Below are 144,179 nucleotides of genomic sequence, written 5' to 3'. Positions count from 1 at the left end.
GCTTAAGGAAATAAAAGAGGACACAAACAAATGGAAGAACATTCCATGCTCATGGATAGGAAAGAATAAATATTGTGAAAATGGCCATACTGCCCAAAGTAATTTATAGATTCAATACTATCCCCATCAAGCTACCATTGACATTCAGAATTAAAAAAAAACTATGTTAAATTCTTAGAAAAGAAAGCTCAGAAATTGTAGTCATGAATATTTTGAATAAAAACTACAGAAAATTATTTTAACCAACATGCTCTAGAATCAATTAGAATTATGTATCTGATTAATTGTTCGGTAAAATAAATAGAGCCTAACAGTCACAAAGGAGATAATACTTTAGATTTTCACATTGACATATAATATATTTATTGATTGATGCAATAAACCTGATATGAAGCAAATTAGAAAATATAAATGATGCTGAACTGAAGATAAAATCCCAAGTCTTCAGGATTGAGCCCTTTTGAGTTTTGTGATACTGTGAGATATATATTTGGTCTTCATGCTGTTTTCTGACATTCAGCTCCTAAAACCTTGGACAATCGGAATAATGAATGTCTTTTGTATGATAATGAGAAGTCTGGTGGCTGGGGACTCCTAGATAGCTTCAGGATGGGGATTGGTCACCAGAAGGACCAAGGTATGACTAGAGGGTTGAGACTTTCAGCCTTATCTCCCAATCTCTGGGGAGGAGAGATGGATTGAAGATTAAGTTGATCATCAACGGCCAATGATTTGATTAATCCTGCCTATGTAACGAAGCTTCCATAAAAACTCAAAAAAAAAGTGGGTTTCAGGAGCTTCTAGATAGAGTCCTGGAGGGTAGTGTTCCTGGATGGGGCATGGAAGCTCTGTGCCCTTTCCCCGATGCCCAATGCATCTCCCCCTTCGGGCTGTCCATCTATATCTTTGTACTATCCTTTATAACAAACTGGTAAACATAAGTAAAGTGTTTCCCTGAGTTCTATACTGCTCTAGTAAATTACTCTAACTCAAGGAGGAGAGTGTGGGAGCTCGAATTTATAGCTGGTTGGTCACGACCAGCTATAAGCCAACACCTGGGGCTTGTGATTGGCATCTGAGGTGGGGGATGGTCTTGTGGGACTGAACCTTGGATCTGATGCTATTTCCAAGTAGGTGGTGTTAGAATTAAATTGAATTTGAGGACCCCCAGTTTGTGTCTGCCAGGGAAGTGGATGATGTGTGGGAATCCCTCTGCCCCACATCTAGTCACACAGTATTGTGTTGAGTGACTGGGTGAGAGTGGGAACACATTTTGGTTGTTTTTTCCTATATCTCAGAACAACCAACACTATATTTTATTTTCAATACACTTAGTGGATAGACCAGGCGTGGTCCAACTATGTATTTATAAATAAATTTCTATTGGAACACAGCAGAGGCCATTAATTTATGTATTATAGTTTTTGAACTAAAATAGTAGATTTTAAATAGTTGTAGCAGAGACCATATGTCTGGCAAACCTTTAAATATTTACTATTTGATCTTTTTCAGAAAAAGTTTATAGTCTATTTTTATTTTAAAAACTAGTCTTCATCACAAAAAAAGTGAGCAAGTCATGAATGGCTCAAGAACTGTAATATTTTTTCTCTTCTTAATTTTTTGGATAGTTTATGAAATTGGAAAAGATGCCATTTATTTTGGAAACATTCGTGATACATTTGAAGAGTAATCTCAATAGGCAAAATATGAACTAGATTTCACAACCTTAGTAACCCAGACTGAGAGTGAGGAAGAGAAAGCATCTTAGTCCATACATGCTGCCGTAATTAAACACCATAAACTGGATGGCTTATAAACAATAAACATTTATTTCTTACAGTTCTAGAGGCTGGGAGGTCTATGATCCCAGTGCCAGCAGATTTGGCATCTGGTGAGGGTCCATTCCTCATAGATGGCTCCTTCTAGCTGTGACCTCATAGGGTGGAGAGGTAAGGCAGCTCTCTGGGGCCTCTGTATAAGGACACTAATCCAATTCAGGAGGGCTCTGCCCTCATGACCTAATCACTTCCCAAAGGCCTCAACTCTTAATATTATCACATTGGGTATTAGTTTTTGGCAAGTGAATTTTGAGGAGATACAAACATTCAAACTATAGTAGGGAGGTTACTGAAAATTTATCCTTGTTACAATTAATCCACACAACTAAATTGTATTCTATTGCTAAAGATAAAGACATAGAGTCCTAGCGAGGATATGTAACATAAAATGCTAAATACCACACAACTGATCAATGGCAGAGCCAGGTTTCAGACCCAGGTTTGTTTAATTCCAAAACTTGGACCCTCACGCCTGTGTCATGCAACCTCTCACATCTAACATATGTATCCAGGGCAGCACAGTGCTTTCTGCTGGTGCCAAGTAGTTTATGGGTTTAGGTCCACGAAGCCAATTTATTATTCAAACCTTAGAATAGTAGAGGGTAGAAGACCAAGGATTCTTCTTGTGGGTTTTTCCAGCATTTCTGTGAACTACCAAGGTAGGGACTTTACCCTTTTGGAATAATTACACTGTAATTTCTACCCTTCCCAACCCTTCTTCCTTACTTCTCTAGAGACAAGGAGGGCCTGCTCCACTCTTTCTAATTTTTCTTTTCAGTGTCAGCTCATCTGCAGGAAACTCGGGATCTTTTCCTGCTTCTTTCCTCAAGGGTGCCCTCTTGAGGGAAGCAGCATTTGTTCAACTGCTCTGCGTGTGACTGGAGGTATCAGTTTAACCGAGAAAAGGGAGTCCGAATAGCCATCCAAGGCTCTGTCAGCAATACATGTGATATTTTTATCTCCATCTACACTTCCTAATTTGGAAGAAATTGGAATATAGTCTATCCACCCACTCAGACTCTAGAATCAAAGACATTACCAGATGATCAACATCTTTTTGTCACAGGCATGCTATTCTGAGTTCTCATCTAACATTCTACTCTTTTAGAGGCACAGAATCTTATGACTGCAATGGGGATCTTAGCAGTCCTCTAATTCAGGCTTTCCTGCAATGCATAATTCCATAAATACTGTCTTCTTGGTTTTGATTAGGGGATTTGTGCACGTTACCCATGAAACTGCCACATAATTGAAAAGTGGGCACACATTTGCTCTGCTTATAAGGTCACAGTCCTTGAAGCTATGCAAAAGTCTCACCATCCTAAGTGTGCAGCCTTCCAGCTCTAGTATTAGAAATCAGCTATTAATCCCACTGGGGCAGTGAGAGCACCAGAGACAAGATTTCTTGTCTATAGTAGTCGTGCTGTCTTTTGAAATCCCTATGTTTTTCAAGGGATTTTTAAATTTCTGAAGCAAAAAACTGAAAACAAAAACAGAAAGGAAATGAAGGAGTGGTAAAACCTTAAAAGTCTATCCCTAGAGCCTCTAGTGTCCCCTGGGAGTCTTTTTTGGCTCACATGTCGCTCTGCTATTGGAAAGAGATGGGTAGATAAAGCAAAAGGTCTTCAGTGACCAGTATTGGTTTCTTGCCAGGGCCAGCTTCATTCATGGGACTGTAACCTGTGCAGTGCCATTTGATTTAATACTCAGCTGTCTCCATCTCAGAATTATTAATCGTTTTTAAACAGGAGACTTCATGTATTCATTTTGTACTAGGCTCACAAATTCGTGAAGCTGGTCCAGGTTCTCGTTAATGTCAACTTTTGTTCCATATTACATTTCCCAAATAGCATGGAATATGTATTTTTTGTTTGCTTCACTTGTTTTTAGAACAAGCAAATGACTTTTTAAATCACTTACCAAAGGAAGTAGAGCAAACAATTAAATTACGCCAGCACCGAATATGTTTCAGGCTTTGTGTTTTATTTGCTTCTGGTTTATTAAAATTTTAAATCTTTTAAAAAATAAAGCGGTAATAGAAAAAATAACTTTTCCACTGAATCTGGAGAAATATATCAGTAAGCAGAGAATATTTATTTTCAAACTAAAAAGAGTAAAACTTCTGGAGTTAATGCTACATTTGTCCAAAAGTTGTCCTTAAAGTTAGGTTTCAGGTGGAGGCTGGGAAATTGAGGAGAGATAAGTAAGTGCTTTCTGAGGTTTAAGCACTTACCACATGCAGAGGTGGAGTAAATCATTTATAAGCTTTGTGACTTTGGGTAAACTAGTTACCCTCTCTGTCTCTCAATTTCCCTCAGTACAATAGAGATAGCAGCAAAATTTTCTTGTGAGATTATTTAATAAATAATGAGCTATTATATGTAAAACACTTAACATAACACTTGGCAAAAAGGAAGCACTTGATACTTTGAAATATAATTATTCCCAAATGCATCTAGTACATTCTCTTGTATATGTTAGGAGATAAAAGAAATATTAATTGAATTGTTAAATTTTTAAAAAACTAAGAATATATCAAGGTGTATCCAAGGAAAACTTTGTACTGACAAACTGTATAGAACATTTTCTTCTCTACTTTATTTGTTGTATTAGTCTTTCAATAGTGACTCAGTAAACTGGGACCTTAGATGATTAACATTTTTTCCTTGCCTATAATGCCCTTAGGTTTTCTTAAAAGAGACTATACATAAATTCCTAGGTATCGGCCAATAATATTCTTCCTCTTTTAATAATTTGTATTAATTTTTAAAATTTAAAAAAATTAGGCACCACTCTTCGACCAAAGTATTGTTTTTAGATCTCAAATTTATAAAGTTGACTCGTATATACAATTACTAATTGAAATACGTTTGTGTGTGGCCTTCATTACTCTGTGTAGAATAAGAACAACTGAAGACCATACACTGATAAGAAATATCAAATATCAAGACCCAGTTAATAAAGGGTGCTAGATAACTGGTTATCAGTTGGCCTTTGTATGTGGGTATGGGATTTGTTGTAAAGGCTTTGAAAGCACAAAGCCTCCAAGGCAAATTAGAATAATAATCATAATCCCAATCATAAGCCTGATAACACAAGAGTGATTAAATATTACTTTCTGGGGAAGAAATAGATTGATTCTTTCTCATAAAGGGGGTAAGACACATTTCCCACAAATATGGCATAAAATATGTGGCTAAAGTTGGGTTTCAAGTGGAGGCTGGTAAATTGAGGAGAGATAATTAACTGCTTCTCTGCGGTTTGAGCACTTACCACATGCAGAGGTGGTTATATTGACTAGGCATCTAATTTGGTATTAGCACATTTTAGCTGCTGAATAGATGTGACCTCCCTTTTCTTTCCAATCTGTTAGCAACCACCTAGTTAGATTCTATTATCACACCTCCTGTCACCACTACCAACAATCCCCTTCCATCGACCTTAAGGTACACTCTCATATTTAAATAGCAGACATCCATGAACCTGGAGCTTTCTGAATGATGGCTGTGGAAGAGGTCACCTGTACCTGCAGGCCTCCACTCTGCCTTTCTCTGCCCTCAGCCAGCTCCATTTCTTTAATTATAAGCTATTTTAGTTCTTTTGGTTTCTTTTGTAAATTATTGCCTATGAATGCTGCATTCTTCTTCTGCATGTGTGCAATGAACTCAGAAAGTCACTAAAGGCTGAAAATCAGTATTTATTCACACATTTATTGCAAAACCCATTTTTACCCACATTTTTCTCATTTGACCATTGTTTAGGAAGAAACAATGTCGTGTCATCTCTTGTAAAAAAAAAATTATCACATTGTAATTGTACTGTTGAATCATTAACACAAAATCGTTCACATAGAAGCTAACAAATAATTACTTCAGTATAACAGGTTTAGTTTGCACCAAGGCAGATTAGGACAGAAATAATATGTCTGTATTATCCACTATCTTCAAAGATCAAGAAACTGGATAAACATGAATACCTCAAAATAATAAAAATAATATAAAAGCTACCCAGGTAAATAAAGTATTATTTTTTTCAGCTCTTTCAGGTGACTGTGTTAATTGACTTGGTTTATCCACTTGGTCCACACATCCTGAGTGATCACAAAGGAAACAGGTATAATAATAATTTTTTAAAATGTAATGATTAAAATGGTAAATGCATTTAGTTAATTGGTGCAGTCTTCAATGTTTATGTTCTAGTTCTGCTTTATTTCAAGATGAATCATTTAGTGGAAACCCCCCGTAAATTCATACCTTAAGAACCACAAGTTTATCTTCACTTCCTTATTACTAAAGGAGAAGTCAATTGTTGCACATTTGAAAATGTCTCTATAAGTCAGACTAGCATAAATTAAAATATATGTATCAAATTAGATAACCAATTTAAAGTAGGGCATAGAAATATAAGCCAGGCTTTATTGTTATTGTTTTCTTTTGTTTTTTGTTTGTTTGGGGAAAGGAAGTAAACTAAGACCTAAACATGAGTGATTGGTTAGGATAGGTCCAACATATATATTTTTTAAAATTAGAAGCACTGAGTCCTTATCTTGTATCTCCTCCTTTAGGCCTTGTTGCTCAATGTATGTCCTATAATTTTATATTGATTTTCAGTGATACCGATGAGGTTTTCAAGTAAAATGAAATATACCTAAGATTTTTAAATATGCATTCAGTAAACTATGATACTATAACCCAGTTGAGTAAATGAAGAAAGAAGAAAGAAAAAGGAAGAAAAGGAGAGGACAAGCAGAAGGAAAACAAGTCATGGCTCCAGAGAAGCATTGTTCTGACACTGATGTGTGTCAGCTAAGTAGGAAACAATGCAAGACAGATGTACTCAAGTGTGCACAATCTGTTTCTTTGTAAGGTACTCAACTTTCCTGATGATTCCATGTGAGCATAATCTCCCACTCTCTGTTTCCTTTTTCTATGTAACATTCTAGCTCCTCGGTGTTAAACATGGTCAATGTTTTAAGACTGTGTGTAGTTTCCATTTATTTGAAAAAGAAAGAGACACAAAAGCTTTAAAATACTATGGGCTGCAGGGCACTAGTTCTTTTTAAAAATTAATACTTACTAGTTATACTTAGAGGTTAACTAAAGCTATATATAAACATGTAAGTTTCAAGACTGTCAACAATTTTAATTCCTTAAGATGTTTAGAGTTGACAAAATGTTTGGTGTCAATAATAGTAACCCCAGTGGTCTTGCATTCACTGACATTGGAGGGAATCAAATTGGGGTTACCCTAGGAAAAGAATTTTCTTGGGGAAAAAATAACTCCTTATGAACAGAAATAGTCTTATATTCTCAGAGTGCTTTTGCTTCTTTTGTCTAGAGCCTTGTGTCTCCTGATACTGTAATCACATTTAATTATCTTTGCTTGAGTATTTAAAAAATAGCAGAACCTAAGCCTTGAATGAACTCATTACTTACATTCTTATTACTATTTTTCTGTATTTGAAGTTAAAATAACTTATTTTTTAAAAGTAAGTCCAAAGTGTCCTGATTTAAACAATTCAGTAATAAAATATTACTTGTGTCTCTTATTCCATATACACCCAAATTTGGAATAACCAGTATAAATTATCAATTATCTTTAGCTACTCCATTATAATTTTTTAAAAGCTGATATAGCATGTAGACTTACATTTCTGAGTTTTTGTTTGGTTTTGGTGCATATCAGGTGTACAATGGCTTGCACAAAATTTTTTAAATTTATGCTGCTGGAGATGGATATTAGCATATGAGCCTGTGACTTCTCCTTTTTAACAGTACTTTTCCATTTTGAAAGCATAACCTTTAGATGTGTGCAGACACCACATATCTGCAATTATATAATTAATTGATGCATATGCATAATGTTGAAATTACAGATGCTCCTCTATGCTCATTTAGCTGAGAGTGTGAAAAACACCATGGTTCCATCAGTTCATTGAAAGTAGCCAGAAGATTAAAATGTTCACAAGTGTTCTTAAGCCACTAACCAAAATGGTCAATAGACTAATTTTTATTGCTTCAGTCCAATTTACTTTATTTAAAAATGTTCTCTCAGAAACATTTTAATTTCTGCCCAAATTAGATATTCAGCATATGTATTCATATTAACTTTAGACTAAAGCATAGTAATAGTTTGAATTTTTGTTAAATAAATAAATGTTAGGTGACCACTTTTTTTTTTTTTTTTTGCTAACTCTAGGTCCAGAATTGAATATCAAAAGCAGAAATACCAGACCAAAATATAATCAGAACAAAACAAGGGGTAAAATTTTCAGCCAAATTTTGCAGAGCAAAATAGATATATTAAATTGATGTTGTGGTTCAGTGACAGTAGTATTTGAGTGTATTTTTATTTTCATTTAGACATGAGACATTTAAGAGAAAATGTTAATATGGGATGTGGTGTTGGTGGTTTTTTTATTTTTTCAGTTAGACTCAGTTCAAATAAGGTAAGATCTTACAGAACCAAATATGGCTTTTTTTTTCTTTTCCTTTTTCTTTTTAAATTTCCTTTTGGTAGATTAGAAGAAACAAAGGATATGCATATGTGCCCTCTGCTGGCAAAGTAAAAATCATGACCATTTTCTAGAGACAATAGAAACCATCCTGGAAGCAGAACAGCGCATTGTATTCAAAGATGTTTTACAGAAGGAGCAAAACAGATTTGAATTAATTAAGTAAATATCTTAAAAGGACTGAAGACAAGTTTGGTATTGTGGTTTATAGCAAGGCTAAATGAAGTTATTGAAAAATTAGAATGTTGTTTTTTAGTCTTAAAATTGTTATATTAATTTGTTGAAAATAATGAAGCTGTAACATCTAGTTTGGTTAATTCCATTAAGGTTCTCAGAGACAAAATAAAACTAGATTACTTTGTGAGAGTAATTCAAGCTTTCTACGCCTCTAAAAATAATTATAGTGCATTTGCCTCTCAATCTTAAATACTGGATAAATTTTCTATTCCTAGAATTAATAGAATATTGGTATTTTGAACTAAACTGCACTGCTTTAACATTTCCATCCTTTTAAAATCTTGAAAAATGATACTTGAAATGAATTCATATAAACTTATCAAATTGAAGAAGCACAAAGATTTTTATAAACAAGTTTCATAAAATTAATCTACCCTGGAAATTTTGTAAAAAATCAACAAATGTTTTCCCAACTGAAAACATTTGCAGACAATAAATAAGAAATAAGGATATAATCAATGCATTAGTGTCAACTCAGGAGAATGTGACAAATGATGCCCTGAAGAGTTAATTTGGGGCCTGGTGTTTGTCTATCTTCTTATCAAGTGTCAGGATAATAAAACATAGAACATACTCTTTAAATCTGAAACTGGCTTTAAGGAGCCAAAGATTGATTCAGTCCCAATATGGAGAATGATGTTTTGGAGGTAAAAAGTACCTCAGGAGTTAATCTACCCAAACGCTTTCTTATTGTATAAATGGGGAAACTGAGGCCCAAAAAGATTAAACAAGGTCAAAAAGATTAGAGGAAACTACAGTGAAGTAAAAAAAATAAACAGAGACAGAATAAAGTTCAATTAAGACAAGTATGGTGCTGTATATTAGAGAAGAAAAACACAAATATCCCATAAGTCCAGCAGAAAAATGGCTTAGGAGCATAGCTCATAACAAGTTGACCGTGAATCACTAATATGAGGGGAAAGTATAAAATTTTTATTAAAAAATACATTAAAATACTCAAGAGAATTCAGAAAAGGCAGTAAAATGTATAGCACAAATATAATAGGTGTAAATAAGGGTCAGATAATTTATTCCTTATGCTACTACCAATTAGTTATAACTCAATCAGTTACTTAATCAATCTGTCACTTTCTAAATATGTAAAGTAAATTGGTCATTCACATGACTGTCTCCTATTCAGTTTTAGTGAACTGCACGGTGTTGGCTGGCACACTTACTGAGAGTGGGCTTCTATATATGAGGGGCACACACAATGATATGCAGATGATTCTTAAAACTATACACTATAACTGTAGTTATAACTATATAACTTTATAAATTTGACAAATATTCACAAAACTAATTATTGGGCTAGAAAGAAAGGATGTTGTGATGGTTAAGATTGAATGTCAACTCAATTGGATTGACGGATGCAAAGTATTGTTCCTGGGTGTGTCTGTGAGGGTGTTGCTAAAGGAGATTCACATTTGAGTCAGTGGGCTGGGAGAAACAGACCCACACTCAATCTGGGTGAGCACCATCTAATCAGCTGCTAGCGTCGCTAGAATAAAAGGAAGCAGAAGACTTTGGAAGGACTAGACTGGCTGAGTCTTCCGGCCTTTATCTTTCTCCCATGCTGGATGCTTCCTGCCCTAGAACAGTGGACTCCAAGTTCTTCAGCTTTTGGAATCTTGGACTTAACATCAGTGGTTTGCCAGGGGCTCTGAGGCCTTCAGCCATAGACTGAAGACTGCACAATCAGTTTCCCTACTTTTGAGGTTTTGGGACTTGGACTGGCTTCCTTGCTCCTCAGCTTGCAGACAGCCTGTTGTGGGACTTCACTTTATGAACGTTTGAGTCAATTATCTTTAAACTCCCTTTCATAAATACATCTGTCCCAATAGTCCTGTCCCTCTAGAGAACCCTGACTAATACAGATATCTTTAGAGAATGTGGGGTAAGGGAGAGAAAATAGAAAAGAAGAAATATGTAAAGTTATGACATCATAGTTTAGTCACTAGAATATAAAATACGCCCAGTCTCTCATTTTAAATAGGAATAATTAGAAATAGGAAGAGTTAAGCGATCTGGTTAAAGTTAAAAGTTAGCAAATATCAAAGCTGTAGAACCCATGTGTGAGTTATTTATATTATCCTTAATAAAGTAACAAGCTCTTCTCCATTACTGTGGCTAGAATAATAGGATTGAAGACCAGGGAACTTAATTCCAGTTCTGTCTACCCTCTTATAAATAAAAGAAAACCCACAACGACTTAGCATTTATTTGAAAATCAGTTTCTTATATTTTAATTTTAAAGTTATTTTTTCACTTTCACTTCACTTGCATATTTTCTTAATGGCATTGGACATTTGTTTTTGTTAGTTATAGCTATAGCTAATTTTCGAATGTCAGAGGAAGTCTTCTAAGAGAGAATAGTGGAGTGTATTTTACAGGGATATATTGAATTTCCTACATGGCCACATTAAAAGTCACGCAGAGCAAAGAAGACAGTAACACTGATGTTCATTAGTAGATTTATTTATTAGTAGCCTAGCACTTTTAACAGACATCCAATCCATTCAGATATTACGTTTATATTTTCTTAGAAAAAAATTGAAACACTAGTCTGCCAAAAAGTGATGTTGAAGAGATACACAATGATTTTTTTAATTTTTTATTTTTTTCCCAATGATTTTAATACATGTAGGAAGTATACCTATAATAAAGAAAATATTCAGAACACAGGAGCTTGCCAATTTTGATAAGTAAAAAGTCATAAAAGGCCATTTGCCAGACGGAAGGGTAGTGCGGCAAGATGTAAATGTGTCTGAGGTGAGGAAATACAGCAAGAGATATGGCACAGTTGATCAGAACAAGGACCATAAAGATGAAGTTTAAGCTCCTATGAATATAACAAAAATAAAGTCAACTTGTACACCAAATTAAGGACATAGAAATTCAAGGGGTGACAGTTTAGTATTAGGTGGCAAATGCATAAAAAAGAAAATTACAGGCCGGGCATGGTGGCTCACGCTTGTAATCCCAGCACTTTGGGAGGCCGAGGTGAGCAGATCACAAGGTCAGGAGATCGAGACCACGGTGAAACCCCGTCTCTACTAAAATACAAAAAATTAGCCAGGTGTGGTGGCGGGCACCTGTAGTCCCAGCTACTCGGAGAAGCTGAGGCAGGAGAATGGCGTGAACCCAGGAGGCGGAGCTTGCAGTGAGCCGAGATTGCACCACTGCACTCCAGCCTGGGCGACAGAGCGAGACTCCGTCTCAAAAAAAAAAAAAGAAAAAAAAAAAGAAAAAGAAAATTACAGCTATAACTATTGGTATACATGTTCTTTGAGAATATGTTAGAAAGGGGGGAAGCCAAATTTGAAATAATGTGAAAAACCTGTTAATAGGCGGAGTACCTAACCAAGGCACCATCAGATCATCAAAATTGCAGGCCATCCATGTCATTTGCAGTGAGCCTTAAATTGTTGTAAACTTTAAGTAACATTGATGTAAAGGGAAGTAATGACTACTATGAGGGACCAAAAGCCAAAAACTCAGTTGTAATTCTTCCACTTAATAATATATATATAGGGCTGAAGTTTCTAGAATATAGTTAGACTTCCTCTGAAGGATAAGGAGAGTTTTGGATGGAGTGAGATGTCCTCGTGGTACTATGCTTTATTTTCAGAAAGAGAAAACAGACAAGTCTTACTGCCACTGGAAATTTTGCTAGTGGCCTCCCTTATAGGGCTATTTCCAGTTTGCCGTGTGAAGGCAATGTGACTCTGCTCTTTAACCTCACTTTAAATATCTAGGAAGTGCTCTGAGGTGAGTGGCCATCCCATGCCATTATTAAGATAAAGAATTCTGGGTTTTTGTTTTTTTTTTTTTCACTTTTTTCCATTTTCTAGGTTATTTTGTTTTCCTATGAAATTCAGTGGTGCAGAGTAGTTAGTTATAATACTCATTGATGCTTTTCATATTCAAGCGAGGTAAGATTCTATAGTCAGAGGTGATTTTCGTTTTTTAAAATTAAATAAGTTTTGTTTATTTTTTGAGACAGAGGCTGGCTCTGTTGCCCAGGCTGGAGTGCAGTGAGTGGCTAACTGCAACCTCTGCCTCCCTGGTTCAAGCAGTTCTCCTGCCTCAGCCTCCCCAGTAGCTGAGACTACAGGCACCTGCCACCATGGCTGGCTAATTTTTTGTATTTTAGCAGAGATGGGGTTTCACCATGTTGCCCAGGCTGGTCTCAAACTCCTGAGCTCAGGCAATCCGCCTGCCTAGGGCCTCCCAAAGTGCTAGGATTACAGGCATGTGCCACTGCACCTGGCCTAATTTTTTTTTTTTTTGGTAAAATTAAGTTAATTTTATCAAGTAGCCATATGTAAAGAAAAATTTGGCCATTTGTGTTCAGACAGATCTATGGTTATAATATACATCTTCTTAGTGGATAAATGTCCAAGGTATTGGAAAACTTTAGGACCGAAGTCCTGTAGATTTTGATCGACAGCATCAATTGTTTCTAAAACATCTTATACATTCCTGCATTGTTCCACCATATTCCATGGATGGTTTTTCAAACAGACACTTGATCACACTTTCCACCTAGTCTAGCTCTATCTTGGTCCACACATCCACCCTGTGCCCCCCAGTAGCTGAACATTTCTCTAATCCACACATTTAGCATTGTAGGTGAGAGGACAAGCTCAGGATGACGTAACTGATTAACCCTGGTGGCACAGTGCCCATGATGCTCCTAAGCTTTCAAACTGTAATTTGAGGGTCTATTTCATGGCAATTCAATAAAATGTTCCCTCCCTTGAGAGGAAACAAAATGGAGTTCATATTATAGTACACTTTCTTCCATAATACTTCAACCAAGTACGTACTAAATTATAAAATTATAATTAACCAATCCTACAATGTACTTCTGCCACAGCATCTAGATTACCAATGACTTTTTCCCGTACATTCTTGAGGCTTTCCTATCAATATTTAAGGGCCGAAGATAGGTGTGAAATGGAGAGAAAGTCTCACTCACCTATTTAGGTTAAGCGCCGTGCCTTGGCTTGATTTACAGTCTTATCAAGACCACACAACATAGGGTCGTGCCAATTTCCTAAAATGAATTTTGGCTGCTCTTGCCAGAAGAAGAAGGAAAAAAATATTAGGAAGGTCTACAAAAACCTAAATGTCTGCACCTTCAGCTTCTGGCCACTGAAACTGAATAAATTCATTTTTTTCCCCTTTGTCTCTTAGATGGTTTAAAACACCCACCTTCACAGTACACACACATCATTCTTTTCTAGAATTTTATCATATCCTCTTTGTACCAAAGGGACTCAGCTACAAAGATTTCTCCAAATAGCAAAAAATAGATTTATTTCAAGGATAAACCAGATAAAGTATTCTTCTCTCAAAATCAACATGCAACCAAGGATCTCTTCATATTTTTGAGTTAAGTGAATATAAACTGTTGCTCCTCAAGAGACATTAGTGTGTAACAAGAATAGCTGTAGTGAATTTCTATTGGCTAATTAAATTAATCTTTCATATAAGTGTGCATTTTTAATAACATCACCATTAAACATAAAAATGAGACAGCATAGAAATCCTTTGATTGTGATTGTTACTCTTAGAAAAAAAGACAACGAGAATAAAATATATTTTAAGTTTATTTTAAATAACGGGACCTTCATCTTCAGGAAAAGCTGAGTGATAAAAATTAATATTCATTATAAGTAACTCTGAAGAGTGATCTGGACATCCGTTTACACACATCTGGAAGGAACTAAAGTCTAGTAATGAGAAATAATGCATTTGTGAAGCATACAATCAGATATAGGTTAATGCTACTTTACTGCATTTGTCAGATCAGTGCAAAGAAATTATGAATCCTCTTGGGGGCTGAGAAAAAGGGATTTCCTTTAAAATAGAAACTATTATTAATATGCTAATAATGTGTGACTGATGAAATCTATAATTCTAATCATATATGGAACAGAATAGGCTATATTTAGATGCTTACTTAGTAGTTATATATTAAAATAGAAGGAGTGATTTTTAAACGTTTCTTTCCAAAACAAATGATGATTTCCACTCACATTTAATGTCAATGAAATCTTGAGTTTATTCATAATAATCTGTGTATGAAGTATACATTAAAAAAATTCATTTTTGTGGTTAAAATAATGTATATAATCTATTACTTTTAGATCAAAATACACAACAATAAGAAAAATAATTTTTAGAATAATCTGGAATTTATTTTGAACAAATTTGAATACTGATTATAAAATATTTCAAACTTTATTAGAAGTTTAAAATATCAGATTTAAATTATTTCAAACAAAAGATACTGCTACAAAACTCAGTGTGAAAGACTATTGCTGGATTCATAAATGTAATGGAATTGCACTATTGAGTTACCTCATATTGAGAGTATTAAGAATATAAAATTATTACTAGTGTATTTATTTATTTTATTTTATTTCTTTATTTTTTAAATACACCATTACTGGTGTATTTAAACTCATTTTCACTTCTCATAAATTACTTCTAAAGAATGTATTTACAAAGCATTAAGGACCTGTGGACCTGCTTATCCAAAAAATGTCCACTGGGTTTATGAGACCGGAGAGTTCACCAGGCCAATGGTAATGCATACAGAAATCTGGCTGGCTGAAAAATCTTAGGAAAATCATTCAACTTCTCTGGTCTCATATTTCTGATTGGCAGAGCACTAGGATTTCTAAAAGTTCTATTTTAGCTGATATCTATAAAAGGAAGATGATGGGAGCATTGGTATGGCAAATGAAGATCAGAGATCTCTATAAATCATAAAGTGGAGGATAAATAAACTTTGTAATGCTCTTCTTTATCCAGATAACTCCTCTTGCTTTGAATTCTGCCAAGTTTAATATGGCTACTGCTGCTTTCTTTTAGTTAGTGTTAACATAGTAAATTTTTCTCTGTCCAAAGTGAGTTTCTTGTAGACAACATATAGTTGAGTTTAATTTTTGGATACACCCTGACAATCTCTGTATTTTAATTGGTATATTTAGGCCATTTATATTTAAAATAAATATCTACCATATTTGTTATTATTTTTAATTTGTTGCCCTTGTTCTTTGTTCCTGTTTTTGTCTTCTGCTCCTTCCTGCCTTTTGTGATTTGGGGTATTTTATATGATTTTATTTTCTTTCTGTTCTTAGCATATCAGTTATACTTCTTTTTTCCCCCATTTCTTCCCTAGAACTTGCAACATACATTTACAACTAATTTAAGCCCACTTTCAAATAACATTTTACCACTTAATCAGTAACGTGAGAACAATATAATAACAAGACAATCCTAATTCTCTCTCTTGTCCCTTGTATCATTACTGGTGTTCATTTCACTTACATATAAGCACACATACGCAGATGTACTAAAATACATTGCTACCATTATTATTTTGAACACACTGTCGTCTGTTAGATCAATTAAGAATAAGAAAAATAAGTTTTTATTTTACCTTCACTTATTCTATCTTTGGTGTTATTCCTTTCTTTATATAGATCTGAGTTTTTATCTATATTATTTTTTTCTCTCTAAGAGACATTTCTTTTAACATATCTTGTAAAGCAGATCTGCTAGAAAGACATTCCCTCAATTTTTATTTGTCTGAGAAACTATTTCTCCTTCACTTCCAAAGGATAATTTTGCAGAGTATGGAATTCTAGGTTGGCTTCTTTCATCAGCACTTTAAATATTTTATTCCTCCTGTTATTGCTTGCATGGTTTCTGAAGAGAAGTTGGACTAATTCTTATCTTTGTTCATCTATAGATGAGTCTATAGGTAAGATGTTTTTTCCCTCTGATACTTTCAAGACTTTTTCTTTATTTTTTGATTTTATGTAATTTGCAAATGATATGCCTGGGTTTTTGCAAATGTTATGCCTAGATTTTTTGTTTTGTTTTTCTTTTTTCTTCTTCTTCATTATCCCACTTGGTGTTCTTTGAGCTTTCTAGATCTGTGGGTTGGTGTCTGACATTAATTTGAAGGAAATTCTTGGTCATTACTGTTACAAATATTTCTTCTGTTCCTTTTTATTTCTCTTCTACTTTTTCATCTTTGTTACCTTTGTTGCCTTTCAGCTTTGCAAATTTCTATTGAGTTATACTTAAGGTCAGAGGTTCTTTTCTGGACTATGTTCATTCTACTGATAAGCTCACCAAAAGCATTTCTGTTACAGCACTTTGAATCTCCAGCATTTCTTTTTTTGGTTCTTTCTCAGGATTTATTTATTTTTGCTTGCACTTCTTATCTGTTCTTGAATGCTATCCACTTTATTCATTAGACCTCTTAGCATATTAATCACCATTATTTTTAATTCCTGGTCTAATCATTTCAACATCCCTGACCTGTCTGGTTCTGATTCTTGCTCTGTCACTTAAACCTGTATCTGTTGTCTTTGGTATGCCTTGTAATTTCCAGACATGATGTACTAGGTAAAAAGAACTGCCGTAAATAGCCTTTAATAATGTAGTAGTGAGGTTTAGGGGGAGGGGAAGCTTTTTATCTGTTGTTAGGATGGAGTGGTAACTTCTAAGCCCCTTACATGCAGAACCAGAAACCAGATGTCTGAAGAATTTTTTTGAGAGCCTGTTAGTTTGCCAGAGCTGCCATAACATGATACCACAGACTGGGTAGCTTTAACAACAGACATTTATTTTCTCACAGTTCTGGAGGCTATAAGGCCAAGATGAAAGTGTCAGTAGGTTTGTTTTCTTTCTGAAGCCTCTTGTTGACTTGCAGATGATGTCTTCTTCTTATGTCTTCACATGGTTGTCCTCATTCTGTATGATCTGTGTCCAAATCTTCTCTTCTTATAAGGACATCATTCATATTGGAAAATGGCCCACCTATAAAACCTCATTTTACCTTAATTAGCTCTCTAAGGTCCTATCCCCAAATACAGTTACATTCTGAAGTACTAGACTTTAGGACTTCAGTATATCACTTTTTGCGGGAGGAAGGGACAAAACTCAGCCCATAACAGTGTATTTATAAGTAACGTCTCTTTGTAAATGAACTAGGGCAACAAACAATTAGAAGGCAATATGTTGAATCTTTTTCACTAAATCATATGTCCTTAATTGATCTTGGAGACAGCTCAGTCCATCTGTCCATTGAAAATGGAAGAAATACAGTCTTGGCACATGGAAGTGATTTGTTCGTATTCACTCTGCTGTGTCACTTCACGTAAGTGCTTAATATGTGTTCCATTTACTGATTGGTTCAACATAATTTATTACACATCTACTAGGTTTTCAACACTGTGAAATGTGCTGTGAAGTCTGTGGCAAGTATAACAGAAATGGTCCCAATCTTCATGGAGCTTACAGCCTAACAGGGAGTCAAATTAGTACAAAATAATCATGCCAAAAATGTAAAACATAACTGTGATAAAGAATACAAGAGAGTCCGGGCGCGGCAGCTCATGCCTGTAATCCCAGCACTTTGGGAGGCCGAGGCAGGTGGATCACCTGAGGTCAGGAGTTCGAGACTAGCCTGGCCAATATAGTGAAACCCCGTCTCTACTAAAAATACAAAAAATTAACCAAGTGTGGTGGCAGTTGCCTGTAATCCCAGCTACTCGGGAGGCTGAGGCAGGAGAACCACTTGAACCCTGGAGGCAGAGGTTGCAGTGAGCTATGATTGCACCACTGCACTTCAGCCTGGCCAACAGAAAGATACCTACCCTGTCTCAAAAAAAAAAAAAAAAAAGAGAAAAAGAAATTCATAGTTCTGTGAGAACCTGCAATAAGATGACTTAGTTGACTTCATCAGAAAGATTTTCCAACAAAAGTAAACTTGAACTGAGACGGGAATGATGAGCAGGAATTTACCAAATGAGGAAGGGTGAGAATGTAAGTACGAAGGCTCCATGGTGGGAGGTGTATGAGGAGCTACCTGATCTGTAGCCCTGGTTCCTTGTGTGACCTCTCTCTGCTCTCCCCTTCACCCTCTCAGCTGTGCCCTCCCTGACATTCTCAGAGCACGCCAGCTTTGCTCCCATCTTAATGCTTTAGTCCCCTCCACCAGATATCTCCTGAGCCAGCTGCTTCACAAGCATCACGTCCACATTCGCGATGGAGTCTATCCTGACTGTCCCATTTTCCATAATGCTCCAACCTACCCCACTCCATGCTTATCCTGCTCTATTTTTCTATTTGTTTTTCCATGGGACTTAACTACCTTTTCACATAGTTTAGAGTTTATATAGTGTTTATTGTGTATTCATTAACTGCTTAGCTAGAATGTAAGCTCGGTTGATAGCAGTGATCTTTGTTTTGTTTACTTACATATATCCAGTACCACAGAAAGGTACATAATAGTCACTCAAAAATATTTATTGATTAAATTGACTGATTTATTAACTGCTGAAAAAAAGTTTGTGTCTGCAGCACAAAGTTGGAAGAAGTAGTTAGGGGCCAGATCTTGCAGAGTCTTGTGAGTTTTGTGACAGAGAGAGACAGAGAGAAAGAGAGTCTGTGCAGCAAATCCATTAAAGAATTGTAAGAAGGGGAAATAACATGAGCAAATTTAAATTTTGAAAAAGTACTTCTTGTATTAGTCGCTGTAATATTCCAGCAAAAGATACAAGTTGGGTTAGGATACTATTGGGCAAGATGGAAAGTCAAGGAGTCCAGAGAAATTTCTGAGTTAAAATGTTGATTACATGAAGAAAGTATGTTATAGCCAGAAATGTATCCTATTTCTTTTTCTTTTTTTTCTAGATACTCTTTTATTTATTATTTTTAGTTGAATTTTTAATCATTAGGACTCTTTTTTTAAAACAATCAAGATAGCCAATTTTATAAAAATGTACAGCCTATACAAAAATAATTATAACCATTTTCTGTAACTATCATTTCAGAAGAATTACGAATAGTGAGAACAAAGAGAAGTTACACTGAAAAGCAATCTGATCAATCTGATGACCAAAGCTGAGGTCAGAGTGAGGTGGGGACAAGAGCCAAGAAACATGAGCAGCCTCCAGAAGTGGGAAAAGGTAAAGAAATGAAATCTCCTCTAAGACCTCCAGAAGGAACACATCCCTGCTGACCTATTTTGGACTTCTGGCCTCCAGAACTGCACCATAGTAAACCTGTATTGTTTTTAGTGCCCTCCACTGCAAAAAGGTGATCTATTATACTTCAAATTTAACTTGGAAAACAAATATTACAATAGAAGGTGATATATCTGCCCTCCCCACCAAACTCACATATCTAAATCCTTTAAGGATAGTATACACACGGCAAGCTTTTTAGATACAATAGGATACTGAACACCTTCAAAATACATGAAGTATGATAAATATACAATACTTTGAGTATCATTTTAGAATTAAATATTTATCGTATTACATTCTGATCCTGTAAAAACTGATGGTACTATATGATACATCGATCTCTATTACCTAAAATGTAAAATTAACAAGGAACTTGATTTTTTTCACTTGTTATTATTATTATTGTTATTTAAATTTTTTAAAAAAATTTTTAAATCTTTAGTGGTGATTTCTCAGATTTTGGTGCACCAATCACCTGAGCAGTGTACACTGTACCCAGTGTGTAGTCTTTTATCCCTTACCCTCCCGACCCTTTTCCCCAAGTCTCCAAAGTCCATTGTATCATTCTTATGCCTTTACATCTTCTTAGCTTAGCTCCCACTTATGAGTGAGAACATACGATGTTTGGTTTTTCATTCCTGAGTTAATTCACTTAGAATAATGGCCTCTGATTCCACCCAGGTTGCTGCAAATGCCATTATTTTGTTCCTTTTTACGGCTGAACAGTATTCTATGATATATATACACCACATTTTCTTTATTCACTCATTGATTGATGGGCATTTGGGCTGGTTCCACAATTTTGCAATTGCAAATTGTGCTGCTATAAACATGCATGTGCAAGTATCTTTTTCATATAATAATTTATTTTCCTCTGGGTGGATACTCAGTAGTGGGATTGCTGGATCAAATGGTAGATCTACTTTTAGCTCTTTTTTTGTGTGTGTGTGTGTAATGGATTCTTGCGCTGTTGCCCAAGCTGGAGTGCAGTGGCTTGACCTCAGCCCACTGCAACCTCCGCCTCCCGGGTTCAAGCAATTCTCCTGCCTCAGCCTCCCTAGTAGCTGGGACTACAGGCGCACGCCACCATACCCGGCCAATTTTTGTATTTTTAGTGGAGACAAGGTTTCGCCATGTTGGCCAGGATGGTCTTGAACCCTGACCTCAGGTAATCTGCCTGCCTCAGCCTCCCAAGGTGCTGGGATTACAGGCGTGAGTCACTGCACCCGGCCCTTTCAGTTTTTTAAAAAACCTCCACACTGCTTTCCATAGTGGTTGTACTAGTTTACATTCCCACAAACAGTGTAAAAATGTTCCCTTTTTACCACATCCATGCCAACATCTACTATTTTTTGATTTTCTGATTACAGCCATTCTTTCAAGAGTAAAGTGGTATCACATTGTGGTTTTGATTTGCATTTCCCTGATAATTACTGATGTTGAGTATTTTTCCATATGTTTGTTGGCCATTTGCATATCTTCTTTTGAGAATTGTCTATTCATGTCCTTTGCCCACTTTTTCATGGGATTGTTCATTTTTTTCTTGCTGATTTGTTTGAGTTCATTATAGATTCTTGATATTACTCCTTTGCTGGATGTATCAATTGTGAAGATTTTCTCCCACTCTGTGAGATGTCTGTTTACTCTTCTGATTATTTATTTTGCTGTGCAGAAGTCTTTTAGTTTAATTGTAAGTCTCATCTATTTATCTTTGTTTTTGTTGCATTTGCTTTTGGGTTCTTGGTCATGAAGTCTTTGACTAAGCCGATGTCTAGAAGTGATTTTCCAATGTTATCTTCTAGAATTTTTATGGTTTCAGGTCTTAGATTTAAGTCTTTGATCCACCTTGAGTTGATTTTTGTATAAGGTGAGAGATGAAGATCCAGTTTTATTCTTCTATGTGTGGCTTGCCAATTATCCCAGCACCATTTGTTGAATAGGGTGTCCTTTCCCCACTTTATGTTTTTGTTTGTGTTCCATTGGTCTATATACCTGTTTTTATACCAGTACCATGCTGATTTGGTGACTATGGCCTTATAATATAGTTTGAAGTTGGGTAATGAAATGCCTATAGATTTGTTCTTTTTACTTAGTCTTGCTTTGACTATGTGGGCTTTTTTTATGGTTCCATATGAATTTTAGGATTTTTTTTAGTTCTATGAAGAATTATGGAGGTATTTTGATGGGAATTGCATCGAATATATAGATTGTTTTTGGCATTATGGTCATTTTCACAATAATGATTCCACCCATTCGTGAATATGACATGTGTTTCCATTTGTTTGTGTCTTTGATGATTTCTTTCAGCAGTGTTTTGTAAGCTTTCTGGTTGAGGTCCTTCACCACCTTTGTTAAGTATATTCTTAAGTTTTTTTTTTTTTTTGCAGTTATTGTAAAGGGGATTGAGTTCTTGATTTGATTCTCAGCTTGGTCATTGTTGGTGCATAGCAGGGCTACTGATTTGTGTACATTAATTTTATATCTTGAAACTTTGCTGAATTCATTTACTAGTTCTAGGAGCTTTTCGGATGAGTCTTTAAGGTTTTCTAAGTATACAATCATGACATCAGCAAACAATGACAATTTGACTTCCTCTTTACCGATTTGGATGCCCTTTATTCCTTTTTCTTGTCTGAGTGCTCTGGCTAGGATTTCCAGTACTATGTTGAATAGAAAAGATGAAAGTGGGCATCCTTGTCTTGTTGCAGTTCCCAGTGGGAATGCTTTCAATTTATCCCTGTTCAGTACAATGTTGGCTGTGGGTTTGTCATAGGTGGCTTTTATTACCTTGAAGTATGTCACTTCTCTGCTGATATTGCTGAGATTTTGTTGTTGTTTTTGTTATTGTTGTTGTTGTTGTTTTTGAGCTGGAGTCTCACTCTGTCACCCAGGCTGGAGTGCAGTGGTGTGATTTTGGCTCACTACAACTTTCGCCACCCAGGTTCAAGAAATTCTCCTGCCTCAGCCTCCCAAGTAACTGGCATTACAGGCACAGGCCACCATGTCTGGCTAATTTTTGTATTTTTAGTAAAGATGGAGATTTGCTGTGTTGGCCAGGCTAGTCTCAAACTCTTTACCTCAAGTGATCTACCTGCCTCAGCCTCTCAAAGTGCTGGGATTACAGGTGTGAGCCATCACGCTCGGCCTTGCTGAGGATTTTAATCATAAAGGGATGCTGGATTTTGTCGAACGATTTTTCTGTGTCTATTGAAATAACCATGTGATTTTTGTTTTTAATTTTGTGTATGTGATGTATCACATTTATAGATGTGTTAAACCATCCCTGCATCCCTGGCATGAAACCCACTTGATCATTGTGGATTATCTTTTTCATATGCTATTGGATTCAGTTAGCTAGTATTTTGTTGAGGATTTTTGCATCTACGCTAATCAGGAATGTTTGTAGTTTACTTTTTTTATTAGATCCTTTTTGGGTTTTGTATTAGGGTGATACTGGCTTCATAGAATGATTTAGGGAGAATTCCCTCTTTATCTTTTGGAATAGTGTCAATAGGATTGGTACCAATTCTTCTTTTAATGTCGGATAGAATTCAGCTGTGAATCCATCTGGTCCTAGACTTTTTTTCGTTGGTAACTTTTTAATTACCATTTCAATCTCACTGCTTGTAATTGGTCTGTTCAGAGTTACTATTTCTTTCTGGTTTAATCTAGGAGGGTTATCTAGTTCCAGGAATTTATCCATCTTCTCTTGGTATTTTAGTTTATGTGCATAAAGGTGTGCATAACAGCCTTGAATGATCTTTTGTATTTGTGTGTTATCAGTTGTAATAGCTCCCATTTCATTTGTAATTGAGCTTATTTGGATCTTTTCTCCTGTTTTCTTGGTTAATCTCGCTAACGGCCTTTCAATTTTATTTATCTTTTTAAAGAACCAGCTTTTTTGTTTTAATTATCTTTTATTTTTTTTGTTTCAATTTCACTTAGTTCTGCTCTGATCTTTGTTATTTCTTTTCTTCTGCTGGTTTTGGATTTGGTTTGTTCTTGTTTCTCTAGTTCCTTGAGGTGTGACCTTAGATTGTCTATATATATTCTTTCAGACTTTTTGATTTAGGCATTTAAGGCTATGAACTTTCCTCTTAGCACTGTCTTTGCTGTATCCCAGAAGTTTTGATAGGTTGTATCATTATTATCATTCAGTTCAAAGCATTTTTAATTTTCCATCTTGATTCCATTGTTGACCCAACCATCATTCAGAAGCAGGTTATTTAATTTCCATATATTTGCATTGTTTTGAAAGCTCATTTTGGAGTTGATTTCCAATTTTATTCCATTATGGTCTGAGAAAGTACTTGCTATAATTTTGATTTCTTAAATTTGTTGAGACTTGTTTTGTGGCCTATCATATGGTCTACCTTGGAGACTGTTTCATGTGCTGATGAATAGAATATGTATTCTGCAGTTGTTGGGTAGAATGTTCTGTAAATATCTTTTTATAATACCCATCTGTTCTAGGGTATACTTTATGTCCATTGTTTCTCTGTTGAATTTCTGTCTTGATGACTTGCTAGTGCTGTCAGTGGAGTATTGAAGTCCCCCACTATTACTGTGTTGCAGTCTATCTTATTTCTTAGGCCTAGTAGTAATTGTTTTACAAATTTGGGACCTCCAGTGTTAGGTGCATATATATTTAGGATTATATTTTCCTATTGGACTAGTCCTTTTATAATTATAGAATGTCCCTCTTTGTCTTTTTTAACTGCCGTTGCTTCAAAGTTTGTTTTCTCTGATATAAGAATAGCTATGCCTGCTTGCTTTTGGTGTCCATTTGCATGCAATATCTTTGTCCACCCCTTTACCTTAAGTTTATGTGGGTCCTTATGTGTCAGGTGAGTCTCTTGAAGACAGAAGATACTTGGTTGGTGAATTCTTATCCACTCTGCAATTCTGTATCTTTTAAGAGGGCATTTAGGCCATTGGCATTCAACGTTAGTATTGAGATGTGAGGTACTATTCTATTCGTTGTGCTATTGTTGCCTGAATACCTTGGGGATTTTTTTCATTGTGTTATTGTTTTATAGGTCCTGTGAGATTTATGCTTTAAGGAGATTCTATCTGGTGTATTTTAAGGATTTGTTTCAAGATTTAGAGATCCTTTTAGCAGTTCTTATAGCGCTGGCTTGGTAGTAGCAAATTCTCTCAGCATTTGTCTGGAAAAGACTATACCTTTCCTTCATTTATGATGCTTAGTTTCACTTGATACAAAGTTTTGGGCTGATAATTGTTTTGTCTAAGGAGGCTAAAGAGAGGTCATAATCCCTTCTAGCTTGTAGGGTTTCTGCTGAGAAATCTACTGTTAACCTGATAGGTTTTCCTTTATGGGATACCTGATGCTTTTGCCTCACAGTTCTTAAGATTCTTTCCTTGACTTGATAACATGATGACTATGTGCCTTTGACTATGTGCCTAGGCGATGATCTTTTTGCAATGAATTTTCCAGATGTTCTTTGAGCTTCTTGCATTTGGATGTCTAGATCTCTAGCGAGGCTGAGGAAATTTTCTTTGATTATTTCCTCAAATATGTTTTCCAAACTTTTAGATTTCTCTTTTTCCTTGGAAACACCAATTATCCTTAGGTTTGGTTGTTTAACATAATCCCAAACTTATTGAAGTCATTGTTCATCTTTTTAAAATTCTTTTTTCTTTGTCTTTGTCAGATTGGGTTAATTTGAAAGCCTTGTCTTCAAGCTCTGAAGTTCTTTCTTCCACTTGTTTATTCTATTGCTGAGACTTTCCAGTGATTTTTCCATTCTGTAAGTATGTCTTTGATTTCCAGAAGTTCTGATTGTTTATTCTTTATGCTATCTATTTCACTGTGGTTTTTCCATTCACACCCTGTGTCCTTTTTTTTTTCTTTCTTTAAGTTGGACTTCACCTCTATCTGGTGCCTCCTTGATTGGCTTAATAATCGACCTTCTGAATTATTTTTCTGGCAATTCAGAGATTTCGTCTTGGTTTGGACCCATTGCTGGGGAACTAGTGTGACCTTTTGGGGGTGTTAAAGAACCTTGTTTTTCTGGTTCCTTCTCATTGGATAAACTATGTCAGAAGGAAAATCTGGGACTCAAGGGGCTGCTGTTCAGATTCTTTTGACCCATGGGGTGGGACCCACCCTTGGTGTGGTACTCTACTCTTTCTCCTAGGGATGGAGCTTCCTGATAGTTGAACTGCAGTGATTGTTATTTCTCTTCTGGATCTAGCCACCCAGCAGAACTACTGGGCTCTGGACTGGTACTGGGGAATGTCTGCAAAGAGTCCTGTGATGCAATCCATTTTCAGGTCTCTCAGCTGTAGATACCAGCACCTGCTCTGGAAGAGGTAGCAGGGAGGTGAAGTGGACTCTGTGAGGGTCCTTGGTTGTATTTTTGTTATGTGCGCTGGTTTTGTGTTGGTTGGCCTCCAGCCAGGAGATGGCACTTTCAAGAATGCAGCAGCTGCTATAGTATAGGGAGGATCAGGTGATGGGCAGGGCCATAGAGCTCCCAAGAGATTATGTCCTTTGTCTTTGGCTACCAGGGTGAGTAGAGAAAGACCATTAGGTGGGGGCAAGGTTAGGGATTTCTGAGCTCAGACTCTCTGTGGGTAGGGCTTGCTGTGTCTGCTGTGGGGGATGGGGGTGTGGTTCCCAGGCCAATGGAGTTACCTTCCCAGAGGGATTATGCCTGCCTCTGCTGTGTCACACAGGTTGCGAAGGAAGTGGACTCCCACCGTGCACCCCCAATAGCACTTAGTTTATTTCCAGGCAGCCAGTAAGCAGGGCTGAGAACTTGCCCCAGGCTACAAGCCTCCCAGCTGAGAAAGCAAGCAAGAAAGCAAGACTCACAATTCCTAGCTGTCTCATGGAGCCTGCAGCAACAATTCACCTCCTTCAAAGGGGCTGTGGATTCTCTCCACTTCCCTGGTATATTCCTGCCATAGTTCTTGGAGCCAAAGTTCCTGATATGGGTCTCCACATGCTTCTTTGTTGGTCCAAGTGGGAGCTGCAAGTTAGTCCTGCCTCCTATCTGCCATTTTCCCCCTATATCCTATTTCTTGATGTCTAGTCTATTCTCTTTCTATTGCAGAGTGACAGGTAGGGAAAAGACCATAGACTTTATATTCATTTGGTCCTGACTTTGGACAAGAGACTTAACCCCTGTGACCCTCAGATTGTTTTCTATACAAAGGGAGTAATAATTGCTGCCTGGCAGATTTTCTGTAAATATTAAATTTAAAAATGTATGCCAAGCACCCAATAGTCAACACATAATGGTTATTCTTAGTAGCATGTGTCTCTGAAGAATAACTTCTTTTAAAAAAAAAAAGCTGTTTTATAGGGTTTGATTTACACTTTGGCTTTTCTTTTAAAACGCCACTTCTTTATGTTTTGATATTCAATTTCTTGCTACTACTGTAAGCAAGAGAGTCTGTTAAAATTGTCAGCTTTAACAATTTACATAATTTATGTTAGACTTTTAGAGTACTGGCTCTCAGTTTGTCCATGCCTTTCTATGCTCACACCCTATGAAGTCTCCTCCTATACTGACTCTAGTCTTGGCCACTTGACTTATTTTGGCCAATGATAACAGTAAGTATGACTAAGTAGAAGGTTGAAAAACACTTGTACTGTGTCATTTTCCCTACTTGCTGCTACTGGGATGTCTGGGACTACCCTTATAAGGAAGTCCAGGCTAGCCTCCTGGAGGATGAGTGACATGAGTTGGGGTATCTTAGATGCAGTTCCCAAATGTCTCATGCTCAAATACCATCACACTGGAGATTAGGTTTTCACCATATGAATGGGGGGGATGGGACACACATACATTCAGTCGATAGTCTCAGAAAAAAAAGATATTTTTAAATTACACATCTAAATGCCTACTTTAACAAATATATGTGTGTATTTTATTTTATATATCTTTTTAAAATACATATCAGACACTTCTTGATGCCTAGGATAGAGTAGTAAATTAAACACATAAAAATTCCTACCCTCATTTGACTTATATTCTAATATAAGGAAGTAAACAATAGAGATACATAAGTGAAATACATAGTATGGGAGACAGTGATGGGTGCTAAGGAGGAAACAGAAATCAGAGAAGTAGGATATAAAATGTTGAAGGGCAGTTGAGAAATTAAATATGTCCACCAGGAAAACTCTCATTGAGAAAGTAGTTTTTGAGTAAAAAACCTGAAGGAAGTGAGCTAGCCATATGAACATAAAAGATTCAGGTATACTAGTAGTTACATTTTATATTGCTTTGAGGATCAACTAAAATCATGTTATATGGTTTGGAGAGTGGTCATAGTTAAAATGAAAGTTGGTTAAAACCAGACTGGGAAGAAATTTGAGTATGCCTTAATGGCTGACATTTCACTCATAATAAAAAGCAAGGTATTTACTATTACTTATAAGCTATGCTTTATCTGGTTACGTGTGACTCTCTGACTTCATTTCTTTTCTGTTCACTACAGCTCTAATGGTCTTTTTGTTTTTCAAACTTGCCAAGTATGTTCATCTCAGGGCCTTTGTACTTGCTAGTTCTGATACCTGGATACTATTCCCAAATATTCACATGGCTAGCTGACTTCCTTCAGGTTTTTTCTCAAAAACTACTTTCTCAATGAAAGGTTTCCTGATTGACATATTTAATTTTTCAACTGCCCTTCAACATTTTATATCCTACTTCTTTGATTTCTGTTTCCTCCTTAGCACCCATCACTGTCTCACATACTGTGTATTTTACTTATTTATCTTTATTGTTTACCTGATCACTTTAGAATATAAGTCAAATGAGGTAGGAATTTTTACGTTTTATTTACTACTTTAACCTAGGCATCAAGAACACTTATTAATATATAATAAAAGACTGCTGATATGTGTCGGATTGCTGAATGAAAGGAAGAAATATGGAGGTGTTTTTTCTTATGTGTTTCAGAGTGTCTGTGAATTAGCTGGACATTTTATGAAACTTTGATGTAAGTTTTAACATAATTGCAATTTACTGGGAGAGAGTCCATAACTGTCATCAGGTTCAATAAGATTTTTTGGTACAGGAATCAAAAATACTACAATAATTGATCTAAAGAATTTAAAATACGTTTTGAAGTGGAGAATCGAGAGTCATTAAAGTTTTTTGAGAAGGACAGTGGTCAGAGTAGAATGGTACAAAAAGAAAATTAATCAGGAAGAACGATGAATTCAAGTCAGGGAGATTAAAGGCAAAGAGACCAGTCAGAAGGTTATTGTAGTAAGTAAGACAAGCATTAATGAGGTCCCTGAACTGCAAGCATAGTTTTGGAAGTGAAAAGAAGCTTTCTTGCTCATTATGTGCAAATATTGTCAGTTCTGCCACTAGGTTACAATGTGATAGCATTGTTGAAATGGAAATCAAGTATCAAATTAAGAAAGCTATCTTCTTATTTTAAACCAAACAAAACCTCAAATGATGGGAGTTTGTGGGCAGAGATAAATTCACTGGATAAAGAGAGAAAGCTGTCATCACAATGTCCAACCCACTTTAACCTTAATCCAAAAGCCATCTTTTCTTCTTGCCTACCAATGCCACCAAGAATACATTTGGTTATGAGAAAGATGATGGGGAATTATTGGCTGAGTTCCATTAGGGATACTGAAATAAGACAAAAAATAGCACATTATTTACTCCTTTCACTCTTTTGATCAGCCATGCATACATCCAAATACTTTCATTTTCAGTTATAAACTAAAGACAATTTATTGTTTTAAAAATGTCTTAATGCAGTATATTCAAAATACTTCACTGACGTGTCTCACATAGAGAAGGATAAACATATGAGAACTGACCTCTCACGTTAGATTAATTCCAAGTCCTATGTTTTATGTGCATTTTGCATTCTCATCAATAATTTATCTGTGTATTTTTTATGAAAATTATAATTAAAATTATTCATTGGCTAAATACTCAAGAAAAACAAAATTAAGACTATTGATGCTGTCTTTATAAACCCCCAGAATAATGCTAGTCACTCAATTTTAGTGGACAAAAAAAGGCCTTAATAAGAACTATTTTCATTTTCTCAATTGTCATAAAAGAGCCACAACAAAGTGAATCAAGGACTACTACAGTTAATATTTAAAACTTAAATAATGGAAACGTAGCTGCTATTATCTGAGAAATTGTTAGTACCACAATGCAACCAAGCAATTGGGAAGTAAATACCCTTCATACTTGAGTTTCTCTGCACACTGCAGTATATTTGATGCCCTCTTACTGCTCTGTTTCCACAGGCTTACCTCAAATATCCCTTCTCTTCCTTGAGCAAGTCCTGCATTCCTATTCTGATGCTTGAACTTACTTGTCTGGTGCAATATTTCTTCAATTTCTACAATTTGATATGTAACAGATACAATACATACATCTGATACTACGTTCATGGATGTTCTTCAAAAGAAAATCTCACCCCTAAACACGTGTATATTCATCCCTAGATCCTTCTCATCTGTGGCCTTTCTATTCCACTCTTACCAGCCTTTCTCCATCTCAGCCAGCTCTTTGCATCAATCCTGTTTCTCAGCCCTCAGCATTTAAACTCATCTTCCGAGTTACTGAAAATCTGATCATACTATTTGCTTGCTTACAATCTATTAGCAGTTTCTCAAAGCTCTAGAATATAGCTTCAATTATATATGCAATCATACCCAGACCCCAGGTTCTGTCTTTGCCTGCCACTCTGGATTCTTTTCCCACTACTTCCTCAGGTTGTGCTGTTTCACTCATTCTTCTGAAACATAGTGCTGCTTTCTCCACCTGCTACAGACACTCATTCATCAAATCTCACGTCCATTGGTTCCCTTCTCTTGCCTAGGCAGGTACATCCTTTTCCATTTTTAGTACTTTGTGTACTTCTATTGAAGCATTGTCTCATCAGATAGTATTGGTGGGATAATTTCTTAGTCATCTTTTTATCAGTACCTGGAGATGATAAGTTCTAGAGATATGAAAATTCCAGGTCACATACATGAGAAAGGAAAGAAAGTAAATCACTTATGTTTTTCAAACTGTGCCACTTACATTTAAGGCAAGCTTAATTGTTGCTGTTCAGCTGCTACATTTGGGAAACCTCAATCTGCCTTTGTCTGACTCACTTTCTGAGTTCTCGCTCCCGTAATGAGGCCATGTGGACATGCAGGAATGAGAAAGAATAGAAGGACAAGTTATTGAGGAATGAATTGAGGAAACTGCAACTTGGCTTTTGTCACTTCCTGCATAATGGCTTCTGGAACTACAGACAGCTGGGCAGAAAAAAGCACTGGCTCTCAAAGGAGATAAACAAATGCAAACCATTTTGATCTTGGCTGTGACTCTGCAGGTAAAAAAATAAAGCAACAATAACAAAAAAACCCAGCCTCTCTCAACAAAGGAGAGCAATTGCTCCCTTTGTACGAAGGAAATTTCAGCAGCTATGAGAGCCGCCTTCATCCAGCTATTGCTTTTTTGGAATGCAAATATTGGACCATCCCAGGAATTCTTGGCTGTCTGACAACAGAGGCATCTAATCTCCTCGTCTACTCAAGCTAACCATCTGGAAATGGAACCTGCTTGCTATGATGAACCACCGTGGGTGCATGACATCCAGACATAGACTGGCACAGTAGCCCTGGCCCCAAATCAGGATCCCCTTACGATATTTTAAAATTGAAAACATATAGTAGGTCCAATTGCTAGAGCTAGAGAAAGTCCCCTAAGATTGCTGAAATGGATCCCTAATACCTATGCATTAATATCAGGCTGAATTTTGTTTGTTAAAGAGCCCTGTTGCATAAAAAAGATAGTTATTTTAAAATAACAGCATTCAATACAGTAATAAATGTATGAATTGTAGATGCTTCTTAATGTTTAAACACATTCCCTGTGTTTTCACATAAAACCTAACTTAAAATGTATTATCCACAATAAATCTCCTACTTTGCATTAACATATTTCATATTACTAGTTATATTTTTATTACTCTTTTTATCTACAGCAAAGTGGTATACATGTAGTATGAACAAGACTTCTGTATCTTATTGTAGAAAGTAATGAAGCTATTTCAACAATAGTTCTATTGAATAAAACTGGTTATATTGTCTTCTCCTTCCCATAATCTCAAGAGGATTTGGGGGAACAATGTGAAAAAATAAAGCATATACTAGATTCAGTGATTCCCTCTCTTCCTTTCCTTTCCCAGTATTCTACTACTGGTACCATCTGTAAACCATGATTCATATAAGACTTGAGAAAAATAAGAAGGGCACTAATATAATTCATATATGTAAATATAACTGTATATTTTTATATTTTATTTCTACATTTTGCCTACTGTGTATTTTATTATGCTATTGTCTGTTTATAAGCTTCAAAAATGGGTCTGTATAGTTCTAGATTCCAGAATAGGATTAGCAGGGTATCACCCAACAAAAACTTGCACCAATTAAGAAATCCAAGTATTTAAAAATAATCTAGCTCCACTCTCCTAGAAAGGAAAAGATTCATTCTTGGCTCGGTGTTCAATCTTTTATAGAACTCTGCTTCCTTCTGAGTGTGTTCTATATTTTTTAAAAGCTTGGTACCATATCACAAAATTCCGTGGTAACTGTATTTTCAGCCTATGTCAGTAGCTTACTGTCTACACATGTTATCTGAGCTACACTTTTCTTGATAAAGAAGAAAGAAAGGAAAAGAAAGGATGAGGAAAAGAAAGAAGAAAGGAAGGAACACGGAGAGGAAGGAAGGAAATTTAAGTCTGAATCTGAAAAAGGCATTTTGCCTTTGTGCTTCAATGCCAAAACCAAACCATCAAGTGTTCTTGACAGGAGGTCTAGGGCTGTAATTTGTGGTTTTGTTGGCACTAGCCGCATCAGCAGCAGCAGCCAAGGAGCAATGGGGATAGTGGTGGTAGTAGAGGTGGCAGTGGGAAGTGGTACTGGTAGAACTGATAGTGAAGTTTTATGTGAGTTACTCAGAAATGGAGATCTCAGAATAGAGGACTTACACAACTACATACAACATGCTTTTCTTTTAGGACTCTGTCTAATATGTGGCAAAATCTTTAAAGAAGATAAAAATACTATATTAATAGTTTGCAAAGAAATAGTTTTAATTATTCTTAACATGCCACCATTTTATACCAAGACCAGGATAGCTAGAAGAAATAGAAGTTACATATATGAAATAAAATTCCTAAAAAAATTGACTCATGAAGCTGGGCGCAGCAGCTCACACCTGTAATCCCAACACTTTGGGAGGCCGAGGCGGGTGGATCATGAGGTCAGGAGATCCAGACCATCCTGGCTAACACAGTGAAAACCCATCTCTACTAAAAATACAAAAAATTAGCCAGGCATGGTGGCGCGCCAGCTACTCAGGAGGCTGAGGTAGGAGAATCGCTTGGACCCAGGAGGCAGAGGTTGCAGTGAGCCAAGATCACACCATTGCACTCCAGCCCGGGCAAGAGTGCAAGACTCCATCTCAAAAATAAAGATTAACTCGTGGCCGGGCGTGGTGGCTCACGCCTGTAATCCCAGCACTTTGGGAGGACAAGGCGGGTGGATCACGAGGTCAGGAGTTCAAGACCAGCCTGGCCAACATAGTGAAACCCTGTCTCTACTAAAAATACAAAAATTAGGCTGGCATGGTGGTGCATGCCTGTAGTCCCAGCTACTCTGGAGGCTGAGGCAGGAGAAATCACTTGAACTTGGGAGTGGAGGTTGCAGTGAGCCAAGATCACGCCACTGCACTCCAGCCTGGGTGACAGAGCGGAACTCTGTCTCGGAAAAAAAAAAAGACCCATAAAAATGAAACTCATAATTCTAAAAGTTATTGCTTGGAAAAATATTTATACGCTGGGAGGCCACAAAGCCCAAAGCCGAGAGAACTAATGTATAATTTTGAGAGCTATTCATTAACAATCAATGTAAGATGTTTGTGAGAGAAAGACTTTTTGAATATTTCTAAAGTCACAGGACAATTTTTCCTCTGCCTTGTTCCTTAATAAATATAATAGTCACATCAAGTCTAGCAGAATGCTACTACCTTTCTTGTGGATGGTTTTTTGTACACATTCTGGGCATGTAATTTTCTTACAGAACGTATATTCATTCTTCTCCTTCTTTAAAAGTTTATATGATAGTTGTTAAGTTTATTTAAAATAATTCCTCTTTCTTGAGAAATCTTATGGCTACTGATTAAACTTTACTCTTGAAACAGAAGCAAGGACTGGTAAGAGCAGATGGAAATATTTTTCCTTTAGCACAATCATTTCAACTCAGGTAAGTTTTATAGCAACTAAAAGCAATTTCATTTGAACTTTTGAGTGACCTTTATGAGATTAGGTATTGGCAGCTTGAGTCTACCTCCTAGAGGATTTGGCCATATTTCAAAAGCACCAACATAATTGGCACTCCTTCCAATAACCTTTTCAGAGTCACAAGGTGAAGTGGAAACAGAGACCAGCCCAAACATTCAGAACGGTCTTTGCTGGACAAGGTTAAAGCCTTTGTTTGCCTGTTTGTTTGTTTGTTTTGTTTTGTCTTTATGTGTGTGTGTGTGTGTGTCTGTGTGTATGTGTGTTTTTCCCACAACAGGGAACTCTACCCATAATTCTGTCAGTCCAGAACCTTTCATAAATATAGATCAAAGTCAATCTAAGCATTACATTTATTTCTTATGCTATTTACAATCATTGCAAAATATATGAAAAAATAAAACAAAAAATGAACACAAAATGCCCATTTATTAAGACTCTTCATTGGTCAAAATATTACAGAATGGTGTAGCTAAGTGATGAATGTGAGAAAAATCAGAGGTGCTTTTTCCTTTTTCTGTACGGATTAATTGTACAAATAACATGAACGTCATAAGGCTGACAGTGTATCACTCTGTTCCGCTGTGATTTGGTAATTAGTGGCATATACCATAGTAAATTAATTGGAGGTATTTGAGAGGTTTTATGGTTGTTGTTTTTTTTAAATCCCAAGCATGGGGAAGGTTGAATTGTTCCTGCTTCTGCCCACTGTGTTTGCCATCTGGACTGCTGCTAACTGCTGGAAGTGTCTGCTTCTTCCCAAAGAAAAATAAAAGATAAATGCTTTTGAATACTACCTCATGCCTGTTTAAACGTCAATTTCTCACTATACACAGTAGCTGCTTCTACCCCTCCCCCTCATTCCCTTCATTTCCCTCCCTCCAACTATCTTGACAGGGAGAAAGAAAGAAGGAAATCTCACATGTACCACATTCCCATTATGATCCCCAGTGTGGTGCCATTAAACAGTACCCTTTCTGAGTGAGTCTAATTGGCCAATATATGGTGCTTTCTATTGATGCTTTGTAGTCACCGCAGAGTTCGATATACTTACATGTATATAATTCATCACGTGAAGGTCACTTTCTTCACCCTTATTGTTCTGCTGTTTAAATTGTTATTCTATGTGAATTTCCATGTAATTAACTGGTTTGGTGGCAATTTCAAGCACTTCAGAAAGACAAAGGGAAAACTGGAAAAAAAAAGCCGCGTTTGTAAATCGGTTTACATTCGGAGGCATTGCTTGTCGTTCCCCTGGACCACCAGATGTCAGCCTAAATTGAAGAATAGAAAAGAAACCATGTATCATAATGTTAGTGTCTAGTGTGCCAGATGGAGTTTTACACAACCCTGCAGGAAGAGGTAGCCAGCAGTAGTTAAAATTCAGTGTTAGGAATAGCGCAAGTGACACTGCATGCACTGTAGCATTTTTTGATTATGGAACTTAATTGTATCATAGATCACTGATAGCTTAATTTATGAGGATTGATTTTGTTAAATCAAGCAGTTCAAAAGTCACTGTTAAAGCTTCAGTCCATTTAATTGTATCTGACTTAAGCTTTACTCATGCTATCAGAAGACAAATGGCTGTATAAAGGTAATACATTTTTATTTTTTCTGCTGTTTGTCCATTTATTCCTATATGTGTCATTTACTGTGATTTACATTTCAATGAGCAGTATTAGATATATGAAGCAGTTGGTTTTTTTTTTTTTTGGCTCTCAGCTGAGCTAAAAAAATGCAAATGTTAAATTATGTTAAAATGTCACTTTTGATTTCGCAATAGGATTACAACCACCATAAAATGTTAAGATTTTTCATCTCAATATTACCATCCTTTTCAAATTGGGAAATTACTTACATTACTTCTTAGGACTAAATAGCTGTTTTGGTCTAATCTAACAGAAGTGGTCTGCTATATTTTTCATTAATATATGCAACATTAAACATGTAAGGAAATTCCATTAACACATCCATTAAGAGAAGCAGTCAGAAATACAATTAGAGTAATTTTGCTTATCCCTATCTTTTGAATTTAACATTGAAGAATGAGTAATATATTAGATCGAATAACAGAGAAATGAATTTAAAAGATTGTGTGTGTGCATGCATATGTGTGGGTGGGAGAGAGAGAGAGACAGAGAGTATGATTGTGTAGTATGTATGTTTTGTCCTGATAGTTTGTTTAAGATTCAATCTTGCTCCAGCTGGCTCTCAACTAATGTACCAATGAAACAAGGTTTTTCTCCCTCTGTCTCTTCTCAGCTTCTCCTTGAGTTCTTAACCCTGACATTTATTTGAACACCACCAGCCACGTTCTTATCTCTCTTTTCACCCCACTGAGCTATGAAAGCCAAATTCCCTTTGAAGCCAATGATAATGATAATGATAATAAAACCTCACATTTGCTTATCGTTCTCAGAATAAAAGAGCTTAAAATACTCTACAGACATGATCTTATTAACCTGGTAATAAAGTCCTTTTTGACATAGTGCATGCGAATTTCAAAAAGGTTAAAAGGCTACTCCGTGGTTGCAGAGTCTATCGATGCACAGAATCAAATCGCACTCCTCATGCTATTTCAACAGTGGCTTTGACATCTTAACTTCATTTTTAAATCAGATAAGCCGGAAAGAGGAATAAAAAAGAAAGCCAACCCTTTATTCAATTTTACTTAATCCTTAATAATATTGTGACTTTATAGAAAATGAAATCTGAAGACTTAGGTTTGATAATATCCTACATCTTAGGTTGTGTATTTTGAATTGCAAACATCTGATTTGTATGTCTTCCATTTTAAGCAAATATTTTATAACCCAGAGGCTTGCTCATCTCTAGCACATTATAAACAGCATATCATGCAGATTTTGTATCATTTCAAAAATCATCTTCAAATGATAGAGATGCTGATATCCTAAAGAAGATAGACTAGTCTTACTTCTTGCCTAACATAATCAGAACATATATTAGGGAAAAAGAAAGAATAGATTTGATTTGATATTTGTAGTTCCAGTAATAAGTTATATTTTAAAAATCAATGACAATGCTGAAAACAAGCTTACCCAAATTATCCACATCAATAGGTGTGGATGTGACATGATGGGCCCTACTTCCATGGATGTGATTAGAAACTAAGTCTGAACATATATTTTCAGGCATATAAATGGAACAATATACCAAATATAGTGGTATTGTTTTGTTTTTGTCTTTTGTTATTCATATCCAAAGCGGTACAAGACGTATTTGAGTTTTCCCTTTCTTGCTTGTCTGTGATTCCCAATGTCTGATGTCAAAAAGGAAAAAGAAAAAATTATGAGAAGAAAAAAAACTTCTGACTCAGTAGAAGCCATAAAATATTAGTACTGTATGTGAATCATTCTGAGTTCCACCAAGTAATTATCTAGATCACAAATAGCTTTGAGAATTTCCATGAGGACCTGTTTACCCAGGTACTCCACACAACTTTTTTTCAAATGAAAAGCAGGATTATGGGGCCGCTATACTTTCTCACTCCATCCAGGACCAGTCTAAATCAATATCACAGATAGAAAAGTGTGATGAGCTTCTTCCATATCAATATTGTATAAAAATCAATGCTTCTTTTGTTTCAACCCTCTGTTTATTCTTTTAGTCAAGCAAAACATTTCTTAAATAGCCTTCATCCTCTTTAATCTCTGCTCACTCACCTTCCCATTATGCATCCTTGCGTGCATAACCTGCAACTTTCAAACATTTGCTGTTAGACACTACAAGGGGAATCTAGGTGAGTTACTCTGTATGGAGTCCACAGTCCAGCAAAAAAAGCCGACCCAATGTGGTTAATGCTTTATCAGAGTAATAAAAACGTGCTAGAAAGGCCAGACAAAGAGAACAATCTATTCTTTCCTGGAAATGAAGTTGGTGCTGAGAAAGACCCAGCAATACAACTTCAAGACACAGTTAAGATGTTTCCATATGAATAGTCTAAAAAACATTATTCTAGAGAACAAAGGCACATATATGTAAAAATAGAACGTTTGAAGAATCTTGTGCTTAGAGTGTCTTGGGAGACTGATAGACTACAGCTCCAACTTTAATTGTTGTACTTTAGCTCATAAACCTTCTTTGAAAATGCATTCATTTTCTCTAAACCCCTTTAACACTTAGCAAGCATTAGACTCTGAGGGGATACAAACATCTTAAATACTTGAACACTGCAATTTGATGTTTTTTCCATTCTTTATGAACCTCCCAATATTTTATTTTTCCTTCTATGACCAAAAGCAAGTTAGAAGCTTTCATTTTTACTGCCCACTAACATCACCTAGAGTTTTTTTAAAAATGCCCATATTCAAAGACTTTTGTGTGTGTGTTTGTGTGAGACAGGGTCTCACTCTGTCACCCAGGCTGGAGTGCTGTGGCACAGTCATGGCAGCCTCAACCTCCTGGGCTCAAGTGATCCGCCCACCTCAGCCTCCCAAGTAGCTGGGACTCAGAGACAGAGACCTTTTTGGATTCATTAAAGCAGATATTCAGGCAATTCTCACATGAGAATCTCTGGCGTAGGCTAAGGAGATCTGGTCTTCTGTGTTGTGTGTAACCATGGCCACCAGAATAATTAGTAGGACACACACCTATACTAACTCATGTTCATTAGCCTGGAAAAGATTAACCTCAAACAGTCTCTTAAAGTTCAAACTACTTCTTTTCCTGAGTAACTGATTCTTGAAATACCTTTCATTGAATCCCCATGGAATTCAAGATAAAGTTAAAACTCTTAACAGAGCATATAAGGCCCTTCATTAGTGTCATACTATTGCATATTCAAATTCATCAGCTGCTGTGGGATAACAGACTATGCCACACCAAAAAATGAAAGACTATTGAACTGAAGGCAATTAAAAGTAGATGCAAGAATGCTCTCTGCCCTCCCTCTATTTACCTAAAAGCAGGATACAGATTTACAAAGACAAAAGGTATCCCTATCAGGAAAAAAAAAGGTTAATAACTACAGACAACTTTAGACCACTATGGACCTGGCAATGGCACCAGAGGAATCTATATTAACAAGCTTTACTAATAGCCTTTATCTGCCATTTATTTGTCTTTCCCCACAAGTTGCAATCCCTGGAGACTCAAAGTCCTTTTGCTTTGTCTTTAACTTCTCTAAAAATCCACTGTTCTTTGTTGACAATGCTATATAAGCTGGAATTCAAAACCACTTCTTGGAAAATTACTCATTCTCTCATTATCTCCCATGTATATATGAAATATACTTGTAAATAAACTGCTTGCTTTTCTCTTGTTTATCTGTCTTTCATTACAGAGATTCCTTCCAACTAAGAATTTATGAGTTAAAGAAAAAATTGTTTTCCTTCCCCTGTAGTTGCCCTGTATACACACACACACACACACACACACACACACACACTTACTTATACACACACAGCTTTTTGTCCAATGACATAGATACATTTGCCATTTTCATGTGCCAGGATCCCTCAAAGCTTCCAGTTTTGTATATCTCCCTCCTTTTCCCTATCCAGGTCTTATTCATTCATTTCACCACCCACCTTGAGGTGTATGGCTGACTCATCCTTCTGGACTCCATAAAAAAGTGTTCTTTGATTGTGCCCCATTCCTCAGGATGAATTAGGTCCTTCCTACTCTCCTTATGATGGTACTTGTATCACTGTATTATATAGCTAACTTGTCATTAGTTACCTCACTAGAAGGTGAGTTCTTGTTGGTTAGGTAGGGAGTCACATTTACCTCTGAAACCCTTTGGACAAATGCTTAGCATGCAACAGAGGCTCAGATGTGTATTGAAAAAAAAAGAATTATATTACTTCATTGAGGCATGTTATTATTCTCAAAGTGAATAATATTTCTAATTTTTGCATTGTCATTGAATATTTTCAAACCTTTGGCACATTTAGGTGCCAAATCTGTGCAGCATGTTTTAGCTATAACTAGACATATGCATAGCTTTCTGTATATAAAAGCTTTCAGTTTTAGAGTTAAGCTTTTTGAAAATTATTTTATATATTTTAAATAACTGAAGTTACAGACTCAGGAAATGTTAAATGTTGTACGGATTTCTTGTTTATATTAATATAAATTAACTGGATAATTCTATTTGGAAGGAAATTTCATGCTGAGAACAAAAAAGCTTTTCTTTGTAATAATAGTTACTAAGAAATAGTTAGTTCACTGTTTCTATTATATTTCATGCTTAAAGTGAAGAGAAATGAAAAGAGAAGAAATCTGGGTAAATTGGATAAGCAATCTCCAGATCGGTGAGAAAGCACCTAATTATCCTTTGAAGATTCCCTTTCCTTCCATTTTTTCCATTAAAAGATGTAGGGGTTAAAAACTCTACCTCCATCCTCTTAGAGTTCTGACTAAGTCTGAGAATTGAATTGACATAACATAAAATTAAGAAGAGAAAAGCATAATACAAGTTTTTTGTGGCATGAAAGCCCTCATAAAAAAATGAAGACCTGAAGAAGCAGTTTGAGTCAGTTACTTACATATTGGATTGGACAGAGAGTAGTAAGTTATGAAGAAACAGCTAAGTTATGTGGGATGCTTAAAAGATAAGAGATATTTCAACAAAGTCTGTACAAAATTCTCTTGCTTTTGACTTCTCTTCCTGAAAAATAAAGATGTTGCTTCTTTCTTATATCAAGAGGGTCTTTCACATGGGAATCTCATCCTTTGTGTTTAAAAAACAACATGAAGGTCAAAGTGATCTTTTTGTACTCTCTGTTTTCAAGTGTCTTTTACTTAAATAGTTCATATGCCAACAACTGTTACATGCACATTTGAAACCCTTCAAAGGGTAAAAGGAGCCTTGAAATTGCATAAATAAAGCTAGTTAATATTTAATGAGTGATTGACCAAATGCCAGATGTGAATCTACCGTGACCAAAGCCAAGGAAATATCTTTCAATGGTTTTCATAGCCTATGTCACTTGGGAATTGTTTTTCAAATAGGTTGCTATAATAATCCTGATTTTTATAATCAGGCATTTATCCTCTGCTTCTATAGTTAGATAAGATGTAAAAATCTTTGGATTTCTAATCAATGAACCAAAAATCACGTCTCAAGGAAGTATACATTATATACCTCAAAACTGCTGGAAACACAAAGATAAATCTACTATGCTATTTTGACTACAATAGAGATATTTCTATAGTGTAAGAAAACTTTCCTATTTGAATCATTTTCTTTCTTACTCTTTTATCTCCATCAGTTGCTACTCACTCTCCTATAATATTTTCAGACTGATTCTACCAAGATGCCACGACTGAAATTTTCACTCTTAAGTGTTGAAACTCCTGGTTACTTCCATCTGCACTTCTTTTCTTAGCCTCTTATTGTCTTTTATGTCTCTCCACACTTTTTATTTCCTCCTTCCCTCTCAAACATCTTTATCTTACTTATTGCATATTCCTAACCACCAAAGCACTGTTGCAGCTGGGAAGCAGATTCTGAGATAAGATCTCTTTTATTTGTTAGAAAGTAGGGTCTGGATTAACGACTATGGAAGGAAAAGGAAATGTCTAGGTCCATTCAGGCTTCTGTAACAGAATACCTTAGAGTTGTTGGCTTCTAAACAAAGAAATTTATTTCTCATAGCCCTGGAGGCTGGAAGTCTGAGATCAGAGTGTTGGCATGATCAAGTTCTGGTGAAGGTCTGCCTCCTCATTCATAGCAGCTGTCTTCTCACTGTGTCTTCACTTGGTGGAAAAGGGGAAGGAGCTCTCCAGAATTTCTTTTATAAGGATGGCAGAGCCCTCATGATCTAATCACCTATCAAAGACCCCCATCTCCTAATCCCTTTGCATTGAAGGTTAGGATTTCAATGTATGAATTTTGGGGGGATACAAATATTTAGATTATAGAAGGAAGAAAGCAGGATGGAGGAGAGGGAAAGGTTAAGCCACAACATAGTTACAACAAGGACCTCAGCTCAGTCAGCTGATCCCACAGGGAGCTCTGAGGCTGATATGGCTGTCAAAGTTTCTGAGTTTAAGCAAGGAACCAAGGCCTTTATATCTCCACATCGATCAGTCATTAGTTGTGTACTGCTCCTAGAATGGGAGCATGACCTTGGGCAACGGGACTATCTCCACCTGAGACAATTTCTGAAGAAGGATGGTAGCTGAGGGCTCACAGCAACAATATTGTAACTACCCAGGGAAGAGGTTGATCAGCCCTGAAAGGGGATCTCAGTGACACATCATAATGCCTGCTGCAAAGACCAAACTTGTTCAAATGTGCCTTTTAACACAGAAAGCAAGACTAACACTTTCTTTTTTTTTTTTTTTTTTTTTTTTTGAGACGGAGTCTCGCTCTGTCACCCAGCCTGGAGTGCAGTGGCGCGATCTCTGCTACTGCAAGCTCCACCTCCCAGGTTGATGCCATTCTCCTGCCTCAGCCTCCCGAGTAGCTGGGACTACACGTGTCCGCCACCACGCCAGGCTAATTTTTTTGTATTTTCAGTAGAGACGGGGTTTCCCCGTGTTAGCCAGGATGGTCTCGATCTCCTGACCTCGTGATCTGCCCGCCTCGGCCTAAGACTAACACTTTCTAGGGAATTTAATGATATTTGCTGACTAAGAACTTTAGATCACACTGTGATGCAAGACATGAAAATATTATGACATAAGATATGAAAAGTCTTCTTTCGTAAACTAACGCAATTCAAGGGATTGAATCAGAGGGAAAAAAAAGATTCGAGAAAATGAGGTGGGGATGGGAAGTACCGAGTATGATGGTTGAAGGATGGACACTCTATGGAACTAAGTGCAAAAGAAAAGCCCCAAATAGCATGGAAGCCAAAAGGATTTTAAAGAACATGGTTGTCAATGTCTGAGTGGAAGTTGTTGGTGTTGCATCAATGTAAATCTTTCTCAACTCATCCACCCCCACTAAAGTCTTTATAGATCTTCTTCATCCAGCATCTTACATGAATGATGTAATTTTAGCAGAAACTAAGTATAAGCTTCAGATTCATGAATGGGTTGTGTAGCATGTTTACATGGAATCTGGAACCAGAATTTGGCCATTTGAACATAAAACTTTGACAATTTTCATAAACCTTAGCAAATGTTCTTATTTATACATGGGCACAGAATGGGGTTTACATTTATCTTAATAGATTTCAAGGGGTGAGGAAACTCCAGGTTACGCTTGTGAACTGAAGTAGTTAAGCAATGAAATACTATTAATATAGAATTTTAAAAAGGAACAGCTTTGGAGCTCATCTGCAGTTGAGATAGCAAAGATGCACTAAATATGATAGAAGAAAGGACATTTTTCTTATTAGTTGTGTTCAAGGCCACATTCAGTCTAGATTTTCTTTTCCCATGAAAGTTATGGGTGCTGATGCAAACCCTGCTTCAGCTGTGGTAGAAGGCATTTTGTGGCAAACATATTCGCAGAATTTGTCAATTGTGTGTACATACCTGACAGGCCCTTAGTTTACAATTTCTTTTCTGGCATGGATGTTTGTGTCAACAACTTATTAAAGAACTAGAGCAATGAAAATGAGATTAATAAAATCTGTTTGATAAAGAAAATCATTGTAGTTTTATGATTAAACCTAGAATAATTAAAGGGAAAAATGAAAAAATAATCCGTCATTTATGAGGTACCAACTCTGCACCCAGCCCTATGCAAGGTGTCTCAAATCCTTACACAGCTCTGAAAGATAGTCCCATTTTGCATTGCAGAGCCCTAGGACGACAACGGTTACATCATTCAAAAGGACACAGAACTAGGATTCAAACTCAAATTTTCTGGTTAAAGATTCATAGTTTCCAAATTGCTGAGAAATTTTGAAATTTTCTCATCAATTCTGATAAAAGGAAATTTTGCTTTAGCAAACTCCTATGTAGAATACAATGATCATGAAATGGAAAAACAGAAGACGAAAGAACAAAAAGATCTTTATAGAACTGTTGGTCAGGCCGGGCTCGGTGGCTCACGCCTGTAATCCCAGCACTTTGGGAGGCTGAGGCAGGTGGATCACAAGGTCAGAAGATCGAGACCATCCTGGCTAACACGGTGAAACCCCATCTCCACTAAAAATACAAAAAATTCTCCAGGCGTGGTGGCAGGCGCCTGTAGTCCCAGCTACTGGGGAGGCTGAGACAGGAGAATGGCATGAGCCTGGAAGGCGGAGCTTGCAGTGAGTGGAGATTGCACCACTGCACTCCAGCCTGGGTGACAGAGAGAGATTCCACCTCAAAAAAAAAAAAAAAGAACTGTTGGCCAGTTGGATTGAGGTATCTTCAATGGCTAATTAAGAAAGTATTGGTAATTAACAAGAACTTCATCATAACCATACCTGCATATTATTTGAATTTGTTACAAAACACTCACTCTATTTAGTAAATTATAATATCTTAATTATTTTATGTTTTATCAGTGGTTACCAACATTCTTCTGTTGACTTTAGGAAATGTAGCTGAACTTGTGGGCTTAAATTATATTTGTAATCTGTAAAAAAAAAAAAATCTATAAAATCTGTAACTTATAAAATCATATACATGTGGGAAGAACAGGCAAGGATTATCCATTACTGAATGATGCCTAAATCAGATCTGTCCATGTTTAATTTCACTATATCTTAAATTTATAGATGTCAGGCCACAGGAGTACTTGCATCACCACACCCCAGTTTCATTGGCTAAGCATGGAGAGAGACTCCGTTTGGGAAAATGTAAGGGAAAAGAACAAAAGTCTCTGCCTGGTAATCCAGAAAATTCTTCTGGATCTTATCCAAGGCCACCAAGGCTGTACCTCTATGAGTCTGCAAAAAACACAGCGATATTATGCTTGGGTCCCAAGTCCCTTCAAATACCTGGAAAGCCTTCTCAACTACGATGGCACAAATAAGCCCAGACTGCAAATACTACAATAAATACCTAACTCTTCAATCCCCAGACACCAATGAACATCCACAAGCATTAAGACCACTGAGGAAAACATGACCTGACCAAATGAACTAAGTAAGTCACCAGGGACCAATCCTGGAGAAACAGAGCTGTGTGACCTTTCAGATAGAGAATTCAAAATAGCTGTTTTGAGGAAACTCAAAGAAATTCAAGCTAAAACAGAGAAGGAATTCAAAATTAGATCAACTTAACACAGAAATTGAAATAATTAAAAAGAATCAAACAGAAATTCTAGAGTTGAGAAATGCAATTGACATAATGAAGAGTGCATCAGAATCACTTAATAACAGAACTGATCAAGTGGAAGAAAGAATTAGTATGTTTGAAGACAGACTGTATGAAAAGACACAGTCAAAGGATACAAAAGTAAAAAGAAAAAGAAATAATGAAGCACACCTGAAAGATCTAGAAAATAGCCACACAGCGGCAAATCTGAGCTGTTTGCCTTAAAGAGAAGGTAGACAACGAGATCAGGGTAGAATGTATATTCAAAGGGGTAATATCAAAGGACTTCTGAAACCTAGAGAAAAATGTCTACATTCAAGTACATGAAGGTCATAGAAAACCAAGCAGATTTAGGCCAAAGAACACTACCTCAAGGCATCTAATAAACTCCAAAAGGTCAAGGATAAAGAAAGGATCCTAAAAGCAGCAAGAGGAATGAAATAAATAACATACAATGGAGCTCCAATACATCTAGCAGGAGATTTTTCAGTGGAAACCTACAAGCCAGGAGAGAGTTACATAACATATTTAAGGTGCTGAAGGAAAACAAAAATTACCCTGAAATAGTATAGTCGCTGAAAATATCTCTCAACCATGAAAGAGAAATAAAGACCTTCCCAGACAAACAAGAGCTGAAGAATTTTATTAACACCAGATCTGTTCTATAAGAAATGCTAAAGGGACTTCTTCTATCTGAAAGAAAAGGATGTTATTGAGCAAGAAGAAATAAATGAGTTCCATTTGTTTAATGAAGAATTAGAATAAAATTGCCTAATAAGCAATCTCTCAGTCTCCTCAATAGACCTGAACAACTTTTTCAAAAATTCTTTTGGTCCTTAGTAGATGACTTTACCTCATTAGAAAAATAAAATTCACCAGAAGTTACCTCAATTTTGCCATCTCAGTTACAAATATATCTTCTCCTACTCTCATCCTTCTGTTTTTTCATTGAGTGTACAAATTAGTGGATACAAATAAACCTATCTGTAGGCACATTCAGAACCTGCGGAAATTTAGAACATTGCGGACAAAGAGAAACTTCTGTAAACTTTCAGAGAGAGGGAAAAAACGAAAGGGGTATTAACAAAAGATGGGTCAAAATTACTTTGAATTTCTCTATAGCCACGTAAGAAGCTGACAAACTCACGGAGCGATGTGCTGAGATTGCTGAAAGAAATTGATTTTAAATTGAGGATTTGAAATCAACCCACATTCAATCAAGGACAAGGAAAGAATTAAAGTATCTTAGTCATGCAGGATAGCAAAGAATTACGTCCCATTAAAATGAGGGTCTAAAACAAGAAAGAAGAAAACATGGAATAGATTCCGTTTGGAGAGACATACGGGAATCTTCACTATGAGAGTAGGAAGAGTCTCCATATGACAGCTGTTCACCAGGCCTAGAGGGCAATGAACCCAGATTGGAGCCAGAGAGGAGAGATATTTCTTTAAAAAAAAGAAATTCATAGAATGATTCATGTGTCTGATCATTTCGAAGATTTAGACAATCGACCAAGGGTTTAGAATTGAATTAGTGGTGAGTACAGAGAAAACTAAGAAAACAAGCAAATGAAAGCATGATAATTAGCTCCAGAGAAAACTCATCTGTGACTAACATTTGCATAATCATCCTAATGTAAACATAAAATATTAATCTAATCTAACAACTGATCTAGCTACATTGGTAAGTTTGGTGGTGGCAAGAGTACATATCCATGGGGCTTGGGGGAAGAAAGTTAACTGCTCTTTTTCCTAAATAGCAAGTGACCAAATAATTCCTAAAACTGAAATCTCAAGAAATAGGGATACAGATGTGATCTTCAGAACCATTGATTTGTCTTTCAAAAGTTTCTATGCATGTAAAACTTTAACAAAACAAAATACAAAATATAATAAAAACAAAACATTAAAAAGGACTAATGAGATCCCATCCTCCCATGGGACTTATGGCCTAGTAATGGATACAGTCAAGTAATAAATACATAAATAAAATGAAGCAACAAGTTCTAATGTGTGCTGTGAGAGGAACAAAAAGGGTGCCCTGATAGACACTAGCTGGGGAGGATTTTTTTTTTTTTTTTGCATTGAATGAATCAGGAAAATTTTAGATTTTACCTAAGGAGGTGAAATGTAAGTTGAAACCGTAATGAAAAGTCATGCATAGCTGGGGCTGGGTTTGGGAGAGTGTTCCCTGCAGAAGGAAATACCAGTCTAAAGACCTGGAGGCAGGAAACAAATGAAGTTTTAGAGGAACTGAGGAAAGGCCTGAGTGTTTATAATAGGTATGAGGTAAGATGGAGAGTTTGAGATGAGTTTGGAGAAACAAGAAGGGACTAAGTCATGCATGGATTTTATTTATTTAAAAATTAGGGTGTTTAAGCAGGCAAGTAAACTTATCTAAATATCAAACTGGCTTCCATGTTGAGAATGAATTGGAAACAGGCAAGATTAGAAGTAGGGGACCACCTAAGAGGAGTCCAGGCTAGAGACAATGATAGCACTAGAGATGGAGAGATGTGATTAAACAGAAAATGTTTGAGACATAATATGCAAAATTAGATGATGAATCCAACATGGTGGGTGATGGAAAAGGAAGTATTGAGGATTACTCTCAGATTTTCCTTGGAGCAACTTGGTAGATGGAGGCTCCACTTATTAAGATAGGAAATACTGGAGAAAGCACAGATAGAAGTGTGCAAGTTGAAAAGTGAGTCTTTTTAATGCACAATTTAAATTTCAGATGGATTAGTTATTGAAGAGGAACTATGAATCTCACAGTTGGATTTGTTAATCTGAAGTTCAGATATGTAAGTCAGGGAGCTATCAGAATTCAGAAGGCATTTAAAGCCAGGGGAATAGATATGATCACCTAGACTGAGTGGGTAAAAATAGAAAAGAATAATACTCATGGTTGATCTCTGAGTAATTCTAAAACTTAGTAGTCAAAAGAAGAGGATCAGAAGAAGAGATTAGGTGAGTTACAGACTAGTAGCAAATGACTGCTTTTCTTTTTCAAATAAGCATTCACATTAAGTAAAAAAATCAGAGCAAATCTCTCAACCAATCAGAGTCACAGATGTCAAGAAGCCCAGAACTTTTCATGCTCAGTTGTACTTTAGAATTTTAGTTACTAAAAAGCAAGTTATTCCAAATGCCTACTGATTTTTACATCTTCAGTTTGTTTTGCCACCCATACAATTTTAGAGCTGGAAGGGTCCTCTATTCGCTTCTTATAGCTGCTATAACAAGTTACTGCAAACTTGATGGTCTAAAACAACAGAAATTTATTATCTCACAGTTCTGGAGGTCTGCAGTTTGAAAGTATGATAGTATCACTGGGCCGAAAGCAAGGTGTCAGCAGGGCCATAATCCCTTGGCAGTCTCTAGGGAGAATCCATTCCTTGCCTCTTCAGGCTTCTAGTGGCTACTGGCGTTCTTCGGCTTGTGGTTGCATCATTCCGTGTGGCTGCATTCCTTCATGACACATTGCCTTGGTCTCTCCCGAATCAAATATCCCTTTTATAAAAAAAAAAAAAATTGGTGATTCCACTTAAGGCCCACTTGGATGATACAGAATAATCTCTTCATCCAGAATCCTTAGCTTAATCACATTTTCAAAGTCCTTTTTTGCCATGTGAGTTGACTTTCACAGTTTCCATGGATTAGGAGTGGGATATTATTAGGGAGTATTATTTGGCCTACCACAAGTCTTTATACATTATTTAACTTGACTCTTTGTCATTTTTGATAAGAGAAAATGAAGCAGTGTTCAAGTTACTCATGCAGGTGCATACCCAATCACAGACAGGGCTGAAACCAGAGGCCAGTCTCCTTGCTGCAGAAACCACACATTAAATTAGAAGCAAGGTGACATTTTTTTTGTTCTCTGACACTGGTTTTGTACGGGCTAGCTAGAGATTTTTGAATCACAGAGACTGAAAATAAAAAATTTGAAAAGAAATTTTAAGTTGTATGATTTTATTTTAATAACTGAAAATTACTTTTAACAATTATACTCACAAAACTTCTCATTTACAGTGATAATTCATAATTTAATATATTTTATTATAGAGTTTAGTGTCTTCAATTAGTGTTTCTTAAGGGAATTTGTGAATGACTTTCCTGAGGGTTCCACGGACTTGACTTTTGAAGAAAGTGCTCAAAAACACTAGGAGCATTGGTGATTCAAATAACTAAACTTTTTTTTTTCGTCAAGTAACAGGAGAGATAGAATTAAATGGTATGTGGTTCAAATCATCCCTGTTAAGGAAGCAGGCAAAGCAAGCAGGGTTTACATGTTTCCCAAACCACTTTTACAACCAGATTAATACACATTTTTAACGTTTATTTGTTTACACTTTACACATAAATGCTTCCTAACCAAAAACGAAAAAAAAAAAAATTAAAAACTCGGCTGGGCACGGTGGCTCATGCCTGTAATCCCAGCACTTTGGGAGACCCAGGTGGGTGGATCATGAGGTCAGAAGTTCGAGACCAGCCTGGCCAACATGGCGAAACCCTGTCTCTACTAAAAATACAAAAATTAGCTGGATGTGGTGGCACATGCCTGTAGTCCCAGCTACTTGGGAGTCTGAGGCAGGAGAATCGCCTGAACCTAGGAGGTGGAGGTTGCAGTGAGCAGAGACCATGCTATTGCACTCCAGCCTGGATGACAGAGCAAGAGTCCATCTCAAAAATAAAAATAAAAAAATTAAAAACCCTGTCTTAGACGATAAAATCAAACCACAGTAGATGTTCATATGGTAAAATTGTTGTCAGTCATCATTGCAAACTTTTCCAAGTTTCACATCAGTCTTACATAAAAAAATCATAAAATGTAGGAGAAAAACATTCAAATTCAAGTTGATTATTCCGCAGTCACTCAAAGCTGTCACAGAAAAGAATAAAGACATAATATTAGCATATCTTGAAAATAGTTGGGACATGCCTACTACTGTTTGGAGCTCTCATATGTGATTCCTGATTGAGGAACCTTTTCCAAATATTAATGCATTCAGCCCCACCACACCTTTTCCGAAAAATGAGTGTCGACAAATACTATATTTTGAATCTAACTTCTTTTTTGTTGTTGCTGAGACAGGGTCTCACCTTTTCACCCAGGCTGGAATGCAGTGGTGTGATCTCAGCTCACTGTACCCTTGACCTCTTGGGCTCAAGTGATTCTCCCTCCTCAGCCCCGTAAGTAACTGGGACTACAGGCATGTGCCACCATGCCCAGCTAATTTTTTTTTCTTTTTTTTTGTTTTTTAGTAGAGATGGGGTTTTGCCATGTTTCCCAAGCTGGTCTTGAACTCCTGAGCTCAAGAAATCCACCTGCTTCGGCCTCCCAAAGTACTAGGATTACAGGCATGAGGTACTGTGCTGGGCCTTTGAATCTAACTTCTGCACTCAGGAAAGTTCTTAATTCCATTCCTCTTCATCCTTATCAATACTTGTTATTTTCAAGCATTTTATTTTCAGCAATTCAGTGGTATGTACTCATATTTCGCTGTGCTTGAATTTTGCATTTCCCAATGTTATGCATTCATTTACATGTTCATTGTCTATTTGGAAATCCTCTTTTGTCAAATCCCTGGTAGAGGACTTATGTCTATTTTTCTTTTCAGTTATATTTTATTTTCTTATTGATTTGTAAGAGTTTTTTTATATGTTATAAACATAAATCCTTTGTTGGATATACATATTTTATTCAGAATATCTCTTTCCCTTTGGAGGTTACCTTCTCACTTTCTTAATTTTTTTTACACTGACCAATTATTAATTTTAGTATCAAACAAAATATCAACTTTTTTTTATTATGATAGGGCTTGAAAAATTATTGTTAAGACTTGTTTTGAATCACATGATCAGCCAGCTGTATGAATTTAAATAACTTTTTAAAAAGCTGGAATATTGAATGACATCAACCTTAAAATAATGAATCTTCAGGTGCAAAACCCAATTAGAATTCATGCACAATTATTTGAATGAGAGTTATGTGTTAATGTAGCATAGTAAGTAAGTGTGGGTTTGGTATCAGGCATGGTTCACATATTCCTTTTGACATCTAATTCAGATTAGTGGATAAGGTAACCTTTATGAGTCTCCTAGTAAATTCCTCTGTAAAACTGGGGTAATAATGCATACCTGATAGTACCTTGAATAGCTATCGTATATAAGATGCCTTACTATGACACCATTCTCAGATGTTACTTTTGTAAGCATTTCAAATAAGTACCAAAAAAATGTTTTCAACAGGAGGATGCAGTGAAGTTTCCTGCTATCACTAAATATATGAATCAAAATATCCCTATACCTGTGGAATAAACATAACTCATTTGAAAGCAAGAATTATGAAGCACCATTCAGATGATGGATGGATGCTCACAATTTTACTTTACAAATGACATTCAGGTACTTAATCAATTTTTAAATTGCTTTTTGAGAGATGAAAAATAAATTCACATATCATCAACATAACAATGTCAACTGAAACTGTGTTATAGAATGATGGTCTTGGAAGGAAAAATATAACTTAGATTCAAGAATTCCAGAGCCATCTTAATTCAAGAATTAAACTCCATGGGTCTTAATGGCAAATGGGAAAATGCTTGGCAATATTAATAATAAGGTACTATATATACTGCATGAGCAAAAAACAAGCCCTATTTAAGGTAGTGACATATGCTCTATAAAAATGTGAGGACTCATGATCAAGTATATCAAATAAAATAGACAGGTCCAACAATACAGAATTGACAGCATGGTGTTATTAGCATACATGAGCAAATGAGTTGGTGCAGTTCTCTGAAAGAGGGCAGCCATCATGCTATGGAAAGATCAAAACACAGATAGAAATTTCTCATTAAGGTTGTTACGTTGGAGGCAATTGTGTTAAGTATGTTGTCAGCGCTTTTTAAAATGCTGCTCTAGCAATTGCCTAGAGAAGGCAAAGTGCTTTGGTAAGATAGTGGTATTATGACATCCCCGTAAGCTGCCCATGAGGTATTCCCCATGGATAAGATCATTATCTTTGCAATCTATTATTTTTTAATATTCACAGTGTTTTCCAAATTTAGACAAATACTTTTTTTTTTTTGAGGCAGAGTCTTGCTCTGTTGCCCAGGCTGGAATGCAGTGGCGTGATCTCGGCTCACTGCAAGCTCCGCCTCCCGGGTTCACGCCATTCTCCTGCCTCAGCCTCCCGAGTAGCTGGGACTACAGGCGCCCGCCACTATGCCCGGCTAATTTTTTGTATATTTAGTAGAGACGGGGTTTCACCGTGTCAGCCAGGATGGTCTTGATCTCTTGACCTCGTGATCCACCCGCCTCGGCCTCCCAAAGTGCTGGGATTACAGGCGTGAGCCACCGCTCCCGGCCTAGACAAATACTTACAAAACTTACATGCTGACATAAATAAGTTACATCATCTCTCCTAAGAGAATTCATCTGGTGGGGGTATTTACACAGAGATACATAAGCTATAGATGATATAGACAGAGACATAATGTTATAAAAATTTTATAATCATATATGTGTGTGTGTGTGGTATACATATATAAGATGACTTAATATGATGAAATTCTCAGATGTTTCTTTGTAGGCATTTCAAAGAAGTACTAAAATGTTTGCAACCTGAAGCTCCAGTGAAATTTCCTACTATCACTAAATATGTGAATCAAAATATCTCTATAGCTGTGGAATAAACACAGCTCCTATGAAAGCAAGAATTGTAAAGTTTAGTTGGTTAGGGCTGCCATAACAAAATGCCACAGATTAGGTGGCTTAAACCAGAAATTTATTTTCTCACAATTCTGGAGGCAAGAAGTCCAAGATCATGATGGCAGCAGGTTTGGTTTCTTCTGAGAACTCTCCTGGGCTTGCAGCCAGCTGCCTTCTCACTGTGTCCTCACACGGTCTTTCTTCTGTGAACATCACTCTTATAAAGATGCCAGTCAGATTGGGTTGGGGCCTACCCTAAATATCTCATTTTAACTTAATCATTTCTTTATTTTATTTTTTAAAAATTTTGTTTCTACTACTTGTCACATTAATCATCTCTTTAAAGTCTTTACCTCCTAACACAGTCACATTCTGAGATACTAGGGGTTGGGACTTCAACATAAGAATTTGGGGTTTGGGGACACAATTCACTTCATAACAAATGTATTATTTTATGTTGTGTGTTTAATCACATAAATGTGTTTTACTACAGTTGCTGTTTAACCATTAAGTTCAGTGATTTTTTTTTTAAATTTATGGACTGTCTTAACTAATGTGAAAGGGCTCTAGACTCATTTTAGATATCAGTTGCTACAGTAGTGGGAAAAAAAGCCTGCTGTCCTATCTCAAATGATCCTTGGTGACACTTCCTGGGAAACTGGAAATGTTGAGGGGTGGTCACTGGCAATCTCAATGTCAAGAGCCTGACACCCTTGACAACTCCTGTTGGGCATAAGCACCTGAGCATCCTCCCACATGACATTTGAACTGGCCTTGCAGCACGGCATGCGCTTCTGGGTGTGACACTCGAAAAGGGTCATTGACAAGCAGTAGCTAGACCCTGAAAATAATTTTCTACAGAACTCTATATCACAGAATTAAACTAACTTATGAAAATAATGGAGAAATGAGTCTTAGCTCAATATTGAGAACAATTTATGTGCCTCAAAATATAATGAGCTTCTCATTACATAACAACCCCTCATCCAATAAAGCGTCCAGGGACAGGATAAGCTCCAGACCAACACTCCCCACAAAATACTCTTCTCTTTTCTTTCTACTGTTAACAGAACTGGATCATTTGTACATTACCTAAGTTCACAATGTGGTTATATATTAATTTGTTTCCTGTCAGGGAAAATAAACATGGAGGTAAGTGCAATGCTGGGTCCCTTTTTAATACCTAATGGCATCCAGGGTTTCTGGACTGTCAAAGACTATGAAATACACTGAGATAGTTACCATCTTATTTTCCTTCAGCTTATCACTATTTGAAGGGTTTTGAATTCTAAAATTAACCTAATAATTTTAAAAAGCAATGTGAGAAATTATTTATGGGAATTTTCTTGAAGCAGGTATATACTCTCCCCAATATAAAAGCAATTAAGTATTGATATTTTCTTCCCCCATAGCTCCCCACCACAGAATTAACTGTGCAGTCCATTCATGGCTTAAGATCTGTAATAGCTTACCATAATATACAAATAAATTTTTTTGAATGATTTAAAAAATGTTGACCTTTTTTTGGATATACATCCACTCTTTGTATTGTCTCTTAATTCATGAAGATTCATATGACCAGATCAAATCAACTGAAGACATTTTTTTATTCCCAAAGATCTAGAGCGTCTTCTGCTTGGGAGAGCTACTTTCCAAAAGGCAATCATAAGAAGGAAGAAGACGGGCTGGGTGTGGTGGCTCACGCCTGTAATCCGTCACTTTGGGAGGCCGAGGCAGGTGGATCACAAGGTCAGAAGTTTGAGACCAGCTTGGTCAACATTGTAAAACCCCGTCTCTACTAAAAAAAAAAAAAAAATCCAAAAATTAGCCAGGCTGAGACGTGGGTGCCTGTAATCCTAGCTACTAGGGAGGCTGAGGCAGGAGAATCGCTTGAACCTGGGAGGCGGAGGTTGCAGTGAGCCAAGGTCAAGCCACTGCACTCCAGCCTGGGTGACAGAGTGAAACTCCGGTTTAAAAAAAAAAAAAAGAAGGAAGAAGATGGGGCACTGAGGGTTCACAGGAGTGACTGAATTACACTTCCCAGTGTGTTGTATACACTGCAAAAAAAAGTCATGAGTTCAAGAGTTAGGTTTAGTTTGGAGGGTATTAGTACCAAAAGAAAGGGAAATAAATTTGACATCTGCATTTGCAGCCTGAGATTTGCATTCCTACAACTAACAAGTAAATTGGTCTTTCTTTCATATTGTTAGTTAAGTTTAATCTTTTTCTAATATTTTGTCACAGTAAAGTGGACAAACATAGCATGAAAACAAAAATATTACATTGGGATTGTTCTCAAAATCAGGGATTTTTATATAATAATATTTTAAATATTTAAAATCTATAGACATGTTGTAATTCATATTGATTACTTTCAGTTTTAAATGAAACCAAATATTTCTTGATTTATTCAATAATATAAAGATAATATAAAGGAGTACGAATTATGTACCATGTAGTATTCTAAAAGCTGTATGTCTGTTAATTAATTTAATCACCATACCAAATTATTTTAGAAAATAATTTCATATCACATTTTCTTTCTTTGTATGCTCTCATTTTAAAGCATTCAGTTTTTTCCTGTGTATGAGCTGTTTTACTAGAAGTTAATGACACATTTGTAGTTGGAAAACTCGGAGTGCAAAACCATTTTCCTCAGTTATTTTCTTTCAGTAATTCAGATTTTCAGACTGTTGAAACAGAAAAAAAATTTATACAATTTTATTGAAAGCCAAATTTGAGGATCAATCAAGAAAGTCACACCAACAAAGGTGGGTGTGTTCCAAAGTTCGTTCCAAGTTGGAATGCTTTTGTAAGAAAGTTTAGAAGAAGGGAGAGTGACTCCTCATATTGGGGTTGTCGTTTTTCATTGGAGGGTACAATCCAGAGGTTACAATCACTGGCTACAGATAACAACTTACAGGCTCAAATGTTTTACGCATAAGAAAATAAGTAAAACTTCATGATTCAGAAAAATCAGCAAAACTTTATGATTTAGAAACAAATTAGTGTCCTTTTCAATGTCAGTAGGTTACATATTAATCAGTACGTCAACAATTTGAGGAACTCATGATCAGATTTGAACATCTCATGACAAGATTCTTTACTCAAGGACAGAATATAAGACATGAATCATAAGACCTTCCCCAGGCAGTTAAAACATATTTTATTCTTTAAGTATAGGGGTGCATGACTTAACCCTTGTCTGGCATGGGCCTAGGTGCTATTTATAATTTGGTATTTTATTGCCACGAAGAGTCTGTTCTGTCAGTTTTGTGATCTCTATTTTAACATTAATGCTGGTCAGTTGCTGTGTATAATCCCCAAAAGGGCGGGGGTATAATGAGACCTGTCCAACCTCCCATCTCATCATAGTCGGGAATTCAGTTTTTAAGGTTTCTTTGAGGTCTCCTTGGCCAAGAGGGGATCAGTTCCGGCAATGGGGTGCTTAGGATTTTGTTTTTAGTTTACAAGATGTCTACGTGTTTATGTATTTTTAAATGTGCCTGTATATGATAAAACAGTATGCTTTGTTAATATTTTATCACTTCTTTTTTTTTTCTTTTTTTTTATTATTATACTTTAAGTTTTAGGGTACATGTGCACAATGTGCAGGTTTGTTACATATGTATCCATGTGCCATGTTGTTTTGCTGCACCCATTAACTCGTCATTTAGCATTAGGTATATCTCCTAATGCTGTCCCTCCCCCCTCCCCCCAACCCACAACAGTCTCCGGAGTGTGATGTTCCCCTTCCTGTGTCCATGAGTTCTCATTGTTCAATTCCCACCTATGAGTGAGAACATGTGGTGTTTGGTTTTTTTGTCCTTGCAATAGATTACTGAGAATGATGTTTTCCAGTCTCATCCATGTCCCTACAAAGGACATGAACTCATCATTTTTTATGGCTGCATAGTATTCCATGGTGTATATGTGCCACATTTTCTTAATCCAGTCTATCGTTGTTGGACATTTGGGTTGGTTCCAAGTCTTTGCTATTGTGAATAGTGCTGCAATAAACATACGTGTGCATGTGTCTTTACAGCAGCATGATTTATAGTCCTTTGGGTATATACCCAGTAATGGAATGGCTGGGTCAAATGGTATTTCTAGTTCTAGATCCCTGAGGAATCGCCACACTGACTTCCACAATGGTTGAACTAGTTCACAGTCCCACCAACAGTGTAAAAGTATTCCTATTTCTCCACATCCTCTCCAGCACGGGTTGTTTCCTGACTTTTTAATGATGGCCATTCTAACTGGTGTGAGATGGTATCTCACTGTGGTTTTGATTTGCATTTCTCTGATGGCCAATGATGATGAGCATTTTTTCATGTGTTTTTTGGCTGCATAAATGTCTTCTTTTGAGAAGTGTCTGTTCATGTCCTTTGCCCACTTTTTGATGGGGTTGTTTGTTTTTTTCTTGTAAATTTGTTTCAGTTCATTGTAGATTCTGGATATTAGCCCTTTGTCAGATGAGTAGGTTGCAAAAATTTTCTCCCATTCTGTAGGTTGCCTGTTCACTCTGATGGTAGTTTCTTTTGCTGTGCAGAAACTCTTTAGTTTGATTAGATCCCATTTGTCAATTTTGGCTTTTGTTGCCATTGCTTTTGGTGTTTTAGACATGAAGTCCTTGCCCACACCTATGTCCTGAATGGTATTGCCTAGGTTTTCTTGTAGGATTTTAATGGTTTTAGGTCTAACATTTAAGTCTTTAATCCACCTTGAATTAATTTTTGTATAAGGTGTAAGGAACGGATCCAGTTTCAGCTTTCTACATATGGCTAGCCAGTTTTCCCAGCACCATTTACTAAATAGGGAATCCTTTCCCCATTTCTTGTTTTTGTCAGGTTTGTCAAAGATCAGATAGTTGTAGATATGCAGCATCATTTCTGAGGGCTCTGTTCTGTTCCATTGATCTATGTCTCTATCTTGCTTTTCCTTTGTTTTGCCAAATCACGAATCTAACAATACAGCTGAGTCAGTCTCAACCTAGTTCTATTCCCACCTTACTTCCCCGAATTGCATTTGTTGCCAGTGGCCGATGAGGTTGTTTTAATATACTTACTCTTTCATCACTACTCTTTTTCTCAGAATTTCTCTTCATAGTATATCTAACCACTTCATGAAGTAGCTAATTAGATCATTTCTAACCTTCTGCTTCAGTGACACATAACTAAGTCAAGTATGCAGGAATTATGTGGATTAAGTTGGAAACCTGTGGTTACCATAGCCAAGGTACCTAATCATGTAAGAAAAAAAGCTTCAGAAGGGCAATAGAGATGGATAGATAGAAATGAGTGGGAAATTAATTTTAGTATCTGAAAGCTCTTGTTTTACATTGGCTTACTCAAGACATTCTTAATAAAATATTTCCTGTTGCCTTGTCCTGATATTTATTTCAAGAAAGATTCTTTGAGCATCTCAATATCTTTGTTTCAAGTGAAATATTTTTGAGATTAGGAAAAAACTTTTTTAGATAATAAATTGAAACATACAGCTCTGAGCAATAATGTCCTGACATCCAAAAAGGTCCTATCATATTTTTTTACACTTTGACATGGTTTCAAATATTTGTTGCCATCATCTTTAAGTGAAGAATTCCAGAATTACCAGCAGCAAATACTTCAGGAGTATGAATTACGTGCAAAGTGGTATTCTAAATGCTGTACGTCGGTTAATTAATTTAATCACCATAACAAATCTATGAGGTAGATACAGGCACACTTCATTTTATTGCACTTCAGTCTATTGAGGTTTTGCAAGTATTGCATTTTTTTTTTTTACAAATTGAAGGTTTGTGGTAATGCTACATTGAGCAAGTCTATGGGCGCCATTTTTTTCCAATAGCATGTGCTATTGGAATAACACAGGCTATTGGAAAAAATGACAACCATAGACCAAAACGTCACAAAGAGACTTTGTAATTCTCATAATAACCCAAACTTTTTCATTATTATATGCTATGATAATCTGTGATCAGTGATTTTTGATGTTACTATTGTACCTGTTTTGGGTTGCCATTAACCATGCCCATATAAGATGGTAAACAATCAATAAATGTGTGTGTTCTGACTATTTCACTCACTGGCCATTCCACATCTCTTTCTCTCTTCTTGGTTCTTCCTATTTCCTGAGACACAACAATGTTGAAATTAGTCCAGTTAATAACCCTACAATGGCCTCTAACTCTTCAAGTGAAAGGAAGAATTGCATGTCTCTCACATTAAATCAAAAACTAGAAATATTAAGTTCAGTGAGGAAGACATGTCAAAAGCTGAGTTGGGTCAAAAGTTAGGTCTTTTGTGGCAAACAGTTAGCCAAGTTTTGAATGCAAAGGAAAAAATCTAGAAAGAAAGTTAAAGTGCTGCTTCTGGGAACATATGAATGATAAGAAAATGAAGCAGCCTCATTGTTGATATGGAGAAAGTTTTCGTGGTCTGGTGAAAAGATCAATACGGCCACAATGCTTGCTTAAGTCAAAGCTTAATCCAGAGCAAGGCCCTAACTCTTTTCCATTTAATGAAGGCTGAGAAAGGTGAGGAAGCTGCGGAAGAAAAGTCTGAAGGTAGCAGAGGTTGGTTCATAAGGCTTAGGTAAATGCGATCTTCATAACACAAAAATGCAAAGTGAAGCAGCAAGTGCTTATGTAGACGCTGCAGCAAGTTATCCAGAAGATCTAGCTAAGATCATTGAATGAAGGAGGCTACCATAAATGATTTTCAAGGTAGATGAAACGGCCTTCTTCTTTTGGAAGAAGATGCCATGTAGGACTTTCATAACTAAAGAGAAGTCAATGCCTGGCTTCAAAGCTTCCAAGGACAGGCTGACTCTCTTCTTAGGGGCTAATGCTACTGATGACTCTCAGTTGAAGCCAATGCTCATTTGCCATGCCAAAAATCTAGGGCCCTTAATGAATATGCTAAATCTACTCTATCTGTGCTCTAGAAATTGAACAAGAAAGCCTTGATAATAACGCATATGTTTGTAGCATGGTTTATTGACTATTTTAAGCTCCTGTTGAGATGTACTGCTCAGAAAAAAAAAAGATCTGTTTCAAAATATTACTGTTCATTGACAATGTGTCTGGTCACCCAAGAGCTCTGAGGGAGAACTATAAGGAGATTAATGCTGCTTTTATACCTGCTAACACAACATTCATTCTGCAGCCCATAGATCAAGGTGTAATTTTGGCTTTCAAGTCTTATTATTTAAGGAATACATTTTGTAAGGCTACATCTGCCATACACAGTGATTCTCCACATGGATCTGGGCAAAGTAAATTGAAAATCTTCTGGAAAAACTCCACTATTCTAGATGCCATTAAAAACATTTGTGATTCATGGTAGGATGTCAAAATATCAACATCAATAGGAATTTGGAAGAAGTTGATTCTAACCCTCATAAATCACTTTGAAAGGTTCAACACTTTAAATACTTCAGGGGAGGAAGTAACTGCAGATGCAGTGGAAATAGCAAGAAAACTAGAATTACAAATACAGCCTGAAAATGTGACTGAATTGCTGCAATCTCATGATCAAACTTGAATGGACGTAGAATTACCTCTTACAGATGAGCAAAGAAAGTGGTTTCTTGAGACAGAATCCACTAGTGAAGATGTCCTCAAAATTGTTGACATGACAACAAAAGATTTAGAATATTATATAAACTGAGTTGATAAAGCAGTGGCAGGGTTTGAGAAGATTAACTCCAATTTTGAAAGAAGTTCCCTTGGTGGCAAAGTGCTATCAAGCAGCATCACGTACCACAGAGAAATCTTTTGTAAAAGGAAGAGTTGATTGATGCAGCAAACTTCATTGTCTTCTTTTTTAAGGAATTGCCACAGCCACCCCAACTTTTAGCAACCGCCATGCTGGTCAGCAGCCATCAACATCCGGGTAAGACTTTTCACCAGCAAAAGGATCATGACTTGCTGAAGGTTCAGATGATTGTCAGCATTTTTTAGCAATAAAGTATTTCTAAATTAAGATATGTATTTTTACATACCTTAACAACATAATGCTGTATTTCTTTATATACCTTAATAACATAATGCCTTTGCACACATTAATAGGCTACAGTATAATGTAAACATAATTTTCGTATGCACTGGGAAACCAAAAACTTTGCATGACTTGCTTTATTGTAATATTTACTTTTTGCAACAGTTTAGAAACAAATCTGCAGTATCTCTGAGATATGCCTATATAATTTATATTATTTCTCATTTTATAGAAGATGAAATTGTCACTCAGATTGAATAACTAACCATAGGGCACACAGCAGGTGAGTGGAAAAGCCAGGTTTTGAGGTAAGCAATCTTGTTTGTAGCCACTATGCATTCCACCTCTTTAAAAAAATCTTTAGTTCAATTATTCTGTGCCGCTTTTAATCTAATGTCCTTTCCAGTGTGCTAGAGTGAGGAAAGGATATTTTTAATTGAATATTTGAAAGTTCTTAATTTAAGGAGGTCAATCAAAATATTTTAGTGAAGCATTTTCTTACTACTGAGCCAAATAATTTTTAGCAATATAAAATAGATTCCTTAATTTTAATTTAATTTTGGTGCATTAGAACAGCTTGTGATATTCAATAGCTCTAACTCCTACATGGTCTGTGTGATTTGTTATATTGACATTTATGGTTAATATAATAGCTAAAGGATCTATGAATACTATATTAAAACTGATTCTAGGAGGACAATAAGCAGACTAAAAATGGATTAAACATTTTATTTATGGGAGAAATCCTTTTTCATTCTGGTAATGATTATTTTTGCAAAACCTTTTGTAGTTAATCTTTTTTTATACCACTGCAAGGTTTGTGTCACTATGACACAAAGAAAAGTGAAAAATTAATATAGCTGCCTGAAGTTCAACAAATAATTTCTTGTTGCATTTTCTTGTTCATATGTCCTTATTTCCTATGCCAGCATTTTGCTGAAACACTGATATATTACCTTAGGCTAAGGATATATTTCATTTCAGAAGTAAGCAGTTGAATGTGTAAGGCTATCTTTTTATCTATTTTTTTCCTTTTAGTTTTTTAATCTGTCAGGTGATGCCTGTGCGAGCTTATACTGGGGACATGGTATCTCTTGATTTATTCATTTCCAAAAGTTGTCTTACTCTGCCAGTTCTCTTCGTCTTTGCTAAAACTTGAATCCAATAATAAGCAGTTATTTAGAGCTTTCTAATTGTCTCCTCTTTCCTGTGCATTCTTCTTTATCCTTCACAATCTTTTTTCTAGCATAATCATAGTGCTAGCCAATCATTTTGTGGGTATTTGCTAAGTACTAGTCATTGTGCTTAATGTTTTGCCTGCATTGTCACATTTAATCTACATAAGAATCTTAATAAGTAGGAATCATTTTATGTCCATGTTACAGGTGAAGAAAATGGGGCACAAACAAGTTGAGGTCAAGAGGTTGATGACTGTAGTTTAAACTCAATCAATCTGTGCCCATATGATTCCCCACCATTACTAACCAGCCTCTTGCATCAGATCCTTTGGGTTTGACCAACTGACAACTGATTTTAGGCCTTGTTTACTAGGGAAAGCCTGATTATCTTTGTGCCTAAATCTGTGATTATTGTCGGTAAAAAAAATTTGATTTAAGGTAAATAAATAGTGGAATCAGAACTTTTAAAGACGTGCAAATAATCAAACTATGGTTTACAGATGATTCTTATAGACTTGTCTTTGGAGTTGATTTAGTACTATAGACTTCGTTCAATTGTTACAGACAACTATCACAGGGAACTGGATTTATATGAGAGATTATTTTTATAAAAATTAAATTTTACCCTTACTATTTCCACACACCTTTATGTATAAATTATGTGATTCTTCATAGCATATTTCTGTTTGAAGTGATTTTAGCTAACATATTTGTGCACACCTAAAACATATGTCTTTATGAATACTTCGCTCACATTAATTAAGTCAAGCATTCACTAAAAACATATTAAATAAATTATCTACTATATGTTGACCATTGAGATGGACCTTATAGATATTATGAACAAGAGAAACCAATGTTAAGTCCCTGTGAAATAGCTCTAATAAATGTAACTAGTGAGTATTGCAGGTTTCTGTTTATGGGAGTGAATTTTTTTTCTGTAGTAGCTATGCCTGAATGTAAATACTAAATGCCAGTGTTTCTTTGTAATGAAAAGCAATATATAGGGGTTCAAAAATCTTTTCTTTTTAAAATTTCAGTCATTTGGAAAATAGGTTTGATTATTTAGAGAGGTTTATAAATTACCCTTTATTCAAAATGTCTATAATTTTAATCATGTTATTTTAATTGCAATAGGTTGTAAATTTGCAATAAAATAACAAGAAGGGAGGCTGTAACAGATGTTCTGCCAGCACATGTGATTTCATCTGAGACAATCTAGCATTCATCATGCTTAATCTTCATCAATTGAAATGTACTACTGCTTTTCAATAATGTCAGCTCCGTACACTCAAAAGGCTTCTGAAATTTAGAAAAACAAATTTGACTCAAACAGTTTTTTGTGTGTAGTTAAACGATGTATCTCCTTATCCTGATTGTAATTTTATTTAGTTGTGTATTATTTCATATTACATGATTTAAAAAGGTAGCTATCTCTTTCTATAGATGCAGTCTTTTTATTTTTTGGATCATCCCATGTTTCTTTGCACATGATGAAAAATATTTTACCCAAATAGGCAAAATATCATCTATGCTTAAACTGGATGCAATTTGTAAATAATGGTGTTAATTTTTTTCTTTGGAATATACTACCCAGATGACAGCGTAATTAATTTAGATCGCTGTAAAATCCTATGGAACAGCACATTAGCAGTAATACTTTCATAAAGGAAATACAATTTAGGCCTGCTTCAGTACTATATTCAATGGAAATTAATTTCATTAATAATATAGTGCTTCCTAGAGTGTGTTTTGTATAATTTTAGGATCTTAGAATATATGAGGTAAAAATAAAATAAAATGAGAAAACAAAACAACAGTCTTTAAATGACGGTTTATGAAAATGTATGTCAGAAAGAGTAAGAAGGAGAAAAAAGAATAAGGAGGAGAGCAAAAGAGAGACTGAAAGTGAAAGAAGAGAAATACAGTAATAAGTATGGAAAAAACTGATAGAATAGGAAGAAAAGGAGGAAGAGGAAAAGATGGAGGAGAAGGAGGAGAGGAAAAGGAGAAGGAAGAGGCAGAGGAGGAGGGAAGAGGAAAGAGATGGGGAAAGAAAAAGAAGGGAGAAGCAAAAGGAGAACCAGGATCCTGCGAGTAAAAAGACCAAAGCTTTTCCTTTCACTTGCAAAGCCAGACATTCACCTGCTGACATTCAGAGGATCATGTAGAGAATCAAGCTGTTGGGTAATGAGAAGGTGATCTCCTGCCTTAGGGCTTGCTTTCATAGAAAAGAAGTGGACGTGGGGAAAAATGAATGAACGTTCCTGCCAATGGGATGTGGGGAGAGACCATCAGGTCTTGGCTAGTTCTCAGGTACTGCAAATGCCATTTGTCTAGGCCTGGAACTGTCCTTGTTGCTGGGTAAATGACAGCAGTTTGAGAGGCTCCCAAGGAAATGTGGGGAGTTGCCCAGAAACATAAGGCTGGTGAATCTAGAGGTCAAAGTAAGATTTCAAGTTGGCAAAAAAGGAACAAAATTGTGCTTATTTTTTTGCCTTTTCTATCCAAAGGCTTGGAGAACAAAACAGAGCAACTTCTAGAATATCTTTTCATTCATTCTAAAAAATTATCATGATAACCTTGCCTGGATGACATTATAAAACATTTTAGCAAGAAAAAATCAGAAGAATGTGCCTTTGATATCTTTTCTGACATTATGAAGAACCTCCTCTCCCAAACTCCACTCCCACTGTTGTTTATGAGATTCTCGCCTTTTCCAAAATAAATGCAGAATGAAATCAAGACGGTTTTATTTTAAGTGGAAATTTGTTTTATCTTTAAGAGCTTTTTGGGAGAGACAGTAGTACATATTATTACAGATTATTTTCTGATCAATATTTATAAGAACATATTTTGTACTAAGGGCCAACTGAATTCAATGAAGACTCATTTTAAAGCCACTACTCTAAGAAATATTTTAAAATTCATATGCCATTTCCCCCACTTTTAGAGCTCAGTAAACAGAAAAGTTTAAATGCATTTGCTAATTTCCTAGTTTAATTCAGTAGCAATGTCAGTGTTGAAATTTAGCAATTCCATTATGAGAGCTTAAGTTCCATTTATTAAAACTGTACCCACTTTACCCATTTATGCCTTTTGTTTTAATGGGAAGAGCTGCCTTATACGACTTCAGGGAGTATGCTGAACAAATGCACTAATGGTCACATTAAACCAGGAGATAATCTTAGGATACCACTAAAAGAAAATTTATGGAAATGGTTAAGTTTTTTTTTCTCGTTAGGCAAATTACTAGGTTTCAAGAGTTAAGAGGGAAATAAATGAGAACACATACTCACAAATGATTTTTTAAATGGAGGCATAATCCTAGTCCTTTTTCTTCCTAGTTTGTGAAGCTAGTATTGAAACCGCCTTTGCAAAATTATGAATCAAACAGTGAAAAAGATCCAATTTTACTGACTCCATCTTGCTTCTAACCTCCAAGCTGTCCTTGTTCATTCCTGACCGTGGGCTGAACTAACTTTGGGAGAAACTTAGTTTGTAGTTTATAGTTTAAACAAAGACAGCCTTTCCCAAAGCAGACTTCCTTCTTGCCTGGGGACTAGACTAACATTAGCCACAGGATTAGAAATTATGGTTTAGGAGTCATGCAGGTGGAGGCTATAAGATTCTGACCCTCCCTGAACGGCTCCTAAGATCAGTGCTTGAGATATTTTGCAGACCCTGCACTTGATGGATCAGCTAGCCCCACCCAGATCAATAAACCGGCTTGTCTGATCTTGTGGCCCCCACCCAGGAACCCACTCAGCACAAGAAGACAGCTTCCACTCCCTATGATTTCAGCCCTGACCAATCAGCACTCCTGACTCACTGGCTCCCCACCAACCTACCAAATAATCCTTAAAAACCCTGCTCCTGGCCAGGTGCAGTGGCTCACACCTGTAATCCCAGCACTTTGGGAGGCCGAGGCGAGTGGATCACAAGGTCAAGAGATCGAGACCATCCTCCTGGCCAACATGGTGAAACCCTGTCTCTATTAAAAATACAAAAATTAGCTGGGTGTGGTGGCGACACCTGTAGTTCCAGCTACTCAGGAGGCTGAGGCAGGAGAATTGCTTGAACCCGGGAGGCGGAGGTTGCAGTGAGCCAAGATTGCGCCACTGCATTCCAGCCTGGCAACAGAGCGAGATTCCGTCTCAAAAAACAAAAACAACAGAAACTGCTCCCTGAATGCTCAGGGAGACTGATTTGAGTAATAATAAAACTCCGGTCTCCTGCACAGCTGGCTCTGCTTGAATTACTCTTTCTCTATTGCAATTCCCCTGTCTTGATGAATCGGCTCTGTCTAGGCAGCAGGCAAGGTGGACCCCTTGGGCAGCTACAGTATTAAGTTACTCACAGAATGACAATTTTTTTTCTTCAATTTTATTTTAAGTTCAGGGGTATATGTGCGGGATATGCAGGTTTGTTACATAGGTAAACGTGTGCTATGGTGCACAGATTATCCCATCACCTAGGTATTAAGCCCAGCACTCATTAGCTATTTTTCCTGATGCTCTCCTTCCTACCTCCCCCACGTCTAATGACAGGCTGCAGTGTTTGTTATTCCCGTCTATGTGTCCATGTGTTCTCAATGTTCAACTCCCACTTGTAAGTAAGAACATGCAGTGTTTGGTTTGCTGTTTCCTTGTCAGTTTGTTGAGGATAATGGCCTCCAGCTCCATCCATGTCCCTCCAAAGGACAGGATCTTGTTCCTTTTTATGGCTGCATAGTATTCCATGGTGTTTATGTACCACATTTTCTTTATCCAGTCTACCATTGATGGGCATTTGGGTTGATTCCATGTCATTGCTACTGTGAATAATAGTGCTGCAATGAGCATACGTTTGCATGTATCTTTATAATAGAATGATTTATATTCATTTGGGCATATACCCAGTAATGGGATTGCTGGGTCAAATGGTGTTTCTGCCTCTAGGTCTTTGAGGAGTCACCACACTGTCTTCCACAATAGCTGAACTAATTTACATGCCCACTAGCAGTGTAAAAGTGTTCTATTTCTCTGCAACCTCGCCAGCATCTGTTGCAGAATGGCAATTTCACAAAGTCCAAAGGATGGACTTAAAATGTGTTCAAAAGTATGTCTCAAAATGTGTTGAAGATGAATTTGCAAGTTTTCAAAATGGCAACTGGAGTGAGTAGAGACAGTAATCGTTTCCTATTATAGATTTCCTCCGCTAGTTTTTCACATCATCTAGGTTAGAGGGAGGTTGATGAAATGGTAACAGGATCTTACATCTCTGTGGCTTTCACTCTGCCACACTATGTCACACTGTGTCTGTCCACCCTCTATCTCTTAACATGGACCAGTTTACCAGTTTGGATATACAGTTGACCCTTGAACAACATAGGTTTGTATTGTGTGGGTCCAATTATACACAAGTTTTCTTTTTAACATTTTTTTTAATTAAAATAGGGACAAGGTTTCACCATGTTGACCAGGCTGATCTCAAACTCCTGTGCTCAAGCAATCCAGCCCCCTTGACCTTCTAAACTGCAGGTATTAAAGGTGTGAGCAACTGGGCCTGGCCTATACACAGGTTTTCTTAAGCCTCTGTCACCCGCCCCACCCTGGAGAGAGCAAGACAAATCCTTTCTCTTCCTTTTCCTCCTCAGCTTACTGGACATAAAGATGAGGATGAAGACCTTTGTGATGATCCACTTTCACTTAATGAATAATACATATATTTCCTCTTCCTTATGAATTTCTTAATAACCTTTTCTCTAGCTTACTTTATTGTAAAAATACAGTATATAATACATATAACATATAAAATATGGGCTATTCGACTAGTTAATGTTATTGATAAGGCTTCTGTCAATAGTAGACTACTCATAGTTAAGTTTTTGGGGAGTCAAAATTTTCATGCAGATTTTTGATGCACAGGGGGTCAATTGCAGTTTTTTCCTCCTTCTCATTCCCCTCCTTCTTTCTCTCATTGTCATCCTCCTTCTCTTCCTCTTTCTCCCACTTTCCTGCCTCTTCCTCCTCCTTATTTCTGTTCTGTTCTTTTGTCTCCTATCTCTAATTCTTGTTCTTTTCTTGCCTTTGTTATTAACTTCTGCCAGGTAGCCACCAGAAGATGAAAAACAATAGAGAAAGAAAACATCCAGGAGGTTTGTTCCTGAAGTTTGTGTTGCTTTATATTTCACAATTATAGAAAAAATGATATTATGCCTTTTAAAGTGTAGTGATATAAGGAACATTAGTCACTCTGGGTAATGTTCACATCAAAAAGAAAATGACAAAATCAATTCTGCATTATTATTCACTGTTGAATGTGGTCACTCCCCCTGAGGCTGGAACCATTTGGCCCTATTGAAAATAGTTTTCTCACAGGGTCATTTGCCAAGTCAATTTCTCCATTGGTGTGGTTAACCTAAAACAATCACAAGATCTATAAATTTAGAAAGGGAGACTTTATTTCTTGTAAAAGTTTACAGCCTTGCGAGGTGGCCATCTGGCAGGCTGGGAAGTGTGCCTCCCGCTGAAGCCATTTGCAGGCACTTTGAGGAAAGGAGGGGTAAGACAAGAATTTAAGTTGAAAAGGTTGGTCACACATACATATTCAACAGGTTACAGAAGGAGCTATGAATATTCATGAACGTGGTCTTGACACATGAATATTAAGTAAATATGCATGTAATATATGACCCTTGTTTACCTTGGGGTGCAACTTAACATTTAAATGTGTTACAGTTAGGCCCTATACATCAAAAGATGAAGGAGAGATACAGAGGCACTCAGCCATAACCAGTCCATGGTCAGTGGTCTTATCAGGAGATAGTTACTGAAATCAGTCCCTTGCCCAATCAAAGCTGTAGTTATGGCTTGTGGAGCAGGGGCCAGGGGCCAGTTAGTCAGCGTATGGTAGAGTTGCAAATTGTTTTAATTTTGCTTATCTCAAGGCAGTGCTTGTTTAGTTGCTAGAAAAAACAAACAACGACAACAAAAAAACCCTTGTGGCAGTTAAAATACAGTTTATTCTTTAAGTATAGGGGTGCATGACTTAACCCTTGCCTGGCATGGCCTTAGTTGCCGTTTATAATTTGATATCTTATTGCCACAAAGAGTCTGTTCTCTGTCAGTCTTGTGATCTTTATTTTAACATCAGTGCTGGTCAGTTGTTGTGTCTAGACCCCAAAAGAGAGGAGGTTTTGATAGGGACAGGAGGCAGAGAAATTCTGGGCAGAAAGGGCAGGGTTCCTGCCCAGGGCCCCACCCTCAAGCCTGAAATCTCCACCAAAGTGAGAACTTTACATCCCCATTTTCCTGCTCCAATGTTGCCTTTTCCAAAACCATCCCCGGCCTGCACCGACCCCCATCCTGTTCCCATAAAAACCCCAGGCTCCACTGGCAGAGAGCAGAGAAGTGGAGAAGAGAAGAAGCAGTTGAACATCAGAGAGAAACAGTTTCACTTCAGAGGGACGGCTTGACTGCAGGACTTCAGAGAAGAGTCTGACTGGAGATGGCCAGACTTCAGGGGAAGTTCCCACTCCATCCCCTTTCCAGCTCACCCTTCCTCTGAGAGCCGCTTCCATCAGCAATAAAATCCTCCTCATTCACCACCCTTGAATTCATTTGTGCAACCTGATTTTTCCTGGACACTGAACAAGAGCTTGGGTGCCACACAGGTGTGGATGCTAAAGGCTGTTACACTGACCCTCTGCCCTTACTGGTGGAGAGCAACTGCCTCACGTAAAAAGGCAGAGGGCCCACTGAGCTGTTTAACACTTAAGTCGTCCACAGATTGCAAAGCTAAAAGAGTGCACTGTAACACACCCCTCTGGGGCTCTGGGGGTTGTGGGTACTCCTGCGAGATGCTGCCACAGGGCATGCATGGAGTTTTGCTCCTGCTGGCACCCAGAAGCACTTGCCCTAGCTCCTGCACCCGTTCACCTGTGTGCTCCCACTCCTGCGAGGGGTTGGACTGAACAAGTGAGGTACCTCTGCCGTGAGGCCCACAAAGGGGTCATGGAAAACGTCCTGTTTCAGTATAACAAGGCATGTCTGGCTTTCCATCCTGTCATGGCCAGGAACTCAGTTTTTAAGGTTTCTCTGGGATCCCCTTGGCCAAGATGTGTCTGTTCAATTGGTGGAGGTGCTTAGGATTTTATTTTGAAGTGTGAAGAAGTCATATCTTGTTGGCAAAACTGCATCAGTGTATTAGGATATAGCTAGAGCATGTAGTAGCTGTTCGTTAAAACCCAGAATGAGGATATTTTAAGAAAATTCGATGTCTTCATTGTAGGCCTAATTCAATGAAGATGACAACATTTAATCAAATATAGATGTCATATTTTACCTCTTCAGATTAAAAAAAGAAAAATTAGGATTAGTTTTGGGATTTATATTTAAAAATTCATATATATCTCCATTAAGATGTGTAAAATGAATTTTACTACAAAATTTTCTAAGTTTTATAACTTTCTCAGACTTCTTTCATGAATTTAAGACATTTAATTTTTTCTATATTTCCAGCATGTTCTGAGCATTTACTGAACTCAGGGTTTTTTCCACTAGCCGCAGTGCCAAGAACTTTATTGATGAGCAATTGGTATGTGGCCTCATGGAATTCTAAAACGCTCTGTAGGCATTTTAATATACTTATTCTTCAAAGTAGATTACAGAATCAGTTTTCAGATACTAGCATTGTTCCAATGATACCTACAATGTGTTTCTTAAATTTAAAGGTTCTTTTGTGATACCCAAGAATGCCTTTAGTGCAGGTAGGTGTGTTGTTGATAATAATGATGGCTCCCTTTTGTCAAACAGATGTTCTCCTTTGAGTGTACCACATGGGAAGAAAGAAGCCACAATTATACGGCAATACAATTTGTTTATTCTTCCCTCCACCTTTGTTTATTCTTGCCTTCATCGCATGGAGTAGATTACATAACTTGCTGTTAACACAGAGCTCTGTGATAGAGGAAAACTCACTGATGATCTGTCAGTCTGCTGACCACTTAAAGGAAATAGAATTAATATATGAAATAGAATCAAGATTCAAGGGATTTAATGACAAGATTCAGAAAGAGCAGTAAAAGTCACATTAAAAAGATATGCAGTCTCTGGAGGGTCTTTGAATTTCATCTACAGAATAACTTCTACACTATTTAGCTTTCTCTTCAGCTGGAATAAAGAAATCTAAATATATTCGTTAAATATATCATAAAATAGCAAAGCTACGATGGTGAGGTAGGCAAAAGGGTAGGGTACAGAATTGAAGGAGGGTTTGAGACTGTGGGAGGAATCTTTGTAGATTATTTTTTGTTAATAGCAAGGTTACGCTATGACGAATCATAAAAATTAATGCATGTGAATATGCCTAAGAAATTAGGATAAGACCACATTCTTGAGATATATTTGATATATAAATAGCAACTAAATGTCTTTGTATAAGTTTAGCACTTTTCTCAACACAAATTATACATCTAGTCACCTTAAATCGCTTTTAGAAAGGGTTTGGAAGCACAAATAAATGTATTTTTCCTACATATATTTTCTGGCAAATTACTATCATCCTTAATCCATAGATTTCATATCAATAAGGAAATATACATGTGGTTCTCTTTATATATATTATGCATAATTACATATTTTGAAGATGATAGTGGCAGCAAACATAAATGAGGGGAAGTAAATTACAAAAATAACAGAAACTATCCATAATCGTCTGTATCCTGGTAAGAGGAATTCAGTGAGTTAATTTCTTTATCAGTGGCTTGAAGTTAGGAGAGTAAAGCAGTATTTATAAGAACACCCATTCCTTGGGTTGCATCATGTACTATTTTCACTGTTAACTTGAGTAGATATAATTATTAGTATGAACCAAAAAAATAGGAAATCCAAATAAATATTTGAATCCAAATAATATGTTGAAAAAAACACCAACTTTAAGACAATGTCATGTAGCACTTTCACTGTTATCTTCAGTGGGCTTGCTACAAATGTTTATTTGAATCTAATAGGAAATCACATTACAACTAGGATCTACTATAGACTGATATTTTAAAATCTATGCAAAGAATGTTTTAAAAAACCATCCTAAATATCACTACATTCAACACTTGGTACTATACACTGCATCTTTGTGCCCCCTCCCTCCCTCAAATTCATATGTTGAAGCTCTAACCCCAAGTGTGATGGTATTTGGAGGTGGGGTTTTGGGAGTTAATTAGGTTTAGATGAGGTCATGAGGGTGGGGCCCCATGATGGGATTAGTGTCTTTAAAAGAAGGAAGAGACCAGAGCATTCATGTGCTCTCCATCCTCATGCTTCTTCTCCCTCTCCCTCTTTCACTCTCTCTTCCTCTCTTTCTCTCTGCACGTGAAGACACAATGAGAAGGCAGCCTTTTGCCTTCTATAAGCCAGGAAAAGGGACCTCACTAGAGACACCAAATCTGCTGGCACCTTGATCTTGGACTTGTCAGCCCTCATAACTGTGAGAAATAAATGTCTGTTGTTTAAGCCACCCAGACTACGGAACTTTGTTGTGGCAGCCTAAGCTAACTTAAATAGTTGGAATCTGAAAAGTGTTTTGACTAAAGCCTTGGCTTTGAAAGTTTATGAAGCAATTCATGAGTAAATATAATAAAAACTCCAAAATTTGGACTTTTCCCAGAGTTTTAGATTGTATAATTAGGATGTCAGCCCAGAGAAATAAATACTACTTTATCGTTGTTTTCTCTGAACACAAATGCAGTATAGCTCATTGAGAATTCTCACTGAGCTGTGGTAAAAGCACTCAAGGGAAGGTTCTTAATAACACTCCCCAGCCTGTTGATGAAACCCTTGATTTGAAATCACGGGGACAGGAAATAAGCAAACATCCCTGCCTTCCACACACGAGAGCAACTCAGCTAAATTGTACACTCTAGGAAGGGCAGGCCTATATTTTTGCTTTAATGTATCCCACAGGTGCCTTGCAATGATCAATGATAGAAAAAATTTTGAATAATGAGAAAAATTTTGCTACATTGAAAATTATCTTTGTTGAAGACATATACTATGTATGGCTCACGAGGTTTCCAATGTGAGTTAATAAATTTATATTTTGAAACAGATGAACAACAACCAAAAAATTATCTCTATGTGCACTAAAAAAAAAGCCAAATGAAAATTAAGATGGCTTATTTTAATCATTTCTTAATGATTAACTAATATTAGCTTATTCTTCCAAATTGAGAGTTTTAACCGGTGAAAAGAGTAAGAAAGAGCAATTGTAGACACTTATGGCTTTGTATAGGAAGTCTGTCAATTCCGGGAATGATACAAAAGGAGGTAATAGAAGATTGGTCAATAGTGCAAAAAAAAAAAAAAAAAAAGAGGCGGGTGGTTATTGAAGATACATTTCTCATTCTTACGGAGCTATCCATGATTCTGGTGGTACTAAATGCCATCATGACCCCAGATTATGTATTTCAAATGCAACATTTGTCTGTACTGATTTACTTTATGTACTTTTTACTATTTGTTACATATAATTTATCATGCCTCCTATATTATGTACCTTCAACTAGGTATATAATTAGCTACTTATTAAATAATAAATGAATGGATTTGAGATTTTCATCAGTAACTAGTGACTTGATATACTTTGGGAGCTGGTGTGGAAGGAAGATATTGTGAGAGAGAAGGGCTCTGAAATTGAATCTACAAAATAATATTCAAGGTACTTGGCTATGTCCACAGAAGAAATAAAGAAACGTTCCAGTGCTACATTTTTTTCTACATGAATAAGTTTGAAGATGACGATTAAAAGTACAATACTAAATTATCTTTGATTATATTGAGTGGCTTTAAAAATATAGCCAAGCAAGTTCATAGCAACTTAAAAGTTGCTATAATGCCTCTTGGCTATTGGTGCAATTGGTTATTTAATTGTATATTCTACAAATCCATATAAAAATAAAGAATATTATTAATAATTGTATTTCCAAACACCAAAGCATTATTTAATGCTAAATGTTATTATCTAATTAAAAATCAATAAATTTTATTGGACAATGCAATGATGAACATTGTCAAATGATTTACTTCCGTCTGGTCATAGTAAAGAAAAACAATATAATGAAATCACTGAAATCTATGTTGAAAAGTATATTTGGAAAGCAAAAATTGTATTTTAATCTGTGAGTACTTGAAGAAATAAAATTTTAAAAATTTAGATTACAGTACATTTTTAGGCAGGGACTGAAGATATCATAAGAACTTTTTAAATGTTTTTGAAAATGACATGTTTACACATAGCAGGATAAAAATTGTCATCATTCAGTGATATGGTTTGAATTTGTGTCCCCACGCAAATCTCATATGGAATTATAATCCCCAGTGTTGGAGGAGGGGCCTGGTGGGATATGACTGGACCATGGGGGTGAATTTCCCCCCTGCTACTCTCCTGATAGTGAATTCTCATGAAATCTGATTGTTTAAAAGTATGTGGCACCTCCTACCTCTCCCCCTTCCTCCTCCCCCAGCCACGTAAGAAGTGCCTGCTTCTCCTTCACCTTCCGCCATGATTATAAGTTTCATGAGGCTCCCGGGCCATGCTTCCTATACGGCCTGTGGAAATGTGAGTTAATTAAACCTCTTTTCTTAATAAATTACCCAGTCTCGGGTAGTTCTTTATAGCAATGCGAGGATGGACTAATGCATCCAGCTGTCAGTTTTAACTCTTAGGTCACACTCTTCTTTGGCAGCCTGAATCTAGTACTGAGTGAGGTTAGGGTATGAAGACCTGATTATTTTGACTCAACGCAGGACATTCTGATGGACAGTACTTACTTTAGAGTTCCTCCTTGGAGAGGTGACGAAGTTTGTTAGACTGCAGTTTAAAATCTTCTGCATAGTTACTGTGAAATTCCCAGGTGTTGTACTCTATTGTATTTGTATGAGAAAGTTTGCTTAACCATTTATCTGTTGCGGGACATGTGGGTGATTCCCAGTTTTCAGCTATTACAAATAAACTGACTATGAACATTTATGTACAAGTCTTTGTATGGATGTATGCTTTCAAGTTTTGGCTAATTTGAAAAATTTTCAAGTATCTTCTACAAATAGAAGATATTCACTTTCATCTTCAAGATTGGAAATATTTCAAAAATTGTTAATTTTGATGAGGATGTGTGGGGTATAAAGAACAGTTTTTCATATTGATAAGACTTAGATCGTTAGTACCTATTGAAATGGAAAATTATGATCATCCTTTGTCCCAGAAATTCTCCATCATTGGTTATACTACTGAGAAAATTACTTAACTTCTATGTGCTTCTGATTCTCATGGGCAGAGAGTAATAATACGTAATACAAATATCATAGGTTAATATGTAATTCATTATGTTATAGTGATCATTAAACAAATCAATTCATAAAAAAGGCTTACCATACCAAAACTTTTTTATTATTATTTGTATTATTACTTATGAAAATCTGTTTTTCAGAAACACTTTGTCAGATATCCAAAGAATGTATTTTTAAGCGTGTTCACCACGGTAATATTGTAATAATAAAAAATGGGAGACAGCACAAATAGAGGATAAAGGATTAGTTAAATAAATTTTAGCACATCTGTGGGAGGCAATATAGAGAAAGGATGGATGTGGGCTCTGGAGAAGACATGGCCTGATTCCAAATCCTGCCTCAGCCCTATGGGCTCATGGGCCTTGGTCCCTGTGTCTTAGGTTCTTCAACTATAAAAATCATGGTAATAATGCCCACTTTACAAGGGTTATTGTGAGGAATGAGGCATTACATGTAAATTGTTTAGAAGAGAAACAGGGCATAGTGAGCATCCCATAAATTGTAGTATTACACAGATTGTGACTTACCCTTTAGAAGAAGAAGGGCAGATCTGTAGGTACTGCCATAGAAGAATACCTACTAGAAAAAGCCTTTTTTCCCCTTACTGATGTTGTGGGGGGTGGTAAATGATCCACTCACATATTGTTAGATTTGAGTGTACATGTCCAACTGCATGTAAATTACTGTGTTATAATTAGAGAATTATAGGAAGAGAACAATAGTTAAGCATATTTCAAATTTTCAGTTCAACTTTCTTAATTTTGATTCTGAATGAAAATCTTAGTATGGAAAATAGATCAACTCAACGTAAAGAGTAAAAATAAAAATTTACAAAATCAATTTTCATTTTTTGAGTAATTTATTTAAATTTGTGAATCTAGAAAATGTATGTCATATATTTATATACAGGGAGTAACAAAAGTTAAGTGTTTAATTGGAAAGAAAACTGTGACGCATAATATGTTGTAATTACCATTTTATAATATTACTTTCCATTGCAATGACTTAAAATGAAGAAATAAGAATAGGAATAATTATGCTAACAAATTCACTTTATTTTCTGTGCCACTAAATTTCTTTAGGATCAAGAACTCCTTCATATTCAGGCATTAAACAATATTCAAATAATTTTATAAAATAAACAGACATACAAGTTTACTCATATTAAAAAAAGAAGTTGATTTTTCATTTCCTGTAGAAAAACCAAAACAGAGCAGCTGTGCAAGCAAAGATAAATGAAAACACTGGCTGTTTCTCAATAGAGGTGATAGTCTGTTTTTCATACTAACTTATGTACGATATAGTAAGTAGCCACTAAATGTAGTAACAGGGGGAAACTTGGCTGGAATTGTTCCTTTTGCAAGTCGTAACCAGACTTCCTGCCCATAATTTAATTCTAATAAGGCATCCCCAGTTAAAACCCTATCACAGTGTATTTCACTGTTAATATTTTCAGACTCAAATGCAAGCTTGTCTATTCCATCAACCACTAAAAATCCAGAGATATGAGCACTAAATGACTCGATGGTGTACTTGAAAACATATACTCCAAGATATGGAATTCTAAATTTTCCAGTTCTTGGGGTATATGAAGCTCCATAATTGACATCCAAGTTATTAAACAGGATAGGACCAGGTGTAGTCATTCCATATGTATGAGATGCAAAAAATGCCACCATGGGTGCATATCTGTAAGATCCTTTGGAAAAATCTGTTAGAGGAAAAAATGGCAAGAGTTAATTTTCATGTTTTTATCTTATTTTGTCTTTCCTTATATCTTCATCATTTTTATCTCAGTTACAAAAAGTCTTAGCAGAAGAGAAAGGCCATCCATCAAACTTAGCAAAGGTGCATGTGTCTCGATGCCTGTCTCTTCTCTTGGGTAAATTATTCTAAATTTCTTAGCCTCTTGTTGCCTCAGTTTCTCCATTTAGATCAGGATAGAATAAAAATAACATTTGATACCTTCCACACACAAATGCCTCAAAGATAATTTGCATGTTGCTTTGATCTCCCCAGAGATAAAGGAATTCAAAGCACTCTACGATTATTATGGTTATGTCAGAATGTTTTAAAGCCCCTTGCAGGAATTGAAGCTGACATGATGTAGAAACAATTTTTCTGGCACATTGTCAAGCAGTTTCTAAAGGCTAAAATGAAAACCATATAAAGTCATATTCACTGTAGCAAAGTAGACAAAGGCAATTTTCTGTGTAATTAATGCCAATTGTACTTACAAAGGCTGAGATCTAAAAACAGACTTAAAGAATTACATTTCACTATGCAGGATATTATTAAGAAAAAGCTGATTTGAAATAGGTTTTTTTGCAGTCATTAAATAACACATTTTTATGCTGCACATAAATTTCTGTATAAAAATCAGAAATGGTGCACTCGAAGTAAATCCAAAGCACCAATACTTATGAATTTAAGTAAATAAACAAGCCATCTTGTTTTACTTAATACGTTTGATCATGTTCTAACAGTGCTCACACAGTCAAAATGGCACCATTAGTTTAACCTTCACAGAAAACGTGTTACTAAGCATGTATTAAAGCCTCATTTAAGTGACCATACCAGACAAAAATCAAAGGTGTATTTCTTTAACTACTTGTTTGAGGAGAAAGTGTTTCTATCAGTCAGATATATACATCCATATTTTTTTAGGATGCACAAGAGAAAAAAAGTTTGTGAGGGGGTAGAATTTTCCATAAACTGCCTCTATATAGCAATACTGAAAATTTCAACAAGTGCATGTGAATAAGAATTTGCCTAACAAAAACACATTTCCACTTGTAAATCAGGTACATTCTTCAGTAAGTTTCGGAAAAGTAAAAGGAATTGTCAAGTGGATCCAGATTAAGCAGGTTTAAATATTCATTAATAAATATTTTCAAAAAGTGTTTCTATTTATGACAATGAGCAAATCCAAAGATGCATATACTTTTTTTACCTGGAGCTAAAGCATTTTCTTCCACAAGCTTGATAGTGCAGTTGTCACCAGTAAAAGGATGTCTGCAGGCACAGGTAAAGCTAGCTCTTCCATTTATACACGTGCCTCCATTTTGGCACGGATGCTGACTACAGCTTGAATACTCCTCTGTTACTGAAAAAGAATCAAGGTAAAAAACACTAAAGTGACCTATTTTCCTGGGATCTCAAATCGTAGTTTGCAGCAGAATAGGAAAAAGACTGAATTTTAAGTAAGAAAAATGGGCTCTACGGCCCAGGATGCCTGTCGATCTGGCCACAGGAAGTCATGCAAATCCCTTAGCTCTGATCTCTCTATCTCCTTCAGTAAAGTGGGCAAAATTCTGTGATCCATTACATTTATTGGTGTGAAATGTTAACATTCTTGTCAACTGCAGAACAGAATAGAATTATCTCAATACAAATCATGTATATTTGAAACTGGTACGTGATAAAGGTAATGCTTTAAATCACTGGAGAAGAAAAATATCTGTTCAATACATGGTGCTAAGGTGGTATTCAATATATATTAAAAACATAAATTCCACATATACAAAAATACTAAATATAAAAAAACCCAATATGATTGCATTACAACAAAAAAGGAGAATATCCTTCTAGAGGTTAAAAATTTTAAAAAATTCTTTCAAAGCAAAACAAAGCAAAGCAAAGGAAAACAAAACCCAGAAACCGTAAGAGAAAAACATTATCATGTTTGACCTAAGAATTAAAACTCATTTGCATTGAAAACCACCATTCTCAAAGTTTAATGATAAGTAACAAAATTAGAAGACATGGCAATCTAATGACTAATATTCATAACATATGAAAAACTCTGAAAAGAAAAAAAAATTCTCCCCTTAAAAAATGGAAAATGAGGCCGGGTACAGTGGCCCACACCTGTAACCCCACCACTTCAGGAGGCCAAGGCAAGAGGATGGCTTGAGTCCAGGTGTTTGAGACCAGCCTGAGCAGCATAGTGATATCCCATCTCTAATTTTTTAAATAAAAAAATAAATAAAAATAAGAAAATGGTCTTCACTTAAAGATCAGAAAAAAATAAGTTAAAAAATGGAGAATGTATCAGTAGGCAAATCATTGAACAAAACCCACAAAAGCTCACTAAAAGTTTTAAAGCATATGCAACCTCATTACTAATTCAGAAATAATAAATTTAGTAATAATAGCATCATTTAAATATAAGGTGGCAACATTTAAAAAGATAGATAGAAAATACCCAGTCATGTCAACATAAGGGAAAATGGGCCTTTTCATGCAGTGCTGGCTGGAGTGTAAACTGCTATAGCTATTAATAGGACAATTTGACAATATTTATCAGTATTAAAAAGGTTAATTTACTTTGAGCCAAACATTTCTTCTGGCAGTATACATATACTCCAGACATACTTGTCCGTGTGCACAAAGACAATTCTTCAATTCAAAATGATATCGTTTGCATTCGTGAAAAATTTAAAGACTCCTAAATGATCACTGATGCAGGACTTGTTGAATAAATTATAACATATTCCCACTGAGGAATATTAGACAGCAATTAAAGAATGAGGTAGATTCCCCAACAGGTTTGGTTTACTGAAGACAGAAAGTTACAGCTCACACATTACATATAGAATAATTTCATTTGTTGTGAAAGCTTCGAATTATGAATATGGTTATAAACATAATGCATAATTATGTAAATGCAGAAACAAGGTCGGAAGAATTCAGCGTTTATACTACTTGCCACAGTTACTCTGGTGCCACCTTATGGTAATGATGTAGTTTACCATCCACTCATTTCAAACCAGGTGATTGTTGATGATTTTTAATTTGGAAGTTACTTGCTTTGTGTAATTTTTTCTCATGAAGTGAGATTCATAAATTTTTATATATATTCTGTTTCATATCCGTATAATTGAAATTCACATAAAATGTGACCAAACTGCGTGCCTGTATTAAAATTTTTTGCAAAGCAAATATATTAATATTGTACTTAATGTAATGAGAAATTAATCAGAATTATCTTGATATATTCTCTGCAATATTCTATATTTTCCTTATCAAGAAAAGTATTAAAAATATTACATGTGTGTAATATCTCTTAACAAATATTTCAACTGGCTAACATTCCTTTAACCTCATTTTGCTGCATGTGAATAGATTATGAAATCCCTTTTTTGCTGCTCATTATCATTCCAGAACTTTGCCCATTATTTTCCTGCGTTAAAAACATCAATGACTTTTCATTACCTGTAGTAATGTGAATATTCTGTATCAAAGCATTTGCTTCATTTATTTTTACATTCTCTGAATTTAGCACAGTGATCAACTCACAGGAGAGGTTTCAATTAATGGGTTTCACTAGGAATAGATCAATTGTGCAGTAGAGTTGGGGGGAACACTAACTTATTTATGTAATTTGATCAGCTCTATAATTTTAATTTTCCCAAATATAAAAAATCACACTCACCTGTAACCTTGGCCCTGTTCATGAATCAGGGATCAAAGCTGTGCCATAAGGAGAACTTAAGAAACTGTAGAAAAAAATACATTTATCTGCATTGCTAATGGCTCTACTCTGAATCTTCAGGATCAGGGATTCTGCCTGCTATTTAATGTCCAGGAGCAGCATTCCATTTTTTGCTTCTTTATGTTCCATTACTTTAGGAATGGGGTCTTGCCTTGCTGTAGTTCTTTGAGTCATTTCAGAGGGTGCTATTTTACCCCTTTTTCTAATTTCTTTCTAGGGTCATTCATCTGGAGTAGGGCTCCACTTAAGTTCAATTGAAGGTCTGCATCTACTCCTACTGTTACAGTAGCCCAAACTTCTTGAGACTGCACACAGCTTGCCTTCTAGGACATCTTTCATGGGGCCTACTGATAATCTGCTCAGGATGCCTCAGCCACTTGTCCATACCTGCTTCGACTGCTTCTGTTTTAAGTTCCTTTCTGTGCCTTTTTTGCTATTTTAGGTATGTCTGGACTTTCCAAGTCTCTGCCAAAATAATCACATTTTAAAATATAAAATCATGTCCATGGCACCCAGAACTGGACATATTGTACCAATGGAGCCTAAGCATAGTAGGTTATGGTAGCAATTGCTAGTTACCCCTGCTGAAATGAACTGACACTTCTGTTAAGATAACACAAGCATTAAGTATTCATTGTCTATTTCTGCATCTGTATCACACTGTCTCATAACAGGTCTCCTGTGCTCTGATGTATTGAAGCTTTCTAAAATCTCATGTTTATTTAATTCATTTAAATGTGAATTTACAATTATTATTGATAATAAAATGTATCTTATTAGACATGAGTTACCATCTCTGTCCATAGAAGCCATTCAGTTTTATTCTCTATGAGATGTTTCAGCCACCCTCCCCTATCTTTGTTATCATTTCCAAATTTATGTCTCATGCATTCCTCCAAGTTATTGATAAAAATACCTACTAGAAAAAAAATACCTAATGGATTAGTGACAAGTACAGAGCCTTATAACAGACAACTAAAGATTGGCTGGCACTGATTTTCCAACTGAAGCTATTTGTACTTTGTTATACAATGAGTTAGAACTCAACTTTTGGCCGGGTACAGTGGCTCACGCCTGTAAGCCCAGCACTTTGGGAGGCTGAGGTGGGCAGATCACCTGAGGTCGGGAGTTTGAGATCAGCCTGGCTAACATAGTGAAACCCCATCTCTACTAAAAATACAAAATTATCTGGGCATGGTGGTGTGTGCCTGTAATCCCAGCTACTTGGGAGGCTGAGGCAGGAGAATTACTTAAACCCAGGAGGTGGAGGTTGCAGTGAGCCAGGATCACACCACTGCACTCCAGCCTGGGCAACGGAGTGAGACTCTCTCAAAAAACAAAACAAAACAAAACAAAATCAACTTTTGTACACCACCTGACTTATTTTTCTCCTTTATTATTAAAATGCTTAAAAAATGGTTAGGTGCCTTTATAAGTACATGCTCATATTTGTGCTTAATAGGTTACTTGTTCTTGAATTACCAACAAAAATCAAACTCCAATAAAGCATCATTTTCTTTTTGACATCTTTCCTCATCCCTACAAGTAAATTACTTTAGTTCTGTCCATTTCTGCCTGATGCCCCGAAGTTGTCTTCTTGAATTTATCACACTCAACTGTAATTGCTTTGGTGTCTTTCTTACTTCCAACAAGAGTATGAGCCTTCAGGAGGTCAGGGATCATGTTCTCTATGACTTAAACTTCCTATCAACCTTATTAGCACAGTGCCTGACATATAGAAAATACTAAAGTAGTTTTAAGAATGAATAGACAAATTAATAAAAGATGGAATAAAATACCACATTCTTATCAAATTTCAGCCTTCTTCCCAGTTTCTCAAAGGTCACAGAGTTTGGCACTATGCTATCATTGTCATGGCATCCTAGAGACATGAATCTATTTATTTATTTATTTTATTTTATTTTTGAGATGGAGTCTCTCTCTGTTGTCCAGGCTGGAGTGCAGTAGCATGATCTTGGCTCACTGCAACCTCCGCCTCCTGGGCTCAAGCTATTCTCCTGCCTCAGCCTCCCAAGTAGCTAGGACTACAGGTGTGCGCCACCATGCCAGGCTATTTTTTGTATTTTTAGCAGAGATGGGGATTTACCATGTGGGCCAAGCTGGTCTCTAACTTCCAACCTCAGGTGATCCACCTGCCTTGGCCTCCCAAAATGTGGGATTACAGTGTGAGCCACTGTGCCCAGAAGTGAATCTATTTAAGCAAACTTTCCACAACTTCTCCCCTTACCTTGAGCTTCAAGAACCTCTTAAACTCCTTCTTGTCCATTTTTTTTTAATGGAGATCAGTGCAATTAGTTCAACAGTTCTTCCAATCAACATTCTACCACTGTGCAAGTAGCATAACTGATATTTCATTTATAAGTTTCAATTTATTCTGGCCTTTGCTTTCTGGACCCTAATATGTGCTCTAGTTATAATTTTCTATTAATCCTAGTTTCATATTTCATAAATGTACATATTTGAACTAATTGGAGAGCACCTTACATTTTCAAGGCACCCTGTCTTTCCTAACATTTGTCATTTTTTTATTATAATTACTTGATTAATGTATGAACTTCATGAGAAGAGGGGCTGTGTTGAGTTTACCACTCTATTCACTCAACTTTTCTCAGTGCTCATTCAGAACTTATTCAACAGGAATTTGATGAATAAAGGGATACATTGTGTTGATGATTTCTACTGTATTCTTACATTTATTTCTATTACATATAATGTTATCTATCATATACTTTTATTTTAATTTTACTTTATATTTTATTGCTTACTTCTACTTTAGCATCAAAATCTTAATGTCTTCATGTAAACAGTAACATTATAGAGGGCAGATAACTGATCTCTGCTAGGACACAATGGAGTTTCCAACAGATTAGTGAGGGAACCTATCGTTTTACCTCTCCTCCCATTTTATAATACACAGATGAAAGCATTATACAAATCTGCTCCTAGGTAATATGCCCACACAACATTTGCACTTTTCTTTATGTTTCATCCTGATTCCAATGCTCTGGTGAAATGTTTTCATTTCCATATTAATGGACACATTCTTAACTTTCAGTGCTATTATGCTTCCCCATTTGTCAAAATTGTTTATATCAAATAAGGCTTATCTTCCTGTTGCTCTAGAAATATTTCATATGCCCATTGCCAGCAACTTCTAGGAATACTAATATTTATTTGTTTTTATTAAGTTTTCAAATTCATTGCTTTAATTACTAACATTGTGTTCTTTGGTGTATAGATGGATGGAAATACTGTTTCAAACCATGTTTACTGCTTTTCCTTCAAACTGTCAGTTTTTATTTTTGGTATTCTTTTTATATCACACCCATTGTTTCTTATATTGTTTTCTGGGATCTTTTTTCCTCAATCCTTCATATATTACTTTAAGGCACATTTAGTTGTATCAGCAATCTTCAGCAAATATCTTAGACCTGTCCCAAAGGATTTACTTCATCCCTTGCTGTTAAACTATTATTTTGTTATCTTAAGCCATGACCTAGGAAATTAAATGTTTTTGTTTGATCTCATAAACTGATTTATCCTTTTTCTTTAGAGTCATAACCATCAATCAAGAGAAGAATTAAAAACATTGTCTGGCAAATACATTAAAATATGTTCAGTGCTTCTAGTCACTAGGAAAATGCAAAACAAAACCACTGTGAGATATAACTATGCACCTACTAAAATAACATGAAAGATATTGACAGTGTCAAGTGCTGGTAAAAATTTGGAGCAATTAGAATTCTCATATATTATTCATGGAAATGCCAAGTGGTTAGTCATTCCTTATAAAGTTAAAACTGTGTATCTTATAACCAAACTATGCTACTGCTGTATAATTATAGAACAGAAACAAAAACTGACATTCATACAAAAACCTTTATGTGAATGTTTATAGCAGCTTTATCCACAGTAACCCGAGACTGGAAACAACCAAAAAAAGATCCTTCAACTGGTAAATAGATAAAGAAATTGTATATTTATACTATACACTACTTACAAATAAAAAGGAATACATGCAAGAACATGGATGAATCTCATCTATGTTACATGAAGTGAAAGAAGCCAGACTCCAAAGCCTCCACATATTGTACGAGTTCGTTTCTTACATATTCTGGAAAAAAATAGAATTGTCTGGGAAGAAAACAGATCACTGGTTGCCAGTGCTTGGGAGTGGGAACAGGGTTTGACTACAAAGGTGCATGAAGAAATTTGGGGTGGTGATGGAACTGATCCCTATTTTGATTATGGTGAAGGTTATATGACTATGTATTTGTCAAAACTCATAGGCTATCTATCAACATTAGTACATTTAACTAAATGTAAGTTATACCACAAACAAATAAACTCGCATTGTTTCAAGTCCCTTAATTTCCTACCTAGGATTTCAAAATCACTAAGAATATTATAGTTCATCATCCTGCCTTTTTTGTTGTCTATAAAACTTATTATTTTACCAAATGTAACTTCTCAAAAGCAATCTCCCTGCCCTTTGATTTCCATTCCATCCCCATTAACTTTTCTAATTGATGCTCTCATTTTCTCATATCTAGATGATTACAGTAGTCTTAATACCACTTTGCCTGCCTCTAAACAATCCTCATCCATATAGCTGTGAAATCTGCTTCCCTAATTACAATGAGATATAACTGCACACCTATTAAAATGATAAAATAAAAGATATCCATAATGTCATCATTGTCTGTTAAAAGTCTCATATTTAAATATTTTTTAATTTTTTGGACAAACTTTTTGGGCAAAGTTAACGTGCCCATGTGTATATATGTGCACATAGGTATAACACTTGGCCCTTTCATAAGTTGCTCAAGGGAGCGTAAATTTATACTCTCTCAAGAGAAACTTGGCAATATTTATCAAATTCTTTTAAAATGTGCATGGGCTTTGCACCAGTAATTTTACTTCTTGGATGTTATCTTAAGGAAATAAGATTAGAGATGGTCACAAAAATTAATTAGTGTGGCACTATTTAAAATAGAGAAAAAAATTAAAATGTACAAAACTCAAAAATTGAATACAAGTTAGATAAATAGAATATGCTGTGGTATGTTGTTTCTTTTCTTTTACATTCAAAATAGCTTCATAATAACATGGTACTCATATGCACATACCAAAATATCAAAAAACTATAAAATATAACAGAACATTGCACCACTGTTCTATAGGTGTATCTTCCACTATCTTTTTTTTTTTTTTTTTTTTGAGACAGAGTCTCGCTCTGCTGCCCAAGCTGGAGTGCAGTGGCATGATCTCGGCTCACTGCAACCTCCTCCTCCTGGGTTCAAGCTATTCTCCTGCCTCAGCCTCCCTAGTAGCTGGGATTACAGGCACGTGCCACTACACCTGGCGAATTTTTGTATTTTTATTAGAGATGGGGTTTCGCCAGGTTGGCCAGGCTGGTCTCGAACTCTTGGTCTCAAGTGATCCGCCCACCTTAGCCTCCCAAAGTGTTGAGATTACAGTGGTGAGCCACCGTCCCCAGCCTCACTATCAAATTCTTCTAGAACAAAAAATTACAAAGCTTTCTGAGCCAGAGCCTTGCTTTCTAACTTGATCCCACTTAGGACTTAATTAATATTTGTTGAATCAAGTTGAAAAATTATTAATCATTATAACTTTCCAATAATATTCATAATTCTAAAAATAATTCATTTGGGTCCTAAAACAAAAACTGCTTTAAAAAGTTTTAGCACAACATTTTAAGCTAATATGACCATGAATAATGGAAATTATCTTATGTCTTTATTGTAGCATCCATCTAGGAAGGTGTTTTACAAAGATCCTCTTGAGTTAAATCTGCAGTTTCACATTTTCAAACAAATCTCCCAGTTCAAGTAAATGACTAAATACAGGTACACATGATTATGTACAAGCAGTTTCTTAGTTGACAATAAAGTCACTGAGTTTACCTTATATATAAAATGTAGTGTTGATGTCTCATTATTATTCAGATGATGATTTGGGATATTAAGTATTTTTTATAACTTCCAATTTATTTTGGCAGGCCTGGAAAATGCAATCGTATGCTAACGTCCACATCAGATGTGCTTATCCTCCTGTCTCTTTTGTTTCTTCTTGATATTGTCTCCCGACTTCTCTCTCTCCAGTTATGCTTTAGAGGTTGCTGTTCCTCTGACTCTGCTCTTACATGAGTCCCCTGGCTCAGCTCACCCACACCCAGAGTTTCCAAACACCATTTTCATGCCAATACCTCTGAAATCTAAATTTCCACGCAAATTTCAAATCTTAACACTCGTTTAAGATTATAAAATCTGGAAAAGAATTCTGAAAGGAAGGTTCATTAACTGTAAAACAATTGTTTACTTTTTTGTGAAAAGTAAAAAAATAAGTGTAGTTTAGAACTTTTATCATTCTGGCACAACATGCGATAATTTTTTTCGTTGATTGCTTTATTTCTCCAAACACTGTGTCATAATTTTACTGGTAATTTGATTTTAGGATAAAGACACTTGAGTTTAGATTTATTAATATTGATATCAATGGAGTTTCATGTGATATTTTCCCCTAAAACAATGCTGTCAACATAATTGGAATTAAAAAGTTCAAATTAGTTTTATATCTTAAAATAATAATCATTTCTTTGGAGAGCCCATTTTAAGCTATGTATAGTAAAACTGGCAATTAAAAACTTAAAGTATGTTTTTCAGACTTCATATGCAGTTAGTATATTACACAGCTATTATTTCTATGCTGTGATTTTTGTCAGGATGAAAATATCATGTTCACTTAGATCATTCCATAGCAAATTTACAATCTATAATTTAATAATCCTGGCACCTTCCTTTTCATGTTTGATAATCAATAAGTTACAAAATAATACTATTGTGTACAATTTTAAATTCATAATATAGTTAATGACCAGTACAAAAATATATGATTATTGCATTTAATTTACAGACAAGAATCAAATTTCGTTTCAAATCCTTGGTGTCAAAGAAATCGTCTATTGTTGGGAAGTAGCTCCTGTGATTCTTGCTTGGGAAAGAACCCAAGCATATGCAGTGACTGTGTAAATGGAACCTGGAATTCCATCCCATTTCCTTTTTCATGTGAGAGCAAATGTTAGACATTTTGATTCAGAGAATGTGATCATTAAGTGTCTGGGTTTCTGACTGTGCACCTTAGATAGCCTGGCTACTTTATTGAGGACAAGGTGACGGAAAAGGTTGTCAATTTTGTCAGCATTCGCTCTTTAGCTGTCATCATTCTTCCATATGAAGGGAATCATATGGAAATCTGGGGGAGTCTGTTCTTCTCCCAGAGAGCCATGAACAAAAAGTAGTTCATTTGCTATTCCCTTCAACACTGATATGTTTTATTGACACAAATTGGGGAGGCCATCCCCAGCAGACAGGCCTCCTAACCAATTCTGACACAAAGAATATCTTTAAGATAATCTGCAGAAAAGAGTGAACATAGTAGGCCAGAGACTGATATCTTTAGAAAGGCCTACTTGGAAGGTTTTGCCGTTGGTTAGCATCTGGGAACTTGACTTCTCTCCATTCCCTAACTGGTAAGTGTCATTCACCATGCCCAGACTCTCTGTACAAATAATATGATTTATGCTGAATATCTGCTTCCCTTCTGAGAGTCTAGAGTTTTGGTATGTCCTAGGCAGAGGATGCTTATGTGACCAGCCCCCAATAAGACTCTTGAGTGCTGAGTATCTGATGGGCTTGTATGGGCAGAATTAATGTACACATGTTACTAATTTTGTGTATGTGTATGTGTATGTGTATGTGACTAGGAAACAAGAGTACACAGAAATGTTGTCCTTCATGGGAGGGATAAACATAAAAAATCCTGTGCTTAAATTTCTCCAGATTCTGCTTGTATGATTTTCCTTAGCTGATCCTATTATGAACTTTTTGCCATAATAAGCCACAGCTGTGAACACTATGGATATGCCAGATCCTATGAGCACTTCTATTGAATTACCAAATGTGTACATGTTTTTGGGGGACTTCTAAAATACATCGTAAATTCTAAATTGAAGCAGATAGCTTCAAAATTTAACTGGCTTATATTCAGCCATTTTGTACAGAAGATAACCTATTAGTTATCTTGAGGTATATTTGAAAATATTTTATAATATGGAAAATCATATAAATAGTAGAAAATCGCTTGGAGAAAACCATTCTTTGACATTGATTTTCAGTGCTTATCAATGCACATGTTTTAACACAGTCTTTATATTTTGTATCCTATTCTTTTTGATTTTTCATTGTATGATAACCATAAGCTAAGTTATAAGCATATGCAGAGTTTAAAACAAAGTGACTTATCCAAGTAATAATAAGTAACAATGAAATGCTGTAAGTTTGTAAATTATGTTGATGCATGGAAATAATTATATATCAAATATTAAGTGAAAATGTTGAGAAAATGAAGACATATACATTGAATATAGCTAAGAAAATTGCATCATATAGTAATAACTTAATAATACACTATCTGCAGATTATATTCTTAATTCTCAAAATAAACTTATAAAGTTTGTATGTTATTCTTATTTTATAAATGAGGAAAGAAAGGCCTAGAAAAATAAATGACTTATTACAAATAAATATATTGCCAGGCAGGACTTGAACCCTGGTGTCCTGATTCCAAATTCAGGGCTCATTAGTCATCACAGCTGCCTCTATGCAGAGTCACAAAATTTAGAAATGGTTTCAATGTGATATAAGACAGTTAAATATTCACTAGGTCCTCATTTTTTTCTCTTTTAAATAGCATATATTCACATCAATGATAAGTTTTAAAATTACATTTTAAAACACTACCAAATGTTTTATAGAAAGTAATCTTTCTTGGGAGTACAGGAATAATTATTAATAAGAGAGGTTTATGAAGGAGAGCTAAATTGGTAAACATTAGAGAAAAAGTTGAAATAAAAAGCCGATGGTTTTACAAGCAGGAGGTGCACATGCTCAGCAGTGAGCTGCTGACATTGTGTTAAGGCAGGATTCAGCTGCTTTTGGAAGGGCAAGCAGCCAAAAGCTCTCTGCAGGGATAAGTCTGCCAATTGCTGTACAAACAAATCTTCAAAGATGAAATAAAAACCTCTTGGTGTCTATTAGAATATTGTTTAGAAACAAATCAAATATTTAGCAATTGAACCAGAATAGCTTATCATCAGTGGCCTACTAGGAATCAGAAATAGCATGAATGGATGTAGGAATGGCTCAAAAGGAAGTGGCAGGGATGAGTATTACGAATTTTGCCCTTCTTCATCAGTCAAAGGAAGACCTTGTGACTATCTGATGGTGACTTTCAATAAATACCCACTGGCCATATCCCAAAAAAGCCAAACTGAAAAGTAGCACTTCTACTTCCTCATGTGCAGAAACAAATTGTCAGTATTTGGATCTTCAAGAAAAGAAACTCCCTAAAAATATCAGCTCCGGCCATATGGAATATTCAGATATGGCCAGACTGAAGAACATATGACGCATGAAACAGAAACAGAAAGAAGAGAACGGCATGTGAACACACTCTACAATTTCTTTGAGCATGTGGTTGAGGACTGAGCCCTGAGTCTACCTGGCCAGAAGCCAAGCTCTATCACTTACTAGTTGAATGACCTTATGCAGGATACTTTAGTTAATGTCTCTGAGGGTCAGTTTACTCACCTTCAGAATAAATAATAATACTTACCTCACAGGTATTGTTAAATGAAGTTATGAATACTGGGAATTTTCACAGTGCCTGAGATATAGTAAATGTTAATGAATACTAACCAATGTCATATTATTACAGTATTCATATTATCAGGCTTCAAAGTAAGTTATCAGTTATTAAAATTAAGATAAAAACACTATATATTGCTTTTTTCTATATACTGTACTTATTTTGCAAATGATGGCAGCTAGAATCTGAATAATATGACTCAGATTCATAAGATGATGATAAATTATCTTCTGGCTTTAGTTATGTTGGGGAGCAATGTGGCTGTATAATACTTATATAATATCAAAGGTGAAATGAAACAGCCAAATTTAAACAGTGTGTCCCACCTCTGGTATAAAACAGCATATCAAAAGTAGTAGTTTATTCTGCAATTGTTCTATTCTTACAGGAGAATTTAGCCTGAGTCCACTGGTTTCATCATCTTTCATAGACCTTACCTGCTGAGTGAGCTGCCCAATGAATGACATCTGTTCTATGGCCCATGGAAGCATGGCTGGCTTAATGGGCATGCAAACCTATGCACCCACTTAAAAGGGTCCCATACATTATGTTGCTGGCCTGGCCTGGCATAAAAGGAATATCTACCTTGCACATGGGAATTAGGTCAGTATATCTTTATTACCTTGGCATTATTATTGGTATCTTTGCTTAAATAAAATAAAGAACTTTAATAGTTACTTTTGGTAGACAGGAACATAAAAAGTTCTACTCTCAGAAAATAAAGGAACAGGAAGCAATGTTATCAAAGCCTTATTGGAAAATAAAAATCAAAACAGTTATTTCCATTAGCCTATTAAGCCCAATATTGAGTCTATCACAATAAGTATCTAGATACAGTTTTTGTAATGTCCTAACATGCATTTGTTATATTATCAAAGTTTGCAAGTTCTTATGTTCTATAAATGTTTTTTCCTCAATTTATTTGAGGCTATTTCAATTTTATACTTACTATGAAAATAGCATATCTATATATATATACATATGTTTAAAAAATGACATAGCTTGCCTGGTGTATGGTCACACATGCTGTATAGCTAATTGAAGATCATGATGAAGTGTCCACATGAAGACCAATAATGGAAATAGTATGGGAAAAACAACTCCTTGTATTTCCCAAAATTGTTATTTTAAGAACATCTTATATTGAGATACTACCTTTCTCTGAGAAACATGTAAGTCTAAATAGTTTCTTCTATGTTCCTACAGAAGTAAAATTAGTTCTATTAGGTCACATTACTCTTGGGGAGTCATAAATAAATATACTAATTTAAATAGTGGAGATAATTCAACTCTATTATTCTTTTTTTAATATTATCAAAACATTCATACATTAAATATGAAGTCATATTATGTTACAATAATGATCATCCTTTGTAATTAAAAAGCAATGAAATACAAAATTCATACAAATGGGCTATAATTTAACAGCAGACTCATATGAGAAAAACACAGCCATTTCTTTTTGTAAGAATGAATAGCTATTCATGTTTAGAAAAGATTATTCAATATTACTTATATGAAAACCATATTCATAAAACACTTCTTTCATACAGAGGTACTATTATGCAATTTATATGCACCACACAATTCCTCTTTCCTCCCAAATACATGCTTCTTCCTTGGTGTTTGGAACATCTGTTAATGGTACCACTATTCTGTCATTTCCCAAATTCTAAATGTCGGGAAAGTCTAGATCTCTCTCTTCTCCAAGTGTCATGCATTAAGGCTGTGAACAGATCGTGGTTTTTTTACAGTGATGCAGTCTTCAGCATGTCTCTACTAAGCACCTCAGCAAATCACCTATTGCAATCTCATCACTTAAAAGGAAGAAACTAAGGCCTAGAGAGGTGAACTTTTTACCTGTTGCTATTAACTAACACAGAAACTTACTAATACATCTAAGACCAGAATCAAGATTTGATGTTCCTCAAATCATTTTTCTTGCCACTCTCCCTCTGTTTCTGTTGATGGGAACTTTCCAACATTTCTCACATCTGCCTTAGAGCTTCCTCTATGGCTCTTGCCAATATTCATTCAGTAACATCCCTGGTATCATCTCTGCAATCACACTACACACTATTGCTAGCTTCATGCTTCTGAGTTGCAGCTCTTATCACAACCAATCCACTGATATCAATTTTCAGACACGCTACTCTTCCCAAAATCACGTCTAAGTACTTAGCTTGGCATTGATGGCCTTCTATGATTTACCCAAATCTATTTCCTGAACATTCGTTGTCAGATGATCATTCAACAGATAGTTACTGAGTTCGTATTGCATATCAGATATGCCAAAATGCCAAAATAAGTAAGTCTGGTCTGTTAAAGATCTCCTTGCCTAAGAGCTTTGTTTAATTACTTGTGCAAAGCAAATTGTTTCATAGGAGCAAATTTAATTATTTTATAGAGGGCTAGTCAGAAAAATTTTAAAAACATATAGCTAAATATACACCAGAAATATTTGTTTTGTATTGATGCCTAAAATACCATAAGATAGATTCAGATTTAAATAATGTCAGTGATCTTCACAACTTGACTATCTACCCAAGTTCAAGTATGTAGTTTTATGTTTAATGGTCTTGCTCAACAGTACAGATCTGTCAAATATCATTTAAATAAAGAGAGATTGAAAGTTACTTTTCAGTAACAGCTTACCAGGATATATTATGTTGTCTGTGTTTCTTTGAGTCCGGCCTATCAGGACTGTGGTAAGATTTACCGTTGGTTTCTTAAGTGCGTTAATTTTCTTTGGCAATGATTTTACTTGCTTCTGAGACTTGACAACATTTGCCAGACTACCAGGCAACGATCGATCTATACAACAAGTTAAATTAGACAGGATAGCTTGAGTTTTTATTTGAATTATTGGTTCCACAAATTCTGTTAGACCTTTCTGAAGAAGTTGAATATCTGGCAGGGAATGTTTTATCCACTTAGGGATGGTAGCATTCAGTTCTGACACACTTGTAGAAGCATTGTGACACATTGTTAAAACTTCGTGGAGAGTTTTGTTAAGCGAAAAGAAGTTAATTGAAAGATGGATAGATTTTGCTTCCAATGCCTTAAATCTGGAATTTAATACTTGCAGTCGAAGAGCCTGATCTCTCTCATTTGTAACCATACTGCCTTTTTTAAGTGAAATATAATAAGGTATGAGCGTCTGGGTAACTTTAGACTCAATGTCTTGCAACCGAGTTTCAAAATTTTTGGAAATCTTGGTGGTTAAGAGTATTTTTTCTTCCAAATGACTCATATTTTGCTGGTATTTTCTCACTTGGGAAGTGGTTTCATTGAAGATTTGATACATCTTTTGGAAGTCGGACTGATTTAGTTTCTCATCTCTAGGAATACCTGCAAGGGTCTTGGCAACTTGCAAAACAAAGTTATATCTCTGATTGTCATTGACCAAAGTCTGAATAGAATCATTCAGACGTTGGAACTGAGGAATAAATGTCAAAATAGTTTCCATATCGGAGGTACATTTATGATGGATCTCACTATTATCTTTAATAGTACTTAAAGTCTCTTTTAGGGCATAGTTATCTTGAATGAAATCAATAGCATTATTTATAATAGTCATTGTCTTATTTAGGCCATCTTCCATTTCTAAGGCGTATTCATTGATGTGTCTTTCTAAGGCATCATCACGACTCTGTACTTCATTTCTAAGTAAGTTGTGTCTTTTTGTAAGTTCTTTGATAATAAAATTTAGACTATTGACAGCACTAGTCAGATTTTCTATCTTTTTCCTTATCACTATTGCTTCCTTTGGTTGTTCATATGTCATTGTCTGTCTGAGTGATGCTCCCTGCTCAAGCAAGGGTTGAAGGATCTCCATATCATAAGTCAGATCATTTAGTTGCTCACTCATTTTGTCCATCTTATTGTCCATTGGAAAGAGAACTTCAGCCAATGTTTGATTTAACACATGTAAATTCTCTTCCGTGTCCTTAAGTTGAAATTTAAAATCATTTCTGCATTTGGATAACATGTCTTCACATTCACCTCTGAGAGACTCTTTCTCCATCTCCAAAGAGATGGTGAGATTGTTAATCTTGCTTTCTTGAATGTGCAAATCTTCAAACATTTGCAGCATCATCAAACTCTGCTTCTTTATATTCTCATGTAAAGTAGACATGTACTCAGTGACATTATTGCTAACTGACTCAGCAGCTGGAACATTCTTCTGATCTGATACCTGTTCACTTGATAAAAGCTGCTCATGTACTTCCTTCAAGTTAGAAAGAGTTTTATTGAGGGATTCATAATACAGAATGCTTCTTGAGTGTTCCTGTTCTAGAGCACCTTCTAAATGAGTCTGCTTTACTTCTAGTTGTTTAATAGGCTTCTCACATGTAAGAGTCATTTCTTGCCTTACATTCACAATGTGATTCCTTAGTTCTACTATATCAGTCAAAGTGGGCTGATTCTCTTGCACTAAAACAAACTTTTGCTGGGCTGCTATTGAAACCACAGATTCATTAACTTTTTGAATTATTTGCCTGGTGCTTTCGAGGTCTTCTGATAGACTTGATACGGTCTTGAAGAGATGTGCTACAGTCTCTTGCATGTCATTTTGAAAAATTTTAAATTGTTCTCTTACTATGTCTCTTATCAGTACATTAATGCTTTTGGATTTTAGACCTAGAGAAAGAAATAATTAATAATACATAGTTTTAATTATATCAGACTTTAAGCATCTCTAAAAGATAAAAAATTTGAAGTTAAACATTAATAACGTAATAATAAAAATAACTACATTTACTTATAAAATTTTAAAAATTATTATAACTTATAAAGGTGATCAATTCCTTGAATAATAAATCTTAGAGGAGATATCACTTGCAAAACATACTAGAACATACTAAAACTATAAAACTAAGGTCCTTTGGATGAAAGACACGAGGGAACTACTACTGACTTCAGTAATACACCCTTGTGTACAATAATTCTAGGTCTAGTTTTAGTTTTGTATGAAAATAAATAGCTTTGGGCTTTCTGCCTTAGTAAATAATACCTGGTGTTAGCTCATGACTGTGTTATTAGGTTTCTAGTAATTAACTTGCAGAGCTTATACTTTGAGCTTGTAAAAGCTAATAAATTGACTGCAGGGAAAAACCTTAATGATATTCTCAAATGAAGAAAAATGAAGTAATAGTCATAAGATTTAATAGTGTTTTATAATAACAATAAAATAATAATGAGATTTGAGCATTTCAAAATTAAGTCTTCCTCCAGTGAAAATAGGAATTCAAGATACACCTGACGTATTATTATAGTATGACAATAATTTTTAACAAAAAGAGAAGAGAAAATTTGCAAGTAATGAAACACATAGTACTATCTCAAATATTAGAAAACATGGATTAATCATAAGCCATAATTGTGGTAGTCTCTAAATGTAGCATGAAAAAAAAGGAACAGGAAAAGTGTCCTGGACTATTCACAGCTATTAATATTCATAACTATTTAGAATAAAAAATGGCTATTTAAAATACAAAAAAACTTGCATACAAAGAAAACAGAAAAGATACATATACTAGAGATATATTTATAATATCTAGTGATGAAGTACACATAACTGGAAGATATGTCCATTCAAATTCAAAATATAATTAATACGGTTTGGCTGTGTCCCCACCCAAATGTCATCTTGAATCGTACCTCCCATAATCCCCATATGTTGTGAGACAGACCCAGTGCGAGGTAATTGAATCACGGGGGTGGGTTTTTTCCCATGCTGTTCTCATGATAGTAAGTGAGTTCTCACAAGATCTGATGGTTTTATAAAGGGCAGTTCCCCTGCACATGCTGTCTTGCTTGTCGCCATGTAAGACGTGGCTTTGTTCTTTCTTCGCCTTCTGCCACGATTGTGAAGCTCCCCCAGCCATGTGGAACTGTGAGTCCATTAAACCTCTTTTTCTTTATAAATTACCCAGTCTTGGGTATTTCTTCATAGCAGCATAAAAATGGACTAATATAGCTGTTACCAGTAGAGTGGGGTATGGTTATCAATAGAGTGGGATACTGCTATTAAGACACCTGAAAATGTGGAAGCGACTTTGGAACTGGGTAATGGGCAGAGGTGGGAACAGTTTGGAGGGCTCTGAAGAAGACAGGAATATGTCAGAAAATTTGGAGCTTCCTGGAGACTTGTTGAATGGTTTTGACCCAAAAGTCCAGGCTGAGGTGGTCTCAGATGGAGATGAGGAACATATTGGGAATTGGAGCAAAGGTGATTCTTGATATGCTTTAGCAAAGAGACTGGTGGCATTTTGCCCCTGCCCTAGAGATCTGTGGAATTTTGAACTTGAAAGAAATGATTTAGGATATCTGGCAGAAGAAATTTCTAAGCAGCAGAGAGTTCAAGATATCACTTGGGTGCTCTTAAAAGCATTCAATTTTATTAATTCACAAAGATATGGCTTGGAATTGGAGCTTATGTTTAAAAGGAAAGCAGAGCATAAAAGTTCAAAAATTTGCAGGCTGATGATGAAATAGAAAAGAAAAAAAAAACCTCATTTTCTGAGGAGAAATTCAAGCTGGTGGCAGAAATTTGCACAAGTAATAAGAAGCCAAATGTTAATTGCCAAGACAATGGAGAAAATGCCTCCAGAGCATGTGAGAGGTCTTCCCAGCAGTGCCTCCCATCACAAGCTGGGAAGCCTAGGAGGAAAAAATAGTTTCATGGGGGACTTGCTGCTTTGTGCTGTTTCAAGACTTGCTGCTCTGTGTCCCAGCCATGGCTAAAAGGGACCAATGTATAGTTCAGGCCATTGTTTCAGAGGGTGCAAGCCCCAAGCCCTGGTGGCTTACATGTGGTGTTGGGCTTGCAGGTACAGAGAAGTCAAGAATTGAGGTTTGGGAAACTCCACCTAGATTTCAGAGGATGTATGAAAACACATGGATGTCCAGGCAGGGGCAGAGCCTTCATAGAGAACCTCTGCTAGGGTAGTGCAGAAGGGAAATGTGGGGTGGGACCCCCCACACAGAGTCTCCACTTGGGCACTGCCTAGTGGAGCTGTGAGAAGAGGGCTACTGTCCTGCAGACGCCAGAATGGTAGATTCACTGACAGCTTGAACTGTGCATGAGAAAAAGCCACAGACCTTCAAAATCAGCCCATGGAAGCAGCTGGGAGAGAGGCTGTACCCTGCAAAGCCACAGAGATGGAGCTTCCCACCACCATGGGGACCCACCTCTTGTATCAGTGTGACCTGGATGTGAGATATGGAGTCAAAGGAGAACATTTCGGAGCTTTAAGATTTGACTGCTCCACTGGATTTCGGACTTGGGTGAGGCCTGTAGCCCCTCCGTTTTGGCCAATGTCTCCCATTTGGAATGGGTGTGTTTACCCAATGCCTGTGCCTGCATTATATCTAGGAAGTAACTAATTTGCTTTTGATTTTACAGGTTCATAGACAGAAGGGACTTGCCTTGTCTCAGATGAGATTTCGGACTGTGGACTTTTGAGTTAATGCTGAAATGAATGAAGACTTTGGGGGACTGTTGGGAAGGCATGATTGGTTTTGAAATGTGAGAACATGGGATTTGGAAGGGGCCAGGGGTGAAATAATATGGTTTGGCATTGTCCTGACCCAAATCTCATCTTGAATTGTAGCTTCCATAATACCCATGCGTTGTGGGAGAGACTCAGTGGGAGATAAATTGAATCATGAGGAGGGGTTTTTCCCATGCTGTTCTCATGACAGTGAATAAGTCTCACAAGATCTGATGGTTTTATAAAGGGCAGTTTCCCTGCACATGCTCTCTTGCCTGCCACCATGTAAGACATGGCTTTGCTCCTTCTTCACCTTCTGCCTTGATTGTGAGGCCTCCCCAGCCATGTGGAACTGTGAGTCCATTAAACCTCTTTTTCTATATAAATTACCGTTTCAGGTTTTTTTTTTATAGCAATATGAAAATGGACTAACACAATAATCAATGACTATAATGTAAAATACACCCAACACAATGCAAAGCATTTTAGACAGGAAAGTCTGTATAATAGGATATTGCCATCAGTTATAGCTACTATGTAGTCTGTTAAAGAAAGATCATCCTGGGATTAAAAAAAATAGGCTCTACATGTCTCTATTTTGTAAGTAAGTTTTAAAAAGTACTTAACATAGATGAGGGACTTACATAAAAATATGTGAAAGAGTGATTATTAAAAATAGAATGAGGTATTGTTTGAGCATCTTGATATTGATAATTTTGTACAAAAACAAAGCTGTAAATATGAAAATTTAGATGGATAAACATTTCTCTGGAAATCCTGCACCCTAAAGATCAATGTTGCCAGATGAAAATAAAACGGGAAAGATATTTTATGTTACTTTTTATAAACTTAGTGGAAACTAAAGTAAGTTTAAAAGTCCAAAGATCAATTTGTATGTAATGGAAAAAAAGAAAACAAAACATGAAATATAGAATAGTAATCAGTATGACACACAGCCTTAAAGTACTAAGGAAAGGCTAAATGAATTAGAAAAGACTAACTAGCCACAATTAAGATAAATTATACAGAAATAGTCCTAGCTTTTGTATCAAATAACGTGGATAATCACACCAGAAAGGCTTTAAAATATTTTTATCTTCTACATTTTGCTTAGCATTTAACCAGTCACCCATTTATTCAATAAATACTCATGAAGCACATTCTATATGCTATACAGAGTAAGTAAAATTTAGAAAATTAGATTTCTGGTCTTACAAAAAAGAATATGTAAGTATCATTGAGTGTAAGGTACTGTTCAATGGTAATATTAATATTACTCTTTCTATAAGAACATTTAGTCGTTTCCCACTAGTTAAAAATGACTCTAATTCTCATGACATCAAAAACTTGATGAAATATAATAAAATATTTAAGGTTCAGATTAGACCTTGTTTAAATTTATAATCTTACAGTTTTTCAAGATTGAAAAGGTATAATAAAATTTAAGCTTTATTGAATTTATTAGTTGTGGACAATGACAATAAATGTTTAACTTCAGCAAACAAAAAACTACATGCCTAAAAGTCATAATAAGAAAAACAATAAGCAAAAACCCTGCAGATAGATAAAACTCAGTACAAAATCTTGATCAACATAATTAGGAGAAAAAACAATGAAAATGAATAATATAAATTACTTTAGCTGTTATGCTTTAACACTTTTATGGAAAAATACTTTGAAGAAAGTGCAAAATCACAACAATGTCTGAAAAGATATTAAACATATTATTAGCTTAAAAATGTGTTTTAGGATAAGAAGCTTTTCAGATAACATTTCTACAATTTGTTACTAAACAAGCATCTGTACAAGAATCTGATTTCCCAAGAACATGTCAAAGTGCTTTATGTTAATATTTGACTGGGTACATCATTTTAATTCTATTTGTTTCTGTTTCCTGTGACTGATATGCTTCCACTTTCTTAAAATCATATTACATTTGGTGACTTACCAGATATATTTGATATCAGATACCTTGGCATGCGCCTTCTGTAATTGTGAATGTATGGCTTTTTAATAACATTTAGGTATCTCTTAAGGTATCCACCTCCTCTTACGGAGTTGAGACATCTGATTTTCAACAGTTTCTGTGGCTACTGGCAGATTAAGCAGTGTTTTTCACCTTGGATGTAAAGTAAACTAGGGAGGAAGCTGTGGTTTCGCTAGGCAAGCACAGCACCTTAGAGGTGGGTTTAGTTTTTGTTTCCTGTGAGAATATTCATTAACTACAATCCCTCTGGTTCTTATAATTAATGACTGTGCTCAGTACACAATTAATTCCTCCTATTGTGGAGGGAGTTTCATTATTAATGCTGTTGCTGTGAGTGTGTGATTTTTCTCCTGTGTCAGTGCCAGAATCTTTGTAGTAGGCTGGTAGGTCAAAAAAAAAAACAGTTGACAGGCTAATTCTCTTAGGTCGTGAGAACCAAATCTTGCTAAACAAATCTCATTCAGGTGGTTACAGTCAATTACATACTGTTTCTATTTGACTTCTTTCTCATGCTGTCATGTCAGGGGGGAAAAATATTTCCTTCTCATGCTTAGCATTGGTAAAGTTGGGCCATACCAGATATGTAGGACAGGGTCTTTCTTTTAGTGGCTGAGTAGCAGCAATTATTTATATGATTAAAAAATGTAATCGTTGTTGAGCTATGTAAGCATCCATACTGGTAGATGATATATTAAATATCCACCTATTTATCTTTTTTAAATCAATAGAAAAAAGATAACTTGTGAATGATAAAAATTGGGTTGTACACTGAGTTTTTTAATTAATAAAGCAAAAGGAATAAAACCAGTAATCCTGAAACTTGCAAACAGACAAGTTTCATACAATAAACCCAATTGGGACGCTCCCAGGAATCAAACTAACTGCATGCCTAGAACATCCTTGCCCTACGCGAAACGCTTTTGCATGGTTAACATCAGTTGAGATGGTTTCTCTTTCTAGACGCTTTCCCTGGTCCCCTTAGATTGGATTTGTTGCAATTCTCAAGTAGTCCCATTGTATCCTGTGTATAACACTATCATAACAATTACTCACTATACATAAATCTCTGTGGTAGGCAGAATAATACACACCCCTTTCCCCCAAGGTGTCCATATGCTAATTCCCTGTATCCATGAATATGTACCTTACATGGCAAAAGGGACTTGGAAAATGTGATTAAAGTTAAGCACCTTGAGATAGAGAGATTTTTCTGATTATCCAGATAGGTCCAGTGGAGTTACATGGTCAGAAAGAAGCAGGGAGAACTCAACACAATGTAGCCAGCTTTAAATATGGAGGATGATGAGTCAAGAAATGCAGTGGCTTCTAGAAGCTGGGAATGGGGCTCAGTTTACAGACATCAAGAAAACAGGGACCTCAGTCCTACAACTGCAAGAAAATGAATTCTGCCAATATCTTGGATTAGCAGGAAATGGATTATCCTGTAGAGCCTCCAGAAAGAAACATAGCCTGCTTTTAAGCCCACTGTTTGAAGAGCACAAAATTCAGGCAAAGGCTATTCACATATATAAATTATTATTCTTTAATATTAATAATAGCTGGAATGTTTTAGGTTATATTTAATAGATTTTACACCATAACCTAGAAAATTTTGGGGATAATAATGCACTTCAGATTTATCCTCAATGTCTCCATCAATAGTATTGAGACGGACGGTCGCGGTGGCTCACGCTTGTAATCCCAGCCCTTTGGGAGGCCGAGGCAGGCAGATCACAAGGTCAGGAGATCGAGACCACGGTGAAACCCCTTCTCTACTAAAAATACAAAAAAATTAGCTGGGCATGGTGGCGGGCGCCTGTAGTCCCAGCTACTCAGAGAGGCTGAGGCAGGAGAATGGCGTGAACCTGGGAGGCGGAGCTTGCAGTGAGCCGAGATTGCGCCACTGCACTCCAGCCTGGGCGACAGAGCGAGACTCCGTCTCAAAAAAAAAAAAAAAAAAAAAATAGTATTGAGACAACCATGCAACTAGCTGTCTTGATCCCCTGCGTCTTTATTCTTGAAGTAGATAACACAATGGAAGTAAATTAATATGACTCACTTTAACTAAAAACGAATATGTTAGGCTATAGTTAGAGACATCATGTTTATCAGCCAAATGGAATATTCAAAGACTTCAGTATATATAATAAAATGTAGATATTTCAAATTATTTCAGAATTTTAGTGAATTTATATCTCATTCAAAAAATATCTTTCTTAGGTTTCCATACCACCCAAACTAAAGCAAAGATCCCAAAGTGATGTAACAAAAGAAAAATGAATCATTTGCTTTCTGTGTTACTGAATGAATATTTTATTTTATTTTATTTTTACCTTTTAGAAGAGATTGAAATTCTCTGCTTTTATCTTCACTGACTTTTCCTTCTAGGGAGGAGTAAGTGTTCCTTACATCATTCACAGTCAAAGAAATATTGTCAATCTTCTTCTGCAGAAGAGTCAGTGTCATTGCCTGGTAGTTCACCTGGTCAGTCATTTTTTGCATCACTTCTGCATAAAGAGAAAATTGAGACCATTAAAAAGTATATTTTGACCCATAGTTGGTATCATACTGAATGGAGAAAAACTAAAACCCTTTCTTCTATGATCTGGAGCACAACAAAGATGCTCACTTTCACCACTATTTTTCAACAAAGCACTAGAAGCTCTAGCTAGAGCTATCAGACAAGATAAAGAAATAAAGGGCATTCAAATTAGAAAGGAAGGGGTCGAATTATCCTTGTCTGCAGATGATATGACCTTATATTTGGAAAAACCTGAAGACTCCACCAAAAAACTATTAGAATGGATAAATGAATTCAGTAAAATTTCAGGATACAAAACCAACATACGAAATTCAGTAGCATTTTTATATGCCAGCAGTGAGTAATCTGAGAAAGAAAAAAAGTAATCTCATTTACAATAGCCACACACAAAGTTAAATACATAAGAATTCCATTAACCAAAGAAGTGGAAGGTCACTATAATGAAAACTATAAAACACTAATGAAAGAAATTGAAGATATGCCATGTTCATGGATTGGAAGAATAAATATTGTTAAAATGTCCATACTATCCAAAGCAACCTACAGATTCAATGCAATCCCTATCAAAACACTAATGACATTCTTCACAGAAATACAAAAAAAAATCCTAAAATTTATATGGAACAACAAAAGACCCAGAATAACCAAAGCTTACCTAAGCAAAAAGAACAACTGAAGGAACAACTGGAGGAATCATACTACCTGACTTCAAATTACAACACAGAGCTATAGTCACCAAAACAGCATGGTACTGGCATAAAAATAGACAAATAGACCAGTGGAATAGAATAGAGAACCCAGAAACAAATCCACGTATCTACAGTGAGCTCATTTTCAACAAAGTTGCAAAGATCATACACCAGGGAAAAGACAGTCTCTTTAATAAATGGTGCTGGGGAAATTGGATGTCCACATGCAGAATAATGACTCTAGACTTCTATCTCTTACTATGCACAAAAATCAAATAAAAAAGGATTAGCTCTTTAAGTCTAAGACCTCAAAACATGAAACCACTACAAGAAAACATTGGAGAAAGTCTCTAGGACATTGGTCTGGGCAAAAATTTCTTGAGTAATACCCCACAACCACAGACACTCAAAGCAAAAATGGACAGATGGGATCACATCAAGTTAAAAAGCTTCTGCACAGCAAAAGAAACAACCAACAAAGTCAAGACACAACCCACGGAAGGAGAGAAAAATCTTTGCAAACCACCCATCTGACAAGGAACTAATAATCAAAATATATAAGAAGGTCAAACAAGCCTATAGGAAAACATCTGATAATCCAATCGAAACAAGGCAAAAGATTTGAATAGACATTTTTCAAAAGAAGACATATAAATGGCAAACAGGCATATAAAAAGGTGCTTAACATAACTGATCATCAGAGAAACTCACACCAAAACTACTATGCGATATCATCTCACCTCAGTTAAAATGGCTTATATCCAAAAGACAAGAAATAACAAATGCTGGCAAGGATATGGAGAAAAGGGAACCCCCATACCCTGTTGGTAGGAATGTTAAGTTAGTACAACCACTATGGAGAACAGTTTGGAGGTTCCTCAAAAACTAAAAACAGAGCTACCATATGATCTAGCAATCCCACTTCTAGGTATAACACACAAAAGAAAGGAAATCAGTATATCCAAGAAGTATCTGCACTCCCATGTATATTGCCAGCACTATTCACAATAGCCAAGATATGGAAAAAACATACATGACCAACAGATGAATGGATAAAGAAAATGTGGCATATATACACAATGGAGTATTATTCAGCCATAAAAAACAAAGCAACAACATAGATGGAACTGGAGATCATTATGCTAAGGGAAATAAGCCAGGAACAGAAAGACAGACATTGCGTGTTCTCATATATTTGTGGGATCTAAACATCCAAACAATTGAAGTCAAGGAGATAGAGAGTACAAGGATGGTTATCAGAGGATGGGAAGGATAATGGCTGATTGGAGTGAGGTGGGGATGGTTCACCTCCCAGGTTCAAGCAATTCCCCTGCCTCAGCCTTCCGAGTAGCTGGGACTACAGGTGCATGCTACAACGCGTGGCTAATTTTTTTTATTTGAGTAGAGACAGGGTTTCGCCATGTTGGCCAGGATGTTCTTGATCTCCTGACCTTGTGATCCACCCGCCTTGGCCTCCCAAAGTGTTGGGATTACAGGCGTGGGCCACCGTGCCCAGCCTAAAACCACTTAAATTTTTAATTAAAAATTAAATATATATATATATATTTAAAAATATGTAAATAAAAATTTGTTTTTTATTTGGGTATAAAAAAATTGTTAGAGGCTGGGGCACAGTGGCTCACGGCTGTAGTCCCAGCACTTTGGGAGGCTGAGGCAGGTGGACTGCTTTGGCCCAGAGATTCAAGACTAGCCTGGGCAACACGGCTAAACCTCATCTCTACAAAAAAAAAAAAAAAAATTAACCAGGCGTGGTGGCACGTGCCCGTATTCCCAGCTGCTTGGGCACCTGAGGCAGGAGGATTGGTTGAGCTCTGGAGATGGAGGCTGCAGTGATGCGTGATCACTCCACTGCACTCCTGCCTGGGTGCAGACCCTGTCTCTAAAAAACATAAATAAATAAATAATAAAAAAGAATAGCAAAAGAAAGAATGAATAAGATCTACTATTTAATAGCACAATGTGGTGACTATAGTCAACAATAATTTAATTGTACATTTTAAAATAACTAAGAGAATATAACTGGATTGTTTGTAACTGAAAGGATAAATGCTTGAGGGGATGGATACCTCATTCTCCATTATGTGATTATCACACATTGTGTACCTGTATCAAAACAATATATACACCTACTATGTACCCACAAAAATTGAAAGTTAAATATATATATTGAAAAACACTTAATTTTTTATTTTTTATTTTTGAGACAGTCTTGCTCTGTCACCAGGCTGCAGTGCAGTGGCATGATCTTGGCTTACTGCAACCTCTGCCTCCCGGGTTCAAGCGATTCTCCTGCCTCAGCCTCCCAAGTAGCTAGGATTACAGGCACACACCACCACGCTAGACTAATGTTTTTTTTATTTTAGTAGAGATGGGATTTCACCATAAAGGCCAGGATGTTTTCGATCTTCTGACCTCATGATCCACCCGCCTCGGCTTCCCAAATTGCTGGGATTATAGGCATGAGCCACTGTGCCCGGCCTAAAACCACTTAAATTTTTAATTAAAAATTAAATATATATATATATATATTTAAAAATCACTTAAATTTCATGATAGGTTTGAAGGTAATTCAAATAAACTATATTTGCATGAATACATTTGAAAATACAAGACTATATTCATTTAGCAAATGGCAACTTGAATGTTAAGACTAAGTGTAGAAATTTGTAAAGAGTAGTATAATAGCTTAGATTTCTAAAATGTTTTAACTTTTCCCAGAATTTTCAGTGTTTTAAAAAAATTATTTCAAAGAGTTACTGTTACACTCTCAAAAAGAAACAAAGGGGCAGAAAACCAAAATAACTTGCTCTCAGTCACAGAGCTGGTGGCTCATCTTCTGCTTCCAAATTCAATACCTCAGCATTAAAAATATGCAGCTATATCTATGTATGTAGTTGTAGCTATGTTCTGAGAATTTTATTGTTTACTGAGGTATTTGTTAATCAAAGATAAAGAGACTTATAATTTAGTTTGAATCACTTTATATAGCAATAATACTGTCTATCCCTTTACACATGTATTGCAGTAATTCAAGAATATTATGGTCTTTTATAAAGATACTGAATTTCAATCCCTTAAAAAACTATAACACCATTGTTAGGGGATATTCAGCTGCATTCTTAAAGACAGCCCTTTAAGTCACATTTCTTAATTGAGTGGCTTGTTTTGTATGACTAGATCCATGCCAAACACAGTGAATAGATGTTTTTAGCAGCAACCAACCTTATGTTTGTAAGAGCTAAAGTTTAGCCTAAAAGAAATGGCAAAACTGATTAGAAAGATGGAAAAATATGTGACATGCCAACTTTGGATCAGCAGGAGGTTCTTGTTGATTCTTAGTCATAATCCCGTTTCTTAGGGATCAGTACCCATTAAACGATCTCTTATCAGTGAATGGAAAAGAGCCTTCTTAGATTCCTTAAAAGAATAAGTTGTTCCTTCCATGTCAAGGGTCTTCCATAATGGCACTCTTTGGAGATCAAAAGTTTGGTCTTACTTTGGAAACCTGTGGTTTCCTTACAACCTAGTATCACAGCATTTTTATTCCTTCTGTGTTTGCACACAAAGCTTCTATAATTATACATGATCTTTTCAGTACCTATTATAGCTTATCCACAATTTCTCCCAACATCCAGCACCAGTAGAAAAGGACTGAGAAGTATGCTAACGTGTCACCATCAATCATTTGACAACTCAGAGATTTCTTGCTTGGAAGTTGTAATAAATAGCATTGACAATAATTGGGTTAGAGATTATAGTAATTACAATCTATGACCTGGGTCACCACAGCCTTGCCACTGCTGCTGCTCAGCTACTCCTCTGCCAACAGCTGTATGACTTTCAGCCTGGTTGCTGTGTATCAAATGTTGCTCTTCCTGGGCTAGAAGGAAGCAGAAAGAGAAGAGAGACAGTTAAGCTCTGGGACAGCCTCATTTTTTCCAGTCCTGAACAATAATGTGGCTGACATTCATTTTCCCGTGTACTGAAGCATGATGGTCAGGGATGATTGCAGAGTAAGCTGCTCCGCCCCCAACCATAGGGCAATGCGACACCACATTGGAGTGGGAAATGCAGCACTCTAATTCTGCTTGGATAAAAAATAAAATTATTCAGGCCTCCTTTCCGTGAAAATGGATGGTAGTTTGGAGGAGCTGTGTAAACTAGCAGACGTAAACTGCCTGCATAATTGAGGGGATTTTTAAATCCTCTGTGTTAAAAGCTATAGCAGTCTTATAAGTAGACTGCCACAAAGGCTGATTGTTTAACAAGGCAATTCCCAACTGGTGTCTACTTGGAAAAAAGGGAGAGCTACAGGTTCCTTACAAAAATAAAAATAGCTATTTCATTAATAGTGCCACTTAAATGGATTGTTTCCAGATTTTGATAGTCTCAAACTGGACTAAAAATAAAAGTAAACTATTGCAGGCACATTTCGAGCAAATCAACTGGTAAAGTCAGTGAAATTTCATTAAATAGAAATTCTTGTAAAATAAATCTACTCTATTGAAGAATTTAACATGAATCAAGTAATATTTTAAATGGCAAGTAATATTTCCCATGAATCAAATAATATTTTAAATGGCAATATAGTTTTTCACTGGGGAAAACAACTTAGAGAAATGATCTATTTAAAATATTGAGTACAGGCCAGGTGCAGCGGCTCACACCTGTAATCCCAGCACTTTGGGAGGCCGAGGCAGGCGGATCACTTGAGGTCGGAGCTCAAGACCAGCCTGGCCAACATAGTGAAAGCTCATCTTTACTAAAAATACAAAAATTAGTCAGATGTGGTGGCTCGGGTGCCTGTAATTCCAGCTACTTGGGAGGCTGAGGCAGGAGAATCGATTGAACCCGGGAGGCGGCGGTTGCAGTGAGCCGAGATGGCACCACTGCACTCCAGCTGGGGGATGGAGCAGGACTCTGCCATTCAGTCAATAAATAATTAAAATAAAATAAAATAAAATATTGAGAACATCAAATAATATGGCTTTAATTTACAGACTTCTGACAAACAAATTTAGCCATTAAAGTCTGCATGAAAGACATGAGGAAACAAGTGTTTTGTGTCTAGCTGTGCTTCTTCCCATGTGAATTTATGAACCAATGAAACTCTGCATCTCTGGCACATGTTAATTATGCTCCCTAAGCCATATGTGGCTTTGACTATAATACTTAAGCTTCTCTACTCCACAGGAAGTATATTTGGCATTAATTTGGGTGACTCTCTATTGTTAGATTGAATTTTGCATTGTTTTTCTTCAGGGCATTGAGCTAAATTAATGAATTTCCATTCATGTCCAAGATTTTTGTTTTGATGCTGTTTCTTTTTGATTTTCGTTTCCTCCGCTGTATTCTATAAACTCCTGTGTAATTGTTGACTTATCTGATGGACAAAGGCAATCTGCAGCTTGGGGAATAGTGTAATTATTTAGGGGATGGAGTGGGTGGGGAAAAGTGTAAATCTTCTTCTAAGACCTAGCGATAAGGTTATTATAGTGTAAGTTTAAATTAATTCATACAGATACAACCATTTAATCATTGCGTAAGTTTTTATCACGATTCCTCCTTAAGCGGTGTAATAAGGCATTTTATTCTGGCAGCTTAAATGTAAATCCGTCCAAGAATATAACTAAGAGAGTAAAGCAATGGTTCTCAGACTGGGGTCCCTTAATCAGCAGTATGAGCATCACCTGGAAACTTTTGGCGGTAGAACTTCTAGAGCCCCACCTTAGACCTATTAATTTAAATACGAATGTTAAGGATACTAACTTAAAAGTATTTATAGCAGTAAGAACAGGTGAATTTAACAGGATGAACAATGATCTTTTCATTTATTTGCTGCTTACCTTTTTGGCTAGATCATAGGAACAAAAAGAGCTGGTGCATTTGAAGGTAGTACCATAACTCAGTAGGCTGTGGATACTTTGTTAGGAGGGGAAGCATAATTATAGTGAAAGCAAAGATAATATTGTTTTGCTGAATACAAACAAGATTACTATTCGAATTTCCTTTTCTATCATTAACTTTTATTATAACACATATTTCTTTACATCCCTTTAGAATACTGTTTTTTTTTTCCTCATGGGTGGAAATCAGAAGTTCCTGTATACTTTGAAACATTAAGTGTCCATGTTCTTTCCACTCCCTCACCTGAGATTCTCATTCAGTAGATCTATTTTGAGGAATGGGGCAGGTGCGTATTTAAAACAAAAACAAAAACAAAAACCTCTACAGGTGATTTCTATGTATGGCCCTGGTTAGGAACACTAATTTAGAACAAATTGCTAAGCTTTCTATTTCTAAGAGGTAAATTCATTGTTATAATGCAGAAAGTACTAGATATATTAATACTAAAATTGCAATCCAGAAATCGATCTTCATAGACTTTTAAATAGCATTCCTGTTAATAACAAAGGTGTGTGTTGAAGACATGATTTAATGAAAACCTTGAGTCTCGTACCATTCCTTAAAGAGTAAGTGAAGTGGGATGGGGGTGGAAGGTGCCTTTCACAGCTTCCTGATTTCCTCATGTAGATATTGCCATTCTTTCTATTGTTATAACACAAGATCCCTAAAGAGGCACTGTTAAGCATGGAAGCATATGAAGAGTGTTTGTGCTGCCTTCACAGCAATCAAATCTACAGCCCAATGACAATTTTAGAATGTCTCAGAAATAAAATCACTTTCCACTCAAAAGCCAGACTGTTGCTCCTTACTCCCATCTAGCAACATTGCACATTCCCCAACTCCATGATTGTGTTTTGCCAGTATGTAGCAATGTGGTCGGCCAATTTTTAAAATATTGAAATATAATAAAGCCACAACTGTTGGCAAATATATAATGCTGAAGTCCAATAACTGACAAGCTGAGTTATACAAATTATAATATTAACTAATTACAAGTTAATCATGGATACATGATAAAGGATGTATTTTGTAGGATATGTGATGAATGGAATTCCTACTGTGGCAACACCTGAAAACTATTTTTCATAATTAGCATTTTGTTGGGCTGATGTCAGGCAGTGCATAGATTTTGTGAAACAGTCAGTGTTTTAGTAGAATGAACAGTTTATCATTGCTTATGATTTATGTATTTGCTAGAACTTCCAAATCGTTTGATGCTCAATTTATTTTACTTATTAGTATGTGCTAATTGTTCTAAATGCATAGTTATTTGATAATTATGGTCCAGAAGTTTATAGTAAATTATTGAAGACACTGAAAAAGAAACAAAAGTTTAACCAAATTTTAAAAGCCTTTGTTTCAAGTATCTTGAGTATGAATTTTTTGAATCTGAGAATAAAACAAAAATTGTATCACTTAGGAACCTAGTCCTAAATTAGGTAATGATACTGTGCCAAACTCAGTCTGGAACATCTTTTAATATGTACAACATCTAAATAATACCAAATAATTATAAAAAATAAGTTCAATATAAAATAAATAAGTTACATTTCTGGAATGAAAATCAATTTGATTTTCAATATTGGTAGATTATTATTTCTTGCTAGGTGAATGTTGGATTCAAACAATCCTACAAATTTGTATAATATAGAAATAAAATTATTTTACTCATTTTTCATCCTAATGGCATTTACCCATTACGTTAAAGATCATTTGCAACCATGAATCATGAAGAACAAAATATTTTAAAATGTTATGAAATTAGTCTCATGAAATAAGTATCCCTAATAATAAAAATGTTCAATGAAATCAATTGAAGTAAAAAACTTAAAAAATACTTTATCAGATAATGTTAATAAAGCGCCCATAAAATAATAAAATATTTAGATAAAATCAGAATTTTAATTTTTTTAAATAATAAGAGCATTTAAAAATAATAGAGCATTTTAGAAAAGAAAAATATTATAGAACTAACCTAATATAATAATTCTGATCTAGGAATATCATTGCAAATGAGTTTTATGATACTGCTTTTTGTAAGACAACTTCTTAGAAAACTTAAAAGTCAACTTAATAAAATTTAAAAGCATTATTAATGAAACTTGAACTCTTTCATATGCAAGTATTTTTGTAATTTTCCTAAAATGTAAAAATCAAGAATTTTAAAGCAGTTTTTTTTAAATCTCAGTAAATTAGAAGGGAAAACATCTTTAATACTACATTAGTAATGTAGTAATACATATGAACACTTGAGAAAGGAATTTTCCACAAAATTTGTGTATGTGAAAATTTAATTTTTTAGATAGGTGAAGCCAGTGCAATAATAGTGAAAAAGTAAACCAGGAGTTCCAGGCAAAGTTTTAGATAGACTTCTGTTTTTTAAAAATTTTGGCACTATAAGCTACTGTATTCAAATATTTCTGACTGAAAGTATAATGTGTTATCGAGTAAACACTTGAAATCTTTTCTAGATGAATTTCATATTTACTGCTATATATCAAATAAAGAAGAGACAATAAAAGTAGACGAGAGGGAGAGAGAAAGATGGAAAGAGAGATGGAAAGAAAGAGCACATGCTAAAAATTAAAATAATAAAAATTGGAAGAATATTTGGACTTTAAAGATAGCCTGTGATGTTACAGCTAAAAAGGCATTTTGTAAATTATATCAAGCCCTATGAATTCACTTTTATATAAATTGTGAAATTTAACATTTGGAAAATAGACTTTTTAAAAAAATAACTGATTTTCAGAGATGACACTCTAACAGAAATGCCAATCCTTTTTCAGCTTTATAAGAAAAGAAAATTCCCCTTATTAAACTGGAGATAGTTAAAAAACTGATCAAAGATAGTATAGATATAAAAATTTCATGTATTCTATAAATATACATTTGAAACTTACATATTCTATTTTAAATGAATATGTATTAATTGACATATATAGAGGTATATATACTATTTGAAACAAAAATTAGTAAAAGTCCAATTATATAAGAAAAAGATTTTCTTATAAATTGTTTGAAAATAAAATTTATATGACAAAACTAAAAAAATGCAATAAATATTCCTTGATTTATGCTGCCAGATGAATTTGGCCTAATGACGTTTACAAAGCTCTATAAACTAATTAAATATGATATTTATATAAGAATTTTCATGATTTAGTTAATAATAAAGATAGTAAACATTCAAAAATACACACAGTATTTAAGTGCTGATAAAAATTGAATGCAATCACTTTTTATTCAGGAAAGCCCAATAGATAATTCAGCAGGAGGATAATTTAACTGATGTTAATAGAAATTACAAACTTATTGAGACCTCGTGTCACCCAGTGACTCTAAATCTGATGGGTAAGTCATTAAAGGAGGTTGAGAGAGTTCCCTATATTAAATTACCTCTCTGACAAGGACATCATTTAGCTGGTATCATCCATGGCAAAAGAAAGACGACACCAATATAATTTGTAGAAATCAATAAATTCCTTAGAAATTATTAGAATGATATGAGTGATTTTTGGTATGATGTATATTACTTGGTCTGTAGTTTTAGACTGTATTATAGACAATGCTTTAATTTAAGAAAATAAAAAGTAATGCATTCTTAATTTTTGATTTATACACAATATTGACTGTGACTGCTGCCCCTTCCCACCAATCACCATAATCAAGAGGCAGATTGGTTTGGGTGCTCACGATCCTGAAGTGGAGAGACCTCAATACAAATCACAACAGCATTTTACACAGGATTTATTTCCAGGGGTTCAAAATACTTTGGTAAAGCTTTATTATAAATAGTGACATGTTATTTTAAGTTGCATTTTATAATGGAATTTTAATCAGGTCTCTTAATTTTACTTCTTACAAAGTATTACATGCTGCATATTTAATATGAAGATTATAACAATGTTTTACTTAACATCCTTCAAAGACTGGGGAAACAAGGGCAGGGGCTCTCTCTCTCTCTCTCTCTCTCTCACACACACACACACACACACACACACACGAGGATGTGTGGGGGGATTTTAACTCTTCTAGGATCCTATTTGAGACTTCAGTAGGAGCATGTCATCATGGTATAGTTCCGTCTGTGCTACCCAGTCTAGGAAAGATCCTGAATGCTCAAGAAGTAAAAATTTACCTAGGTGAGAGGTAAAGTGTTAAGAATAGAAAGGAAGCAAATGAAGAGCATCAAAGTTTAATTTTCTATTGACCTGAGAGTCAAAAGAATTTGAGATATATATCATTCATGTGATCTTGAAAAATGCTATTACATTAAAAAAGGGAATAGACAGTGATATGCGGGAGATAATCAATAGATTGAAAATAGTAACCAAAAACATAAGAATAAACTTTAAAATCAGTGAGAAGAAGGAGAGGACAGAGTAAATTGGAAAGCTGTCAGAAAGATAAAAATCAAGCAATTGAAAAAGATAAAAAATAAACATACATAGAAGTATCAAGTGAAAACCTAGTTTTCCTCCACACTAAAATTTGATGATTCAGTCCTCAGCATATGAAAATAATATATATAAAATGAGAAAAATTAAGCTTTTTTCATATTTTATAGTTTCAAGATCACTACTTTGAAAGAAAATGTGAATATATTTTTTAGTATTAAATGCCAAAAATTAATGTAATTGTATGTGTGCACATGCATGTTCATAAAGCTTCCCATTTGCTTTTAGCAGTATTGTTAAATTTATTTTTTTTTTCAGGATCTAAGTGAGAAAACTGTACTCCTGAATAAAAGAAACAACTATTAAGCATCACACAAAGATCCTTGAGATCCAATTGTCACATGAATCTCTTTGCTCTGGAATTCATTGGATGGAGTCCCTGCCAAGGCTGTTGAAAACCTGAAATGCCTGTTTTACCAATTCAATAGTTTATGTTATCTTTCCCTACCTCTGTTTGTTGACTGGAGTTCAATACTTGCATTCATCCCAATTTATTACACAGGATTTAACCAGCCACAGCAAAGAGCTGATAGGATCTCTGACAGTGGAGTCAGTTACTCTCCTGTGATAAAGAGCCTCGTTGATTGATGCTCTTTTGTTTTTCCATTTAGCGATCTTTCTGTCTCCCCAAATGTATTCTCTACCACAAGGACTGCCACAGATTCTAGGTTTTCCAAGCAATCTGTCTTTCACTTGAGCACAGACCTTTGCTTTGTTCCATACAGGACAGATTTCTAAGTTTCTTTTATTGTTCCCTTCTAAGCGATAGGTACAGGGACAGAAGGACATTTATTTCAGTCAACTAAATTTTTAAAGATGTTTGTGCACTTCAGATTTTTTTAAAATGCAATATATTTTTTAAGGTGGATTCCTTTTTGCTTTTCTCCCAGCACAGTTACTCTCTTTTTTTCCCCTTGCAATGGAAGCCCTGACTTTGACGGATCAAGGACTTAGAGAAGCAAGGTCAGCAAGTGTCTACAGTAGGAGCAACAGCTTCCTTATTAGATGCTTTTTTTTTTTTAATTAGATGGGTTTTATTTGCAAGTTTTTTTTTGTTTTCCTTCCAGGCCTTTGAGCCATATGGAGGATGTCATTAATGGCAACTCAGTAATGAGGATGTTTGCTCTCTCTCACTCAGAACCAGAAAACCTTCCTGTGTGGCTTGAGGAGACAGATTTCCAGCTGATCCCTCAATATCAAGTGAATACTTGCGTGGTGAATGTTCGGTGCACATATTAAGCTTTACTGAGATTTACTAGGTAAATTGAAGTAGGCAGTTTGGTGCAACAACCACTTATAGTACACAGTGTTCTTCACTAAATGCATCATAATTTTATTGTGAAAGATGCTTAGAGGAGGTAATGTTCTTTCTCAAAGAAGAAAGCATTTGCTACTGCTGGGAAGAACTAGATATGCAAAACTACAGGGAATGCATTTTAAAAAACTCCTGCCGGAGAAGCCCCATATTCAAATATTGGTTACAGTAGCTCTTATATAATTTATTGCATGATTTCACAGCATTTGTAAAACCAAACATTTTTTATATATTCATAACATATGGTAGGGGCCAGTTTATTTCAGCACTTGTACATGCTCACATTTTGTCAGCATTCATAGTATCTGCAGTACAAAACAGAATGTTATAAGATACCTTTTTCCTATAAAGGATCTGATGATTAAAGCCACTGGATTTTTAAAAACAGATTTGCAAACAAGTTTTCTTCATCCTCTGTAATCTAACACTATTTGTATTTAAATCATTGCCCTTTGTGTCATTAAAGCAAGTCATACTTTCCTTGTTCCACTTCAGAATATTTTAGAGACATCTACTGGAAAAGAGCATTATTGCAAATTTTATAAAACAGGTTTAAGTGTATGTTACTGCTGACTTTTTGAAAAGTATCTTGAATACCATATCACAAAATTAGGTCCTTTCTAAAGGCAAAACCCTTGTGCAACTGTCTTTGATGACTCACTCCTCATTATGTACAAACACATATATATTTGAAATGAGAAAATGACATAACAAATGTAAAACATATCAGAACTATTACTTTGATGTTGGACTTAATGCTCCCTTTTTCCCCCAATAAAGTTCTGTTCATCTAGATTTTTAAAAATTGGTTTCCTTTTGATAATATGATGAATATTTTCATAAGGCAATCTAGAACTGTGGCTACCAGTATTTTGATTATCTGAGTTGCCGCTAAAGTACATGTGTAGCAGATTAGCATATTGTGGAATAAAGAGAGAATCGCCATGTATTCTGAGTCACCACATCTCTTTCTAACAGCTTCGAGATGGATCCACACCCCCAAAGAAATAGAAAAAAGGGTATAAAAGAAAGAAATGGAAAGAAGGGTACAAAAGTGGAGGAGAAGAAGTAAAAAAGAGTACAATTGCCAAGAGCTCCAATTTATTCCTGAACTGGTGATACTTCCTGCATATTTAGAAGATCTTCCTACTGCAATTTGGTTAGCTATTAGCGAAAATGTGCAAATATCCCCCCAGGAGAGATATAATGAAGGTTCAAGGGACAAAGGGACACAGTAGTTCCTAATACAACCAGTGCATCTATTGCACTAATAGAAAATTCAGCCATTGAAAATACAACTGCACTAAAAGTGAAAAGTAGAATGGTCAAAGTATAGTAGACAGCAACAGGAGGCTCTTTTGGAATCAAAGCTATATTAGAATTGGTTGTATGAAAATATGACACAATATGCATATCTGCCATTGGAACATTATTCCCACTGTAGATTTCCATAGAAAAGAGGCCTTTCAATAACAGTTTAATCAGCAGATACCTGAATTATGAGTGGTTCCAATTACACTATTATGACAGAAGGTCGTAACCAGAACTGTTCTGGGACATTTTTGCCACTGGAAATTAGCACAATGATTTGTAAATCTAGTATAAAACCTATCCACAGGTTGCTTCTAATTAGGATATAAGGTGTCATTAGACAATCCCTAAACTACTTGAATTCATAACTATTTCAGATCACACTTTGAAAAATGAGAGTGGCAGGACACAGTCTATATTTGAAACTGTCAGCTAGTCTTTGTCTCTTCTGTCTATATTTACAGTGATGTTCTGGTATTTTTTCTTCCTACATGTATGTAGTCCACCATAGTGATAAAGAATTGATTCCTAAGTATAAAAGGTTGAAGCACAGAGCAATAACACTCTCATCAACTAGAGTCCATGACATTATTTCATCTGTAGACTTTTTCCCTGCCACGTGTCTACTAATAGGATGTGTAATAATATCCTAAATTTCTAGAAATGTGCTCTGCAAACAAACACTTGAATCATCAAGAAATAATGAAGGAATTAATAATCTCATGATATCCTTCTTTGTAGAAGAAGAGAAATACAGATTTCAGAAACAGAATTCTAAATATTATCCAGAACTTTTAACAGTTCACCAACTCTAGACACAAATACGTTTTACCACTGTGAGTATGTTTGTGTACTTCATGGAAATCAGAAATCAGGGCCATATTTGGGTCTTTTTAAAATATGCTAAATTCCTTATTTCCAAATATTTTCAGCATAGATTATATTTTATTTAAAAGTTTATTTTACCTGGTTATAAATGTAGTACATATTCATTCTATAGTCTGAAAATAAATTGAATTTTTATAACATCTTTGAAATTCAGGCCAGACCCAGAACAAATAGCATTATGGTGAAATTTGCCTGCAGATTCTCATTGTATAGGCTAGTAAAACCATAAATAATATCCCTAACTAAAATGCAGGATTCCCGGAGCTTTTGTATTATAATTTTCTTTTTCTTAATGTGAGTCATAATGGTTTCTCCACACTTATATTAATTTTTAATCACAGTCTCTTACACTGTTGATTGAATTCCCCACCACTGCTAATGGCCTTTCTTGTAATATTCATTCATTTAAAATATGTATGCTGATGCCATATCTTATTTTTCAAAGGAAACCTGTTTAAAGCCAAAAGCAAAATAATAGTCACATGGATATTAGGCCACAGCGGGTTACCATGTGTTTGATCAGCCTTGCCACCAGAAAGTCCTTAAAACCTCAGTTGAAAAAAAAAATAGTTCCATTAGAATTTTGAAAAAGAGAGAATTATTCATGGCATAATTTGTATGTCCTTTAATACTAAATTTCATTCATATGCACATTATTTGAAATAACTGAACTGGAACAAAATTAGAGGGTGGTCTTGTTTTTATATTGAGTCGCTTCTAATAACACTTTATTTAAAAATTGAAAATTAGCATTCCTGATATTTTAATAAGGCATGCCTCTATAGCTTGTTGTTAAGAATAAGTAAGATCTTTCATCAGATTTCTGTTTGCTCATCATACAAATCCAACATAAAAATGGGGGGAGAAATTAAAGAATAGCTTATGAGACTTCAGAGTGTTAAAAAAGCTACCAAGTTAGAAAGCTTAGAAAGTATAACAGTCCTAGGAATTTGGCTGCATGTTAATTTACCTTGGTTCAAAAGGGGAAATGCTATTCTTTTCTTCAATAGAATCAGTTTCTTATTGTTCAGAATTGTGATTATTAATATTAGAGTGTACCTCTTAGTTGACATTTCGGTCCACTGTATCCAGGACAGCACCTCCAATCCAATGAGGTGACAATTTTATGTTGCATCCTGTAGACAGGACTGGATATCTTCTGAGATCTAGAGAGTTGAGCAGTTGGGGCGAAATTGATTATTTGTTTCACATTAAATTATCAGTTGGAATAATAAATGTAAAGTTTTTGGGGCAATGCCTACAATATAACAAGCATTTATTTAGTATTAGCTGTTATAATCATAATATTCATCATCAATATTATTGCCTAACTTAGGTTTCTTTCAATATATTACAAAAAGCATTAGTAGTTATGGTATTTGGTATTTTAAATTGATACCTGTCATTGACTTTCTAAAGATATTATAGCTTTTCTCTTGATAATACTTCTAGCTAAATCAATGTTAAAACTTATTTTCATTCCAATTTTAAAGTTATATGGAGATAATTTATTCTACTTCAATTCATATGATTTCCTATATTGTCATAATTAAAAAGATCTGTATTTCCTCCAGATCAGTATCAAACAACTTGAAACAAATTGGATATTCACGATCTAATTGAAATTATGATAACCACTATCATTTTCCCATTGAATTTTTCATCTTCAAAGTTTTGAAATTATACTACCTACTATTTTTGTCATATAGTATTTCTCTGAGAGAGAGAAGGACAGAGAGAGAGAAGGGAAGTAATATGAGGAAATTTTATTTCTAAGATGAAACCATAGAACAGCAGAAAAGAAATAAGGAAACTATAGCAGTTCAACACAACAAACAATATAATTAGTGACTGCTACTAAATTATGAGCTCTGTGTGTGTGTAAATGTAAGTAATAAGTACAATTTGGCCATATTAGTCTTACCCATGTGACTTTAATATTTAGCTGCTATTTATCAAATGGGTCTGTAAAACGTATACATACTATCTTGCTTAATTTTCATTTTAGTTTATGATGAAGGCATTATTATTGTCCTGATTTGCTGATGAGGAACCCAAAGAACAGAGAGATGAAATAACTCGCTCAAAGTCCCATATCTAAAAGGGGTGGAGCTGTGATGTTAGCCCATGTCATGCGAGCTAGCCTCCCATGTTATTATCCTGGAGTGTGCCACGTACAACGATATGGAGACAACAGTCATCCACATGGGCAAACCCTGAACATGTGGAGCAATAGCATTATAACAGACTGGACTTTAGGGACTTGGATTTCAGTTTCTGCTATAACATGACAGGTAACCGAGTATGTCTGAGGCTATTTGTCAGTTGCAAAATGAGCTACAAGATCCTTTCCAGCTATAAAAGCATGCTAATCATTTACCCTCATTTATTTCAATAAATCATTCTGTCTAGTGAAATATCATCTGCAATCCCATAGTTAAAGCTAAGTAGGAAGCAAAGCAATTTGGAAAGGGACTGTATATAGAGTTTGTAAGGATGAACTCAAGCAGTTAGTTGAACTATTGCTGGGGTCAATGTTCCTGCTTTGGCAAACTGAATATCTGTTGCATGTAGCTCAGACATAATAAAACAAAAAGTAGCAATTATGAATGACATGAGTATTAAAAATAGCGAATGAATGGACCCACTCAGAAGGCATAAAAAAGGTAAGATTCGAGAATAAAGATAAATACTTCTGGTTTGTTTAAAGAAAAGGAAAGAAATCAAAGGAGCTCACCTTGAATCCAGAAGGGCAGTATGCTAGGGGCTACTGTGATAAAGTTTTCATTACTAAAGAATTAGCAATGCATTCTTTGTGTCTCGTATTGGCAAGGAAATTGTCACAAAGGGAGTAAGGGCTGAAAACAGAGCTAGAGTTCAGCTCTCCCAAATCCCTAAGATGTGCTTAGCTCTCTGGACCATAAACCTTTGCTATTCCTCAAGGGACTAAGAAACACCTTGATTTTATGTATCCTTATTGTGCCCTGTTCCAGATTGTCATGTGTCAGATTCATTGCCTGAGTTATTTGTATGACAATTTGTGTAACATTAGCCATCATGGCCTGAATAACAATTTAAGTTTTTATTGCAGGCTCTTTGGAAACACCCCCAGCTGAGCTACTGTGACTACATGAATTCAGAGAATGTATCAATTACTCAGCCCCATCTTTTAGGACAACAACATAGACTTTTTAAAAAAATGATAATCAAATGACATGGCTAATTACAATAGATACAAGAAGAAAAGCTTCACTTAGCTGCTTTACCATGCATAATTGTAACTAGAAGCTCTCCTAATTTTAGAATATGAACCAAGTTATAAACTTCTTTCTGACCTAGCATGAAGAGAAAATAATAAATCTTCAAAATTGTGCATGAAATTCATAAGCAATTAAAGGACAGGATTGTTGACCAGATATAGAGTAAAAGTAATAGTGATAGTAAAAATAGAAATAAGCATGAGAATTAACATTTATTGAATGCTCACAAAGCACAAGGCACTAGGCCAAATATATTATTGCATTATCTCAAATGATTCTAAAAATGACCATATGAGGCAAATATTATTAGGGTCTGCATTTTCACTTACTAAAGCATAATGTGACTACCATCCCCTGACCCTACTATGTATTATGTACCTTGGATTAATAACATTATATATTCCCAGCTATAATTTATTATGGTACAAAAACAGTGGCTATTTTCAAGAAATATTACATACCTCTGAGGACAGGATCCACCGGTCCAGCCACAAGGTCCTCTCCCACCTGGGACGTAAGTGACCTGGTTGTCCAATATCACTGTGGGAGATAACCTGGTATGTACATAAGCACACCAGTTCCTAAAGAAGATCATAATTGTTAGGGAAAAAACTGTTGTCAAAAAGAACTATTTTCATCAAAATTATTTTCACAGACAAACATCTATTTTTGCCATACTATAGATCAGAAACCTTGTAAGATTGCTATTTAGCTTTAAAATATTTAAATATAAGAGAAAATAACTTATTACTGTATTGCTGTACTCAGGGACTATAAGGAAACACTAACAAGATCAAAATAAAGAAAAGAATAAATCAAAGCTAAAATGAGAAACCTGCAGAGTTTAGCTGTAAGATAAATCAAAATGCAAGAATGCTTTTGTAGCAAATATTAATATTAGTACTGAGATAAAAAACTCAGATCCGGGTCCGTTACTTTAAATTATGTGCAGTAAAGCATAAGTAAATAAGTAAATAAATGGTTTAAAAATAAAAAAAGAAGAGAACTGTTATTAGCTGCAGTGGATATGATTGTAACCAAACAAAATACAAAATGGTCTAGATGCAGATTATTATAATTAAAAAGACAATTCAGCAATGTAATCAAATATAAATGTTTATGAGTTAATACAAGATTAATTTATATTAATTCAATCACAAAGTTAAGTTCAGTTACATTTCTCTGTACCAACAACAAATTCAAAAAGACACTATTAACAATAGCAAAAAATAACAAGAATAATGTACCTAAGAATAAATTCAGCAAAAGAAGTGTTAGATTTAATATGTAAAAATTTTAAACTTTATTGAAAAGCTTTAAAGAAAAAGCCAATGAATCATGTTAATTAAAGGGAAACCCAATGCAAATATGTCAATTTTCCTCAAATTAATCTTCAAATTCTATGAATTTTCACAATAAATCTTAGCTTGACATAAGGAGTTAAATGAGCTTATTCTATAATTTTTCATATAATAAACTAAAAACATAGATTTCAGAGAATTTTGTCCCCGGCTATATCAACTATCAGATTTACCTTTTTATGGCAAAAATTATAAATCTGGGCAAGATGTATAAAGCAACGGTTTTCAGATATTGGGCAGTAGACAATGCAGTGATATGATTCTTGAGGGAAAATATGTGATGTTAGCTCCACATTCAATCTAGTTTTGTGCCTGGGAACAATTTTCAAACTGCATCACAGAAGGATGGATTCCAGAAAAGACATCAAGTAAAGAAAATAGAGATCTGAGTTTGGGGATACCAGCATGGTTAAAAAATGTGTTAAAGATTAATAAAACGAGGGGGCCAGACAGAAATATCATTTTAAAAGTCAATATAGGGGTGCCCTTGAATCTTGGACTGGCTACTATTTTGTGCTTGCAAACAACAAAATCCAGACACTAATAACATAGCATCCACAATGCCCAGCATGAAAAGCAAACAAAACTAAACATGAGAAAAAGCAGCAAAATAGGACCAGTATATGGAGTAAAAATCCAGTAAATACAAAAAACAAAACAAAACAGGGATGACATAGATGTTGGAATTAGCAACCCATGACTTTAAAATAATTAACCATTAAATAGAATGAGAAGTATACAATATGTGAATTAAAAATGGACTGGATGTGCTTAACAGAAGTTTGGACACTTCAGAAAGTAAGACCAATAAACTCGAAGACAAGGAATAGAAACCAGCCAAACTGAAGTACAAAGAAAAAAAATCAAAAACATAAATGAGCAAAACTGAAGTTGTCCTAAGATTGGGCAGAATAAACATGAGAAGAAAAAAAGGGAAAGTTTCCTAAATTTGTTTTTTAAAAAAATCAACCCTCATATCTAAGAAGCTTAATGAATTCCAAGAGGATAAACACAAAGTAAAACCTCACTTAAGTACATCATACACAAATTCCAGAAAACAACACATAAAAAGAAAAAAAGATATGTTAATTGCTTGATTTAATCATTCCACATTGTCATTCATCTAAGGCAGAGAAATTGAGCTCCATAGAACTTATTGTGTTCTTTTGAATGTGATGTTTAAAATTTCAGGCCCCTTAAAGAAGTAAGAAGACATGCTGGCACATGTTGTTAAATCATTGGTGACAACTGAGGCAAAAATAATGTAAAACAAAGAACTGGAAAAAGCAAGAAATAAAAATAAAAAGATTTAAAATTGAGAGGACCACAATAAAGGGATCTTTAAAAAATTAACTAGATTCCTCATGCAAATGCAATGATGATCCTAATTACTGAGACTGACTAACTTCAACAGAAGCACAATTAAATTGTCACATGAACATTCTCTGAATGACTGTGGAGGAGGGAGTGTGGGGCAGAAACAACACAAGTATCACCGTCACTATATGCTCAGGGCTTTGAAAAGAAAAAAATATATTCATTCTCTGTGAGGCAAAATGATAGTGTCACCTGGCAGAGGCCTTTTGAAATGCTAAATATTAAAACAATCTCATGACTAAAATAGTTGAGGAGGCAAAGAAGCAGATCAGCAGACTGCTCATGGCCGAGCAATCTTTGATCCAGGGTAAACTGGAAGAACCATCCACAGCAAAAGAGCCCCTGGTGTGACTCGTAATTAGGTTTATGCTACCAATGAAATAAGCTCATTAAGGGATATTAAAAATGTAAATATAATTTTAAAGCCAAATTATCTGAAAATGTAGATTTAAAAATAGAAAATGAAGCATGGCAAAATGGTGATGGGCAGTTTAAAGGCAAATGCAATGATCCCAGACAAGCATTTTGCTTAAACTTAGTAATCCTTTGTACCTTTCTAGATTGATTATGGTGGATGGAGAGCAGTTACTTTGAAGTGTTTAGTTTTCCATGGGGTCATAACCTTCCAACCAGCAGACCACATTTGGGATTCTCTTTCAGGGTAATAACTCTGTTGCTTTTGTGCAGCAACATGTACTGAAAAAAAGCTTGTATTGATTCTTTGGATTTTCCAAGTTAATAGGTAAAAGGTTTGTTCTAGGGAACAGCAGACATCTTTGGTTATGAGCAAAGGCCTAGCTTGTTGAACATATAAAATAGAGAGGGGAAAGGATTCTATTATGATTCATAAAGCTCGAAGACTTGTGGATAATGAACTAAGAGAAAGCATCATAAATAAACAGTTTACTATATTTTTTATTTTGACATTTTAGAAACTCAGTCTTTCAGGAAACTAGTGAAAAGACTAACGTAAAAAACTTCCATTAATTGACTAAATAATGGCCCAGTCATACCAATTCTTATCCTGAACTGAGTGAGAGAGGACTGAAGCAAAAAAGATGGCTTTAAATAATGACCACACAGAGTATTTTCCCAAGAAATAAAGGGATAATCAAAGAATTATTATATTATTATATTCAGTTATACTAGTCCTTAGAACCCAGATGAATAGATTTCTGGTCATCTAATTCAAAAGTAGCTAAATACTTAAACTTTCATATTAATAAACTGTGGCTTTAATCGACACAATAGTATGAAAATACCAAGTCCTGAGGATGTTCATTAGAAGTCAAGGTAAGCCAATAAAATCGCCACCATAAACCAAGCCAATGGTATATAATTTTCTTTGAGAAACTGGAGAAGATGTTGTTTCTGGGGGAGACTTTATGGATTGAACGACCTTTGTTTCCCATCATCCCCTTGAACGCAGAGATTTAAAGGGGAACAAGAGGAAAACAAAATAGGACAAGACAGACATAGTTGCTTCTGAAAATTAACATTCTCTCGAAGAAATAAGATTATCAGGTGACTCTAGTAATAACCCCTCACACCTCACCTAATACCCACCCATGCCGCTCTGACTTGAGAAAGTATAATATCTCAAATGTCCATTTCCTTATCTTGTACTTAAAGATGACTACAGTTTGCAAATGAAAACATATGCATACATTAATGAATTCATAAATGCTTCAGGGGAAGAACTAAGTCTCTGGTGGGACTTAATTTAGAGAGAAAAATATTAATCCGTCATAAGAGAATAATTTATTCATATTGTTCCTAATTTACCTCATGAAAAAAACCATTGTCTTAATTATAAGATTATTATTGCATGAAAATACATCCAAACAAAACTTAACTTTGACCATTACTAATGGCAAAATTATGAAATAATAGTGTTGTACATCATTTTACACTAAACTCCTGAAGTCCATAGCGATAAAATCCCCACCCAATTCAGTGATAAGTGGGGCAAACATATCCTAAATATACAAAAGTTAGTCTTACTTTTTTTATAAGTGTTTACTACTTTTTGCAAATCCAACCTGCTCATTTCATTCTCAACTCTATAAGTCTGACATATGTAGTTAATTCCCCCTCTTTTTTTAAAAAAATCACTTAATAAAAAATAATTTGTTTAAAGAGGACAACAGAATTTTAAAGGAGGCAACTATATCTTAACAAACCTATTTTTATTCGTGTCAATAATCAGGGAAAAAATTCAACTAAAGCCTCATTTGTTTTAACAGTTCAATTATTAAGTCCCTGAGGAAAACTATGTGTCCTAAGTCAATAAAAATAGATTTTAGATAGCACCACTAGTCAAAGTACGTGTTCTCCCTAGCACACTACCCTAATTTGAGAACGTCATTAAAATATCATGTATCACAATAATAGAAAGGTAGAGGCAATTCAAGTGTCCATCGACAGACGAATGGAAAAAGAAAATCACACACACAAACACAGACACACACACACACACACACTCAAAATGGGGTATTATTCAACCTTTGAAAAGGAAGAACCTTGAAAATACTATGCTAAGTGAAATAAACAAGACACAAAAGGACAAATATTGTACAGTTTCACTTATATGATGTACTTAAGTTGTTAAATTCATAGAGACAGAAAATAGAATGGTGATTGCCAGGGATGATAGGGAGGGTGCAATGGGAAGGTATTATTTAATGGGTACAGAGCTTCAGTTTGGGAAGATGAAAACGTTCCAGAAATAGATAGCACTGATGACTGCAAAACAGTGTGAACCTACTTAAAGCCACAGAACTGTGCATTTAAAGACAGATAGAATGGTAAATTTTTTAATGTATATTTTACCACAATAAAAATAAATAAATACATACATACTGAAAAAAATGCCACACAAAGCGATAAATAATAATTTTGCATATCTCTTGTCAAAATCAGAGAGAGTTGAAGAAGAAAAAGTAAGAAATAGAGCAAAGGGTGAAAAAATAGGACAAAAGAACAGGAAAGGGGAAAAGAAGGAAGGAGGAGGGGAATGAGGCATTTCTGGCAACATCAGAGCTGTCATCGATACATTTTTTCACCTCGTAGATCAGAATTAGAAGGTCATTTCTGATGATGAAGATCTGCCTGCTGGACAAGATTTTTATTCTTTTAACTCCACACATAGGGGCAAATAAAGAAGAGAGTGTATTTCTGTGCCTAGAGTTTTTTGTTCTGTTTTTTTTTTTGTAATCCTGAATTAGGCAAGGGTGAGGGGTGGGGACAGTGGGCATACCTGCATAAGCAAAAGAAAATAAAGAAAAATTTCCCTGAAAAATTTCCCATAACATAGTTGGTTGCTGGAGCCAGGCTACCTGCTTTTAGATCTTGACTCCACAATTTATAGCCATGACTTTGTCTGGCAAAAGTGACTTCCTCATCTACGAAGCATCTACAATAATATTATCTACCTCACATGATTGTCGTAAGACTAAATGTTTTAAGAAAAGTAAAATACTTGCTGCTATCACTGCTTATAATAATTAAATTATTCAGAGTTAAGTGGGATTTTTTTTGAAGAGGATATATATAATATGGCCTCAATATTTTTTTGCCTCAGATACAAAGAGACACAGCTCCTGTTTTGCTTCTTTAATGACCTGATAAATTCATCTTAACCATAATTGCTTGCATATTTCAAGTCAATAATTTCCATAAAGCCAATACAGAAGACCATCATCATCGTTGATGTTCAATTCAGATGATGAAGCTTGCCTCTCAGGAAAAAAAATGTTCAGAATGTTTCTACAGTCTTAAGAAGTCATGAACATAAATACTTCCAAAGTGTTATAGAATCTATTTATTAAAATCTTTATTTTTTCCAGTCAAGCTAAAAAGAGAAGTTTTTAATCAAATTATTAATTTGAAAGACTATAATTTGCATGTAGTTCACTAGTCATAAATTCAAGGGAAATATATACAACATGAAAAAAGGTAATAAAAATGGGAAGCAATAATTTACACTTAGTAAAAAGATTCTTGATATGTAAATTATATTTAAATAAAGCATTAGACATTTGATATTTAGCTATTTAGATATTAGTCCAAAAGACAATATCATCTCAATACTTATTTCCTTAAGAAAATCATTGTTTTATTTCCTAACAACAAAATAATTTACGTTTGTGGTTCTTTTTTTGTAGTATATCTTTATATGCTTAATTCTTTTACAAAATTTTATATAGTATTCAAACAGATAAAAATAACAGTTTTGTAAAAGAATCATATAAAAAATTGATATTTAAAATAATTTTTTGAAAAGCAATTATGCAAAGCTCAGATCATGGGGAATTTTAGATACTTTCATTTATGGTTAATTTAGACTTTAAGAAGAAACCCTTTTTTATGTACCAACTTTTGCAATTAAAATATTTTTGTCGGGCATAATTAATTTGCTTTCTGTAGTGGGAACAGTGTGGTGAATGTAATTGAGTTTTCAATGGTAGATGACTGTAGAGTGCCTCACAGCCACAAATTACTGGCTATACACAATACTGTCAGTGTAAAGTTTTATGAGAACGAGCCGAATGTATGCCCATCACAGGATGTGCATAGAGTTTGCTGTTTGGATCCAACCTATTTTCCAATTTTAAAGTGAAAAGTAGTATATTTTTAAAGCGGTACATCAAATTAAATATGTGTAACATATATCTTTTATAAGTAATGATTCTTAAAGTCAACCTTTAATATAATCTTTTTCATAAATTTGTTTTATTTTACCTAATTTTATGTTTTGCTTCCCCCTTCCCTGCATTTAACTGTGACTTGAGCATATTCCGGGCATTGTAAACTGTTTCTATTCCAGTAGGTGTCAGGCTTTCCCAGCGTGCAGACCTCAAAGGCAGGCTAACAGATGCCCTGATGCAGAATTCTATGCTTAATCCAGTTCCTGTAATTAGCATTTACCCCCTCTCTTAGCATTTACCCCCAAATAATAAATTTAAAATTATAGTTTTATATTCAGAAAAGCAGAAGGTGTACGAATACAAAAAGTTCTCACTTAATTATTAGGAATATATAAACACTCATTAAATTCTAGCATATGAAATGCTATATATATTTATAGTAACATAGCAGAAACAGCAAAGTAATGAAATAAAGAATGTGATTAATGAGTAAAAATTGATAGAGAATATACTTTATATAGTGTTTATTTCACTGGCAGTAATGTAATAGAGACATCTATTTCACAAAGATATAAGAAAATACCCTTTAGTGTAATGGTTTCTCTTTAGAATTTTACAGCATGTAAGAATAACCCATTTTGGATGTTATTAGGCCTAATAACAACTTTGCAAACAACACAAGAATTAGCTGATCAGATAATTCACTTCTAAAACCTATTCATAATTCACACAAAATGAGCACAAAAAAATGTCTATTATGATAGACAGCAGAATTTAATGGTTAATTTTTGTAATTTTCTAATTTGTCGTTAAACTCAGAAAATAATTTTCTAATTTGTCATTAAACTTAGAAATAATAATTTATAATTTTCTAATTTGTCATTAAACTCAGAAAAAAAAATCCCTCCTGTTTTTTCTGCATATTCAAATTTTAACCTTCCTCTGACCCTTTTCATTAACATGTTAACATATGTATGACCCCGCTGTATATAAAATGAAATATAACAAGAAACAAGCACAAAAAATAAATAACTGTTTGGACTAGCCTTGGTTTCTAACCACTTTCTCCTTTTTTTTTTTTTTTTTTTTTTTTCATAAAAGCCCTCCTTAATTGAGTTGGCTTTAATGGCTCTCTTTTGCCTTCCTTCATACCTCAATTCTCTCAGGCCAGAGCACAGTGCTCACTAAACTGAAATAGTGGCAATTTTTCCGTCCTCATTTTGTCTTTTTCACCAGCATTTCACACTGTTGATCACTTACCTCCTTCTTCAAATATTTTCTTCCTTTGCTCTATAACACCACACTTTTATAGATTCCTTCCTAACTTCTCTGGTCATGCCATTTAAGGCTATATTGCTGGCATCCACCACTATCAGTTCATCAAATATTAGAGATTCTCCATTCATAATTCTAGGTCCTTCTTTCTGTCAGTATCATCCACATTCATGACTTAATACAATTCCATACACCAATGCTTTGCCAAATTTATATCGCTAGCCTTGATCTCCCCTCTGGATGCCAAACCCATCTAATAATCCATGATTTTACAGAGTTTTATTGAGCTCTTTCTATGCGCCTGGCACTGTTCTAGACAGCAAATAGAGTTGTAATAAGACAGGCAAGGTCCCTGTTTTCATGGGATGTATTGCGGAAAGTCATAAAATACACCATTATCTATATAAATGGAATAATTTCAAATAATTCCTATAAAGAAAAAAATAAGGGTGACAAAATAAGGAATGGCAAGTGAGAGGATAGTTAACTTTACAATGGGTGGTAAGAGAAGGTCCCTTTGAGGAGGTGACCTTAAAGCTGGAGGTGCAAGTGGAACAGGAGTCCTTCACTATAAAAGGTGCAGAAAGAGCATTCCAGCAAGAGCAAAAACAGTTTCCTTTGAGATGCATATTAACTTGACATGTTCAAAAAACAGAAAGGAAGCAAGCATGGCTGGAGGAAATGAAGTGCAGTGAGCTTGGAGTGTGACAATGAATGAAAGACCAAATTTCACAGATTTTAGGACACACATCTCTGAAACCAAGTATGTGTCTGGAAATCAATGGCATTTTTCAGTCACTAGTGGTCGGATAGCAGTTGTTGCCATTGCCTTCGAAATACTTTACTGGTTTCATTTACATTTTCTTCTTAAGTTTGCAAAAGTGATATGTGACCAAAATCTCAAAGTCTGAAAGACAAATCTAAAAATTCAAATTAAGCAAGTATGATGTCATGCTTTTCCTTCTGATTAGTACCTAAAATCATGTGTCACTTACAATAATGAAGACTTACATCCAGTGAAATGCATTAATCTGACTTAAATGTTCAAAAGATCCCTCCCTTTTGTGGATCATGGATTATGGTAGACAAGAGTGGAAAGAAGTGGACCAATTAGAACACTAGTGGTGAATAACGGCAAGTAGAAGATGGAGAAAAGCTGAGGTATTTGGGATGTATTAGAGGTGTAACAAGACTTTCTGATAGATTAGATAAAAACCAGGAGGGAGACAAAAATGCCAAAGATCTATCCAAGGTTTCTAGTTACGGAACTAGCCATTCACTGATTTGGTAAAAATTAAGATACATGTGTACAGGGGTTGGGAATTGTGGGAAAAGTTAAGTAGGCAGTTGGCTTGTATCGTTACCTCATTTCACCTATTATCCTCTCAGGCAAGGTTTACTGACCCCATTCACAATTGGTAGGCCATTCCCCCTGTTATACACTACAATTTCTTAAGCTTCATTCAGAATCAGCATTTGTAATTCACTGTTATTCCTCCTCTCACCTCTGCCACTGGGCTGTTGGCTCCATAAGGCAGGACATGTAGGAGTTCTTGTTCATTGTTTTACTCCCAGCACAAGCACAGTGCTGGGGACAGATAAGGTGTTCAGCAAATATTTGTTCAACATATAAATACACTAATCCTGATTTCTTATTTCCATCCTTCCTATTTTAAAGTGCTTGGTCATTGACTAACACCCACTCTGCCAGACAGGAAACCATAGGTCTATTTTAGCCAGGAGTTCCTGCAATGCTAAAAAAAAGAAGAAAAACTACAAGATGAAATAAAAATATGCCAGAATAATCCTGAATAATCTAGAAAAGAACCTGTAACAAACATAAATACTCCTTTTACTAAGAATTATTATAAAATTCCAAGAATGGTAGAAAAAAGAACAACTATGAGTTTATTCTAAATCAACCAGGTTTTTTTCATAAACAAATGCAAATATTTATTTGGGAAGCTTTCTTCTTTATATTCACATATTAATCCTCATATTTCACATTCAGTATGATTAAATATTGATTGTGTACCTGCTATAAACCAGAGACTTTGCTAGCTCTGAAAAATAAGTCCCTATATGCAAAGATACTACAAATCCATTATGATGATTATGCAGCGTCGTAAGTGCAGTGAACAGGGGAATTCAAAGAGACCTGTAGGAGCAGTTAGAATGGCCACCTAACTTCACCTGAGAAGGCTTCCTGGAGTTATTAATTAGGTATGAAAGGAGACAACGATGGCAAAAGAGGGCCATTGTTAGTCAGAGGGGCAGACAGGGAAGAAAGGTGGGTTTAACAAACAGCATATATTGGACCAGAGAACTATTTATTTGAATAGGCAGGAAGTGGCAGAAGATGAGGTTGGGGAGGTAGGCAGGAGGCAGATCTAGGATGGCATCGTGTGACTAACTGGGTAACAAATCTAGATTGTATTCTGGAGGCAACCAATAGCCTGTGAAGCCTCACGAGCTGGGAAGTGAACTGGTCACGCTTATCCTCCCAGTTGTGATAAGAGACTGTACCTGCCAAGGGAGTATAATGTAGGAGCTGAGAGCTATGACTCTAAAGCCAGCCAGCTCGGATTTGAATCTTTGCCCCGAGCTTTGTTAGCCAAGTAACCTTAGGTAAGCTACTTAATCCCTCTGTAAAGAAATAATGATAAAATCTTCCTCTTCTTTATGGAGTTCTATAGTAATGATTAAATGAGTGAATATATTCACTCACAATAGTGGAGTACTAGTAACAGATGCCATACGAGTGTTTGCTTCTATTATTATTATTATTTGCCAATCAAATGAAAGTACGAAGGACTTCTTTTGACCTTATCAAGGGTTTGCAGCAGCAGCACTGTGTCCAAAAGCGAAGGACCTAGGTTTTTCTCTAATGCCATTGTCATTTGCATGGCCTAATGAGTAAGGAATCTTGATAATGGAAAGGATTACTAAAAGGAAACCTCAGGCTCTCCAGGACCTCAGATGAGAGAATCCCTACATGCAGTTGGTACTTTTCTATAGAAAGAATTTAAGATTATTTTTGTTGGAAAATCCAGAGGATAAAGTTCTGTTCAGCAAGTTATATCTTTAATATCTTGTTTTCTCATAGCACATATTAAAATTTTTTGAAGTCTGATAAGTATGTTAGTGTTTACTTTTCATAGGGAATATTCCTTAGAAGGAGAAATTATTATTTTTTTTTGAATTCTGTGTATCCCAAAGCCTAGCACAGTGCTGGCACATGATGGGCAAATTATAAATATTCATCAAATTGTTCCCAACCTTTGAAAGCAAGGACCTTGGATAAAACAACTAGCATTTATTTAAAAACTAGTATTTATCAAACTATTAGTTACTAGTTCTAGTTATGACACAATTGCATGCCACTTTCTATATGGTATGTAAAATTTAAATGCTATTTTAACTTGAATTGTCTCTTTGTTCTGTTTATTATATTTCCCTTTCTATTAAAAAATTATGGCTGGGTGTGGTGGCTCACGCATGTAATCCCAGCACTTTGGGAGGAGACTGAGGTGGGTGGATCACGAGGTCAAGAGATCGAGACCATCCTGGCCAACATGGTAAAACCCCATCTCTACTGAAAATACAAAAATTAGCTGGGTGTGGTGGCACACCACCTGTAGTCCCAGCTACTCAGAAGGCTGAGGCAGGAGAATCACTTGAACCTGGGAGTTGAAGATTGCAGTGAGCCGAGATCGTGCCACTGCACTCCAGCCTGGCAAGAGAGCGAGACTCCGACTCAAAAAAAAAAAAAAATTCTTAGCTATAGCATCTCTGAAAAGCTCACAATCGTTTCCCATGAATGTCCAAGGTTTTACTGTAATTAGTTTTTAAAACCTTAATTACAGCCTCTAATAAAATATGATTAACAGAAATGATGCATTCAAGTGATTTAGAAAAAGCTCTCAATAAATGACAGTTCTGATTATTTAATAGATAAAATCCTGTTGTCCCCCAAAATGAGAAAGATTAATACGTGTCTGTTAAATGTTTTTTTAATGGCAAATCTACTTGTCCCAAAGCGAACAAATTGTAATCTGTACTATTTGTTTTACAGTAAGCTAGGATTGTTCCAAAGTCCACCAAGTGAATCCTTTTTTATTACAATCAGATTTACTTATATATTTCAAAAAATTCTGTAACTTTTGAAATATAGTGAAAAATAGACTCGAATAATAAATAATACAGAAATAAGTAAATTCATTGGCTAGAGTTCTTACCAGTGTCTCTCTTCTTCTCACCTTTATGTCAGCAACAGCTTTAACCAAATGCCTTTCATATAGCAGGTGTGTCAACTTCTATTTTTAACTTGAATTTTATTTTATTATTAGTAAGATATTTAACCCCATTTTGCTCCCAAGACATGTCTGGTGTCTTGACTTTGTATTATTATATGTAAAACTATTTGTAAGTTTGGTTTTGCAACACTAAACTTCTAGTATTCCAAACACACAGATGACTCTGAGCATTAAATGAGTAAAATATTGACCCACCCAGATATTTTTTCTTTGTTTATTTTGATTTGACTATCACTTCTTTTGAAAACCCTTTTTAACAATACTCTTTTAAATTTGTTTTATTTTATTTCAACCATTCAAATTGCTCTAACTTTAAATTAAAATTAATTTGAAAAATAGGTTTTCTGATTCATCATATTCACGATGGCAACACAAATCAAAATAATCACAGTACTAGCAAAATTTGAGTTGTTGAGCACCTATTCTGTGAGGAGCATGCATCTAAGCACTTTTCATTCATTTTTCTCTGAACGAGAACCCTGCGAAGTTTTATTTTTATTGACATTCCTTGTATTAAATCTGTAGTTTCCATATGAAGAAACTGAGGTTCACAGAGATCAATTGAGTTACTCAAAATCATGGAACTAGACCATGCTGAAGCCAGGATTGCACCCCTGGTGTGCTTGGTTCGATCTTTGACAACTGTTGCTTTTTATAATACTGCTATTCCAATTTTCAAATCTGTTCATGCCCCAATTCTATTTATTTAGTTAGTTTTGTCTTTCATATTGTGGGTATGGTTGGGAACACAATCAACATATCCCTGAGTTGAATTAAACTAACGGCCACCGTGGTTCTAGTTTGCTTGGCAATGACTATTCTAAGTAAAACCACCTCTGTAAGTGAGTAGAAAAGTGAATGATTATTTCAGTTAAAACAAAATTGCTGCATATTATTTCTTCATTTTTCCCTATTAGATAAATTAACAATAACTTTATCTAACTGAAATGGTGAAATTATAAATATGATCCAATTTCATCTTGAATTTGAAATAATTTTCTGGGAGTGAGGTAAATTTCACTTGGAATCTTCTAGACCTGATAGACAGAGAAAGAACAAAAAGAAAAGAAGATTTCTTACTTTCCTCTAGTTGTTTCGAAATTTGATTTTTGGTAGTCAGTTCTTTGGCTGGAACTGCTGTCACCCCGGCTGAGGTATGTTTCCCGTGGGGTTCGATTTCCCACGCCTCCAGTGCCTCCAACACCTCCAACGCCTCCAGTGCCTCCAACTGCGTTTAGAGAAGTTGCTTGTTCATTTGACTTTCTGGCAAAGCTCTGAAGAAATTTCAGTGTAGAATTGGAAAGGACCACTGATTCTGCTCCAGGATTGAACTTGATGCTTGCGTTGGTTGGGAGGGTAAGATTCTGTGACTTGACCACTCTTTCTGCTTTCTCTGTGGATGTGAGAGTTTGGTTTCTCACACCCTCAGCAGGTGCACTTGTTTCTGAGGGAGGCAGTGTTGATTTAAGAAGACTGTCTTCAATAGTTCTTGCCTCTGGAGTTGTAGCAATCTCCACTGACATGACGCGAGTGGTTGGCAGTATTTGCAAACTTTGTGTTTTATTTGGAGGAACTGAAGCAGAGGGCATAGTCTTCTGAGAGTTCCCATCCCCAGGTATAGTCCAAGAATACTTACTGTTGTTAAGCCCAATACCCCCACTCCATAAACTACAAAGCAGGACAAATAATCTTGTCCCCTTCATCTCAGTAGTTTGAAGCAAGGTAGCTCATGTGAAATTTGGGGACAAAATCCGTATGGCCTTTTTGATAGCTGCTTCCACACTGAATCTGCTAAGACTGAGTTTTGCCAATTTGAGATGTGTAGAGGAAACAGGTTTCTGTGTTTTGTAGTGTACTCAGGAAGTTCAGTTTCCTGTTTCTGTAGGGTTTTTGTGATCTGTGACCTCTAGTGGGATGGCTCTATGGAAGTGCTGAAGGGTCTCTGACAAAGCTAAGGGTAAATGGGAAAACACAGGCAATTATTATCAGGAAAACCCATGAGAAAAATATGAAGTAACTTTCTTTTCCTGAGTACACCCTTGTTTCACGTTTCACTGATTTCAAAGAGAAATTTCAGGTTCAAGATAGAGAGTGTAAAATTTTGTTGATATAGACTGAATACAGGAGTTTTAACATTTTGTTCTACTACATAAAGACACTGAGAAAAGTTTTTATGATACTTCTTATCTGCTGTGTGCTCTATCCAGAGAGATGCATTTTGTTCAAGTGTATATCCACATGCATACACATAATCAAAAGCTTGTTTACAGTGTCTCTATCCTTTCATATGGTACATATACCCTAAATTATAAAACATTTATCTACATACATGTATATCTTTCTATTTTTATAAATATACTTCAGCTGTATCATTACTTAATCTCAATGATTATAAGTAATAACGAAAAGGAAAGCATAAGTAATTGAATTAGACAGGTATACCAGGAAGTCACTGTAAATTTTGCTCCTGGAACTTCTACCAGAGATACCCACTAATGGAATAAATATCAGAATTTTACTTCCTTTATTTTCCAATCCTGATTATCTGGTGGTTGGGGGTAACCAATATTTTACTAGTAAGGGATAGATGAAGAAAAAATGGAGTCACATAAAAATAAATTAAAATGGGATCATATAGAATGCTTTTATACATTTACTGTAGGACAAAATTATGCCAGTTGTAGGTAGCAGAGAAGCAGATTTATCTGAGTTTTCTATGGGTTTTTTTCTGGTAGAGATGTTTCATGAGATTTATCATTTAATTTCTCCAGCAAATCTCTGATCCTCAGATTTCAATTAACCTCTCATCTATAAAATTTCATATCAGCCTGTTTAAATAGATATATAAACTAAGTTATAATAGTTCATTCATTCATTCACTCATTTATTTATGTATTCATGAATTCAGTAGTTACATAACCCCTCATTCTGTGCAAAGTACTCTCTTATGTGCTAGGATTATAAGGAAAGCAAAAATATTCTTTGCTGTCAATTTGCTAATTGTCTGTTATGTTATTTGAAAGCTAAATCCATGTGTAACCAATCTTTCTGTCAACTTCTGTGCCAGGCATGCTCTTGCTAAATATTCAGTCTTTGATTATTAAACTATTATTAGATTTTATTTTTTGCTATTAGATTATTAAGTTCCATCTTTCAAAATTAGAGAATTGGAAATCTAATGCCGGCATGGTTATGTTTTATTGTAGCTATTTTCTCTAGTCCTTATTCCTGGACACAGTGCACCAGGATTTGAAATAAGGCCTAATTCTTCCTTGAGCTTGGGCTTAATATTTTTTTCTTCTCTCAATCTTTGGGCTTAATATTTTTTTACTATTTGGGCTTAATATTTTTTTCTTCCCTCAATCTTTGCCATTTATTTCCATAAGTGTATTGTTGACCTACTAGAGAGTATTTATTTAAACTAAGACAATCATCAGCAACCCCAACCAACTCTGATATGGAGTAAAAAGCATCCGTTTCTCAGATATACCACAGAACAATCCACAAACCTTGCCTTAGTAAAGGAGCAAAAAGGTCCAGCAGAGACAATCCAGGAAACGATTAGTTACTAACAAGAGCAATGAAACTGCACAACTGTCACAATACAAACATGGTTTTCAGTAGAAAGAAAAAGGCCTTACAGTGTCTTTATCTGGAAAACACAGAAGGAACTAGCTTTGGCTTATAGAAGAGCAGTAATTTCATAAAATTTAGGAAAACTGTTCCTATTTATATTCAATTTTACACCAATTTTCCTAGATTTAGTAAAAATAGATGAATGGACTGTCTTGAAGATTTACAAAACTGCCAGAGTAATGACATTCACTGATTTTTTGTTTTCTTCTACAGTTTGAAAGACTGTTCAAACCTGGTCTAGCAAGTGAACTTTAGTGGTAAAATGTCACCCATTGGATCTATAACTGATAACAAATAGTTATCCAATGATAATAAAAACTGAACAAAGCTAAGCAATTCATTTAACCACTTACAAGGTATTGACCAATAGTGACTTTTTCTCACCCCTATCCTAGTTTACAAGTGACCCTGCAATCAAAAGGCTAAAGGTTCTGTATCTCACTATTGATCGACTAAGCCATCTTGCGCTTTAATTCCCCAGAGACTCTCAAGCTCATTTAGTGATTTTGGGTGTATGGATCAGCCCTTAATTAGAGATATAAAATACAGCAGAAACTGTCAGAGGCCTTGTCTCGAATTCTGCTTTCTGAGACTAATAAATACTCATCAAATAACAATTAAGAAAAATAATATTGCTGAGATGACTGGCTGAAGAGTACTCAGTTTACTCATTCTTCTAGATACTATTATACTAGATACTAGATACTAAAATACTATTGTTGGATTAAACTATATCATCAGTTTTGTATACCTGGACCCCATCATTTTGCTATAACCCCCCATTTCCCACTTGGTTGTTTATATTAAATTATGTTTTACCATCTTGCCATTTGTTCACCATGAATATTTTATAAGATAAAAATCACGAAATTTATTATATTATGAGCTATCAGGAGATTTTTATGTCATTTTTCATTGTATCATAAACATAGGATTCACTATATATGGCAACATGGGTTGTCTGTAGGTGATGAGATAATGGGTTTGGTTCTTTTCCACCTTATAATGCATATGAATTAATTTTCTAACCACAAGAAAAAAAAATTATCAAGTTAAAAGAAAATATAAATGTGAGTTAAAAGAGAATCTTAGATTGAGGAGTTCACTGTAGATGGTGCTGTGTATTATTCAAAGCATTTTTATAGCTGCAAGACTTATTCTTTGTAAAATGTTGGGGGTATGGGCTAACTTCCACCAGATTAATAGGATTTTTCAGCAGCTGTTTTCTTCATTTTTCACATGAGAAATTCCTATTTTCTTAAAATAGTTTAAAACATCCAAAATACGATTTCATTATGACCTTCCTCCATAAGACATATCTGTCAAAAATAATTGAAGAAAACAAATTTTAGAGTTTTTCAATTAAATGGTGTTTGAAAAATATTGAAAACCTATCAAATTTACATGTGGACAAAGGGGGTTATCAACATACAGCAAAAGGGCTGGAGAAGAAGAGAAACTGATTTCTGCATGATTTTGATGAGTCGATGTGCTAGGTAAGTTAAATTTGGCATATTATTTAATTCTTACAAACGTGTTAGGTAAGTATTCTATTCTCATTATACTCATGGGAAGTTAAACTTAAAGAAGTTAAATAACTTCCTAGGGTAACACGTTAGTAATTGTTAGAACAGATATTTATGCCCAATTCTGATTCAATAGGTATTCAATAAATATTTGTTGAATCAGTGAACGAATGGATGAAGCTATGACCATACTCCTATGTATAGTGATAACAAATGGGTTGAGGAGGGCTCTATTTCACATTCTTATAGCCGCACAAAAGAAAAAAAAAGTAATCTAAATAAATATAATGAACTTGTTCCGGGAACACACCTTCAAAAGTCTTCTGAAATACCCTTTCAGTCAGATTGCCTCCTGTAACTTACTCCTAAAGAAAATTCAGAAAGCCCATTGTTTCTACATTATCTATTCTCAAAATAAATATGAGAAGGTTTATTTTGAAGCCATCACAGCCACATTAGAATAATAAACCAAAGACTAGGAGTTGTAGAATAAAAGATAATGAAGCGGTAGTGATGCTAGAAAAATTTAAGATAAGCAAATAAATTGAAGGTAAGAAAATTTAGGTTTGAGTGAGCTGGCAGGAAAGGGAAGATGGACAATTAATGAATTATATAATTCTTAATATTAAGTGAGAGAAACATATTAGTTTATCAGGAAAAAAATAACATATTTGTCCTAATATTGAAGTTTTAACTTTTTTAAAATCATAAGGAACACACTGATAAAGATGACCAAATGCCCCTCATGAGAAAATGAATGTATGAATCGTTCACAGAACCATACCATTGCTGATTTTATATTTCCTATTTAAGTAGAACAGTACCCTTGAAGTGAAAGAGTTCAAAACTCATTTCTTTTGATCATTTTAGAAATAATATTTTCATTTTCTTAATGGAAAGTTGTATCTGGTTATCAAGTGATTATCATTAGTGACTTCTGCTTCTGAAAATACGGAATAGACATATTTCCCTATTCCTTCTGCTAAGTACATCTGAAAATCACGGACATTATATACAGAACAAATAGAAGAAGACTCTGAAGTGTGGACAAAAGAAGGCAGAATGGCTAGGTGACCCAAGGAACAATGAAGCACTGAGTTCCCAAGTTTTCTTTTGCCTCATTTCTGGGTACTGGGGAATTTGGCAAACTAGGAACGCCAATGGGCACAAACAATAAAAGCCCCAATAAAAGCTCTCTTTAGGCCAAGGACTAGAGAATTGTCAGCCTGGAAAGAAGGGAAAGTTTTAGAAAATAACCACTCTAGTCCCACCATACAGCACAGGGGGAAAAAAAAAGCAAAATAAAAAACAAAAGAACCCACCCTTGCCAGCAAAGCCTGAAGGGAGAATTAAACTTCCACCTCACGAGGTTGTAACAAGGTGTCCCAACCCTCATTCTCCTGTTGGGGTAGTGTCAGAGAAGGCCAACAGAGGAGCCAGAAATTTCTTCATCAAGAAGCCTCGCCTGAGTACACTGCCATAGCTCTCCAAAAGCTGAGTGAAAGGAAAAGAATGAAAATCAATAGCTTCGAGGCATGGCAGGTAGGTCTTCACTGAGTAACTTTGGAGGAAAGGTCCTCCAAAGGCTAGAGATAAGGCAAGAGGTTGGAAAGATGTCTTCTAAGGTGTAGAAATCCAGGGGTGGGTCTGGAAAGAAATGAGAATGTACTAGAGATTTTTTTTAAAATGATTTTTCATTGTAAAGTGGAAGAAAATTTCTCATTGTAAAATAGTGTTTTAATCACCCTCTCTTCACCCTATTGGTGAGGGAGGAATTCCCACCCTAAGGTTATAGGAATGGGTGAACACATGATGTCCAGTATTGAATTGATGAGAATTGGCAGCAGTTTATACATAAACTAAAGCCCTGAGGAAGAGGACACAGCACACCACGCAGGGCCACACCAGGGCTGCACTCGGAAACAGAGTGAACAATCAACAACACTAGAAGGCGGACTTTGAGATGTCCCCTGGCTCCCACAGGCGGATATGACTGGCTTGTTCGAATAATTCTGTGGGCTGGCAGGGAACTGAAACCTACTACTCAGGGATAAGCAGGAACTATGCCTGGTCCCCTTGATAAGGCAGTGGATATTGGGTAGGGACCTTATCCACAAGAGCAGAGTGGGGAAGGAAACTTTTGGGTTAAGGCCATCGATGCCCTCTGGTTTCAGATGTCAAGATGGCACATAATTCTGTGTCTTCATTTTAGGCCTCGTATTACACATAGTTCAGAGAGCTTTTTCTCTGTATTGTCAAGAATAAAGAGCTCTCCAGAGCTTTGCCTGTGCTCAGATCTCAAACTTAGTTGAAAGGAAAATCCTTATCATTCCCTCAAAGTATTTTAGGAGCATGGTGAATTAAAACTTAATGCTACAACAATTTTTGTTTATATTAGACCTAGCTCAATTACAAATTGGGATAACTCAGCTCCTACACTAAACAGTTAACAGGATAAGAATGTCCTTCTCTGAGGTAAATATTATTTACTATAGCCTTTATTATTCTTTTGAGCATAATGCCTCATATAACAAAAATTGTGAGATAAATGAAAAAATAAGAAAATGTAATTCATGGTCAAGAGAGAAACCCTAAAAAATCAAGAAAACACCAAGATATGGGAAGTATAAGAGAGAGAATTTCAAATAACTATGATAGAATGTGGTATTGAAGGTGGGCAACATGTCTGAACAGAAAGGGAATTTCAGCAGAGAGACAAATTATTTTTTAAAAAGTTGAATGAAAATGCCAGAAATAAGACATATCAAAAATGAAGAAGTCATTTGATAAGCTTAATAGCACACTGGAAATAATAAGCAGTTAACTTGAAGATAGGACAGAAGAGATTAACAAAACTGAAACACAAAAAAGATGCATATGTGAACGAAATACACAGTGTCTGAGATCTGTGGAACAATTTCATATGGTTTAGCACACCTGTAAATGGAGGGAATAAAGAAGAAAAGAGAGAGTAAATAGGACAAAAGATAATTTTTCAAAGATTTATAGGTAAGAATTTTCCAAAATCGGTGAGACACAATTGATGAGTTATCAGGAAAAAAATAAAACATGCCATATCACATAAAGGGGAACATAATTATAGCTGACTTTTCATTAAGTCAAATAGATGAGAGAGAGCAATAGAATTACGTCTTTAAAGTGCTCAAAGGAAAAAGATAACTTGCCAACTTATAATTCTATATCTTGTAAAAATATCCTTCAAATTAAAGGGAAAATAAAGACATCTTTAATAGGTAAAACCTGAAAGGATTTGATTTCAGAAGACCCACCCTATAAGATATACTAAAGAAGTGCTTTGAGCTAAAGAGAAACTGTAGAAAAATGGAGCTAGATTGGCAAGAATGAATGGAGAGCGTCAGAAAAGTTAAATATATAGGTAAACAAATTTGATATTATTTTTATTATCCATTAAAAAAGGTATATAATAGATATTATCTTTATTATAGATTCAGAAAAGATGAATATGTGAACAAAATGAACAGCGTCTGAGATCTGTAGAGCAATTTCATATGGTTCGACATACCTATAATTGGAGGAAATAAAGAAGAAAAGAGAGAGCTTTATAATTTCATATGTAGTGTGAAATGATAATGAATTAAATTTTTTTTAATTTGACTGTTCAGATAAAAATCACAGCAATGATGTATGGTGAGACTGATAGCATTTGTAGTTAAAATTCAAGACAGAGGAACACAAAGAGCCTGCAGGTGTGTAAATGGAATTGCACAGTTCCCAACCCTTTAACATTTCTTTTAGAATTACATGCAGTGCAGTGTAGAAAGAAATATCAGGATCGAGCCTGAGACTGTTTTTTAACATCCCTGCTGTCAGGTACTGCTGGTGTGGTCTTAGATGCATCCCTTGATCCTGCCAAGCCTCAGTTCTCTCCTCTGTATTCTTCTTCCCATGATTACATGGGTCACTGCCTAGGACTGTTCCATACAATGTAAAGCGATATATTGGTAAAAAGGAGAGATGTTATATAAGAAACCAAAGCTATAATTTATCAATTCTTAAATGTCCATTATGTTTTCTCTCCTCTAATCATGAGAAGGGACTGGACTCACCTATCCTTGAATTTCTTTGATCTTCAAGGCAAAGTTGTTCTTGCTCTAAGCACCACAGAGCCTTCTATGTGACTCACCTTTTCTGTAAATTCTTGTTGGACAGCTTACAGATTTTCTGAATTTTCTGATGCCAATAGAAGGGCAGATTAATGCTGATTTCCTTCTTTAGGTAACTATAGTAGGTAATCGTTAACTCTTTGTGCACTGATTTTGTGCTAAGCACTCTATTAAGTGGCATATAAGCTATAATATCTTTTTTAATTTCTCTAAAACTCTTGTGACATAGTGACTCAGAATCCCCATTTTAACAAGCAGTCAAGTAACTGCCCAAGATATGGTAGCTGAGGGGGGACAGAACTGCCATTTAAACCCAGATCCTTTTGCTTCAGGGCTTAAACTCAACCTTCTCTCCCAACTTAACTGATTTCATGTTTTAATTTAGATTTTTAGAAATTGTGTTGACACAAAGAAGTCAATTTCTGCTACATTAGAAAACATGTAAACAGCTAAACCAGAGTTTGGCTTCAAAAGAAAAGCAGGCAGTTATATTTGTAAGTGCACCAATTGTCCGCCCCCAGGGTTTCTATACCCAGAGCAATCAGAATATCTGTAAAATTAAAACCAGCATCATACCATGTCCAAAAGATTAACAGCTCCACAGTACAAAGTTTGTTGATTTAGTAGTGGATTCAGTCTGTCAATCAAAATGCCATAAACAATAACAAGATAACAGTTTTCAACATAAATGCTTTTCTTCAGGCTATTTTCACATGTCTTGTTGAATTCTGCCAGAACATTTTCTCTGCACACTCTTACTGCATTCTAAGTGCCCATTATAAAGGAAAATTAATGCTTTTTTTAAAAGACAATGTATGTCACACAAAGAGCTAAACTATTAATACTTGAAATAGACCTGTAATCTTATTTGAAGAAACATTAACAAAGTTCTTCTATCTTACAAAAATAAGCAAATGTTAATTTAAAAAATTATTGGTAGCTCTTACCTTAATATTCTTTGCCCATGGTTATAACCAAATGCTAACATCAATAGAAGCAGAAACTTCTTGGCCTCTCTGTAGGCTGTCTCCAAATATTCACTTATTTTCAGAAGCAGAGAAAGACAAGTTTAAAGAGGGCGGGGAGAAAACCACCCTTACAATGGCCCTGCAATTATTCTCTCAGTGAATGCCTAGCAACAGAAGTCCAGGGTCCTAGAAACTAAGATGCCTGAGGGCACTGACCCCCAGCCTGCCTCACGTCCTTTCAGTGTAGCTAGGATCCTAGAGCTCTTACTAAAATGTGTTATACAACCAGAAGGTTTAGCTGCCACCATGATTAAAGTGTTCAGAATAATGTTACGGCTAAGATAATTTTCTCAAAAATATTGATGATATTATATCTTCTTAATTAACAATACTTCAACCAGTACTGAAAATAGGCCTAAT

At 35.4% G+C, this 144,179-nt stretch overlaps 1 protein-coding gene across 2 annotated transcripts; it reads right to left on the bottom strand.

Moving 5' to 3' along the window:
• Positions 1–76,220: 76,220 nt before the first annotated feature.
• MMRN1 (multimerin 1) lies at positions 76,221–143,830 on the bottom strand. Of its 2 annotated transcripts, XM_003257538.2 has the most exons (9): positions 143,739–143,830; positions 134,565–135,435; positions 120,968–121,087; positions 118,306–118,412; positions 107,141–107,245; positions 102,447–102,620; positions 93,283–95,271; positions 78,334–78,480; positions 76,221–77,091 (listed from the first exon to the last, which is right to left on the bottom strand). In XM_003257538.2, exons 2-9 carry the CDS (start codon positions 135,185–135,187, stop codon positions 76,670–76,672), a joined length of 3,687 nt encoding a protein of 1,228 aa, XP_003257586.2. In that variant the 5' UTR covers positions 135,188–135,435; positions 143,739–143,830; the 3' UTR covers positions 76,221–76,669. The 2 variants fall into 2 exon arrangements, with proteins under 2 accessions (XP_003257586.2, XP_004089067.2); XM_004089019.2 differs by lacking the exons at positions 134,565–135,435; positions 143,739–143,830 and adding an exon at positions 127,988–128,053.
• Between the last annotated feature and the right edge of the window lie 349 nt (positions 143,831–144,179).

The sequence above is a fragment of the Nomascus leucogenys genome, chromosome 9, assembly GCF_006542625.1.
Source record: "Nomascus leucogenys isolate Asia chromosome 9, Asia_NLE_v1, whole genome shotgun sequence".
NCBI classification, from domain to species: domain Eukaryota; kingdom Metazoa; phylum Chordata; class Mammalia; order Primates; family Hylobatidae; genus Nomascus; species Nomascus leucogenys.
The sequence above is the reverse complement of the archived record's forward strand: the minus strand, read 5'-3'. Positions and strand labels throughout refer to the sequence as shown.

Excerpts from the sequence above, each read along its gene's own strand:
- MMRN1 (XM_003257538.2), bottom strand. The coding sequence starts at position 135,187 with ATGAAGGGGACAAGATTATTTGTCCTGCTTTGTAGTTTATGGAGTGGG. Across the intron at positions 121,088-134,564 it reads TTCGAAACAACTAGAGGAAA|GAACTGGTGTGCTTATGTAC; the intron begins GTAAGAAATCTT and ends GATCTTCTTTAG. Across the intron at positions 102,621-107,140 it reads GCAAGGCTGTGGTGACCCAG|AAGTGATGCAAAAAATGACT; the intron begins GTCATAGATTGT and ends CTCTTTATGCAG.